The sequence below is a fragment of the Malaclemys terrapin genome, chromosome 1 (assembly GCF_027887155.1).
Source record: "Malaclemys terrapin pileata isolate rMalTer1 chromosome 1, rMalTer1.hap1, whole genome shotgun sequence".
Classification (NCBI taxonomy): Eukaryota; Metazoa; Chordata; order Testudines; family Emydidae; genus Malaclemys; species Malaclemys terrapin.
This window is the reverse complement of record NC_071505.1, coordinates 69,454,773-69,598,951: the sequence shown is the minus strand read 5'-3', so window position 1 is coordinate 69,598,951 and position 144,179 is coordinate 69,454,773. Positions and strand designations below refer to the sequence as shown.

The 144,179-nt window shown below is 43.8% G+C and overlaps 3 protein-coding genes across 5 annotated transcripts; all 3 read left to right on the top strand.

The window, feature by feature from the left end:
• Positions 1-37,700: 37,700 nt before the first annotated feature.
• On the top strand, positions 37,701-94,662 carry NAP1L1 (nucleosome assembly protein 1 like 1). Of its 3 annotated transcripts, XM_054026903.1 has the most exons (16): positions 37,718-37,802; positions 63,305-63,341; positions 64,376-64,464; positions 67,292-67,394; positions 76,718-76,859; positions 77,260-77,340; positions 77,616-77,744; positions 78,303-78,374; positions 79,119-79,258; positions 80,910-81,055; positions 81,148-81,167; positions 82,600-82,722; positions 85,896-85,928; positions 88,914-88,964; positions 93,103-93,224; positions 93,589-94,662. In XM_054026903.1, the coding sequence occupies exons 2-16, from the start codon at positions 63,325-63,327 to the stop codon at positions 93,644-93,646; spliced, it is 1,326 nt and encodes a 441-aa protein (XP_053882878.1). In that variant the 5' UTR covers positions 37,718-37,802; positions 63,305-63,324; the 3' UTR covers positions 93,647-94,662. The 3 variants fall into 3 exon arrangements, with proteins under 3 accessions (XP_053882876.1, XP_053882878.1, XP_053882869.1); XM_054026901.1 differs by lacking the exon at positions 93,103-93,224 and having other exon boundaries at positions 37,701-37,802; XM_054026894.1 differs by lacking the exon at positions 93,103-93,224 and having other exon boundaries at positions 77,619-77,744.
• Positions 94,663-111,610: 16,948 nt separating this feature from the next.
• PHLDA1 (pleckstrin homology like domain family A member 1) lies at positions 111,611-114,387 on the top strand. Its single transcript, XM_054026882.1, has 2 exons — positions 111,611-112,695; positions 113,256-114,387. The coding sequence occupies exon 1, from the start codon at positions 112,216-112,218 to the stop codon at positions 112,660-112,662; it is 447 nt and encodes a 148-aa protein (XP_053882857.1). The 5' UTR covers positions 111,611-112,215; the 3' UTR covers positions 112,663-112,695; positions 113,256-114,387.
• A 1-nt stretch (position 114,388) lies between these two features.
• Positions 114,389-121,704, top strand: LOC128836519 (zinc finger protein with KRAB and SCAN domains 2-like). Its single transcript, XM_054026872.1, has 2 exons — positions 114,389-120,452; positions 121,112-121,704. The coding sequence occupies exons 1-2, from the start codon at positions 119,918-119,920 to the stop codon at positions 121,387-121,389; spliced, it is 813 nt and encodes a 270-aa protein (XP_053882847.1). The 5' UTR covers positions 114,389-119,917; the 3' UTR covers positions 121,390-121,704.
• Positions 121,705-144,179: the final 22,475 nt, after the last annotated feature.

The following is a 144,179-nucleotide window of genomic DNA, read 5'->3' as shown; positions in this document are numbered from 1 at the left end:
CCGTAGAGACTACTGAAAATGGAAGCAATAGGAATGTGAAATAATGAAATTCTATGCTACAATCTTAACTCATATGAGTAATCTTTGTTTATGCAATTAGTCTAATTGAAATCTGCTCATGTACAGATCTTCAATGCAAGGAGGTGATGCAGGACTGGGCTCTGGCCCTGTAAGGTACTTACTCTGTCATAATAATATGTAACTGTAGAAAATGGACAACAACATTAGGGTGACCAGAGAGCAAGTGTGAAAAATTGGGACAGGGGGTGGGGAGTAATAGGAGCCTATATAAGAAAAAGACCCCCAAATCGGGACTGTCCCTATGTTATGCTCATACAAAGCACACGGGATCTTTATAGAGGAAGGTAAATACACACAGTGTTTATTGAGAATACCAGTTAGCATATGCTTTTTAGACACACACACACACACACACTCCTGCAGTGATGTTTATAGTTACCAGTCCAGAGTCTGGATCAATCTAGTGGCCAGCCAGATTGGTCGCAGAGGGGAGCGGGGTTCTATCGGTCGCAATCCGATGCTTCTGGAGTGTGGCAAGACGAACCCAAAGTCCTATGGCAAAGCACCCTGTTCTTATAGGTTTTCTTCTCTGTTGAAGCCTATGGATTTTGCTGTGTCACTTTGTGACCGGTTACTTCTTAATTGGTGTAAACATTCCAATACACCTCCGAGAGGGTCATCCTGTCCTTTGTTCCGATTTAATCAATTGTCTTTAGGGGTGCCAGCCTTTACCTCAGGGTCGTCAATCTGCCCTTCATTATGGATGCACGTTGATGATTCTTTGATGTCCTTTAAGTTTCTTCAAGTTTCTTCCTTGACTGGCTATAACAATGGCCTTCACACCTTATCTTTTTCTAATGCATACATTCCTCATTCACACAAACAGATTGAGAATACAAACAGTAGTATTTTATATTGAGCAACAGGGCATTGCAAATTAAACCTGTCTAAGTTTTACAATCAATAACCAAGACAATTTACATTGAGATCCAGGCCTTCAATGTTCCTCTAATCTACTTAACTTAGACACAATAGAGAATCCTGTCTCTTACTTCCTAATTTGTAATACATATAGGAAACCATAGTAGCTTTATAACTTATTCTAAAACAAAAGGATGACCATAATTAGTCATAAGGATTGTTCTGGTCTGTCATTCCTTTCTGCTATTCAAAAGGGGTGGCTGACAGGATGAAATTAAATCATACATTAATTCTCATAGTACCTTATAAAATCCAGCTCCTACACCTATAAAATCAGGAATCTGGTCATGCTAAACAACATTGAATTCTAATTCAACATTGAATTCTAATTTTTAAGAAATGTGTATCTACCCAAGTGCACAGAAAATACATGATCATAGAAGTGTAGGACTGGAAGGGATCTCAGTAGGCCATCTAGTCCAGTCCCCTGCACTCATGGCAGCACTAAATAATAACTAGACCATTCCTGACATGTGTTTGTCTAACCTGTTCTTAAAAACCTCTAATGACAGAGAGTCCACAATCTCCCTAGGCAATTTGTTGTAGTGCTTATTTACTCTGACAGTTAGGAAGTTTTTCCAAATGTCCAACTTAAACCTTCCTTGCTGCAATTTATACCCCCATTGAAGAGGGGGAAAACCAATCTGATCACTGTTTGCTGAATAAATATATTTAGCCTCAGGGGTGGCATTCTGATGCCATTGAAATCAAATGCAAAACTCCCATTGACTTCAATGGGGCCAGGATTTCATGCATGACATGCTATTGCAAAAAAATTGCAGATCTGTTTTCTGCTGACCTGTTAGTTCTTCTGTGCTGCTTTGCTCTCAACAAGATTACCTAGGGATTATGATTCCATTGTCTTTCCCCAAAAGGTAGCTAAAATGAATAGCACTAAGCAACACATTCCCCAATTCATTGTTCACACTGTGTATATCACAGAACCAACGTTGCTTTCATCTGGAGATGGGTCCCAGATGCCAAGTTTGGATCTGGATCTGAATTGTTTTGGATTTGATGTTTTGAACTCTGCTTTAATAATAGAAAACATGTCCTTCTGAACGGAGTTGCTCCTGTAACTAAAATCAAAATGAAAACAGGCCATCTTCTCTTGATCCCCCAAAGCAAGAATCCAGTAACATTTTTACCATGAGCTACATCCTTTCATCATCTCTCTGAAGTGCCTAAGGAATTCAGCCAAGATTCACCCTCAGACTTCCCTGCTGCTTTGGAGGGAGAGGTTTTCCTGCAATGAACATTCTTCCCCCAGGATCCCTGCTGCTCTGGGGAGAAGAGTGACAGTTTCAGGATGTGAGCTTCCTACGTGAGGATCTCTGCTGTTCCTGGGGGAATGGAGATTATTAGGTATAAGCTTCTTCTTTTGAGAATCGCTGTTGCTCTAGGAGAAATAAGGCTTTGAGTAATCTCTCCCTGAGGATCCCTGCTGTAGCATAGTCTAGTGGCTTATCATACCGAATGTATAGCTTGTTTCTATACATATAGCAGTATTAGACCAAAGTCATATCCACTTATCAGCATGGGTAATGTGGCGAGACTTCAGAGTATCTAATCACTAGCAAGCTGCATGCTCTAAAGAGCCTAATTTTAGTCTGTTAAGGAGCATGCTGTGGTAAATTCCACTTATCACACTGCTCAGGTAGGTTGTAACTCAGGGTGTCTGGACTTTCATAGCAATAAACCAGGACACAGTTTAGGAGAGGCTTAGGAAGGTGTGTATGAAAGGGTTTGGCTAACTAGGGGACAGAGCAGGAGAAAGGTGCCCAGTCCTCCTACAGCTGGGTGAAAAATTTCAGATTTTGAATATTTTTAACAAGAAGCATTTTTTTGTGCCACAAATGATCCCACTTTTTTACTAGCTCTACTTTTGCAGCCAAGCAACACCCACCTCTTCCTCCAAGTCATTCTCACAACCCTTAGCTCCCATTCTTTTTGGAATAAGAACTGTGATAGGTTTCAGCTAAAAGGCATAATAGAAGGATTATAGATTTCACCCCTCTGTGTCTCCTTCTATCTTCTCCCAGACTCAGTTCTGTATCAGTTCAGCTATATGCATCCGAAGAAGTGGGCTGTAGTCCACGAAAGCTTATGCTCTAATAAATTTGTTAGTCTCTAAGGTGCCACAAGTACTCCAGTTCTGTATGTATTTTCTGTCCTGTATTTGAAGGCTCAGATCCTTTTCTTTTAGAGATCTCCCCTGTTTACAGTCTCATCTTCCCATCTCCCCAAATTTCCTGCTCTTCTCCTTTGGTTTCTATACTCTCCTCCTGGGTTTTCTCTTCTTATACTTTCTATGCTGCTTCGTCTTCTTTTCCCTTTCCCTACCTTTCCACTCTGCTTCTTCCTTTTCCCTTTCTTCCCATCCTTTGATCTCCTCTCCCTTTCCTCTTTCTTCCCTAGGTCTCACTTGCCTATCTCCCCTTCACTCTGTATGTGCCCCTCATCTGTTGCACATTCACTTTCAGACTTTTGTTCTCTTCGCTTCTCCTCTCATCAGAAGCAGGTTCTCTTTCGTCCCTCTGTGCCTTGCCACAATGTGGTGAGCATCTCTTGTGCACCGGAGGTGAGGAGAAACATAGATGATGGCACAAGTTGAGTCAATAGCCACCTGCATGCGGTGACTTAGAGGCTGTTCTAACTTCTGGCAGCCTTACTGGCTGTATAGGTCTGAATTCTGATACAATCTTTGATTATGTGATTACAAACTCTTTGTTTCACAGGACTCCTGCCTTATTAGGACAGGACCCCTGAAATAGGCAGAAGGTTGCAAGAAGGGGAATAATTTTGTTTTGTGTATAAGGCGTTTGACCGTGACTCAGAAGAACTATGCTCTATTCCTGCCTCTGCCACAGCCTCCCTATGTGATGACAGGAAAGATGTTGGGCTGAATTAAGGTTGCATAGACAACCTTTTAGTGTATCTTGAAAAGAACTATCCCTGCTTAGAATGATGTAGATTTCCTCCAATATCTGGTAGCACTGATTAAAATCTTAAGGCCGAACACTGAGCTGTCCTGTTCAACCAGATGCGTCACATGCAAAATGTATTCAATACAAAGTAAGGAGCAATCCGTCAGAGGGCACTTAGCCCTTTGGATAGTATTTTTCTCTCTGGCATTGTTAAGGCTTGGGGAGATCATCACCTAACACTCTTTTCAATGGGTGTAGATAAATACAAGATCATCATGACCTTGATGATTATCAAGATTATCATCTCCTGTTTGCACAGAGGGTTAATATGGATCAGTAATAAAAGCAGCAGTCTGAAAAATTAATAATTGAAAAAGTGCTGAAGTCAGAACTTAATAATCGTTAGCCTTGTATGTCTCATTTCTTTTTTCTCCCACCCTTCTTCAGCATGAGTCCACCACAAATCTCACCGTGACCAGCAATAGAAGTCACCCTGAGCAGGCACAAATCCTTACTCCCCATGCTCACTTGCTAGCCTAAACTTCAACACAGAGTCAGTCTGGGCTCGGTACCAGGAAATCCTTGTCATACACTCAATTGCAGCTCTGAGTTGCCTGCTTCCTCTCTAGGTCCTGTGCCCTTGAAGGCAAAGCTCCCAGTTCAGGATGTCTATACATGAGAGAGCAGGAAGAGAGACCTGCCAGCAAGGGTGGGCACTAGGAGTCCAAGTGCAGATCAAGGAAAAGGGGGGCTCTTTCCTGGCAGAGAGAGAGAATGGGGTCTGTTGGGGCATATTGTAGGCAGGAGTCTACACCTGGCCTTGCTTCCCATCTGCCTCCTTTCTCTTCACAGTCCCCCTTGGATAATTACATTCTGGCTACCTATAATCCCCCATGTGGTTTTATGGGAGATGGTATTTTTCTCTTCTTGTCCTAAATTGTTATGTAGTATAACTGTGTGCTGGGGCAGTGTTGTCATGTTTTACTCCACAGGTAGCTACACTCCAGTAATGCATGAAGTGATTCCTATATATAGCTTGTAAAGCCCATTGAGATGCTCCTGGCTGAAAGGCACTATAAAATGCAAGGTTCAGATCACCTCAAAATGCTCCAAAAAGCATGTAACAAAATTAAAATATGTATACAAAAGGGGACACACATCCGGCAAACCACCACCCCATGAAAACGGTGTAATAACCACTAGTGAGCATCCATCAAATGGTGGAATCCCGTGCTGCACAACATACCCATAGAAGGACAAGAGGATGAGAACTAAAGTGTTATAAAGCCACAATTAACATGGCTGCAAGTAAAAACCTCCATCTCCTACAAGAAGAAATCACTTTGGGAGGACACTTGATCATACAGAGTAATACACCTGGAAGCAATGGAGCAGAAGGGCAGCAGTGATGTTCAAACTGTGAAGGCAAAACCCTAAATTCAGCATATGGGACTGAAGATTGGAAAGGACCATCAATTTGTTTAACTGCACACCATAATGCTATGGGTCATAGTGGACCTCTGCAAGTAACTCTCAGTGAACAGTTATATAGTTTCCCCCCCCCCCCCCCACGCCCCTGGCAGATGAAACAAGATGAAACCCAGACACTCATTTGAAAGAAGAAATCAGCTTTAATTATGCTGTTCCCTGGCAATAATCTCATTGCACATAGGCTGCATACAAATATACCAGCGATGGCAAAGACATGAATAATAGAATGAAAAATAAACATATCTATGTAAGCAGGGAAAATATCCTAGATGTTATTGAGTGATGATGAGCCATTCAGTCAGTCCAGCAAATACATGTAAGTATTTTTAAGGTGAAGAGCAGAGGTACTCAGCTAGCTTCTTCCCTTCAACTGGGCATGCACATTACACATAGATTGCACACAGATATGGATAAATTGCTAAGGATAAGTACAAAAGAATACCAGAAGTCAGAAAGACTCAAAATGAGTTATACCTAGCCAGGGACATAAAAGTCAATAAGAAGAGATTTTATAAATACATTAGGATCAAGAGAAAGACAAAGGAAAGTGTCGGTCAACTACTTAGTGGGGAGGAAGGAGAACTAACAAGAGATGACATCAAGAAGGCTGAGGTGTATAATGCCTATTGTGCTTCAGTCTTCCACAGAAAAGTTAACTGTGACCAAATGCTTAACACAATTAATATTAACAACAACAACAAGGAAGGAAGGAACATAAAAACCAGAGGAGGGGAAAAAATTGGTCAAATTGTATTTAGGTAAGTGAGATGTATTGAAGTGAGTAGGACCTGACAAAGTTTACCCTAGGGAATTTAAGGAATTAGCTGTAGCAATCGCAGAAGCATTATGTGTGCAAACTCATGGGAGATGGTGATGTCCCAGAGGACTGGAAAAATGCAAACACATTATGTATCTTTAAAAAGGGGAGCAAAGAGGACTCAGGGAATTAGCGATCAGCCAGCTTACCTTCGATATCTAGAAAGATACAGGAACACGTTAGTAAACAATCAATCTGTAAACACCTAGAGGATAAAAGAGTTATAAATATTAGCCAACACGGATTTGTGAAGAACAAATCATGCCAAACCAAGCCAATTTCTTTCTTTGACATGGTTAGTGCCCTAGTGCATAGGAAGGAAGCAGCAGAAATGATATATCTTGATTTTAGTGAGGATTTTGACACAATCCCATGAAATGTTCTCACAAGCAAACTAGGGAAGTATGGTCTAGATGAAATTTTTATAAAGTAGGTCCACAACTGCTGGAAAGACTGTACTCAAAGAGTAGTTATCAATGGACAGACTGGGGGATGGATCTAGTGCAGAGGTGAGCAAACTACCGCCTGCGGGCCACATCTGGCCCATGGGACCCTCCTGCCCGTCCCCTGAGCTCCTGGACCAGGAGGCTAGCCCCCCCTCCCCTCCCTGCTGTTCCCCCTCCCCCGCAGCCTCAGCTCGCTCCACCGCTGGCGTGATTCTTTGGGCAGCGGGGCTGAGCACTCCTGCCGGGCAGCACAGCTGCAGTGCCAAAGCCTGACCCAGTGCTCTGTGCTGCGTGGTGGTGTGGGTGCCTCCGGCTGGGCGGTGCAACTGCCTGACCTGGTGCTCTTGGTGGCGCGGCTGTAGCACCGCCAGCCACCAGTGCTCCAGGCAGCGTGGTAAGAGGGCAGGGAGTGGGGGGGAGGTTGGATAAGGGGCATGGGAGTTCGGAGGGGTAGTCAGGGGATGGGGGTTTAGGGAGTGGATAGGGGGCAGGGCGGCCAGAGGGCGGGGAACAGAGGGGTTGAATGGGGGCAGTCATCCCAGGGGGGCAGTCAGGAAGGAGAGGGGGGGTTGGATGGGGTGGTGGGGGGCAGTCAGGGGCAGGGGTTCTGGGGGCAATCAGGGGACAGGGAGCGGGGGGAGATGGGGCAGGGGTCCTGGGGTGGGCGTCAGGGAACAGGGGAGGTTGGATAGGGCAGGAGTCCCAGGGCGGGCGTCAGAGGGTGAGAAGTAGGGGGGGTCGGCTAGGGGCTGGGGGCTGGGCCACGCCTGTCTGTTTGGGGAAGCTCCCCTAACCGGCCCGCCATACAATTTCAGAAACCCGATGTGGCCCTCAGGCCAAAAAGTTTGCCCGCCTCTGATCTATTGGGATCCTGTAAAGCAACAGTTCTCAACTGGGGCGGGGCTTCGGCCCACTGGGGCTCCGTGACCCCTTTCAGGGGGGTCATGGGGCTGAAGCCCTGAGCCCTGGCACCCCCGTAGGGCTGAAGCTGGGAGCTGCGGGGCTGAAACCCCAAGCAGCAGCTCCCCCTGCAGGGCTGAAGCTGGGAGCTGTGAGGCTGAATCCTGGAGCCCCGAGCCCTGTTGCTCCCTGTAGGGCAGAAGCCCTGAGTCTACGGGTGGAGTTGTGGGGGCACGGGGGCATGGCTATGTGCCAGTATTTAAACAGGGAAGTGACATCTGAACAAGATGTCCCCAGAGCAGTGGAAAGTACACAGATAAACAGACAGACTGATCCAGTGTGAAGCTAAGCAGTGTGGGATAGCAGTGAGAGGACTGGCAGAAACAGAATAGTCAATCAGAAATATAGATGTGTCCACAAGAACCTTATCTCAAGAAACCTCATTCTGGAATAGAGTTATTCCACTTCCAAAGCAGATTAATGTGAAATAAGATACCACACAATAACAAACAACAACAACAAAGAAGACGCTTCTATATGTAGACTCAAGGCTGCTTATACTGAAAAAAAAAACTATATTCCAAAGAAACTTTCTTCTGTAGCCAAGGCCTATCTACTGATTCTCTGATATTGTTTTGTTTTTTTAATAACTGACCAGAAGTCTTAAATCCACCTCCAATGCACAATGAAAAATAATAAGATTTAATATACATCATTTATAAGCACTAATCATTGGCAAGAGAGATGTGGTTAATAAGGACTCCTGGTCCTGATTTAGGGAAGGGAAAGGAATTGTGAAAATGCAATTGCATGGTTTCTACTAAATTCGGTTAATTTTTGTCTGTGATTTAAGTATCTTTCAAATTATTTTTACTCACTTTAAGCACTCAGTAAGTTCTGGAATTTAACTACCATTCAATGTACATTATGACTAAAGCTACGATTTAGTCACGGAGGTCATGGAAGTCACGGAATCTATGACTTCCAGCAACCTCCGGGACTTCAGTGATTGGGAGTTGAAGGCGCACAGGCGGCGGGGTACCTCCGCAGCTCCTGGCACTCCAGCAGGGTGCCCCCTTAGCTCACCGCGGCTGTGGACAGCGGGGGTACTCCACAGCTCCCGGGTGCCAGGGGTAGCGGGGGAACCCCTGACCTCACAGATGGGAATGGCGGCGGGGAAACCGCTGAGCTCCTGGCCATAGCGGGCCCCCGGAGCTGTAGGCAGCAGGGGCACCCTGCAGCGCCCAGCCCCCCCCATGGTTCCAGCCCAAGCCCAACCATCTACACCACAATTAAGCAGACCTGCAGCCCAAGCCTTGCAAGCCCAAGTCAGCTGCCACAGGCTAGCCACGGGTGTCTAATTGCAGTGTAGACATACTCCTAGAAACCAGTGGGGTTGGAACTGCTGACCATTCCAATGTATGGTCTTAAGAAGGGAACAAGCAGATCATCTTCATTGAAACCCTGTGACTCAAGCTGTAAATCTTTCCTGCTTGATAAACAGCATTATTTATCAGTGACATATTTCATAATTAAGATTTCTTGTTTTCTTTTTAGTTCTTTGCATTGTTTATAATGTATTAAAATTTGACTGGAAAATGTACTATAAGGAACAATTCTGTGATAGCAGGAGATGGACTTTATGACCCAATCATGAAGTTTCATTCTATAATTGCTATTAATTTATCATAGAATTATAGAATCATAGAATATCAGGGTTGGAAGGGACCTCAGAAGGTCATCTAGTCCAACCCCCTGCTCAAAGTGGGACCAGTCCCCAACTAAATCATCCTAGCCAGGGCTTTGTCAAGCCTGACCTTAAAAACCTCTAAGTTAGGAGATTCCACCACCTCCCTAGGTAACCCATTCCAGTGTTTCACCACACTCCCAGTGAAAAAGTTTTTTCCTAATATCTAGCCTAAACCTCCCCCACTGCAACTTGAGACCATTACTCCTTGTTCTGTCATCTGGTACCACTGAGAACAGTCTAGATCCATCCTCTTTGGAACCCCCTTTCAGGTAGTTGAAAGCCAGGGCCGGCTCCAGGCACCAGCTAAGCAAGCTGGTGCTTGGGAAGGCAGATTGTTCGAGGCGGCATTCCGCCCAATCCTAGGGCGGCACAGACGCTTTTTTTTCTTGTTGTTCCGCTCCAGCCGCCCTGTAGGGGGCGGCGGCGCAGAGAACCAGAGCGCCCTGCAGGGCAGTCCTCTTCCTTCCCTCCCCGCCGACCGGAGCGGAGCCCTCACGGCAGGCGGCAGGAGGCGGCGCAGCGGGAGGGGCCGCATGGCAGCGCCCCTGCTGTAGCCCTGGCCACCCCCTTTTCTCTCTCTCCCGCCTGCTTCCTCCCCCTCTCCCACCCCAGCTGGTCCCCCTGCACCCGCACTCCGGCAGCGCCGCAGGTTTTTTTTTTTGCTTTGCCATTCTGGCTGCCCCGTTTTTTTTTTGTTTTTTGTTTTTAATTTTTGCTTGGGGCGACCAAAAAGCCAGAGCTGGCCCTGTTGAAAGCAGCTATCAAATCCCACCTCATTCTTCTCTTCTGCAGATTAAACAATCCCAGTTCCCTCAGCCTCTCCTCATAAATCATGTGCTCCAGCCCCCTAATCATTTTTGTTGCCCTCCGTTGGACTCTTTCCAATTTTTCCACATCTTTCTTGTAGTGTGGGGCCCAAAACTGGACACACTACTCCAGATGAGGCCTCACCAATGTCGAATAGAGGGGAATGATCACGTCCCATTATCTATGTTTGGGATTAACTACTTTCATGACTGCTATACATGAACCATGTTGTATTTATGTTGCCTTATTTAGATAAATTACTGTATTGTTTTTGTTCTTTATTGTTAAGTTAACCTAGTTAATATCAAGCATTGGTACCTTAAATAGGATGACAAATACGGTATCCAAAATATTACATTTTATAATATCAAGTATCAGGGGGTAGCCGTGTTAGTCTGTATCTACAAAAACAACAAAGAGTCTGGTGGCACCTTAAAGACTAACAGATTTATTTGGGCATAAGCTTTCGTGAGTAAAAACCTCACTTCTTCGGATGCATAGAGTGAAAGCTTTCACTCTATGCATCCGAAGAAGTGAGGTTTTTACTCACGAAAGCTTATGCCCAAATAAATCTGTTAGTCTTTAAGGTGCCACCAGACTCTTTGACATTTTATAATAACGATACTATAATGTTTTCAGCTATTGCTCTTCTGTATTAGATTGTTCAGCTGTTATTGTTCTGTTAGAATATTGTAATATTTTTAAAATTATACAGTACTTTATAAAATTAAAATAGAATAATTTTAACACATTATCCGATGTCAGATGCAGAAAGGATTTCAACAGAAAGGGCCACATTTTGAAAAGGGCAGCCTTTCATTTTGCCAGTATTTTTGCACTTTTAATTGAATTGTGGGCACTGGTATTAGTATTTGCACAACTACCAACCTGATCTGCTGGCACAAAATTTGCAAGTCCAGAGAAGGGAGTTTAGGACTCAACCCTTTGGAATTTTACCCCAAAGTACTGAAATGGCCTATTCCATTGACTTAGGGGAGGAGTACAGGAGAAAAAATAATTAGGTCAATTATAGACTAAATATAACCTCACAGGCAAATATGGTCTCCCAGTATTTACAAATATGCTAGTGATTATCTGGAATGATCAGCCTTATTCCTCCCTTCCACCCTTGCCCCTTAAAAATCTGCTTCATATCGATGGAAGCAGTATTGCTTGACAGGTTTGTTTTCTTGGCATCCAGAACATTGCAGGAATCCAACCTTGCTAAAGCAGACCCAAATGATACTGTGAGATACTGCAGCTATCCCCATAAAAGATGTGAACCTTTACTCTCTTACAGGATCAATAACTACATCGTCTAAGTACAGACTACCTTATTAGTGTGATCCATAATTGATATTATAACCTACCTTGAGCTGCAAACGTTTGGCCAAAGAACTTCAGATCAGTATTAGTGATGTAAGCTTAATATAGGTATAATGAAACACATCTTCAGGGACCATTCCAGTCTCAGGACTTTTTGGAAAGAGATATGTAATTTCTTTTTTACATGCAGGATAATAAAAAGAACTTTCTGATGAACCTACCTCTTTCCTCACTCACTTCTCCAGATTGGAGAGGGGTCAAGGTGGCCACACAGAGCAAGTGAGAGAGTTTCCCTCTCCCTGGGACCACACTGAATTTCCCTCTACAGATTTGGTCTCCTCTGCACCATCCAGCAGGGGAAGCAACTGATCTGTAGTGGCCGGTGTCATCTTCATCATCAGTTAAGATGATCTCACAGTGGGTAGAATGTACGGTTAAATGGAAATGATGGTTCCCTGCATTTTTATAAATGAAAAGCCCACTCACCTCGAAGTCAGCTGGGCAGCTACTATCCCCCCACCCCTTTTCCCAGGATTCCTAAAGCTCCCTCATGTACCACATTTTCAAGTTTCTCAATAGATACAGCAAAGCTCTTGCCATCTCAACCATGTCAGGCACAATGACTTCTCAGACAGTTCTTTGCTGCCATCTCTAAGAGATTAATTTATTTGTTCATATAGTCAATCAAGTTTAGGCTGTTGCAGTGTATCAAAATACAACTTCAATGTTTTCATTATCAATCTCTCATATATGAACTTTATTTTGTGTCCCTGATCAAAGTTTCAACATGCTGAAAAAAACAGAGGCTTTCCATAAAGATGTCCTCCCAGTGACACAGTATGTGAATAACAGACTCGGGTCCAGATTCTTAAGGGTATTTAGGTGCTGTCAGAGGGTCAATTCACCACAGGTGGTGCCTCCTCCTGGCCACTCTGGGGATTAGCTCTTTCCAGATCCAAAGCCCCCTTTTGCTGCTCTCTCCACACCCTGCTGCTGCTCTCTCTCTCACCCTCTGAGACTTAGGGTGCTCCGTCTTTGTGACTTGGCTCTCCAGACAGATCACTATGCGTGTCTACCCTGTCTGGGGTATCAAAGTCTTTCCTTTCCAGCAGTCTTAGGCAGTCTTCTCATTCCCTGCCCCTATGGTACCGCTTCCCCAGTGGCTGGTAGGGGAACCCAGGCCTGCCCTCTACTCCGAGTTTCAGCTCAGGACCCCTCTAATCAACAGACAAGATCTGTTCCATCCTGGACCTTACTGCCTTTTCCCTGAGCCTTTCTTTACCTTCTGGCTCTCCCCCATTCTCTGGGTTCTCCAGTCCCAAAACTCCCTTCTCCCAGAGTTACTGTGGGCCACTTGCCTTTGTAGCCCCAAACACACCTCCCTTGTCCCAGGGAATGACTGCAGACTACTTCACTGCAGTCTCTCTCTGCTATCAGCTTCCTGGCATTATAGAAGCCCTGCCTGTTCCTGCATAGGTGAGCTTCCCCTAATTAAAGCTTTTTTCTCAGCCTTAATTCTTCCACTCAAGACTGCAATCATCCGGGGTGCAGGAACCTGCTATTCTGCACTTGCCGCAGCTGGGCTCTCAGGTAATCTCTTTCTTGTTTTAGGTCCCTGACAATTACTCGAAGCCTGCCCTGTTCCTCCATTGCATCTCTGAAGTTTTCTTTATGAAACTCTCTATCCTGAGTTTGTTCAGCAGCTACCAGCTTCTCCTGCAACTGCTTCATCTGCTCCACCTGGTCCCCCAGCACCCTCACTCCCAGGGTCTCAGTCCCCCCCCCCCCCCCCCCCACACACACACTTTGTAGTTCTTTTAGTCCCGCATTTTTCAACTTCCTCTCTCCTCTCCTGCTTCTTCTCATGTTCTGGTTTTACCACCCCCTTGGCTTTCTCTGCCACTTCATTGGTCTTGCTACAGGCCTCTGGTTCTTCATGCCTCTTTTCCCTTGGAACCTTGCCCTTGTCTTCCCTGCTCCTCTTTTTCCTGTGGGGTCACTGTCTCTTTATATGTCCTCTTTCCCCATGCCCCAAAACAGATCCCCTTCTTACCTAATCTTCTATTGGGTGGGATTCTCCTAGGCTTTACATCAGTCCTTACTTCCTGTCAAGGTTCCATATTGCCATAGAAGTAGGGACAGTCCCTCTACAGATGCCCCTGCTGCCCACAGGCACAACAATACCTTGGCTGGGCCTCTGTCCTACTAATCCTGGAACCCCCCTCTGTTCCTGGCCCTTATGGCTTATCCTATTTTCTTTTCACAATATTGCTGTTGCTCAGCTACCCTCATTAAATAGTCCTGCAGGTGTACTTGAATTTCCCAGTCTCTGCTGGTTTTCCAGCACCTGCTTCATAATGGCGTGGATCCACCCTTGTTCTTTATCTGCTCCCCTCAATGGGAGTGGCAACTCTGAAGTCCATCTCAGGAGGGAGTGACTTCCCTCCGCAAAGCAGGCCTCCACCGTAGGCACCTCCGTGCTTTTTTTGGCATCTCCTGCTACCATGCCTCTTACTCCCCTTGTATCAGGGTTTGACCTTCTTACATAGTCTCTGTCACAGTCCTCTTACATCAAAGATGACCGAGTGCTGGCTTTTTCCATCATGTTGTCATGGGGTCCACTCATTCCAGGTCGTGCCTCTTACTGGCCGCTTTGGAGATTAGCTTTTTCTAGATGCAAGGTCCCCTTCTGCTGCTTGCTGCACATCTTGGTGCAAGAAATCCCATAATGGAGACTTATGGACTAAAGTGCCCATGCTGGATGTTTCTTTGGAAGCCCAGGCAGTTAATGGTGGCTTATATCCTGAAGCATAAGGGTTTATATCCCCTATATATATTTATCCTATATAATACAGCTAAACTGATAAATTGGCATTTAAAATTTGCTGGATTAAACTATACTTCCATCAGTAAATTGAAGCAGCACTTGGATAATATTATGATGGGGAAAAAATGAAGACAGATAGAGAGAAGCTATACAGAGCAACAGTAGGAAGTAGCAAAGGAAAGAACAAGAGAATATCGACTGGAAAAAACAGGATAGGAGAGGAAAAGTACAGAAGAAAAATAACTGAAAAAGGGAGAGTGAAAGGAAAGAAAATAGAAGAGAAAGCATATTCAAGAAGATTAGACAAAAACAGAAAGGAAAAAAAAGACCAAAACAGAAGAAAAGGAAATACAAGAGAAAACAGAAGAGAAAAGAGGTAAATATACAAAGGAAAAACCACAGAAAGAGGAGAATCTTGCTAGAATTGATGTCAGTCCCTGATGGGCTGTTCCTTCAGAAGTGTTAACATAAATTATAGGAACAAGCAAGAATAATAGGAGAAACTGAAATCACTTGACCTACGCTCAGAAATCTTTTGTGACAAAAATAACCTTTGAAATACCAACGCTACAGAGGAAGAAATGAAGGGGGAAAAGAAAGAGAACAGAAAGAATGGATGTTACAGTTCTTTTGTCAATAAAACTGTTTAAATCTGGATCTTTTTTCTATACAGTAGTACCTCAGAGTTACAAACAGTTTGGGAACGGAGATTATTTGTAACTCTGAACAAAACATTATGGTTGTTCTTTCAAAAGTTTACAACTGAACATTGATTTAATACTGCTTTGAAACTTTATTATGCAGAAGAACCATGCTGCTTTGAACCATCTTAATTTAAATGAAACAAACACAAAAGAATTTGCTTACCTTGTCAAATCTTTTTTTTAAAACTTTCCCTTTATTTTTTTGTTAGTTTACGTTTAACAGACTACTGTACTGTATTTGCTTTTTTTTTTTTTTTTGTCTCAGCTGCTGCCTGATTGCATACTTCCGATACCAAATGAGGTATGTGGTTGACTGGTCAGTTTGTAACTTTGGTGTTTGTAACTCTGAGGTTCTACTGTAGATGCATTCAAAATATCCAGCTTATGCATTTTCTTGCCTTGGCATGTCTGCACCTTAGTTTTTGCACCTATGATTAATCAGTTTGAAAGCTGACCAACTAAAATGCTGTTATTTGGTTGTAACATTGAGATTTTAAGATAGTTACATACATTATTTTGGTAAAGAACTCTTTTCCCTCTAGATAATTTTCTTGTCTGGCAAATAACAAAGCAAATCTGCAGTTAAATCTCAAAAGCTGATGTTCATTCCCTTCTTGGTGGATCAGCTAATGAGTTTCGTTGGATGGCCAATGTGCTAGGCCTACACTCCTCAAAAACGTAATGTCACATGTAATTTTCATGTAGACTGTCAAATGACAGGATCAACAGGATGTAGTGGGGAACATATGAAGTATTCAAGAATTTGGATTTACAGTCAATCAAAAAACTCACCCATCTAAAATTTTATTGGCACCCTTTATGTGACATCACAAAATCCAAAGCAAACAAACTCAGTCAGCTGATGTCATGGTTACGGGGCTAGATGTACTTCTGTCCCCTTTCTAGTCCCTCTGAGTGCAGTCCCCTCAGGTCTCAGATCTCGTGCCTTTACCTATCCCAGGATGGAATTCCACAATTCTTCCACTCTTAGACCAGGCTCTGGGCTGAAGTTCTGTGTGTCAACTGTGCTTACCCAGCAGACCCAGCTCAGTTCTGGCACCCAGAATTCTTCCCTTGGGGAGTCTGTGACCATTGCTATACAGTGATAAGGCAAACTATTATTTATTTTGCAGTAGGAACAAAGCATTAGAGAAAAAGGATTTTAAAACAATAAACAGCCTCCAGGCATGTCTGGCTTAATTTAGGCAGCCCTCACTTCTTCAGACGTCCTGGTGAGGTCCCTGTGTCACAGTCCGGTTTCCCCTACAGCTCCTACATCTTTTGAGAGAGTGTTCCTTTTTGAACTGCTATAGACCTTTTGTACTTCTGTGTTCCTGGGCTTTGGTTCTTCTGGACAAAACCAGTCTGTAGGATCAGCGGGAGATAAAGCCAGAGCCCTCAGAGCCAGTAGCTCTACCATCATCCCTTAACAACTCTCACGTGTTTGCCTAGGGGTGGCTCTTCCTGAGCCATTCTTTCACTTCCTGCTTGCTTTTCCTTACAGCTCCCTATTAACCTAAACCAACATAGTTTCATACACCATCCCAGTAACCAGGCCAACATACAGTATTCATAAATTATTCAAGAGCAATTCCAATTCTGTCACAGCAGATAAAATTACCCCACACAACATTTTATCACCTTCAACATATTTCCTATCTCAACTCATTATGCTACTTCTAAATGCCCAAACCCATCACACTGCCCCTCCACAATTGGATCTTAGGGATCAGCCTATGGAAAACATTTGTAGCCTAGGAAAAATGATTGGGAAGTGTCCAGACTAGGGTATACAAAGGTGTTAACTACCTCAGTAAAACTCTAGTGTAGACTAACCATTAGTCAGTGATGTTACAAGGAGCTGAGACGTAGATACTGGGAAAGAGTGGCAATTGGGTTGCTAGACAGAGGAAATGAGAAGTGTTAAGGGCTGGTCTGCTCTGGAAACTTACATCAGCATAGCTACGTCTCTCAGGATATGTGAAAAATTCATATCCGGGAGAGGCATAGCTATGCTGACCTAGCCTTAGGCCGTGTCTATACTACACAGTTTTGTTGACAAAAGGGAGCTTTCATCGACAAAACTATCACGGGCAATGCTCCTTCCACCAATTTAACTCCCCTGCTATGATTTATAATCAAACTACCTTGGCAAGAGGCATAGAGATTTTTGTAATGAAGTTCAAGTGATGCAGTTTGAGTATAAACACTGAGCTTACTTATGTCACCCTAAGGAGCCTCCAGTTTGAACTCTGCTGCCCTGCGGCCAGGTACACAGGCATGTGCCCCTCCCCCTTTAAAGTCCTGGGAATTTTTGAAATTCCTCTTCCTGTTTCCTTGGTGTGGAGAGTTCACATAGCATCTTCTCAGCTGACCATACCGGCTCCCCGCAGCAAACATACTCCTGGCTCAACAGCTCTTCTCCAGCTGTAGAAACTTTGATACTTATTGGCAGATTATTCATGGTATGGAGGAGAAGGGGCATGATAGGGACATGCAGCAGTGCTGTGCTAAGCTCAAGGAGCTGAGGCAGGTGTACCAGAAGGCAAGGGAGGCCAATCGTTGCTCTGGTGCATCGCCAAAGACATGCTGCTTCTGCAAGGAGCTGAATGGCATCCTTGGCAGGGACCCCACCTCCACAACCAAGAACCCCGTGGATACTTGGGGGGCCTGGAGACAGTGGCCAGCAGAGTGAACCCTGAGGATGAAGTGGTGGACAAGAAAGTGGAGTTGGAGGAGGATGGGGGCAGGCGATGGGGTCATCTGGTGGTGTGATGAGCCAGGACCTCTTTTTATCTCTGAGGGGTCTAGCCAGCCCCAGCTCTCTGGCTCTGGTGCACCTGATGCAGGAAAGGAGAGCTCCGGTAGGTACTCATTGTGCAGGAAGACATGAGGTAGAGCGCAGCAGCTGAGCCAGTTGTTGAAGCGCTCGTTGATGGTTTCTGATGCAAGGCTTCATGAGCCACAGGAGCAAGGGGTAGGCTGGGTCCACAAGGATCATTTTTGGCACTTCCACATCCCCAGTTGGAATCTTCCTGATGCAGGAAAGAATGTCCCTGTTTGCAGCTTTCTGTACAGGCCAGTGTTCATGAAGATGTGTGCGTCGTGCACCTTCCCTGACTACCCCACATTGATGTTGGTGAAAAGACCCTGGTGATCTACCAGAATTTGCAGTGTCATAAAAAAGTATCCCTTTCTGTTGATGTACTCTGTTGCGAGGTGGTCTGGGGCCAAAATGGGAATATGCATGCCATCTACCACTCCCCCGCCACACAAACAGTTAGAGAATCCCATTGCTGCAAAGCCATCCACTATTTCCTGCACATTGCCCAGCGTCATAGTCCTTCATAGCAGGAAGCGATTAATGGCCCTGAACACTTGTATCACTACAGCCCCCACGGTGGACTTCCCAACTCCAAACTGATTTGCAACTGATCGGTAGAAGTCTGGCATTGCCAGCTTCCACACAGTGTTCGCCACTCACTTCTCCATCATTAGTAATGCTCTCATTTTGGTATCTTTGTGCCACAGGGCAGTAGTGAGATCCGCACACAGTTCCAGGAAGGAGGATTTGTGCATCCCGAAAGTTCTGCAGCCACTACTCGTCATCCCATACCTGCATCATGGTGCAATCCCGCCACTCAGTGCTTCTTTCCCAAGCCCAATAGCAACGATTCACTATGTGAGCAGCTCTGTGAATGCCAAAAGTAATCTGGAATTCTTTCTTTCCATGGCACACAGCAGGGCAGACACCATGTGTTGGTGTCATTATCAGATTTGCAGCTCATGATATACTGCAGGATCAGCCATGTTGTGTTCATAACACTCATCACAATACTGGAGAGCAATGCTGGATCCATGCTTTGAGGCAGCAATGGTGGGCGCAAAGTTTACAGTGGCTGTTGAAAAGCGGCACGAAACATAGTCAGAAGCCCATAGAATGATTGGATGGAGAAAACTGCATCAGGAGATGGTAAGCCTGCCTCCATGATCACTTCCCAGAACTACCAGTAGCAGATGGTGGCAAGTTGCACAGTGGGATAGCTACTCGCATTGCTCTCTCTGTTGATGCAAGAGCACCGTCTGTGGATGCTCTCTGCCATCACAAGGAGAATTGTGTGGACATGCAAAAATGGTTTAATTACAGTGGTGGATGATCGGCGACATAACTTAAGTCGACTTAATTTTATAGTGTAGACATAGCCTTAGATGTAGACAGTGCAAGGTCGACAGAAGAATTGCAGATTGCAGCTGCAAGGAAAAAAACCTCACAAGATTAGCCTTATAGAACATACATTGTTGAAAACAGATGGTTAACTCTTGCAATAAATGAAACACTTCACAGCAGTAAATACATTCCCTGAGGTACATGGCCACATTTTGTCTTTTAAAAGAAGTGCCTACCAGGAAGGTACAACACACAGTAGCGCGCTAGGCAGCAGATTTTGGTTTGCAGGCAGGCATGGTAAGCACACAAGAAAGAGTAGGCGGCGTCCGGGGACATTTTTTGGTGGGGAAACTCTTGGCACATAAACAGGCTTTTCCGGGGAGCACCCTTTGCGTGGCTGCACTGGCCACCACTGTATCCCAATTGTTTACCTCAGATTAAACATTAAGCCACAATTGCATTTAACCCCTGTAGTGTGATTACAAGTGTGTGCACTCACCAGAGGTGCCCTTCCCACCATCACGGTCCCGCAACAGTAGGCCCTGGAAGGTGATTGGCTCCAGAGTTAGGAAAAGGTCCTGGCTGTCGGGGAGAATGGATCCTCCACTTGCCTGCTGCATATTCTTCTCCTCCTCCTCTTCCTCATCAACAATGTCCTCCTCATTGTTGCCCGAGGCCATCTGGGGCCCGTGGGAGGTATTCATTCATGGAGAGTGCTGGGGTACTGGTGGGGTCCCCACATAGAATTGCATGCAGCTGCTCATAGAAGCAGCATGTCTGTGGCTCAGAACCAGAGCGACTGTTTGCCTCCCTTGTCTTCTGGTACGCTTGCCTGCGCTCCTTTATTTTCACACGGCACTACTGTGTGTCCCTGGTATAGCCTTTGTCCTCCATGCTCCTGTATGATTTTGGCATGGATGACAGTGTTTCTTCTGCTGGTTCGGAGCTCTGCCTGAACAGACTCTTCTCCCCACACAGCAATCAGATCCAGTGTCTCCTGTATGCTCCATGCTGGAGCGCGTTTGTGGCCCTGGGCAGGCATGGTCATCTGTGCTGGTGAGCTCTCCATGCTGATCAAACAGGAAATGGAATTCAAAAGTTCCCAGGGCTTTTCCTGTGTACCTGGCTGAAGTGCAGTGGTGTTGAAAGTGCTGTCCAGAGCGGTCACATTGGAGCACTCTGGGACACCACCTGGAGGCCAATCCCGTCAAATTACACATCACTGTGTCTACATTATCCCTAATTTGACCTGGGAAGGTCGACTCTAGCGCTACGCCTCTTGCTGAGGTGGAGTACAGGCATCGATTTTAGAAGCCCTTTGGCCTCTAAATTAGGGCCTCTCCTTACGAGGTGGGGTCATTGGGTAGAGTGGCTACACTGGAGAGCTTACAGTGACAGAGCTGCATTGCTGCAGCTGTGCTGCTGTAAGCTTTCTAGTGTACCCATAGCCTTGGACTTCTCGACACCCTCATCTCTTAATTTGGGCTAAGGGCTGCAAGGACTGCTGCTAGTTAGCACAGTGTCAACAGCTCTCTAACTGCATGATCCTGCGCCTATTGACGTCAATGACAAAACTTCCATTGACTTCAGTAGTTCAGGATCAGCCTTAAGAGTGATGGAAAGGAAATGATGCTGTACCAGTTAGTGGTGCTGAGTAGATCTGATTGAGAATTTTCCAACAAAATGTTTTTTTCATTGGAAACTGCTGGTTTGTTGAAACTGTTCACAGGAAAGGGTTGATTTTGACCAATTATCTGACTCAAAAATGTTGAAAAAATCATTTTCATATTTTCTAAATGAAATATTTGGTTTTCCACTTTGAAATGGCTTTTCATTTTGAAATTTAAGCTAATTATAGTAAAAAATATTGATGGTCAAAATTGAAATGAAATGTTTTGAAATTCTCAAAACAAAATGTTTCAATTAACCTGGACCAAACTATTTTTTGAATATTCAGATAACAGAGATTTTTTTCCTCATTCAAGATAGGATTTTTTTTTTTTTTTTTTTTTGGATATAGCAAAAATTTTCACAGGATGGGAAAACTGTTTCCTGCCCAGCTCTAGTGCTGACCCCTCCAGGGCGAAGTACACACTGCACTCTCTCCCATGTTTATACAATGACTATTTCAGGTGGGGTTCCTGCAGCACAAGGTTACCTTGGATTCTGTTGCAGTGCAAAAATTGAAAAACTGAGCTGGTCTACACTGAAAACTTACAGTGACATAGCTACGTCTTTCAGGAATGTGAAAAATCCACATCCCTGACAGATGTAGCTATGCCAACCTAGAGTCTGGTGTAGAAAGTACTGTAGCTACAGCCTCTTGGGATGGTGGATTACCTATGCTGACAGGAGAATCCTTCCCATCACTGTAGATGAAGGTTTCTAACCATCGGAGGAGTGAAGTTCTGGAACAGCCTTCCAAGGGGAGCAGTGGAGGCAAAAGACATATCTGGCTTCAAGACTAAGCTTGATAAGTTTATGAAGGGGATAGTATTATAGCCTAATTTTGGCAATTAATTGATCTTTGACTACTAGCGGTAAATATGCCCAATAGCCTATGATAGGACACTAGGTGGGGTGGGATCTGAGTTACTACAGATAATTCTTTCTTGGATGTCTGGCTGGCGAGTCTTGCCCACATGCTCAGGGTTTAGCTGATTGCCATATATGGGGTTGGGAAGGAATTTTCCTCCAGGGCAAATTGGCAGAGGCCCTGGGGGTTTTTCGCCTTCCTCTGCAGCGTGGGGCACGGGTCACTTGCTGGAGGATTCTCTGCACCTTTAAGTCTTTAAACCACAAGTTGAGGACTTCAGTAGCTCAGACATAGGTCAAGGGTTTGTTACAGGAGTGGGTGGGTGAGATTCTGTGGCCTGCGTTGTGCAGGAGGTCACACCAGAAGATCATAATGGTCCCTTCTGACCTTAAAGTCTATGAGTCTATGAGTGAGTGTCTACACTGAAGGGCTACAGTAGTGCAAATGAAGCACTGCAGCTGTGCCAGTGTAGCAGTTTAAGTATAGACATACCCTGATAGTCAAAGAACCAGCCATATAAAGGCTATTGAAAAGTAAAGTGAGAAAGCTAGATGGTCCTCACACCTTTACATAATAAATTAACCGCTTTTTAGGAGCTGGTCCCAGTGCAGCCACACCCTGGACCATGATACCACTCAAATCAGATGAACCTTAATTGCATCACAGTAAGTACCCAAAGGCAATAAGGACACTGACTTTCCAGTATATAGCCTCTTTTGTGAAACTATAGGATAAATTTGGAATAGCCACAGGCACTCCAAGGGATACATCTATTTCCACCCTATTTCTCCTCCCTCACCCTTCTTTAGGCTCATTTCTTTCATATACTTAATAAAAGGATTTGTTCTATTCTATTCTAATAATTTTGTATGTCAATAGAAACAAACTACTTAATGAGGAATTTCTATCCAAGATTGATATTTCAGTTAGGACCTGACCTTGCATTGCTGTTTCCTGATAAGGGTATGTATGCCACAACAGACACCATTATTTACAAATTTGAGTTCAAATCCACTGGTAGGTTGTGATGCTGTATGGAATATGGGTCACTATTTATATTATTGATACCAATATTAAAAAATTGCTATGAATCTTACAAGATATGCCATGTAAGGTATCGGTGGAAAAGTTATGATTGCTAAATATGATAATCGTGTTTATATGTATGTATCATCTTTGTCTTGTGAGTTATAAATACGTGCGATATATTGATATCTCAAACTTGTGCTGTGTATCTGGGTGACACCCTCAGACACATTGGCATCAGCACTATCCAGCCTGCTTACTGGCCTATTGAGGGCAATCAGCTATACAGTGAACTCATTGAAAGAAGCCTGGGGCTACACTTATGAGTCAGCCGAACATGTAGGGACATGCCCGTGGACAGGGGACTCCAAGTGCTTTTCCATGCCCATGTGCTGTGAGCTTGTGTTTGGGACGAAGGATGTACAAGCCACATGGCAAAGGATATAAAAGGGCAGCTGCATCTTCTCCATTTTGTCTTCAATCCTGCTTCTCACCTTGGAGTAACTTCTCTACAAACTGAAGCTCTGAACAAAGGACTGATAGACCCATCCAAGCTTTGGATGTGTTCCAGAGAGATTTAAAAGCCAGCAAACTACCTAATGCAACTAATAATCTGATATATGGACTCTGAAGTCACATGTATGTATCTGATTGCTTTGACCATTTAACAATTCTTGTTCTTTTCTTTTATAATAAAGCTTTAGTTTTAGATACTAAAGCATTGGCTGGCAGCGTGGTATTTTGGGTAAGATCCAAACTAGTATTGATCTGGTAATGTGGCTGGCCCTTTGGGGATCAGAAGAACATTTTGTATGGTGAACGGAGTTTTAAATAACTCCTCACCTTACTGAATGCACTGATTGGAAGCCAGAGAACTGGAATGCAATAGAGGGGTCTCTGTGATTTATTTTTTTTAGCTTCTTGATAACCAGTGTGGGGGATCAAGAGCAGAGTTTGTGATTGGTTGGTGAATCTAAGGCCCTGTCTACACTGGCAAGTTTCTGCGCAGTAAAGCAACTTTCTGTATTGTAAAAAGAACAGGAGTACTTGTGGCACCTTAGAGACTAACAGATTTATTAGAGCATAAGCTTTCGTAGACTACAGCCCACTTCTTCGGATGCATCCGAAGAAGTGGGCTGTAGTCCACGAAAGCTTATGATCTAATAAATCTGTTAGTCTCTAAGGTGCCACAAGTACTCCTGTTCTTTTTGCGGATACAGACTAACATGGCTGCTACTCTGAAACCTTTCTGTATTGTAACTCCCGAGGTGTACACACTGTCAAGCCACTTAGGCCTGGTCTACACTAGGCGTTTATGTCGAAGTTAGCGCCGTTACATCGAATTAACCCTGCACCCGTCCACACCGCGAAGGTATTTAGTTCGATATAGAGGTCTCTTTAATTCGACTTCTGTACTCCTCCCCGACGAGGGGAGTAGCGCTAAATTCGACATGGCCATGTCGAATTAGGCTAGGTGTGGATGGAAATCGACGCTAATAGCTCCGGGAGCTATCCCACAGTGCACCACTCTGTTGACGCTCTGGACAGCAGTACGAGCTCGGATGCTCTGAACAGCCACACAGGAAAAGCCCCGGGAAAATTTGAATTTGAATTCCTTTTCCTGTCTGGCCAGTTTGAATCTCATTTCCTGTCTGGACATTGTGGCGAGCTCAGCAGCACTGGCAATGATGCAGAGCTCTCCAGCAGTGATGGCCGTGCAATCTCAGAATAGAAAGAGGGCCCCAGCATGGACTGATCGGGAAGTCTTGGATCTCATCGCTGTGTGGGGTGATGAGTCCGTGCTTTCCGAGCTGCGCTCCAAGAAACGGAATGCAAAGATCTACGAGAAGATCTCTAAAGACATGTCAGAGAGAGGATACAGCCGGGATGCAACGCAGTGCCGCGTGAAAATCAAGGAGCTGAGACAAGGCTACCAGAAGACCAAAGAGGCAAACGGACGCTCCCGATCCCATCCCCAGACATCCCGTTTCTACGAGGCACTGCATTCCATCCTAGGTGCGGCCGCCACCACTACCCCACCAGTGACCGTGGACTCTGAGGATGGGATATTGTCCATGGCCGGATCCTCGGACATGTTAGCGGACGGGGAAGATGAGGAAGGAGAAGAGGTGGACGAGGCAGTCGACAGCACTCACAACGCTGGTTTCCCCGACAGCCAGGATCTCTTCATCACCCTTACAGAGATCCCCTACCAACCGTCCCCAGCCGTTACCCCGGACACAGAATCTGGGGAAGGATCAGCCAGTAAGTGTTGTAAACATCTAAACATTTATTTTTAACAGAACAGGAATATTAACAATTAAAAAATGGGTTTCTCATGATTAGTTTGCCCTAGGCGCTTAACGGTTCAGTCATGGGCAGTGCAACTATTGAAAAAAAAATCTAGCAATGTCCAGTTTTGCATGATTGTCCTGCCCAAGCCGCTCTACTGTTTAGTCACTGCTACAGCAGCTAGAGTAAAATGCGGTCTATATGTCCGGGGATGGAGCAGAAATCCTCCTGTGACATCTCAAGGAAGCTCTCCTGGAGGTAATTGGAAATCCGTTGCATTAGGTTCCTGGGGAGAGCGGCCTTATTGGGTCCTCCGTAGTACGACACGTTGCCGCGCCACGAGACAAGCAAGTACTCGGGAATCATTGCTCTGCACAGCAGGGCGGCATACGGCCCTGGTCTTTGGAGGCTTTCCCGGAGCATTCTCTCTTTCTCGCTGTCAGAGATCCTCATGAGGGTGATGTCGCTCATGGTGACCTGCTTTGAATGAGGTAGGGGAATGTTAGTGTTGGGACTGCTTTACCGTTCCTTTACAGAACTGTAACCGCTGGTTTGCAGCCACGCGGTGGAGGCGGGAGAGGGGCAGCCGAAAGGGATCGTTCCCGGGGACAGCCGCGAGGGTGTGGGACAGGAGCAGAGTTCCTGCTTGCCGGATTGCTGGCAGCAGGGACCGACATTGATTTCAATGTGAAATGAGGCCATTGCTAATATTAAAGTTTTAAGCTGCCACGAGTCTACGGCTTACCATGTCTGCCTGCAACAGAAATTCCGTTGTCCTGACACGGTTCTCAAATGTGCTGTGCAAGACCCCAGGCACTGAATGCGAAGGCCGAGAATTCGACCTTGTGCTGAGTGCGCATGTGATAGGTGCTGTGCATGGTCTTGTTCACAGAGAAAGACTATGTTCTTTGTTCACAACTACATTTATCTTTCTGAGGAATTCACTCCCTTTTTCCCATTCCCACAGCCCCATCTGCGACTGTCTCACAACCTAGCCTGGCATCACACTCCCAGAGGCTAGCGAGGATTAGGCATAGGAAGAAGAGGACACGGGAGGACAAGTTCTCAGAGCTTATGGCCTGCTCCCGAGCCCAGGCAGCACAGCAGACCCAGTGGCGGGAGAACTTGTCCCAAATGCAGCAAGCAAACATGGATCGGGAGGAGAGGTGGCGGCAGGAAGACCAGCAGGCGACTCAAACCCTGCTTGGACTACTGAGGGAGCAAACGGACACGCTCCGGCGCCTTGTGGATGTTCTGCAGGAACGGAGGCAGGAGGACAGAGCCCCACTGCAGTCCATCTCTAACCGCCCTCCCCCGCCACCAAGTCCCATACCCCCCTCACCCAAAGTGCACAGAAGGAGAGGCGGCAGAGTCCACGCCAACTCTCACTCCACCCCTGCAGAGAGCTCTAGTAGCAGAAGGCTCTCATTCCCCAAAATTTGACAAGTTCTTTCCTTCCCGCCTGACACAAGCCCCCGTCCAAGTTTCACCTCCCAGTTCCATGTGTAGTTGATAATAAAAAATATGTTTCTGTTAACTAATGTTTCCATCATGTTCTTTTGGAGGAGGGGGGGAAAGGGGGATGGTAATTGGACAGGACAGTCACCTTTGGCAGGGTACATAGGCGGGGGCAGGTACAGCAGCAGGGCACATACACAGTGCAGTGACTAGTTGCCCTGGTCAGTCTGGGAGGTGGTTTTCATGTTCTGTAGTGGGGGGTGGGTTGCTCTGTGACTTTGTGGCGGGGGAGGGCAGTTACAGATCTTAAGCGGCGGTCCTTATGCAGGATCACAGAGCCACACAGCAGGAGATCTGTAACCGTCCTCCCCCTGCCACAAAGTCACATAGCCCCCCCATACACACAGTCCCGATCAGGAGGGGTGACAGGCTCCGTTGAAAGAACCAGCCCACCACAGCGGAGCCTGTCAATCCTTGAGTTTAGAAGCTTTCTTTGCGTCACTACACTACACCCGCTCCGCACCACAATCCGCGTCCCAGTTTTAAAAAATTCCCGCGAAAACAGTAGTAAAGAAAACGGTGTTCATTAACAAAGTAGAACTGATTTTATTTCGAAACGTGTGTTGGAAGGGGGGGAGAAGGGGGTATGTAACTGGAGAGGATAGTCAACATTAACTGGGTAAAGAAACGGGGGCAGGTTCGGCTTCTCTGTACACAAACTTTACAGTCACAGGTTACCCTGCTCACTCAGGAACCTAGCTTTCAAAGCCTCCCGGATGCACAGCGCGTCCCGCTGGTCTCTTCTAATCGCCCGGCTGTCTGGCTGTGCGTAATCAGAAGCCAGGCTATTTTCCTCAACCTCCCACCCCGCCATAAAGGTCTCCCCCTTGCTCTCACAGAGATTGTGGAGCACACAGCAAGCTGCTATAACAATGGGGATATTGGTTTCGCTGAGATCACAGCGAGTCAGCAAGCTTCTCCATCTCCCCTTGAGACGGCCAAAAGCACACTCCACCACCATTCTGCACTTGCTCAGCCGGTAGTTGAAGAGTTCTTTTTCACTGTCCAGGGCGCCAGTATAGGGCTTCATGAGCCAGGGCATTAGCGGGTAGGCTGGGTCCCCGAGGATGACTATAGGCATCTCCACATCCCCAACAGTTATTTTGTGGTCCGGGAAGTAAATACCTTGCTGCAGCCGTCTAAACAGACCAGAGTTCCTGAAAACACGAGCGTCATGAACCTTGCCCGGCCATCCGACGTAGATGTTTGTAAAACGTCCCCTGTGGTCCACCAGTGCTTGCAGCACCATGGAAAAGTAGCCCTTTCTGTTAATGTACTGGCTGGCCTGGTGGTCCGGTGCCAGGATAGGGATGTGAGTTCCATCTATGGCCCCACCGCAGTTTGGGAATCCCATCGCTGCGAAGCCATCTATGATCGCCTCCACGTTTCCCAGGGTCACTACCTTTGGCAGCAGTACATCAACGATTGCCTTGGCTACTTGCATCACAACAACCCCCACAGTAGATTTGCCCACCCCAAACTGGTTCGCGACTGACCGGTAGCTGTCTGGCGTTGCAAGCTTCCAGAGGGCTATGGCCACTCGCTTCTGGACAGTCAGGGCTACTCGCATCCGGGTGTCATTGCGCTTCAGGGCAGGGGACAGCAACTCACAAAGTTCCAGGAAAGTTCCCTTCCGCATGCGAAAGTTTCGCAGCCACTGGGATTCATCCCAGACCTGCAGCACTATGCGGTCCCACCACTCAGTGCTTGTTTCCCGTGCCCAGAATCGCCGTTCCATGGCATCAACATGACCCATTGCGACCGTGATGTCCTCGGCGCTGGGTCCGCTGCTTTCTGAGAGGTCTGTGCTACTCTCAGACTTCAGGCCATCACCGCAGTGACGTAGCCTCCTCGCCTGACTTATCTGCATCTGCCTCAGGGAAAGGTGTATGATAAGCTGCGAGGCGTTGAGAGCGGCCACAACTGCAGCGATGGTCGCAGTGTACTCCATGCTCGCAGTGCTGTGGCGTCCGCGCTGTCACTGACTAGAAAAGTGCGCGAACTGATTTCCCGCCGGCGCTTTCAGGGAGGGAGGGCGGGAGTGATGGACGGATGACGACAGTTACCCAAAAGCACCCTGGACACATTTTTTTTACCCAGAAGGCATTTGCGGCTCCACCCAGAATTCCAATGGGCAGCGGGGACTCCGGGAACTGTGGAATAGCTGCCCACAGTGCACAGCTTCCAATGTCGACGCTTTCCCCGTTAGTGTGGACTCACAAAGTCGAATTACTGTCCTTAGTGTGGACACACACGTTCGACTTTGCAATATCGATTCCAAAAATTCGATTTAAGTAAAATCGAACTACTCTCGTAGTGTAGACAAGGCCTTAGTGTGCAGAGACTGCGCAGTTACAGTGCTTTAAAAAAACCACTCCAACGAGAGGTGTAGAGCTCTCTGCGACGGGGGTACAGTGCTGCGGTGCCAATGTAGACACCCTGGTTGATTACAGCACTGCGATTGGCCTCCGGGAGGTGTCCCACAATGCCTGTTCTTGCCTCTCTGGTCATCAGTTTGAACTCTACTGCCCTGCCCTCAGGTGACCAACCGTCATCCTCACCCCTTTGGAATTTTGAAAGTCCCCTTCCTGTTTGCTCAGTGATGCATGCAGTGGCCATGCCTGCTCCCCGCTTGGAGCAATGCTGAGCTGCTGGACCTCATCAGCATTTGGAGAGAGGAGGCTGTACAGTCCCGGCTGCACTCCAGCCATAGGAATTATGATACCTACGGACAGATTTCACATTGCATGACAGAAAGGGGCCATGACCAGGACACACTGCAGTGCAGGGTCAAAGTGAAGGAGCTGCAGAGTGCCTACCACAAGGCGTGGGAGGCAAACTACTGCTCTGATGCTGCGCCCACGAGCTGCCGGTTCTACAAAGAGCTGGACGCAATACTCGGTGGTGATCCAACCTCCACTGCGAAGGCCACTGTGGGTACTTCGGTGTCTCATGTGCCAGACGAGAGTGGACTGAGCCAAGAGGAGAAGATCTTTGATGAGGATGTGGAGGGAGAGGGGGACCAGAGGCAGAGGATGACTCGGAGGTCAGAGATGCATGCAGCCAGGAGCTCTTTTCTACCCCGGAGGAGGCTATCCAATCACAGCAGTCAGATCTTGGTGAAGCACAAACAGGAGAGGAGGCCCCCGGTAAGTGGATTTGATTTTGGGAATCGCTGAAGCGAGTTGTTGGGGGCAGGAGGGTTTTGGAAAGCAGGCTTGTGTCTGTATGATGCGCGTACAACAACATACCTACTCTGAGCAGTGGAACAGGCTGTTGATTGACTGCCTCACTTCACGGGAACACTGATAATCTTCATGGGAATCTGCCTAAGAGATCCTGGCTCCAGTCTGTACCTGCAGCATTCCACTCCTCCCCCATCACAGTGCAGCACTATAGACTCCCAGTACCCACTGCACTCAACATCCATCCCTCTGCAGTTTGACCCTGCTGAAGTACAGTCCTCACTGCACTGTACTCCAAAGGAGAAGGTTGGATATGATCCCTGGACATACAAAAATCTTTAACCGTCTCGGGACCCCACCTCCTCCTGGGACCTTCCCTTCCCCCATCCCTCTCAGTGCTGATGTGTTTTTTGTTTGACTCTCTCCTCCGGTTGTTGTTTTTTAATAAAAGAATTGTGTTGGTTTGAAAGCAAACTTTATTCTATTAATTGAAAGCAAACAGAGTCCTGCAAAGCAACAGACAATTATCTTAAACCTTCATATTGTATCGTCTGCACCAATCACATTCACCTCCTAGCATTACAAGCACTGCACTCCCAAGCATAGCAACAAATATTAGTGTCTTACAGCTTCAAATTGCTGCCTCAAGGCATCCCTGATCCTTATGGCCTTGCTCTGCGCCCCTCTAATAGCTCTGGTCTCTGGCTGTTCAAATTCAGCCTCCAGGCGCCGAGCCTCAGCGGTACAGCCCTGAGTGAAGCTTTCACCTTCCCTTCACAAATATTATGGAGTATACAGCAAGTGGCTATAAGCATAGGACTATTGTCATCGGCCAGGTCCAGCTTCCCATAGAGGCAGCGCCAAGGGACCTTTAAACAGCCAAAAGCATACTCAACAGTCATTCTGCACTTGCTCAGCCTGTTGTTGAACCACTCCTTGCTGCTGTCAAGGTGCCCCGTGTATGGCTTCATAAGCCACGGATTTAAGGGGTAGGTGGGATCTCCCAGGATCACAATGGGCATTTCTACTTCACTTACGGTGAATTTCTAGTTCAGAAAGAAAGTCCCTGCATGCGGCTTCCTGAACAGGACAGTGTTCCAAAAGATGTGTGTGTCATGCACCTTTCTGGACCAACCCGCGTTAATGTCTGTGAAATGCCCACGGTGATCCACAAGCGCCTGGAGAACCACTGAGAAATACCCCCTGCAATTAATGTACTCAGTGGCTAGGTGGTCTGGTGCCAGAATTGGAATATGCGTGCCATCTATCGTCCCTCCGTAGTTAGGGAAGCCCATTTGTGCAAAGCCATCCACAATGTCATGCACATTGCCCAGAGTCATGGTCTTTCGGAGTAGGATGTGATTAATGGCCCTGCACATTTCCGTCAACATGAATCCAATAGTCAACTTCCCCATTCCGAACTGGTTAGTGACCGATCGGTAGCAGTCTGGAGTAGCCAGCTTCCACAGTGCAATTGCCACGCGCTTCTCCAACGGCAGGGCAGCTCTCATTCTCGTGTCCTTGTGCCGCAGGGCTGGGGTGAGCTCATCACACAGTCCCATGAATGTGGCTTTCCTCATCTGAAAGTTCTGCAGCCACTGCTCGTCATCCCAGATGTGCATGACGATGTGATCCCACCACTCGGTGCTTGTTTCCCAAGCCCAAAAGCGGTGTTCCACTGTGGTCAGCACCTCAGTGAATATTATAAGCAATCTCGTGTCATAGCTAGTATGCGTGGCGAGATCAATGTTGCATTCCTCTTGCATTTGTAGTTTAAGGAATAACTCCACTGCCACTCGTGACATGTTAGTTAGAGCGAGCAGCATACTGGTCAGCAGTTCGGATCCATTCCTGCAGACCAAAGAGGCAGAGCGCGCAGTACGCAAAACGTTGGAAGATGGCGCCAAATGCGGATGGAAGCGCAGGGATTGCTGGGATGTGAAGTAGTGCATCACGGTGCATTGGGATAGGACTCAGGATGCCCTGCGACCCCCTCCGCCTTCCCACAACTCTTAGTGGCAGAAGAGGAAAAGATGCTCTGTGGGATAGCTGCCCAGAGTGCACTGCTCCAAATACCGCTGCAAGTGGCGCAAGTGTGAACACACTATTGCGCAGGCAGATGACAGTGTGAACACACAACAGCAGTTTCCCTTCAATGCTCTCTGAGCGGTGCTGTAACTGCCGGCACTGTAACTATGCCAGTGTAGACATACCCTAACTAAAGTGTTAACCACCAGTTTTGGGAGAATCTGCTCTCTTTTCGCAGCCTGCCCTTTGATATTTTCAGTGTGGGCTACCCTAGGCACCTTGGGTCACATAATAGTGCATTGTATGTTATATCTAATATATTTCACTTCTGAAATTATCACTACAGCAGCGGACATTAGATCTTAAAATTTCTTCTCATATTTCAACTTATTTCTGTTGTTTTCTTTTTCTTGAGTTTATCAACTTCACATTATAGCTCTATCTTCTCCACATCCTGAAATGTATTCAGGTCTATGTCTAATGCCAATTTTTATGTTATTACTTTTTGGCTTCTGTTTTCTATCTTCATGAGCAACCCTAATGTAAGACAAGAGTCACAGTTTATCCCTGGAGAGTTAAAAATATTGAGAAATGAAAGATGTTGAAAGTCTATTATGTCAACAGGTGTATAATCACACCCTAGCATTTCATTGTGTACATACCATGTCATTTTCTTTTGTCTTCTATTACTGTATTTCAAAAGTTCCATACGGTAGATTTCTTTAATTTGCTTCCACTGTTTGAAAATGTGCTCCTTGTGGCAAATTTGCTCTCATTTTACAGAAGCAGAACCAAGTGCAAAACAGAAAGTTAGGAGGGAACTTCATTCAAATCTATATAGGAATTTGCATGCTTTGCTAGCTCTGGCATGTGATAGTTCAACAGCACTTCTGTTGTGCAGAACTGTTTATACACCATGTTTTTTTTCTGAGTTGGTGTTCTTCCATTGTTGCTAAAAAGACAGTCCATCTGAAAGTAAATAATAAGCGGGAGAAATAGTAACTGCTCTAACTTTCATCATTCACTTGGCTATCCTTGTAACTTATGGTAATTATTCAATAAATGCTAAAATGTATACCTCTTGCCACAAGAATGTGGTTCGTTTTTTTTGAAAACCTGCCTTATTAGAGGAGACTCAAAGAGCTTGGCTTGTTTAGAAGGATCAGGGGAGACATGCTTGATTTCTATAAATACATCAGAGGGATAAAGACCAGGGAAGAATGGGGTTATTTAAGTAAAGCACTAATGTTGACACAAGAACAAATGGGTATAAACTGGCTATCAGCAAGTCTGGGCTTGAAATTAATCAAAGGTTTCTAACCATAGGCGCCAGGTTTGTATAATTTTTGATGGTGCCCAGAATGGGTCCAAGCAGAGCCATCCCCTCCATAGGCTGGACTGGGGCAACCGTCCTGGGCCCCACACTGCAGGGGAAAGCGGGGTTTAGGCAGAGCCATCTTGTCTATAGGACGGACCGGGCAACTGCCCCGGGCCCCATGCTTTGGGGGGCCCTGTGCTTCAGGGGGATTCGGGGTCCAGGGCAGTCTGGCAGTTTAGCGGGGAGCCCTGCGCAGGCAGCAGCAAGTGACCTGGCCCCAGCCTGCCTCTGCTCCACCTGCTCCACCTCCCTACCCCCATTCCACCCTTTCCCCCAAGTCCCCACCCCACCTCTTTCCAGCTTCCGCCCTCTCTCCCGAGCGACACCAGGAGCCAGCGGGGTGGGGTGGGGCGGGCTGGGTCTGGGTCGCTCATTGCTGCCGGTGCCAGGCCCCCCGCTAATCCCCCAGGTCTGAAGCGTGGGGCCCCCCAAAGCATGGTAAGCCCAAACATTGGTGGAGCCGGGCCCATGTTCTTAAATATTGGTGGAGCAAGGGCACCACAGGCCCATATAACTCGCCGTCTATGTTTCTAACCATCAGAGGAAAGAAGTTCTGGAACAGCCTGCTAAGGGGAGCAGTGGGGGGAAAAAACCAAACTGGCTTCAAGACTGAGGTTGATATGTTAATAGAGTCAATGGTATGATGAGACCGTCTATAATGGCATGTAGTCCATCTGCGACAGCTAGTAGCAAATATCTCCAACAGCTGGTGATGGGACACTAGATGGGGAAGGCTCTGGCTTACTACAGAGAACTCTTTCTGAGGTGTCTGCCTGATGGGTCTTGCCGAAATGCTCAGAGTCCAACAGAATGCCAAATCTGGGGTCAGGAAGGAATTTTCCCTGGGTAAGATTGGCAAAGACCCTGGGAGTTTTCTGCCTTTCTCTGCAGCATAGGGTACTGGTCACTTGTTAGTTTAGACTAGAGCAAATGGTGGATTCTCTGTTTAAATCAGGATTGAGGACTTCAGTAACTGAGCCAGAGATTATCGGTCTTTTACAGGACTAGGTGGATGACGTTCTTTGGTCTGCGATGTGCAAAAGGTAAGACTAGTGATCATGATGGTCCCTTTTGGCCTTAAAGTCTGTGAGTCTATTGTCTCTGCATGTATTGTTTTCATTAGATAGAGGTACACATAGTGCTGCAGCACTGCAGTTCATGGCCATTTGAAAGAGAACTGAAGAAAATGCATCCCTTTGTGACATCTGGTGAGCCTTAAGCTTTTTGCTGTTATTTCACCGTTGGTCCACAGTGCGACTCACCGCTTAGCCTCTTTAGTAATAGCTGGTTCAGAGGCAGGACCGGCTCTGGCTTTTTTGCCGCCCCAGGCAGAAAAGCCGCCGGCTGCCCCCCCCTCTGCGGGGGGGGGAGGGCCGCCGGAGCCCCTGGGGGAGGGCGGCGAGCCCTGGCGGGGGCTCCGCTCTCCCCCTGGGGGCCCGGGCCCTGGGAGGAGGGCGGTGAGCCCCGGCGGGGGCTCTGCTCTCCCCCCGGCGGCTGGGGGGAGGGGGCTGGAGCCCTGGGAGGAGGGCGGCGAGCCCTGGCGGGGGCTCTGCTCTCCCCCCGGCAGCCAGAGCGCAGGGGGCAGGGCGGCGAGCCCCGGCCGGGGCTCCGCTCTCCCCCCGGCGGCCAGAGCGCAGGGGGCAGGGCGGCAAGAGGGCGGCGAGCCCCAGCCAGGGCTCGCCGCTCTCCCCCCGGCGGCCGGGGGGAGGGCGCCAGAGGGGGGGGCGGCCAGAGCACCGGCGGGAGGGCGGCGAGCCCGGCTGTGGCCCCGCTCTCCCCGGGGGCCGGAGCGCTGCGCCATCCCCCTCCAGGTGCCGCCCCAAGCACAAGCTTGGTGGGCTGGTGCCTGGAGCCGGCCCTGTTCAGGGGTGCGTCACCTCTCAGCTGCGAGGCTGCTCTAAATCATTCTAAGGGTCAGACCTGCCCCTGGCTGACCATAGATTTGGAGTGAGAGCAGAAAGGTGACATGCAAGAGCCACCTTTGCTTCCCAGGTGTGTCCAGGGCTGCTCCAGTGCATTTAGGGTTGCCAATCATCCAGGATTGTCCTGGAGTCTCCAGGAATTAAAGATTAATCTTTAATTAAAGATTATTTCATGTGATGAAACTTCCAGGAATACATCCAACCAAAATTGGCAACCTTAAGTGCGCTTGAGGATTGCATTCCAAATATTTAATTGGTAGCAGGGTTGCTGTAGTGCTACCTAATTAATGTGAACAAGGATTTCTCCACGGCCACTGAGGAGATCCTGTGACTTGTAGATCATCTACTACTGCAAGCTTTACAGATGCTTGGAGCCAGCTGTGGGATGGAAAGTTTCATGAAGAAGAAATGAATTGGCTGTTTGAATGTTAGAAAATCACCAGAGCAAGATGACATAAGCCAGTATGTGTGCAGTTTACATAGCTGCGGTGCCATTTTAGCTGCTTGAATAAAATTAACATGTTTACAATAAAATATAACTGATGTTTCAGAATAAATATTGATTAAATTACTTGTTTCTATTAAAAGTATGGCTATACTATGGCGACACAGTGGCAGCACAGCAGCTATGTCACTGTAGTGACAGAGTAGGAAGGGATTTTTCCATTGCTGTCAATCAGGGCTGTGAACTTTTTTACACATAGCTAAGCTATGTTGACCTAAATTTTAAAGTGTAGACCTGGCCTGATTCTCATGTTTCATACGTTTTTTCAAAATTCATATGCAATCTGTATTATATGCATATAATACATACATCTCAGTTGGTACACCGATCCCTCCCGTTCCTTCCTCTGTCATTCTCTGTTATTGTCATTTTCACTGTTAAATAACCTCATCTGGATTGCAAAATCTTTATGGCACGGACAGTTTTTATTTCTGTAAAGTGCCTTGCAAAATTATAGAATCGCATAAATAGTAAATAAGATAAATAATAAAAGAAATAGTGTCACTGAGTTGTTTTCCTGCGGATGTAGCCTATGTGAAATTGGTTTCCATACTTTGAATGCAGGTGAGTTTGATCTGTTTTGGTACAGGGTGCTGCTATGGTGGCTTAAATGAACTGCCTATTACACAGCACATGCAGGAAGAGCAATACAATTTATTGACAGATTTTCATCGAATATCCTGGCACTGAGACTCATTTAAACAACCATAATAACAACTAGCCTAATTTGGTGTGGGTCTGTCAGGCCTAGTAGACTGGTGAAGTGGACCTGGTGTGGCTGGCCAGGAGAAGAGATGAGTCCCTGCCTAAGAGCTCAGGGTCAAATGTTACATTTTGGCCGTGGGGGAGGGGGTTGGATGTGTTTGTGTGTGTCACCCTTCAGCCCATGGGGTATGTGTATGTTGTGTTTTGGCCTGGGGAGTGCAGGTGTCATGCTTCAGCCTGCAGGGGATGTTTGTGTATTATTCTCAGGCTTCTGCAGTAGGAGGTGTGCATACATATATGATCACACTTGGGGTTTGGTGTTGGTGTCATTAGGCATAACCCTAGGTAACTCGGGAGGGTGGAAGACCACGAGTGTTAATGAAACCTTCCTGCACTAGGCCTAAATGAACCAAAGTCCTTCCATGTTTAAACTCTAATCGACCTCAAAAGCCAGATGCAAAAATTGAAATGTGTAGCAGTCAGTTATCAGGTGCAGCACCACTCATACCGGTGCCAAGCGGTAATAATGAGGCCTGCATACTCCTGGCTGAAAGGCAAAATAACAAATCAAAGAAAAGGGACAAGATAATAATTCAAAAAGAAGTTACTAACAAGCTGGACTTATAGCCGCCAAGATGATTTAACTCCTTAAATGTAATTGCTTGCTACTTGCTTAATGTAAACTATTGGGGGGGGAAAGCGGGGAAGAAGAAAAAAGCTTAACTGCAAAACGTATGAAAAGAGAAAAGCTGCTTATGATGGTGTGCTTGATCTAAGACATGCCAGTCTCCTTGCACCGCTTTGAGATCTCAAATAAACTTTGATTGCTTCTCCACCCTGGTGTGTTCATTGGCACGAAGCACACTGGGCAATGAACTCCGCTGTTGCTTTCCTCGGGCACTTTGTGCCGGCAACAGTGGGGTACTGTATGTGTTCATGCTAGGTGTGTGAGATCATACTTGGGGGCTGATGGCTGAGAGTGTTCACGGTATATGTGAGAGAGATCACACATGGGGCTTGGGACTGTATTTGCAGTGTGTGTGTATATATTTAAGATCTCAGATGGGGGCTGGGACTGGCTGCGTGTATTCATGTTCTGTGCGTGGGATCGCACGTGGGGCCTGGGGGTGTGTGTGTGAAATCTCAGGTGGGGCTGGCTGAAGGCTGTGTGTTCATGCTGTATGTCATGATCACACGTGGGGCCGCCTGGGGCAGTGTGTGTCACGTTCCAGCCCGGGGCGAGCTGTTTGTCATGTTTCCGCCTGGCGGCCCCTGGGTCTGCCCTGCCCGCGAGCCAGACCACCCCGCGCGCCCTGTTGTCCGACCCATGGGGGGCGGGGCTGATGCCGGACAGCTCCCGCCCAGGCGCTCACCCCGGCGCGCGCGCGTTGCCTGGGGACAGGGGCGCGCGGGGAGGAGGGGGTTACGTGGTGACGTTATTTCTATATGAGCGCGAGCGGCGGGAGCTTGGGTCTTTTTACCGCCAGTCGCGCGGCACCTCCTCCTCGCTCCTGAGTCACTGCGAGCCCCGGTTCGGCGCAGGTACTGAGGAAGGGGGAGCGGCTGGCGGGGGCCGTTGCGGAATGAGGGGGCCCGGCTCTGGGCGGGTGGGGGTCCGCTCAACTCTCGGGGGAGGCGCCCCTCGGCCTGGCCGGGCCGGGCCCCTGTTCCGGGGTCGCCAGGCAGGGGTGGGCCGGGACCGGATGCGGCTGGGACTGGGCCTGGCCGGACGGAGTCGGTTGTCCCGGTGTCTGTGCGGCGCGGGGCCCCTCCCCTCCTGCGGGGCCTTTCTGCTCCTCCCAGGGGAGCAGCGCCGGTCAGTTCCTCCCCCCGGGGCCGCCATGGCCGCTGGGGTCGCACTAGGCCGCGCTGCCCTGGGCCTGGCGGCGAGGCAGGGAGAGGTCGGTCTGCCTGGTAGTAGCACGTGGGGACGGGGCTGCCCCCGACCTTCCCCGGGGCGCTGCCCCGCCCGATGCTGGTGTGTGTGTGGGGTGGGGGGAGGCGGGGTGCGTGTTGGGGGTGAATAGGGGAGACTACTGAGGCGGATTGGACGAGAGGGGGGCTGTGTGTGGGGTATGTGGCTGTGGCGGGGAGGTTGTTGTCGTGGGTAGGGCGTGGGGCAGGAGATGTGTCTGGGGAGGGTAGAGAAGGGTGCCTTGTACTACCTCTGGCTCTTTAGCTTCCACGCTCTCCGGGGAGACAGCAATGTGCTGCGCAACTTGTTACGGACGGGGGGCCCAGAGATTCAGAGCCTGGCGATGGATCGCTTGTGCTCCCCGCCTTGTCGAAGAGCTGTCTCCGCTCAGTTCCTAGCTTCCCCCGATGCATGGTATCTAGTGAGTTGAGCGCAGCATGCTAGTCCCCTCTGGGCTTCGTTCTTGGCGCTTACTCACAACTCTATGTAAAGGTCGCGTTTAAAGTACCATTAGTGACTGTAAGTGACGATGAGTGGTAGCTTTGCTTGTCAAAAAGAAAACTTGACGTATTAGTAACCATCTCCACCACCTGGAGCAAGTTTCAAGCAGTGCTGAGGGGTTGTTTTTATACTGTTATCAGTTGCATAATATTACTAGTAATATCAGAATTTAGACTTGAAAAAATCCACTAACCCCAAGAAGCCAGGGAAGACACTTACAACACGAATTTCTACATAAATTCAGCTTAATAAAAAAAAAATGCTGTCTCTATTTGGTTAGTAAAATAACTCTCCAAAAGTGAACAAAGGGTAATCAATATGCTGATGTTTTCCTTAGTCCGTAGCCAGACATTCAGTGCCTCTGCAGCAGTAGCAGAGTGCAGTTCATAAGATTTGTTAGATTCCTTGCTGCTGTTTGGACCTTGGTGGAAGACTCATGTACAGCATGGTGTAGTTCCTTGGGAAAAGTTAAGACCAGCAACAGCAGAAGTAAACACTGAGATACTCCCAGGGGAAGAGGAATCAAAAGACTAGGAGACTGGAGTAGTGGCAGAAGGGTGCCAGTGAATTCTGCTTCTCCTCACATCAGGCATAAGGCTCTGGAGGGAGAGAGAAGTGAAGACTTCCCTTGAGAGCAGTTTAGAGGCTCTGGAAAGTGTATGGGAGCACTCTTAGCAGGTTGGGATGGTAAACTTTTCAAGCTCTTATCAGAATTCTGCTGAATTGAAATAACATACTTATTTGTTTTCAGTCTCTTAGATTAAACAATCATTTTTTAAATTTATGTCATTTACACAAACTTGTAAAGATGTTCACTTATGTGAACTGATGACATAGAGCAGAATTAGGCCTTGTACAGGTATGTTGCAAAGCTTCCCCGCAGCACTTCTTTCTTGATGTGAGACTTGGTTATTCTAGGCAGAGACTGCATTCCTGAGAATGTCACCATATTTTACTAAATTGAATTTCTGCAAGTCAATGACATTGGTAGAAGGTTGTCCATTATCTGAACTTCCCAAATACAAAGTAACCACATGAAATAAACGTATTCATTATCCGAGAAATGTCAGAAACTAAGTAGCTGCCAAAGCAATAAAAACAATTTTTGGAACGGTTGAGTGTCTGATTAGTTTGCATTATCCTAAGGGATGCAAGACACAGCTTCCATCTATGGTTCATCACTCAGGGAATGTCAATTACGGTCCAGCGGCGGCTGTTTTAGAAACGTTAGGCTGTTTGTCTATGCTGGTACCATGTTTGAGCGCCAACTGATTTTGTGGTCTGTGGGCATATGACTTTGGGCTGTGCACATGTTCTATCTCAAACTAAACTGATATAAGCCTGGCCATTACTTATATGGGGAACTTAAGGAACAGCTGGATGCTGCAGAAAGTGGTGACATTTGTTGTTTTAAATATGTTCATCCATTATTCTGTGGGCAAGTACAAAATCTGATTGATCCACAAAATGGGTGGCATACTCACCTCTAAATTAATACTGAACCAGAACTTTAGCCTGTCACCAGATGAAATGTGAAAGCTGGTTCCTAATTGCTTATGGATAGAGCCCTTGGCTTTCAAGAGTAGGCTATTGAACTTGTTGTCTGGTCACTTTCTAGTTTGGGTAACTGCGTTCTAACTACTTTCTGTCTGTCCTAAACTGTAGATTTGCTCTGCAGTATCTTACAACAGCTGTTTCACTCCAAAAGTGGTGGTTGATAGTGCATTTTGTAGGTGAGTTTGTTTGTAAGTTGCTTTGGGATTCTTTGCTTTCAAAAGTGGTGTATAATTAAAGTTAGTTAAAAATAAATTGTTAATGCCACTAACTGACCTTGGCCTGCAGAAGCATAAAGTTAATGAACGAACACTCATTTCCACCTAAACCACATCTAGGTTTTAGCTCTTATATACAAATGTTATTTACATTTAGTCCAATCAACACATGTATGGAAGATTTTACAAAAGGTGCTTGTAGACTTCTACATTTTAGCTCCTGACTGACTTAATTGGGTTTAAAAACACAATGTGGGCAGCCTGTTGAAGATTTCTTGTATGCATTTAACAAACTTTGTAGATGCAATAAAATTAAGTGCAAAGGGGCATGTAATTATAAAGCTCAGGCCTCATGTACTCTGTAGCAGGCTGGACCTTAAATTTGCAGGAATATTCTTGAATTGTATGATAGACTAGAAACTTCCCAGCAGCATCATTTATTAGAATTGACCCAAGCCTTCTTGGGGGGCACCAGGAAGCCAAAAAATTCTGTTTTGGTTCTCTCAAACCATTCCCCCGCGCCCCCCCCCCCTTAAATCCTTCCTGTGAACTTTTTCATGTTTTTGGTGGTTTGTCCCAGTTCAGGGGACACTTTCCCCTTCTCCCCCACCCCCCCAAAATATCTTTCAGATGTGAATTTTTCTTTGAAGGTTTTTTTTCCTGGTTAGCATTATTTAGAGCTTGTTCAAGTGTGTGAATAGTTCAAGCATTGAATTTCACCTGCCATTGTGTTGCCTGTTCACCTAGCAGGTATCACATTAAAAGTGGGAACTTGGGAGCTCTCTCCCATTGCTGGCGCTGTGACTACACAGCGTGGCAGCACTTTAATGTTGCTAGTGAAGACATACCCTAAGACAGCAGTAACTTTCCTTAGACTTCAGCGCTCAAATCCTCTACAAGCAAACTACCATTTAAGAACTCATGGAGCCTCAATTTCAGCGCCTACTATAAAGGATAAACAAGAACTGCTCAGATTAATAAAGGACAAATATCTACATGGGCTCGTACAAAAGTCTTCTGAGCAACTCCTGGGCTGGTTCTAACAAAAGGGTTGATATCCCCCCCCCCCCCACACACACACACACACACTTGGGGGAAAAAAAGCTTCTCTTGCATGTTTCCATCAGATAGTAAACAATTAATTCAACAAGCACTCAGCAACCCCTCCGCTAGTTAGTAGCACTGTGAGGCCAGGTCTACCTGACAGACTTACATCAGTGTAACTACGTCACTCATGGGTGTGAGAAATCCACACCGCTGAGCGACATAGTTATACCAACCTAGTGTTGTCTACACGGGCAATGTTGGCAGGTGACCTTCTCCCACAGACATAGCTACCACTTACTGCAAAGGTGGATTAACTACACTGATGGTAGAAGCTCTCGCGTCAGCACAGGAACGTCTTCACTTACACACTGCAGCTGTGCTGATGCAGCATTTTAAGTGTAGACCTGCCCTGTGTGCTTGTAATTTACTCTTGCTGGGAAGATAGAATAGGATCCCAGACTCTGGTCAAGTGAGTAAGGAAACATACTTTAGAATCAGTTTAAAACCATGACCGACAATTAATTCTACCCCTTCATTCTATTATTATTCAGACTCTGAACTGGTTCTAAAAGTGGGGTAATTAGAATGTAGGGGCCTAGAACACACTAGCAATACTTGCTATACCGAGCAAGCTTTCATTCTGTGTTGATAGAGAAGTATAATGTAGTGTCTAAAACTAGAACTGAGAATCACCTGAAGGAAAGGATAATGTCAGCTGGCTGTTGAGATCACTTGCACTCAAACGCGACAAGGTTGATAATTACACCGATATCTCCTATCTGCAAGCATTTGGAGCAGGGGTGGGCAACCTGTGGCCCACAGGCCTGCATGTGGCCTGTCAGGGTAATCTGCTGGCGGGTCATGAGACTGTTTACATTGACTGTATGCAGGCGTGGCAGCAGTTCGCTGTTCCTGGCCAATGGGAGCTTCGGGAAGCAGCACGGGCTGGCCGCCATTTCCCGCAGCTCCCATTGGCTGGGAATGGCAAACCATGGCCACTGGGAGCGGTATAGGGCCGTGCCGCGGATGGTCGATGTGAACAACCTGTCTCTCGACCTGCCAGTGGATTACTGTAATGGGCCGCAGATTGTCCACTACAGCTTTGGAGCATTGTGCAACATGAAGGTGGCTTTTCTTCCACTAACTTATATTAAGCATATTTTTAACAGCTGTACCTGAATAAAACTTTTAAAAAGCTTTTAAAATGTTGAAAAGTGCTTCAAAATTAAGTACTTTGAAGCAGTCTTTTGAAACCTAATGTCTGACAAGGCAGAAAACTCAGCAGCTCCAAGCCTGAAGCCTAGTAGCTAACTCCTCTACTGCTGGCTGCAGTTCATTCCTGTTCCCAGGGAAACCAGTCTTTCAACAATAAACTGTAAACCTGATTTTAAAAAGAAACCTCTCCTGTTTTCAGCCACCAATTCACTGTTTATGGAATCAGAGAGGGCAGCCAACAGCAGTCTTGAACTTTTGTAAGTTTCAGTTACTGTGGCCTGGAAAAGTCACTATAGCAATAAGCCACAACAAAAGCGTGCACATATTAATTGTAAATGTCAAGTGAGGAGGCCTATGGCAGAGTAAAAAGCACACCACTAATCTACTAATGATGGCCACATTCCAGCTTTATTACAGAGTATGCCTCATTTGCTTAAAGTTTTAAGAGATTCTAAGGTGATTATGACAGGTATCAGAGTAGCAGCCGTGTTAGTCTGTATCCGCAAAAAGAACAGGAGTACTTGTGGCACCTTAGAGACTAACAAATTTATTAGAGCATAAGCTTTCGTGGACTACAGCATCCGAAGAAGTGGGCTGTAGTCCACGAAAGCTTATGCTCTAATAAATTTGTTAGTCTCTAAGGTGCCACAAGTACTCCTGTTCTTTTTAAGGTGATTATGGCGCACATCCTTCCACCATGAAAAACAGTTCTAGTATAACAAACTAAGTGTGGAATATTATTGAAGAGTTGGGAAAGAGTCCCACATTTTTCCTCTCCCACCTTATGTTGCCTCTGTCAGTTTCAGTTTTTATGCCCCAAATAACACTTCCCGCTCACTGATTTAACAAATGGCAATAAAGAGCCCTAATTCACAAACTAAATCCTTAAGCACTGGTGCTTGGGAATGTGAGCAAAAAATCTGAGGAGTCCGCTATAATGGGATTTTTGAATCATCTGTAGCCTCATTCATAATCGTAGTTGCTAAAACCCATTAGCTACCTAGTGTTTTGAGGTTTTATATTTTAAAGTTTATTACTGTTTCTTCCTTTTCCATAGATATCCTGATTTGAGAATGCTAGTTTGATCATATTGCATCCAAAAAAGCACATTGAGAATATTAAGGTTGCAAAGTCAAACACTCAAAAGTAAGGGAAATGCCAGAGTTAGGGGTGCCCATGTAGCTCCCTTGGGCATGTTTATTTGATAGTCTTTAACTACACAATGCTGTATTGCTTTTCCATAGAACTTTTAAACCTCATTCAGTGCATATGCTGAACAGTGCTCAATGAATGGGTAGCTACCCATGAATATTTCTTTTTACCCTCATTATTCAATGTGTCCCCATCCTTTTACTGTACACCATCCAAAAACTTGCATTAAATAAAAAATTATTAATCGGCTCATAGTCTTTATGATACTCATCCTAGTATCTTGGTTCTTTACAAACATTAATGCTTTTATCTTTATAGAAGCCGTTGATGTGAAGTGGCATTATCCCAATTCCGCATGTGGGAACTGATAGAGATAAAAGCCAAGACTATCAGAAGTCTCAGCTAGTTTGGGGTGTCCAGTTTGAGATGCCATAGGTCTGATTTTTTTTTTTTTTTTAGTACCTAGAACTGTATAGCACTCTGTATTTGGAGCAAAGCTCCCACTGACCTTTGGCTGCAGCTGTGAGTGCTCAGTGCTTCTGCAAATCAGCCCCCAAGTGACTAAAGCTGGGTACCCAGGGGAGGGGGTGACATGTGAAAATGTTTGCTCTTCTTACAGTTCACCACCTCATTCATCAGACACTTTTCAACTTATGCAACCCCTAAAGTACAGGTCCTACAGGCAACCGCCTCATTCACTATGACAACCCTGATTCATTACAAGAACATAGTCCAGCCTACATACTGAAGACAGCAAGTGTCATGGAAAAAAGTGTGTGTAATCATGATGTAATTAAGACTGTGATACTGCGTACACCCAAGGGGCCAAATTAAAGTGTCACAGGTAACTAATTCTGGCATTTTCTAGCCTGTATGCTTTAATGTAGTTTGCTATATTAAGATTATTAAATGCTTACAAGTTTAAAAAGTCATCATGCAGAACCATACTGACCTCCCATCATCCACAGGACTTGCGATCTATTGATCCCCAGCAAAGTCTTCTACCACTTAAGCTAATGGAGTAACTGGTCGCAACAGAAACCTGTCAACTTCTCTGTGAACTTGCCACTAGAGAGGGATGGAGGCACTTTGCCAGTGGGTTTCACAGCTATTTGCTAGACAGCAAAGGACAGTGGAGTAACTGGTTCTTTCCAGGTTCTGTAGTGGAATGATCTAATGGTTAGACCTTTCTGCCCATCTACCCAGCCTCTTCTGCTCTTGTCCTCAACCACCACATATGCCTCCTTTCCCTTACCCTGATTTCCCTTCCCCTTACTCACCCCACACCCCTTGTTCTCACCTCCTGCATTCAAGTCAGGCAGCTTCCCCTGTCTACCAAATTGCCTGAGAGCCAGCAGGGGGACTACTGAGGGGAAGAGACTGTCACTACTCAATTCCTGCAACTCCTGAAAACTTGAAGGAGCAATTGCAGGGAATTTGTGCTCCACTTCTGCAGTCCAGGTTAAAGAATGCTCAATCACTTCGTGTGGATGGCACTTGTGCATCTACATGCACGAGAATAGAGCATGTTCAGTGCTTATTCAGAGAATTTAGCTGCCAAACTTTAACAAGTCTAATGAGCATGTACGAAATGAGATTTTTTTCAGAGGCTTATCACTTGACTACATTTGGGTGGTTTTTCAATGGGAATAGAAAAAGGGACAACCCTGATACCACAGCAACCCCCTTGCCAAATTTCAAGCCTTGCTCCAAAGTATGGCGGTGGAACAGCTTCTGAACAAAACTGCTAATCTTTTTAACATGAGAAAACAATATTTTTCCCTACCTTGCTTTGGGAAATGGTTGAACCATTTTAACTCACTTTTCAAGATACTCTCTTCCTGAAGTAGACACTTAGCATACAAAATTTGAGCCAAAGTTATAAGCAACTGAAAACCGGATCCTATAGCGGGAAATGTAACATAACTACAGGCAACATTACTACATATAACTTAACACCCAGAGTATCAACTATCATTTAATCAGGTGCTTTCTTTCATAACACACATTTTATGATCACAAATACTAGTAGACACTTGATTTCTGGAAGAGAATCTCCAAGTAAATTATGGCAGATGACAGTAGCTTGTGAGTATTGCCTCACTGGAATAGGAGCCACTTACAAAAGACTTTGAAACACTTCAGCTGTACCACACAGAGAAGGTGCAAAAGGTGGGAATCTCCATTAGAAAACTGATAAACTTCATTATCTCAGCCCTGTCTACACAATGAAATTTTACAAAAAGTTCCTGTCTGTGTTTGTACCACTAATGGGAGCCCTGAGTATGGGCAAGACAGTGGTGGCAAATAGGGTAGTAAAAATGTCAGAGGCCACAATAGCCTTCATGCCTAAAGTAAGGCCCACACCAATTTTATAGGGGAATATTTTTGGTAAAATTCCTTAGCGTAGACACAATCAATACAACAAAACATTAGACCAACTTAAAATCATATAAGTTACTTGTATTATGTTATTCCTCAGCCATGAAGTCCTCCTTTTGCTACAGAACTGTGGCTCCCAGCGCTCATGCACTGTCTATACTGCCACTTTACAGCACTGAAACTTGCAGTGCTCAGAGGGGTGTGTTTTTTTTCATACCCCTGAAAGAGAAAGTTGTAGTGCTGTAAAGTGGCAGTGTAGGCAAGGCCTTAGTCTCCAGTCCCATAACATTGGTACTGGGCAGAATCTGTCAGGCACTAGCGAAAAGGTTAAAATGAGGAATAGACACTTGTGGTGGTTTCAGCCTTGAATCACTAAACTGGATTTGTTGGAAACATGGTTTGATTTTTCAGAGGTTATGAACATCTGCAACGCCCATGGATTTCAGTGGAAATTGTGGGTACATGAGCACCTTTGAATATCTTGTGCTAATTATTTAAGAGGAAAATGTCAACATGAAGGGGAAACGGGTCTGAGTTTCAGTTCCTCATTAGTACTATTTTAATGTACCGTATCAGACTACGGCTACTTATTTTTCTTTCTTTTTGGTATTCTGGTATCTTGATGCCAGTACTTGTTGCAAGTGCTTGTTGCTTCTTTTGAACGCAACATTTCACCCAATAATTCAGCTGCCAATTGAGTAGTGCTATATAACGGGTGTGGTGGTGTTTCCTGATCATCATCAGATTATTCACTCCCTCGTGAGGTTTTTAGATGAGTATTTCATAATCTCATGCCATCTTGTAATTACAAGAATCTATGGTGTCTTGGTGATCTCATGTGGAAGTGGATTCCACAGGTTTGACTATATGGCTATTTCTACATTTATGGCAAGATGTAGAGTAGAGGGGTTACACGTATAGCTGCAGTGAAGGCAGGCTGCATCCATGTTTGTCACGCTGCAGTATGTGGCTCCAGTAGTGGGAATGCAGTGGAGAAAAGTTGTTGCAGCCTTTCACTCTGCTGTCTCCCTACTGCTGGAGCCTTTCACTGCAGCGGGGAGAGAGACTTTAGCAATGGGACACGGCACTGCTAAAAACAGTGTAGATTTGGGAGGCACTGATTGGGCATGTAGAGAGTATATACCCTGGGGGTTCAGACATAGGCACTCTACTCTATTCACTATCTACCCCACTGTTTGTACCCATGCTAGCTGAGCATATAGTGTCTGCTATACGTGCTGCTGTAAGTGAGCCTTACGTTGTATGAAGTATAACTACCTATTCCAAACTTCCTGCCCTTAAATTTCTTTTAATAGCCCTTTGTTCTTGGTTTGATTGCAGCAAATTTAAACTAACCCTGCCAATCGGCCTTATTTGTTATACAAGTTAAACGTTATCTGCCACTGTCTCTCTACCTTAATGTGCCTGAATCAATGGAATTTTTCAAAAACCTCTGTAGCCTTTGTTAACAATATAATATCTCATGGGAAATGTAACCACTAGCTGAATGTCACATTCACTTCTCTACTCTGAAGGTCAGTTACATATTTGGGAGAGGAGGTAGAACAAGTGGAGAGAGAAATTGCTCTTCAATTACATTGTATTGTTTAGGATATCTTATATGTTTGGCATTCATGAATAAGAGCTATTGAACTAGATTTGTAGAACATGTGACAAGATGATGTGCAAGGTAATGCTTCAAATCCTTTTCTTGATATCCACTTCCCATGCTAGTGGTAAGTGGGTGTTTCATGGATATGACTACAAGCCCCCCCCCAACGTAAGAAGCACTTAGTGTTTCCATCTTCTGAGTAGGCCTCTTTATCCAGTAAACAACTGAATTACCTACCCCTGTGTTTCAGGGTAACCAAGTCCATTTATTGCTGTAAAGAGGTCAGTACAATGTTTTAGTGGTCATTAATATACATCCCTCATAGCTTGAACCACTACTGAGCTGCCACAAATCTGTACTAAGTAAAGTGCATTCTTTAAACTTTACTGTATGTTTCACCAGTTATGTTTAACAAATGAACAGTATGAAGACTACACTGACCAAAGCAGCCCAGCCATTAAGGGGAGCACAGTGCAGAAATCCCCAAGAGGGCTGCTTGGGATGTCAAAACTTTTACAGCAGATTTCCATTCAAAATAGCGTTTTCAAGTAACTTGTTCAAACAATTATAGCTAGGCTTGAAACCTCTAATTTTTTTCATCGATTTTTATGCTGCCAGCTTCACAAATGAAATTCTTTAGCAAGATGATGACCAGGAATACTAGGATCACCTGCAAATTAAGTAGCTCTTACAATGAATGTACTCGCCCCAAGTTCCTGAGCTGTAATGAGCAGAGGACTTAGCTGCCGTTTCCCTCCTTAACATCATGAAGGGGAGGGGGGGAAGGAAATCTAAAACACAACACACATATAAATTGTTCGTAATTGTACAGCTACTGTATGGTGTTATAAGTTAAAGTGAAATTTGATTGCGAGTCCCAATTGTATTTCCATAACCTTAATATGTTTGGGTTTTGTTTAAGTGTAACCTTAACTCCAAATTTCCTGGGTTTGTATTGTTCGGTTTTGGGTTAATTACAACATCCCTGTAACATTTTACCTTTAAGTTACTGATATCTACTCTGAACCTTAATTTCATCTTCATGTACACTTTTCTTGGAATCTGTTTTTAATTGTTAAAAATGTCAAATATGAACACTCAACAGGAGACTCAGAATGCTGCCATGCAGTATTTCTAGTGATTTGAAAATACAGTCAAACCCCGCAATAAGGTGCCCCGCCATAATGCAAAATCACATATAATGAAATCACAAGTTGGCCCCCATTTAAGACATACAGTAATACAGTACTGTATGTACCAGTGGTCTCCAACGCCGTGACGCCTGCCAGGCATGGGAGAGAAGCTGCGGCCCCGCGCCTGCCAGCGACAGTGAGTACTGGCACCCGCAGCCCTGTTGTTCTCTGTCCCCGGCAGGCACGGGGCCACGGCTTCTCTCCAGCTTCAAGAGGAGCCGCAACCCCGCACCTGCCAGGGACAGAGAGCTCCAGGGCTGTGGGTGCCAGTGCTCTCTGTACTGGGCAGGTGCGGGGCCGCGGCTTCTCGGGAGCTGCAGGCACCGGTGCTCTCTGTCCCTGGCAGGCTGGTGAGAAGCTGCGGCCCAGCTCCTGCCAGTGACCGAGAACTCCAAAATGAGTCTGGAAAAATTGTTGACTCCCGCTACACTCTTCTCAAAATATGAATGTGCTACTGGCCACACAAAGGTTGGGGACCACTGGTCTAAGTCTTATTTAAAAAAAAAAAAAAAAACTGTTATCCCAGCCTGTTTTAAACACAAAAGTAGTAATTTAATTAAATGTACATGAAAGAAACATGAAACCAACTACAGTACTGTATATTAATCATTGCGCAGAGTGCAAAGTCAATCTGGTTGCATGACTTCATAACTTTAAATGTCATCGCTTCTTTAAAATGTTATTTAGTGTGGTCTGCTTATTTGCTGCGGACTGTTGGCTTCTAGCGAAGTCAAATATACTTCTGAGTTGGAGGATTTTGATGCTCTCCACATCTTGAGTTTCCAGCCACCTCAAACTGGCTTCTAGGTGCTTTACTGCCTCAGATGCTTTTGGTGGGGGAGTTGAGGTGCCGTCGTCATTATCGCCACTGGTTTTGGGCTCTGGTGGTGCAGCTTCATTCTTCCCGCTGACATTTGCAACAATTTAATCATCTGAGATGTGTTGATATATGGGGCAGATGTCATCTGCTGAAAACCAGTTGAGGATATCATGATGACTGTGCTCATATTCTTGGAGTGCTTCTTTGGCTAAACATACGTCGGCTTCAATGAATCTTGTAAATTCAGGCTCGTCATCATTGCCATTATCATGTGTAGATGATGGAAAAGCTGGACCAAGACCCTTTATCCAGCATCGTTCAATGCAATGTACAGAGATAGCATCCCAAGCTTTCCCGCCGAGGTGACAGACTTCTTTCAAGTTGAGTGATGCCAGTGATGTGTGGACAGAGGAGTTGTTACCTGCTGATCATTTCCCGACGATAGTTTTGTTTAAATTCAGATATGATGCCTTGGTCAAGTGGCTGGATTTCTGATGTAGTGTTCTTCGGGAGATAAGAGACTTTAATCTTGCCATCACAACTGACAAGATTTTTCCGCTGAGAGGTGGGCAGACCAATTATTCAGCAGGAGGAGAGCTTTTTCCTCCAGCTTCAGTTTTCGCAAATGAGCCCGAACGGCTGGCACAAAAGTTTTATGGAACCAGTCTTTAAATATGGAGCTATTCATCCATGCATTCTTGCTGTTGGTGTATTCAAAGAGAAGGGCTTTCATATTAACATGATGAAAACATCTGGGAGACCTCGCTTTTCCGATCATCAGAGGTCTGAGTTTGTGGCTGTCGGACTTCTTGACGCAAAACAAGAGTGACTTGGTCCTTTCTCTGCTTAAAGCCTTCTCGTTGGTGACTATCAGTCTTGGTTGCAAGGGTGCGATCGTGTAACATTTTAAAGCATAAACCAGTCTTGTCGCAGTTGTAAATTTGGTCGGCTGTGTAGCAACCTTCCTCCAGCAACTTTTTAAGCTCAATTAGGTAGGAATCAGCAGCCTCTTTATTAGGTGAGTGGATTTCCCCAGACACAAGAACTTGGCTTATAGCGTGCCTTTTCTTGAATCTGTCCAGCCAGCCATTACTCGCCTTAAATTTGGATTCATTTCCATTGATACGGCGATCAAATTTCTCTGCTTGAGCTTTCAGAATAGGGCCAGAAATAGGAACTCCTTCTGAGCGAGCCTGAACAAACCATTGGTACAAGGCTGAATCTAGGCTTTCGTAATTAGCAAACTTAATCTTTTTGTGCTGTAAACCAGTTTCCTCTTCAAGAATGCAGGGTAGGCTATGGAGCTTTTCTTTTTTCCACCCTCGCAGAGTGGACTCGTTAATTCCTAGATATCTAGCAAGTTGAGTTTGTTGTTTGCCCTTCTTTAGTTGATCCGGGGCGTACAATTTCTCTCAGGCAGAAAATGACTTGTGTTTGCGAACTGGGGTATCCATAATCCATAGTGAATTTTTTAAAATATAGGAAATTAATAACTTCATAGACAAACATCATACACATGTACAACCTGAGAACCACAGTAAGTGCAATGGATCTGCAATGGCCACAAGTCACTTTATCCTATAGAACTGGAAAAGCACGGTTTATTTATAAATGTTGTAAAAAGTGGCAAAACAAACAGTATTACGGCAGTGGTCCCCAACCTTTGTGTGGCCAGTAGCACATTCATATTTTGAGAAGAGTGTGACGGGAGCTAAGACTTATTTTGGAGTTCTCTGTCACTGGCAGGAGCGGGGCCGCGGCTTCTCTCTGGCCTGCCAGGGACAGAGCACCGATGCCTGCAGCCCCAAAGAAGCCAGAGAGAAGCCGTGGCCCCACATCTGCTGGGGACAGAGCACCGGCACCTGCAGCCCTGGAGCGCTCTGTCCCCGGCAGGCGCAGGGCCGCAGCTTCTCTCTAAGCTGGAGAGGAGCCGTGGCCCTGTGCCTGCCAGGGACAGAGAACAACTGGGCTGCAGGCGCCGGTGTTCACTGTCCCTGGCAGGCGCGGGGCCACAGCTTCTCTCCCCTGCTGGGCACTAGGCGGTGCACATCAATGCACCGCCTTGGGGACCACTGACGGGCTTGAAACCCCGCTATACCGTGACCCTGCATTTAGCGCAATGTAATTTTTTGGACCCCAAACATCGCGGTATAGCGGGGTTTCGCTGTATGTAGTTATCAACCTTAAATAGCTTTTTTTATTTTGGTTCTTAATGCCAGAGTGCACTATTTAAATTGGGTTTACAGGTGCATTGCCAGAGCAGTTGAAAACAGCTGGAATATAATGGTGAATCTGGCTCTTAAATTTGCAATTGATTTGTTGGTTTAAGAGACTGTGTTTAAGAGGACCATGCGAAAAGGAAAACGGGAGGGTGGAGAGCCCAGTCCTGAAATCTCAATATCTCTTCACTTTAAGGACTTGCGTTGTGCTCCTGCCTCAGTTTCCCTGTCATTGCTGCCTTGGTGCATAGTGGAATTGAGACAGCAGAGTCATGTGGAGTCTGTAAGACACTGATGTCCAAAGCTAGCACATGGCCATGGACTTTATGGAGCTCAACTGGTCACTGCTCTCTGATCTGCCATTGAAAACTCTTGACACGTGTCCAGTCTAACGGCTAACTCATTTCAACACATAGAATTGTTACATGCAGATTAGCTGTAGAGGACGGTGTTTGATTCTTTCCTCTGATCTCAGTGGACCTATTTTAATTACCTGAGCTATTGATCTAACTCTTTTTGTAAGTGTGTATAATAGAACAATTAGATAAAAAAAATTAATAATTTGATTATATCTGTTTGTAGACTATGCATAAGATTTCACTGATTTTTAACAATATGGAAAATATAAAGCCTGTACTCCTTTTAAGATGATTCAGGAAAAAGACTGATGTAGATACTATTTAATGAGACACAACTTTTAGCTTTTTTACTCAAACTAATTAATTGAATTTCCTGAGAACTAACACATCCTTCTGTACTCAAAGCATAAAGAGCTATAAGTTTCTGGAAGATAATCCCATGGTTTTAGAACTCAGGGTGAATCTATGCTTTAAGTGCAAAACAGAATTCAGCCTCAACTATGGAGCTGCAGTTGGTGCTTCCATACTTCAGTTATGTAACCATATTTTTCTTTGCTGTGTGACTTTCATATTTCTAGAATTGTGCTAATTTCGCATGAACTCAGACATTTTAACCTGATAATTTATTCAAATATATGTTAATGACTTCACTATTTTTGGGTAAAAATGTTTTTCGGCCACTATTCAAATACCAAAACCAAAACTTAGTGTTTTAGATTCCTTTAAAATAAAACCAATCAGACTTGTGAATTTATGGATTGAATGTGTTTGCAGGCAAAATACACTTTAGTGCGAAAACTGTTAATCTGAAGCAACAGCAGTTGCACAAGTGGAGGAAGGGGCCACTGAGCCGCCTTGCTTGCACGTGGAGTCAGGTTAGGGGCAACTGTGTGACTGCCTGTCTCTAAAGCAAAGCAGCAGCATATCTCATGAACCTTTGAGTATTAACAATATCCCTAATGTGTCAGAGTTTACTTTTCTAATTCAGTTCTGTAACCCGGTGGTCTCCAAAGTGGGGTGTGCAAGAGGATCCTTGGGGGTGTGCAGCAGGAGGAGCGCTTTTTTCCCCTTCATCCGAGCGGCTTTTTTTTTTTTTTTTTTTTTTTTGCTTTGGCAAAAATGGTAGAGCGGGCAGGGGGTGCGTGCTCAAATTTTTTTTTTTTTACTGATAGGGATGCGCGATCAAAAAAGTTTGGAGACCACTGCTGTAACCAATCCTACCTCTATCTCATCTATCAGCTCTTGTTTCTTCTCGATGACACATCTGCTGCCCATAAGTAAATTGCTCCTATGAAGAATGTCTTTCCAGGCCCTTTGCACTTGTACCCTTCTATTTCCACCCATATAAACCATTGTTTTGCATATAATATGAAGTGTGTGCATGTATGTTTTGACAGATATTGTTGTTACTTGAGTGAATGGTAGCCTTGCACCAGGTTAGTTTCCATTGCTGAAGAGAAACTGAGGTCACAGTTAGTCAGAGAGAAAAGTTAGTTCCTAGTTTTTGTTTTTTAACATAGATTTACTGTTACACAATATACATTTCTAACCTCTAAATTGGCTTTAATTTCAAAATGAACATATTTCAGTGGTCACATTCATTAGATGCAAGTTGTTGGGAAGTTGTGGGACAGATGTTGAAATGTATGCGGTTCTGATGAACTTCAACTCTACCGTTTGGCCAAAGTGTTGCCTTTTTACTGATTACTTTAATATTCATTTTAATGACTTGACCAAAACTTTGTTCAAGTAATTTTCATATTTGTAGCTAGCTAAATTAGTGTAAACTCTAGTTGACTGGATTCTTATGGATGTCCCAAAAGTGACCATATTGTCCGTGTCTTACTGGAACAGTCATGGCTTCCCATTTCATCATCGGAACAAAAGTTTTTGTTTTGTTTTTAAACTAATGTCTTTAAGACCTTGCTGTAGGGAATAGAATGGGGGTGGCCAAACTGCAGATTGCAAGCCACATGTGGCTCATTTACAGTTAAAAGTGCAGCTCGTGGAGCCCACCATGCCCCTCATTCTCTGCCTACCAAATGGGGGAGGCAAGGAGGGGTGGGGGAAGAGCTATGGACTTCAGCCACAAGGGCCAGCCCTGCAATGCTAAAACCCAGAACCCTGGCAGGTGTGCCCAGCTCTTGAAGTTATGAAAATTTTGTGCTATTCAGAAGGTCAGCAAGTTTGGCCACCTCCAGAATAGAATTTACTCAGTATCAGAAACAATCCATTAGAGTGTTCAGCATATTCAAAGTAATAAGCTAAAGTGTACACACATGACAATTATTCAGTGTTTCACGATAGCTTGTTCAGAACATTAAGACTATGTCTGTAGCATGAGCTAGAAGTCACTCTTTTGCTCTCCTATGCATACTTGTGCTAACTCTAATCGAGCTAGCATGCCTCTTGGCTCTCTGCTGAGGGGTGAAAACATTATCTACTAGCTGGAATAGCATGGGTAGCAGCAGTGGAGGCATGGCTTCAGGTGGGTTTGTACTTGGCCTAAGTTACTGTATAAAAATTCTCTAATCCAAGAAATAAACACATTGCTATTGAGTGAGAAGCTGGCAGTAGTGTTACAGCACACATTTAAATGTGTAACTTTGTGTTATGTCGTTTTAACCCTAAAATGTTACCACCAAGTATCCTGTGTCGTACTTTGGCAGGTATAGTAATGTTACATACCAATTTGCTGGTTGAAAATGCAGTGTGACATTACTTGTGTATGTCTTAATACTTGCATTCTTCAAGAATCCCTGTAAAACTATACTGGTTTTACTCTTGGGGGAATTCTGTGCCAAAAAATTAAATTCTGCACACAATGATTTTAAAATTCTGCAAATTTTATTTGTCAAAATAACACTATATAATCACACCAGTTTCAAGTATTTTGGTGATTTATTTCAAAATACTTGTCGGCAAGTATGTCCCTAACTATAGGGATACACACAAATTCCTACAGGAGTAGAGTTTTAAAGAACCCCCCTACGCCTAGTTCCTGGTTCTCTGCCCTTCTCCCCCCAACGAGCCCAGCCATGTGCCCTCCCCAGAACCTAGCCATGTGCCACTCCTCAGCCCAGACATTCACACTGCATTTCCCCAGCGCCTCCCCCGGGGTGCCAACTGCAGGCCCAGACACTTGCAGACCCTACCCTCCTAGAGCCCAGGGATCCAGAGGGAGAAACAGCGTGATGCTGGGTCCTGGGCTTGCACAGAGTTTCCTGCATGCCACCATTTTCCTTCCTTCAGGGAATGCTGGGTACTGCAACTGCTGGGAACCCTCCAGTTCCCTCCCCCCTCCTCCTGGCCTTGTCTTATATTTGTAAGCTGGGCTCTGCTGGGTCCATCGGCCCCAAGTGGCAGCCAACATTTCTCCAGCCCATTTCCGTGAAGGGGGAGGGGGGAATTCTGCACGCATAGCATTAATTTCTGCAAAATTCTGCATTGTGCAGTGGTGCAGAATTCCCCCAGGAGTATGGTGGTTCTTATGTTATGCAGACTTGATGGAGGGAGCTTTCAGTTTTCAGGTCCTAATAAATCAGTGATTAAAAATAGTTCTTGTGTGTATGAGGCATAGCTTTGAAAATTGAGGATTACCTTGAGTATTTTGAATGCACCCGTCACCATGGTATCTAGGTGTTTTGAAAACTCCTTCACCGATGTGATTAGATTCTTTCCTTTGAAGACATGGGAGTTAATTGCCTTAAATAGCTTGGCAGCAAAACATTCTGAGCACCTAGTAGCAACAATGAATTCTTCAAATTTGTCTGAAATTGGACATGCACTGGCACTGTAAATGTTCTGTCCGTTTCAACCAGAGGTCTAATATGAGGCATGGGGTTGAAGTTGAACCCATGAAAAAGCAAAATCTGTCTATAATATTTGAAGAAATTTATCTTATTCAAGACCTCCTTAACTAGAGACCCATTTACCAAAAATGCACTGATTAGCTATGCTACTATAAGTAGGTGCATTCAGTCACAAAAGGATCTGTTTTTATTGAGCTTTTGTGCTGCAGTTGAGTCAGTTGGCTCATTGGTTTAGTCATATAACATACCTGCTGGTAATCTAGTTCGTATTCTTCATATTGGAAAGCATCTTCAAAATATTGCATATTTCTGTAGCTTCTGGCATTGTATAAACATGATTAGTACTTCATTGGAAAAATGTAGCAAACCAGTATATGATGGGTTTACCTCAACTTGCATGAGAAAAGTTGTCAACCTTATACCAGAACTGCTGTTTGTGGGGGACATGGAAAATTACAGCAGGGTCATAGGAGCAACAAGAGTGAAATCAGTGGGAGAATATGATCAACATCTTAGATGTCTGTACACAAATGCAAGGAGTATGGGGAATAAACAGGAAAAACTGGAAATATTAGTCATAAGCTAAATTTATGATGCAATTGGCATCCTAGACTTGGCGGGGTAAGACTTAGGGGGTACTGGAATATTGATAGAGGAGTATAGCTTGTTCAGGAAGGACAGGTAGCATAAAAAAGGAGGAGGTATTGCATTATACATCAAGAATATATACACTTGTTCTGAGGCCCAGAAGGAGGTGGGAGGCAGAACAGTTGAGTCTCTGTATAAAGATAAAAGCCTAGAAAGTAGAGGTGATGTCATGGTCAAGGTCTATTATAGACCACCAAATCAGGAAGAGTAAGTGGATGAGGTATTTCTAGAACAAATAACAGATATCCATAAATATTCAGGTCTTGGCCTGGTTATGATGGGGGACTTTAACTATCCAGACATCTATTGGAAAAGTAATATGACATAACAATTTCCAGTAAGTTCTTGGCATGTACTGGGGACAACATTTGTTCCAGAAAGTATAGGAAGTAACCAGGCAGTCATCAATTTTAGACTTGATTCTAATGGGGAATTGGTAGTGAATCTGAAGGTGGAAAGCAATTTGGGTGAAAGTGATCATGAAATAAGAGATTTCATGATTTTAAGGAAAGTAGAGTGAACAGCAGAATAAGGACAATAAGGACGTCCAGTCATTAACAAACTCCGAGTTGGTAGGTAAAGTGTCATGGGAAGAAAAATATAAGGGAAAAAGTTCAGGAGAGCTGGCAGTTTCTCAAGGAGACAGTACTAAAGGCACAACTGCAAACTATCCAGCTATAAAGGAGAGATGAGAATAGTAAGAGGCCTTCATCAGGAGCCCTTCAATTACCTGAAAATCAAAGGGTGGATTTGATTTAAATCACGCATCAGGAAGACTCGATTTAATCAAGGATTTCTACATAAAAGTGCATTCTTGTTGGTTGTTATAACCTTAATACATATTCTTCACAATTCAGAGCTAGATGTAGGTTTCATTTTTAGAAGGTACACATAATACATTTTTAAAGTGACTTATTTTGAAAACTTTTCAGATTAGCTTTACAGCTATATCAGAAAATGAATAATTAGTTATTTCATTTACCAAAGGTAATTGAAGCAGATATTTATGAAGTAATTGAGTGGTGAAAGAGTTCCAATTCAACAGGTTAATCATTAATATTTGGAGGATTTTCTTGCCATGTTTTAGGAGGAGAACATCACCAGACAGACATTTTAAATTTTTATTTAACAAAAACATTATGTATTCTGGATTTTTTTTCTTCAACAGCAAACATACAATATTTTAACAAAACAAGCATATGAATTTTTGAATTTAAACATTCAAGTTTTTTAAAATCAGGTTTGTTTTTGTTAAAATTGTTAACTAAAATAGTTCAATGAAATATTAAAAAAAAATTAAATCGACTATGTCAGCCAGGTCAACATGAGAAACTTAAAATATTGGCTTCTGCAGCTAACTCAGTCGTCTTCACCTTCATTTTCCTGTTGGTTCATAATCTGGAAAAGAAAAACAAGCTTTCCTGCTTTTTCAGGTCCCAAACAATTTCTCAATTTGGAACGAATTAGTCCAAAGGAAGAAAATATTCTTTCTACAACGGCAGAAGAAGCTACTGCTGTTAAGTGAGATTCAGCAGTCTCTGAATCCATGTGCTTAAGTGAACTGGTGGTGGTCACTTATGTGACTTTCTTTAAAACATCATCAGCAAATATATATTTCTTGAATGGTTCACCCTTAGCTCTGAAGTTTTTTTATAGTTAGCATTATGGAAGGATCATTGCTGGATGTCCATGTCATAGCCAGCTCCTCTTCTTCAGCAGTTAAGGTTTGACTTTGGTACCGAGTATTGAGAATATTTGCAAGAAAATGAGCTAGAGATAGTACTTGTCCCATTTATCTTTTTAATGCTTGTAATTCTGTCATTGCATATTTCTCTTTTTAAGATCTCTCAGTTCCTACGAAATGTCAACAGTGTCAGCAGAAAAACAGCTATTTCCCTGCATTTTGTTCAAGGCTACAGAAATAGGCTTCAGGGTACTCGGCATGTGGTCAACATTTCTCTTAAGCCCAACGTTGAGAACTTTGGCTGTGACAGTGCCATCTATTTTTTTACTATTTTGTTCACAAACTGTCATCAGATTAGGCCAGTTCTTGATATAGTACTCAAAACAGTCCACTACTGAGTTCCATCACGTGTCTTTTTGAAGAGTTAGCTTGGTTCCTCCCACTTTTTTTCAGAGCAGCTGCTGCAAAGTCGTTATTACGGAAGTATTTTGCAGTTTCAACAACGTTCGCCTTTATTTCTGGAACACTGAAGTCTTTGGCTAGGAGGTGCATCAAATGAGCACTGCAACCATCTGTTAGCTTGGGACTCTCTTCTAAATAATTTCTTTTCATCTTGGATACATTTGTAGCATGTCTATGACCAAGCTGAGTACTAGACGTTTGAATTTTTTTTCAGTTTGTTATAGCTTTTACTGCTGCTACTTCTAAGTATTCTGCTGTGTGCATTTCCTGATGTATCAATTGTTTCTGTAAGGAAGACAGTCCCTTCTTCTGTTGTCACATAAGCACATACAACAGGATCATTGTGGACATTGCTTCACTCATCAAGACTCAGGTTAATAATTTTACCCTCTAGACTCTTTGCACACTGCTCAATTTCTCTTTCATACACTTTATCCAGCAATTTGCCTGCAACATCTGCTCTGTTGGGTGAACTATATCTTGGTCTTAGTGACTGAACCACGTTAATGAAGTGTGGGTTCTCAATCATGCAGAAAGGAGAGTTTGTTGCATAAACAAACTAGGCAATTTTTTTCATCAATTATTTTTTTGTAATCTGCTGGTTCTTATCACAAACTTATCTATGGTTGTTTTTGGACAATGGAGGGTTTTTTTCTTTTTGCTACAGATGATGTACTGTGGCTATGTGACATACATGGTGTGACTGAAACACTATCGTTGGTAGATTACTCTGAAACTATAGAAAATGATGATGATGATCTTGAAGGTGGATAGTCTTCAGAATCCTGTATGTTGAGGATGGATTTTCCTAAACAAAATAAGTCAATGCAGTTAATTATTACCACCGTACTGCTCATTTAGTATTACTCATTGCATTTACTGACACTCAGTACTACTTTAAAGGTGAAATTGTAAAAGGAAGATCTGCCTATTTCAGCTATTAATATTTATCACAACTGCATCTAAAGTGGTAGTACCATAGAATAACAACTATATTTTTTTGAGAATTCAAGAACAGTCAGAAGGAAGACGGGCAGTCCTTGAGAAAGGAGTATGAAAAAAGTTTACCAATCTGAAGATCCTGCATATTCAGACATATTCCTTTCATCATCTTCAACGGAGCGTCCTCCTGAGAAGGCACGCTTCTCATGATGTTTCATTCGAAACAACCAGGCCTTGTGTTTTTGTTGCACTGTTTGCATTTTGCATGCGTGCTTGTCTTACCCACAGGTAGAGGAACTTCATTAAAATATTCTCAAACTGGGTCTCTTACGGCCTGCTGCCGTTATAGGTTTTCCCTTCTTGTGAGAGAATGGTATGGTAGATCTCAAATCAATGAAAACTACACTCAGAAAGACCTTAAGACTTCTGGAATATGCTGCTCAAACAGTTTCACTTTGGTTTCTAGTGCCTGTCCCTCCCCTCTCACATTTATCTCCAGACTTCTTGTCCAGATCTATTCCGCCCCCAACAGTCTTCATTGAACTTTTTGCAACTTTGCACTTTTAGAGAGAGGTAAGGGATTGACTCTCTGTACACAATTTGCAGAGGGACAATAGGGTTGAGGTCTGTTATTTCTCACCTCTATTCATTTATTTATTTATTTAAAAACATTTTTGCTGTCAACAAGCATGTTATCTCTGGAGATATAAATCCAGTTTGAGAACTGCAAAACTAAGCATCTCTGATAGTACCTTCTAGACTGAGCACTGAGTCCCATTGGTTAGATAGCAAGGTTATTTACGTTAATCTATACAGAAGTCCCTGTAACTCCATAAGATTGGGTCCCTAATCAGTGAACTATTGGAACTAATTTACAAATCTTTTCTTAACCATTACATGAATATATTCTCATACTATAGAATTAAAATTTATAATCCCTATTCCATTATGAGATATCTTTGAGCTATAATGTATCTTAATTAAAACAATCTTTAGATAAAAAGATTTTTCCCTCAAAGCAATTAAAAAATCTGATTTTAAATCAAAAACTGATTTTATTTATTTTAAATCATGGATTTTTATCTATCCCGCTGAAAATTTAAAAAGAAATTGTATAGAGAGTGGAAACATGGTCTAATAGCTATTGCAACATTAACTATGTTGGTGAGGGTGGTGTAGGCCAGCTATACCTTGTAGCCAATTAGCCAGATCTTAGACCTTATCCGGTATCTATCATCCGGGAGTTAGAAGGGAAAGAGAGTGTACCTCCCTGTCCAGTGATGCAGATTAATAAAGAAGAGAGAAGACTAAAGTAAACAGATGACCGCTTTTATTTAAAACAGAAACAGTGAGATGTGGTTTGACTATTTGGATTTAAAATCCAGGTCCAACCAAACAAACACCTTGGCAATAAACAAATAAACCTAAAACACAAATACTCCAGATACTGAACCATTTCTAGGTGTTGATAAGCAGTAGATAGTACGACACCGTTGTCACAGGGGACTGATGGACCCTGGGTCTCACCTGCTTCTTAGGGGGAGATCAACAGGATCTCCTGATGCTGAAGAGAGGCCTGGCTCTGCGATCACCCAAGGGTGAACAATCAACAGGACCTCTGTACTTTTCTCTGATTGGTAAGCATACTCACAGTTCTTAATGCTGGTCTGCTGGTCTTCTGGTCCACATAGCTGCGCAAATAAAATGGTACCGTAGCTGCCTCCAGGATGGACAGCAACTAGGCAGAGAGTTTATATAAGCACAAGTGTGGCAAAGTTCTGAGGTAAAACTGGCAAACTCCCCTGCTGGAACATGTTTCAACCAGTTCTATGCTTACCGTTGGCTGCATTTCCAGCCAAAGTTCCAAAAGGGCACGGAAACTTCAACAAGATGCTAAACAAAGATGGAGTCGAGCTGTTTGGCAGGCACGCCATTTTGAATTTTAGACTCCATATCTAATACATAGTTAAATACCTTAGCCAAATGTAAAGGCATACAGTATAACTCATTCTAAAGCACAAGCCAATTTATAATCTCTATTTCATATACAAAAACATTCTTACAAAGTGTAGAAAAGAATAACACAAGCATGTAGAGACAAAATTAGAAGGGGTAAGGAACAAGGTCAGTTACACCTAGCAAGGGACATAAAAGGCAATATGAAGAGATTCTTTACATTAGGAGCAAGAGAAAGATGAAGAAAAGTGAAGGCCTTCTACTTAGTGGGAAAGGAGATCTAATAACTGATGACATCAAGAAAGCTGAGGTGTTATGCTTAGTTTGCGTTAGTCTACACCAAAAAAAGTTAATGCTGGTGAGGTACTTAACAGCCGGGGGAAGGAATGCAAGCCAAAATAGGGAGAGAACAGGTTGAAGAATGGTTAGATGTGTTAAAGTTGGCAGGGACTGATAAATTCACCCTAGGATGCCCAAGGAACTAGCTGAAGCAGTCTCAGAACTGTTGGCAATTATCTTTGAGAACTTCTGGAGGATGGTTGAGGTCCTGGAAGACTGGAGAACCTGACACATGGAAAAAATGCTGCGTTTAAAAAAAAAAAAAGACAGACATGGCTAGTCTTGAGAAAACAAGACTGAAGGGCTGGGCCGGCTCCAGGCACCAGCTGACCAAGCATGTGCTTGGGGTGGCGGGGCGGTGCTCAGGTTCGTTTTTGTTTTGTTTTGGTTCAGTGGGGCGGTGCTCGGGGTGGGGGTGGGGTGTTACGGCGGGGTGGTGCTCTTTTTTGCTTGGGGCGGCAAAAAAGTTAGAGCCGGCCCTGCTGAAGGGTGACCTGATCATAGTCTTTAAATATGTAGAGTTATTATAAAGAGGATGGTGATCAGTTGTTCTCCATATACACTGAAAGTATGTCAAGAAGCAATGGGTTTAATATGCAACACGGGAGATTTAGGTTATTATTAGGAAAAACTGTCTAAAAGGTAATGAAAGATTGAAATAGACTTCCAAGGGAGGCAGTGAAATCCCCATCACTGGAAGTTAAGAACAGGTTGGACGAACACCTGTCAAGGGTGATCTAGGCTTAGTTGGTCCTGTGATAGCGCAGGGAGCTGGAGTTGGTAACTTGAAGTCCTTGTCAGCCCTACATTTCTGTGATTCTGTGCAGTGTGCACTCTTAACAAATGGGTACTTCTGTGACCTCAGCATAGTAACTATTTTGTAAACTACTGATAAGCTTTGAAACCTATGATAGCATATGTCTTATGCAGTTCCTAAACTTCATTTTTAATATATATATTTGGTGTACATAGTCTCTGTAAATAAAACTTAACACAATTATTAATTTTTTTAAGGCTTTCTGAGGTCTGAGAACATGGCAGACATTGACAAGTAAGTATACTCTTTTGGACATTTACTTTGACTAAAAATGTCTATGTATTGATTAATCCTGTACTTTAAAATACTGTGATCTCTAAATAGCTTTTTCTCTTAAGGGGTATATATTAGGTTGGTGTAAAATGAGCAAATATGCAGATGGATTCATATTTTGTTTTATTACATGCTCATTTGGGACTAGGGCTTTGGAGCGGAGCCCGGAGCTGGAGCGCGGAGCAGCTCCGGAGCAGTGGAGCTGGAGTGGAACTGGAGCACAGTTCCAAAGCCCTGTTTGGGACTGTAACTGCAGTAGCTATTATGCAAAATGTAAACTAACAATGTTCTAATTAACTACAAAACAAAATTCAACTCATGTACTAAATTACTAAAACAAGCAGCATCGCCCGTTCCACTGTCATGTTAAACATTACTTTTCTTTTCCCTGTCTTTTTGTCAGTGGAGCTAAGCCAAAATGTCCTTCAAAGTGATATTGTAGTTTTAAAGCGTTGCAAAATCTTACTTTAAACAGGATACAGGTGAAACTTATGTCTTGTGTATAAAACAGTTTCTGTGATTTAATAGTGCTGTGGCGTTAGTTTCGTTTTACAGAGGGAGAAATGTTGGGGCAGAGGGTAGAAGTTGAAATGATTTGAGCAAGTTCACAGAAGGCATTTCTCCCCAGGATGGGACTGGAACTCTGATTCTCAATTCCTAGTCTTGTATGCAAACCACTAAATTATTTGCTCATTAGAATAGTAAAAGTGAAATTGTTGTTGTGGAAAGTTTCCAATTTGAATTTTACTATTTTGGACAAATTTACCAGTGGAAAGAAGTTACAAAAGTTCAAAAGAAAAAAAAAAAAAAAAAAAAGAAAGAAAAATACCCAACCACAAAACTGAATATATCAGCTTAGTTGTTACAATGGGAACTAATGCAATATCTGTAACTGCAGCTTTTTCAGGACAAGTTGTATTAGTAAACAAGTCCTTTAGCTTAAAAGGAAAAAAACCAAAACAAACGTCAACTCTTGAATTGAATGTTTCTACTAGCAAAGAACAGGCTGAACTTGACCAACAGGATATGGAAGATGTTGAAGAAGTGGAAGAAGAAGAAACTGGCGAGGATGCCAACAGTAAAGGTAACACTGTAACATACATCAAAAGAAATTCTAAAAGAATTTCACGTTTCAATTTAAACTGAATGCAAATGATAAAATGTTTTTTTAATGCTTTTTAAATTCTGAAACCAGAAAGGTATTGCTCATTCAAAGGGATTTTTAATGATCATTCACTTCATGCTGGTGTCTGCTCTCATTCTTTTTTAATCTTGAACAGTAGCAGTTCATGAAACATTATCCATGTGAACCAGTCATTGACCAGTCAGTGCTTCTGTCACTACTCTCAAATGAACTTTACTGCTCACTTGTCTGAATTTCACAGACAACCATTCAACTTCACAACGATTCAGTCACAATTAGTAGAAATCCACATATACCTAAAATTGGTCCCATCCCCCCCAAAACCCCCCACCCATTTATATCTAGTTAGTAGTACATTTTGCATGACGCACAATCCAGGAGGAAAAAGTTGGTCCTGCTCATGTAATGTAGTTTGGTTTGGAGGGTAAAAATGGAATTTGGAGAGAGCAAAGAGGCAAAATATAAACAAATGGCAAGAAATGCTTTTAGTGTCTTCGCAGTATGAAGCCTGCGATTTGCTGAAGATATCAGATTAACGTAACCGGCTGACAAATAGCAACAAGTTCCCTTAATCCAATGGTATAACACCTAAAGAGTTCCCAAAGAACTTGAGTGAAATAGTTTAACTGCTAACAAAGCATACAACCAAGTTAAAATCAGCTATTATAGCTGAAGACTGGGGTAGCATGTATTGCACCTACCTGTAAAAAGACACTAAGGGAAGTTCAGTACTAGGCAAACTTGGCTGAAATAAGTAAAAATAGAGTTCTAAAATACCCATATGAATATATCATAGGGACTGACCAGCAGAACGTCAATAGAATAAAATGCTTTTCTAATCCTATTGGACTTTAGCATGTAAACAAAGTAGTGAGTGTAAAAAAGACCCATTTGACATTTATTTGGAATTTCAAGAGCCTGTTTGAAAGTTCTTCACTGAATGCTATTAAGGAAACCTAGTAGTCTTGGATGAGAGTTGGAAGTCAGGGATTAAAAACTTTTTTAAGAGTAGGAAAAAATGGTCACTTTTCAACATGGTAAAAGATTGACAATTGAGTGACCTAAAATACTGTACTAGAACTGGTGTTTAATATATTAATATAAAATTGCAGATGTTTCAATTGCATATGTTTTAAGTATAGAGAACATGAAAGAACCGAAAGATCTGAGAGCTGTCTGAATGAACAGTTCAATGGCAAACAAGTCATCATTGACAAATGCAGGGTAATCCCTTTTGGAGAAGTAACTTGAACTACTTCTGCATGTTACTGGCATCTAAATTGCAGTCACTCAAGAGACTGGACTGCTGTTATGCACAGCTCTCTGAAAACCCCTGCTCAATGTGTAAATGCAGTCAAAACAGTGAACAATTTTAGAATGTATTAAGTATTGGACAGAAAATAATATGGAATTTCATGCAAAGATGGTACGACCTCATCTGAAGTAGTGTGCTCACTTCTGGGAGAGATTAAAAAGATCGAGAATTTTTAATTTAGTGCACAAAATTAGGAGGGGTTTAGGGGTGTGTGTGTGTGTGTGTGTGTGTGTGCACACACACACACATACATACATACATACATACATATATATATATATATATATATATATATATATATATATATATATATATATATATATATATATATATATATATATAATATATATCTTAACCTCTGAAAATGGAAGAACAAGGATGTTCAGTGAAAGTTAACTTTTTTTAAAAAGCTGATAAAAGGGAAACTCTTATGCATTTTGGAATAATAAATATGTGGAATTCATTGCCACAGGATATTGAGGGCAAGAGCTTGGTAAGAGTTAAAAGATGAATATTAATATGGATAATTAGAACAGTTAGTTACATTAGACAAGACAAATTTTATACGCTACAAACTTCCCTGATGTCAAGGTATGACGGAGGTTAAGAAGCAGCTTCTCCACGGGCAAAGTTACTCTTATTTTATTTTTTTAAACTATGGGATTTCTTGCACCTACCTCTGAAGAGTCTGGTACTGACCAGTCATAGATGATTATAGATATAAAATATATGGGATTAGAGAGATCGCTGGTCTGATCTGGTATGGCAGTTTGTTCCTACTGCACATTAAATTTTTCTGCTTAATAAGTCACTTATGCCTTATTTTCACTAGTATTTTTTTGTGTGTGAAATCTTGTATAAATTAGACTTGTAGGGCAGTTACTGAATCCAATTTGAGTTTTGACAGTTGTACAGAAATTGTTTTTGGAAGAATATTGACATATTGCACAGTCCCTGCCTCTGCCCAAAGCAAAAAGTACAAATCTCAGTATCTTGCATTTCTTTACATCATTTAGTTTGAAATGTTAGACAAAAGTGCACTTTTCTTTTTAAGGACATTTTTGGTGACCTGTTGTAAACCTGTGTTTTCAGCAAGAACTTCTAGTCTAATGACTGGGTCAACTTTTCATAAAATAAGAATCTCAAAGCTTTGTCTTCCTTTTTCTAGAATGGTCAACTTTTAGATTTTCCAAATATTCAGCTGTCTTTCAAAATGATCAGAATAAGATGGATCTTCACTAACATTTTTAATAGGATATTTAAGGCACAGCGTTAGTGGGGAAAATGGAAGTGTGAAATGCTCCTATTTGTACTGCATTTCCTTTGAAAAGGTTCAAATATCAAGGATTGTCAACCTGGCATCTTTCCCTAGTACTAAAATAAGTTTCTTTCCAGGCTACAAGATTAACATAATGCATTTGCAAAACCTCTCCTCTTCTTGGTTTTACTTAGCTCGACAGCTGACTGTACAGATGATGCAAAATCCTCAGATTCTTGCAGCCCTTCAGGAAAGACTTGATGGTCTGGTAGGAACATCTACAGGATATATAGAAAGGTACAGCTTGTTCTCATTCAGTAGTTAAGTATCTGTTTTTATAATCTTGTTCTCTGTGGAAGTGTTCACATCACACAGTCTCTTCGCTTTCAGACAAATAATATTAATACATCCTAAACTACTTGCCGGGGCCAAATATATCTGAGAACCTAACCTTTAGAAGAGATCAGGAACTGAGTTCTCATGGGGGGGGGGGGGGTGTTTGAGGAAGGGAAGGTGGGAAGCTTGGTAAAGAGCTTAAAGTAGGGATGACGTTAAAGTGACTTGCAGAGGTACATTTAAGTTTTACTTAAGTTGAAGTTGAACTGTTTGTTTGAGGTCGCTTTCATAGTCTTGTAGTATTTATTACTGAAAGAATTTGAGCTATTTTTTTGAAAAGTGTGGATCCATTTCTGTAATATGGTTGCTGAGTTATGTTTCCTGATATCCTTGTTACAGTATGGTCAGAAAAACTTGTAGAATGATTAAATGGCATAAAACTTCATTAATGCGGAGTTAAGATTGCCCAGTTGATAGCTCATGCACTTCCAGAATGTGGAGTTCAGCAAAATTCAAATGTCAGAAAGCCAGGAAATTGAGTTAAGATAAATGCTTGCACAGCCTTAACTCTGCCACCTGGAGCTGGCAGTAGCCTCTGGGAATTATCTGCATGGACTACAGCTACATTCACTGTTAAGTGTAGCTGTATTGAATGGTGGAGGAAGAAGTTTGAGCAGCTTAGGAGAGCTGTAGTTGTGATATGATGAGAACTGGATCTGTGTCCCTTCTCCTCCTCCTCCCCCCCCAACATATATTGTCAAAGGAAAGATACACATGTGCCTTGAGGTTCTACTCTGCTCACTTTAATACAGAATTTGGTAGGTTGTGTCAGTAGCAGGGCTCTTGGGTGTTGTCATCTGATGGGATATGAGAGCAGCGGGTTGATATGATGGGTCTGAGGAAGTACAGGTTTGGGTGGTATGTGCAGGTGTCAGTGGGTTGTGGAAGGGTCTGAAGTGGTTGTTAAAGCATGGTATTCTGTCTGAGGAGTAGTCTGTATTTGAGTGTAGGGCAAGGGCAAGTAGCACCTATTCATTACCTGCACTCTGCATTGTCACTGTATGTGTGTTACGGGCATTATGGGGCACTACTCCAGTCATGTTAGTAGGTGTTCCCTTCCCACCCAGCCCAGTGCGGGAGTATTTCTGATATGGGCAGAGTTAAAGTTGCATTGTTTACCTTAACTCTGTTTCTTGTTTTTCAGTTGAGTTTTTCTGAACTTCTAGCAGGGCATGAGCTACTACCAGGCAACCTGAACTCTGGGTTAATTATGGGGTTTTTTGCTACTTAATATCTTAATGTTTTTGTTTGTTTTTTAAACAGAAAGAAATGTTTGTTGGTAAGAATTAGTGGTCCTTTGGGCAGTTGTTTTACCTAGTTGGCAGCTGATCAGGTACTGTAGGTATGTAATAATCAAAAGGCCTAGCTTTATATAGTGCTTTCATCAGTAGAGCTCAAAGAACTTTACATCAGTATCTCCATTTTTACAGATGAGAAACTGAGGCACAGAGGTGAAATGACTTGCCCACAGTCACCAAGTAGGCCAGTGACAAACCTAGAAGTAGTCCCAGTCAGTATTTTCACTAGGCCAAATGGTTATGATGGGATTTCCTCAGTGTTCTCCCTCTCCCCCTCCCCCAGTATATTTCATGGGATAATAGTAGTGCATTGAAATGTTTGCAGTGTGTAGTTGCGAACGGGGCCAGTATGGGAAATCTCATTCATGGTCTATGTCCCAAAACCATGACAGTCTTATTACTTAGTTGTTACAGTAACTTGGGGCAAGTCTACAGTTATAATGCTGCATCAGCATACAGTTGATGTAGCGCTTTAATTAAGATGCTCCAAGTACTCCTGAGAGCATTCTGCGCTAAAAAATTAAATTCTGCACACACTATTTTAAAATTCTGCAAATTTTATTTGTCAATAAATAAATGCAGTGGCTCCAGCATAGCAGTGGGGAGCACAGGCTACTGGCTGCACAAAGGTGGGAGATCACCCTGCAGCCCTCCCACCCCGGGACGTAAACTCAATGGTGAGGCTGCACCTGATCCTGACACAGCATAAGGCCTGGGCCTGCCTCAGAAACACCCTGGGGCCCTGCTCATCTGCGAGAGGGGAGGGAGATAGGAAGAAGGGGAGGATGCTGAGCTTCCTGCAGCTGGGGGAGGTCTGACATAGTCCCAGCCACTCCTTGCAGGGGAAGAGTAAGTCCCGTCCTTTCCTGCCTCCAGCCCTGATGGGAGTCGCAGCTGATCCTGGTTCAGGGTTGGAGCCACTGGCTGGGGTGTCCCCAGCTCTGTGGTGATTTACCCCTCTGCCGGCTGCTTTAGGTGTCTGAAACGATGTACCTGCACTGCTAAGGAGTGGTGCGTGACTGCTTTTGCAACTTCCCTTTACTTCCCTGTCAGTCAGTCACTTTTCTGCAGGGAAGCACTCTGCGGGGGACATGAATTCTGCACACATGCAGTGGCGTAGAATTCGCCCAGGAGTATATATGAGAGCGAGAGTGTGTGTGTGTGTGTGTGTGTGTTGGTGGGAGAAGTTCTTCCGCTAACATAGTGCTGTCTACGCAGGGGCTTTCGATGGTATAATTATGTTGCTATGGGGTATGAATTTTTCTCATCCCTGAGCGACGTAGTTACGCTAATATAGGTCTGTTGTCTAGATCAGATCGCAAAGTGTTGAGAGAAGACTGGTATGTCTGTATTCTTCTCCACACCCTCCTTGTTTCCAGCTCCCCCTCTCCTTCCCATCCTATTATGCTATTACCTGGCGCTGTAGAAACCATTAACTTGTAAGAAGTTACTCCTTGCTGTCTCCAGACCTATGCTACTGTGTATGCATCATGGCAAAAGCTTACTGGAGGGTCATATGCTGCCATGGTTATTAGGTAGCCTGAGCTGCATACTGAACTTGGCCCCTTACTCCCACTACCCACCTCCTTTGGCACTCTCCCCCTGTTTCTGTCAGGCTTCCCCAGCCATGTTCCAGGTCCGCTCAGTGTGCCCTTCTCCCAAACACTCTGGCCAACTGTCCCCTATGCGTCCCACAGGGCTGATAAATACCTTAACTAGTTATTTTATGGATTTTCAGGTATTTAAATTTGCGTTGCCTTCATTCCTCCACCCCCCTCCAGAGCCCATCTCACAAGGAAGGTCAGGGAGAGGGTCTCAGACACTGCAAGAGGAGTAGGGTCCCCCATATCCTGGAGTACATAGTGGGCAGAGAAGGTCTCGGGTACCTGCAGAGATGTTAGGGCTTCCCTAGATCTCTCTCTCACTCATATATATATATATATAGTGTGTGTGTGTGTATACACACACTCTCTCTCTTTCTCAGTGCTGACAGGCCCCTCCAACTCTGAACCCCCAACTCCCTTTGCTACCCTTCATATTCTCCAGCCTCTCATCTTCCCTCCCCTACCACCCATTTCCACTTAGCCCCTTCCCCATAATCCCTTGCTGGAGACTCAACCCCCTGTTACCACCACAATCAACCCTCCCCTTCCAATTAGCATTTACTTGTCTAATTTATCTCATTCTCAAAAATAGTTTTAGTACCTTCTGAATATCCTGCTGTACTCGGATTACATTTCTCCAAAAAACAATTTTTTTAAAAAGGAAGCCCTTCCCCACCCCCCTCCTCCAAATGTTTACAGTTAGACTTCTGCCAGGGGTCAAAGAATTATCTCAGACTTCAAAGTTGCAGGCTCTGTGAGGTGTTAAGTGATTCATTGCAATGAGATCTTTTCAGGTGAAAGAATACCCAGTGGAGATGAGTACCGATTGAAACAATAACTCTGAGGCTTTGTCTACACTAGCATTTTTGTTGGCAAAACTTGCGTTGGTCAGGGGTGTGAAAAAAACACATCCCTGACCAACATAAGGTTCACTGACAAAAGCGCCAATGTAGACAGTGCTATGTCAGTGGGAGAGCGTTTCCCACCGACATAGCTACTGCTGATTATTGGGTATGGCTTAATTATGTTGGTGGGAGAGTGCTCACCTTAGAGCGGTGGAGCTGCAGCTGTACAGCTGTGCTGCTGTAAGGTCCTATAGTGTAGACCTAGCTCGAGCCACTGCTCTAGTCATGTTGGTAGGTGTTCCCTTACCCCACTCTCCCCAGTGCAGGAGAGTTTCTGATGTGTCAAGGAGGCCAGTTCTCAGCTCTTCACCCCAGTCTCCACAGTATGTTCTTTGTATGCTCCAAGCATGCCTGTTCTAAGCTCTTCACCCAGAAGAGCAGGGTTTTTCCAGATCCTTGCTCACATGGGTGGTACGGAGAAGGGTTCAGACCGCCCCAGTAAGGTAAGCCCTCAAACCTGCTTTACATGGGAGGCAAGGGGGAAGACCCCTATAGATACTGGTTCTGACATGAATAGAGGAAGGGGTTCAGACCCCCAGAAAAGCAAGCCCCACTGAAACTGGCTCACATGGGATGTTGGAGGGGGTTAGAGCACCATAGATAAGCAGCTTCCCAGATCCTGACACACATGGAGGCAGAGTGTGGGGCTTAGACACCACTGAGGGGAACTGACACCTAGATCCTAGCTCACATATGGGGGGAGGGGGCAAGGAGAGGATCTGACCCCCAGATCCTGACATACAGATGGGGAGAATGATGCTGACAGATGCCCCTGCCACTTACCCCCTTGTCCTCTTCCCAGTGTCCTAATCCCCCACCCCCAAGCCTTCGCTCCTTCCTTACCCCACCCATCCCTATTTTCCAGTGCAACTCCAAATTCCCTAACTCTGTTCCCTAAAATGTCCCTCCCCTTCCAGCAAGCATTCATGTCTACATTTTTTTACAGAAATTCTTTGATTATTTTCCCTCTCCCACCCCAAAAATATAACCCTTCCCATACCCTGACTGACAGATTTTTAGCAGTATGCCTCCCAAACTTTTTTCCAGATGTCTGCCTAAGGTGAGACTCACTGGTTTGTGGGTCTTGTTTAAAGGACTACTGCCATTGGTTGGTGGGTTTGTTTAAAGGACTACTGTTTATCTCCTTGTACTGTCCAGCTGGTGTGAAATTTAAGGCTTAAAATCCTGTTAACGTCTCTGTCCATGTATGCTCAGTATAATCTATCAGAAACGAGAATAAGCAGGTGAGGCTTGCAACGAGCCTAATGGGAGAAGCAGTTTTTTTTCAAATAACGTTTTAATTTGATTTCCTCCAAAGGGCTGATACGTGCCATGGACCACCCCAAATTATTATTTTTTGTAAACCGGCTACAAAGTAGCTTTTTTTTTTTTTTTTTTTTTTTTTAAGAGCTTGCCGGAAATAGGAATATCTTGTCCATGGGGAACTTCAAAAATCCCCTCTATTCAAAACAAGGAAAAACAATTTTGAAATTTTCTGCAAAGAACAAGAATTTCAAAATTCTGTTGTGAAAAAGTGGAAACATTGTTTCAACCTTTTCAGAATGTTTGAGGCTATAGGCAGCTCTGGGCTTCTGGGAGCCCCAACTCTGAGGCAGCCTGTCTGGAAGTCCAGGCTGCTGAGGAGCTGAGCAGACAAGCAAGTTGGCAGGAAACCAAGCAAGCTTCCATTACAAGTTCTGTTGAAATTCAGGTGAAATGAATACATTCCCATGGAACGTTTAGATTTTGACAAATTGGCATTTTCTGATGAAAAAGCATTCTATTTGGCCAAGTCTAGGTATTACTAGTTCTGTTGCAGCCAGTCAGTTGCTCCTCTGTCCATGTTTATATTAATTCCAATGAAGCTTGGCTCCACAAGCTGATTTAAAGCTTTTCTGTAGGTCAGACAAACCTCCTGAGGAGATTCGCCCTGCTTCTCATTTGACAATACATTCATTAAATTGACTTGCATTCAGAGGACCAAGTGCTAACTAGGTGTCCTCTTGTATCTGTTCCTTCAGCTTTGATTCTTTTGGACCGGTTGCCTCTCTTTGGAGCTATTGCATAATTCTATTTTTTATAAAACTGCTTATAGGGGACACTTCCTGTGTGAAAAGGCATGTAAAGATAATGGATCTGTAAAAGCAGCAAAGAGTCCTGTGGCACCTTATAGACTAACAGATATATTGGAGCATGAGCTTTCGTGGGTGAATACCCAAGAAGTTGCATCCGAAGAAGTGAGTATTCACCCACGAAAGCTCATGCTCCAATATATCTGTTAGTTTATAAGGTGCCACAGGACTCTTTGCTGCTTTTACAGATCCAGACTAACACGGCTACCCTTCTGATACTAATATATAAATCTCAGTTGAAGTTTGAAATTAGTTGGCGCTAGCAGTTCTGCATTTTACTTTTATATCCAATATGCTTTATACTAAGGAATCCAGATGCTCCCATAAAAGGGGTTAACCTGCATTAAATTACTCTGGCTTGAATTTGCATTAGGTGTCCAATATTCGCCTGACAGCCTCTGATACTGAGAAACAAGATGTGTGTATCTATTTGTTTCTTGATGCTTATATGTACAGTTGCTAGGACCTGTCCAGTGTCATTAGACGCTTGCAGAATGTTACTCTAGTCAGTGACATCAAATGAGTGCTTATCATATGCTGTCTCAACAAAAGTCTTTCTAATATTTTTCTATGAACATCTTTACACAACTAACCTTTTGATTTTTTTTCACTGTACCATTCCTTCAAGTTAAAATTGCAGTGGAGATTAATGATAAATTTGACCTTAAATTTTAGAATCTCTTTTAGAGAGTATGAAAGTAATATAATTGAATATAAATGTCATATTGGGTGGATAAGAACTTTTTCAGAACTTTCATGAATAAGTTTGTTTGATATTGCATATTGCAGATCTCTACTTCAGCAAAAGCCAGATGCTGAATTATTGGTGACCTATTGGAAACTCACTTGTTTGATGTTAATAGAAATCTTACTAGTCGGGGTGGTACATTCTTGTCAACCCTAAGAATGATGGTGAGGAAGGTGGCAATTTTGTATTTTAAAACCATTTTAAAACTAAGCTAGTGTTGCAATAGTCTCAGAACCTGTAAGTAATACAATGAGTAGAGCAGTGTTAGGTACTTTAGTTGTCAAGCACTGGATGGGACTACATTAAGTAGTTTAACAGAGCCGTCAATTGTCTCTCCCTTCTTAAAGCTAAAGGTGAGAATAATAATAAAAGCAGTCTGGTTATAGTCTGTTCTGATCAATATGGTCCACCTCCTTAATAAATTAGGCAAATGCTAATAAACTCAATCTTTTCTAGTTCCTAAAATAACTTTATCTACACACTCCTTTTGCGTAGACAGTCTTCCAAATTTTCTCTTTCAAAGTGCATAAAATGTTTTTTAAATATCCAAGCATGAAATCACTATTTTGTCACTGATAGGAGGGCAATGGAAGGGTTTTAACTTCTTGCTTTTTGTTTGTCCTATATTGAGTAATGAATATTCTTTTTCCCAGGGGTTCTCAACCTTTCTCACTGAGGCCCCGCTCAACATGTTATAAAAATGCCAGGGCCCAGCAGGGGTTGTGTGTGTGCGGGGGGGGGAGCTCCAGGCCAGGGGAGTCCTTAGGCAGTGTTTTACTTCTATTTGGGAGGACAACAGCTGGCAGGGCTCGAGCCAGCTCCACACAGCAGGGTCCAGGGAGGGAGTGCCACCTCCACCCCCTGACTCACTCAGGAGGCTACCCAGCCTGTCTGCAACCAAAAAATATAATTCAAAGGGGGAACTCAGATCAAAAAGCTTGAAAACTGCTCAGGCTGCAGGGAGGGGGTAGCTAGGGTCTGTGTGCAGGCAGGTGGGGTAACTCAGCGTGCTACCCAGTTTGGATAGCCATACACTGAGTAAATGGCAAAATTAAATTTTGCCCTCTTAGACATGTAAATATCACTGTGTATAACTCTTACAAATTGAGCACCATCCTTGAGAATATACCCCATTGTTCTCCAACTCAAGTAATGTACATTTTTTTCCATAAAGTTTGCATAAAATACTTGAGTTCAGATCCTCGGTTGAGGCATGGCCACTTTGTGCTCCACTGCCATTGGGACATAGGCATGAAGCCACTGTAAGTGGCCCCAGGAAGATCACTCCAGCATAATAGGATCCTGTATATATAGGCTCTGACACCCTGCATTCTTATGTTGGTTTAGAGGGCAAAGCTGGGACGATCATACATTCTGCTGATCAGCCCCTGGGCAGCCAGTTGCGGCTAGCCAGTGTAATTTAGAGAGCTTGCTGTAGCCTAATTCTTGCTGGGTGACTGGGCCAGTGTACAGCCAGCCCAGGATGGGAGAAACTCGGAGGCCAGCTATGTAACCCACCTCGCCCACAAGCTGGACTTTATCCACCTCAGCTATAACTGGGCCTTAATGTTTTAATGTTACATAGTCATTGGAGCCCAGATGTAAGGAGATCACCCAGTTGATTACACGTAAAGCTAAGAGCTCAAGGGGTTGCAACTAATTATTGTATTTTATAATCCGTGTCACTTCCACACTTTTCCAACATTTACTTAATACATTGATCTGTCTAGGAAAAATCTTTTTAATTCATGGGAATATTATATAATATGTTCTGAAATGTTGCACCAGCCTCTTGGCCCTCAACTGCCTAATATACAGATGTAAATCCTGATGTTACTTGATTTTTCTCTAATGAAATAGAAAAAAAGTAGCTTGTCATCTTGATGCATTGGCCCATCTTTGTAGGGATAAAAAACACTATCCTGACAATCATTTACTTTAAACTAGGGGGGAGGGATAGCTCAGTGGTTTGAGCATTGGCCTGCTAAACCCAGCGTTGTGAGTTCAATCCTTGAGGGGGCCACTTGGGGATCTGGGGCAAAATCCGTACTTGGCCCTGCTAGTGAAAGCAGGGGGCTGGACTCAATGACCTTTAAAGGTCCCTTCCAGTTCTAGGAGATGGGATATCTCCATTAATTATTATTATTTATTAAATTACTTTAAATTCAGTTAATACTCTACTATTTAGAGAGCAGCCTAACATTATTGCTTAGGATCTTTAAGCAAATCTTACGTAATAAAACTTAATGTTTGTCTTGGTTCTTTGGAATGCTTTGCCCCTAGCCTTAATGAAACCTCAGATTAGTTTAAGAGTTTGCGTTAATGCTGAATCAGCATGAAATAGTGAGTTATGTTCTCCGTTGTTCTGTCAAAAGCTTAAGTATGAAAAGTATTGTAACATAGCATAAAACAAAACTAATCTGTACTATGGAAGGTGGCTATGGGGTAGGCAGGGAGTGATTGAGAAGGGGGTCAGTGTGTTTTATGGAACACTTCTGTTAATAGTAATCATAATACTGTATAACTGAAACTTTCAGCTTGCCTAAGGTAGTTAAGAGACGGGTGAATGCGCTCAAGAACCTTCAAGTTAAGTGTGCACAGATAGAAGCAAAGTTCTACGAGGAAGTTCATGAGCTGGAAAGAAAGTATGCTGCTCTCTATCAACCTTTGTTCGATAAGGTAACAACTCTTTGCTAATTTAACTTTATTTTTAAGCTCTAGTTAACTAAAATCCCAAAAGAGAGGATTACAATGGGAATAAACATCAGTGGTGCATATCTGTAGCTATATGGTGTTACAGTCCCATGTGGGGCCAGATGTGAACCCCTCAGTCCCGTGAGTGAATTGATTCCAATAGGACCACCCATGAGAGTAACCAGTGTGATTAAGGGTCTCAGGGCCTGGGTGGTTATTTTGGAGGGGCATAGGAGTAAAACGTAATGTTACTGTTGAGTGGCAGATGAGGTCAAGAAGCAAATGGCATGCATTCCCCAAAGAGAGAGCTTGGCTTACAGTAACTTTACTAATTGCAAAAACATACAACAGTAAACTGAAAGACTTCATGGGTTTTATTTTGCAGCGAAGTGAAATCATCAATGCAATTTATGAACCTACAGAGGAAGAATGTGAATGGAAAGCAGATGCTGAAGAAGAAATTTCAGTGAGTATCTCCACTATATCTGAAGAGAATAATTGATGGCATATTTCAAGCTTTAACACACTAAGCAAGACCCAATACTGTAGCAAAATCTAAAATGCCAGCAGTGAAATTCTCATAATAGCTTTTTGTGACTCTATAAAGTAGCTGTGAATCTTGATTTTTAGTTATGGGCACACTGACTTTATCATAAAATCATGTGCTTTAACCGAATATCTGGTACTTGTGATAAAACTCTTGTTAAATTTTAGAAAGTTTAACATTTTTATTTTATCAAGGAGGAAATGAAAGAGAAGGCCAAGCTTGAAGAGGAGAAAAAAGATGAAGAAAAAGAAGACCCTAAAGGAATTCCTGAGTTTTGGCTGACAGTATTTAAGAATGTTGACTTGCTTAGTGATATGGTTCAGGTAGGTGGTGACCTAAAGTTAAATGTAATCATAAGTTATAAAATTTGTACTGGTGTGTTTCTAGAAGTTGTGGAAATAGTGATCTGATTTGGCTGTCTTGGTATTTCTTCTGGTAGAATAAAAATGGCTTGTATCCCATTTCAAAGTGCTTTGTCAATGGAATGATGTACCATGCTCCCACACCTGTTCAGCATGACACATCTTATTCTTTAGTTGCCAATTACATTCCTTACACAGGTCTTCACATATTCAGTGATTAATTGCATATCAAATTATGAGAAACTGCCTTTCATGATTGAATAAGATTGAGGATGCTTATATAATTGAAATTATTTACTGTGCCTATTTATTACTTTACTATTGCCCTCTGCTGGTCAAATAATTGTATAAAATACTTTCAAATGCCCATCACCGGTTCTTAGCTACTGTGAAACAAATACTAAATATATCTGTGCCTCTTTCACCCCAGTGCATTTTTTTTATTTTGTAACTAGCTTAACTCAAATGCTGTTTGCATGAAAAATGCTATGCATTGATTTAAAATCATTTTATTTAAAGGAACATGATGAACCTATCCTGAAACACTTAAAAGATATTAAAGTGAAGTTCTCAGAAGCCGGTCAGCCTATGGTAAGCTTAACATCTTAGACAAACTATGTATTTCTGCATGATAAGATTAAAATTGACACTGGGAACATAGTGATGGTCTTTGCCTGTCAAATATTTGATGGTGCCTTTTGGATTCTGAAGAATTTTTAGTCTGTTCTTAGTGAGAAATGGCACTAGCATGCTGTTAATACAGTCATATATAAAATGACCACATTATCTCTTGTATTATGACAGTTTAATCAATTAGATACAAAACCTAGCTTTAGTCAGTATTTGCAGCTAGGAGTTTCACTTTCAGATTTGGACACAATTTCAAAAATTATAGTTGCTGATAATTATGTCCTTGAACTGATTACCTACGTTGCTTGCAAGAAATTATGTGGTTTGCAAAGAAGTTAAATGACTAATTATTTCTGTAGTAGTCAAGAGGCTTAGCTCTACGTTATAGCTCACAGATCACTGTTTATCAGGTGATGACACTTCAAAATGTATGAGGCAGAAGATGAAAATAATAAACCTAGATGCCCGTATCAAATTAAGGAAACTTTAAATTATTGTAATTTGGGGATAGAAATTGTTTTAGAATTTTGAGTCTCATATATTGGGCAGAATTGACATTAAGTAAGCCACTTTATTACTGGAAAAGAGGTGTACATTGATTTGGATTATCTGATTCTTGTATATTAGTTAATCGTAATTTGAAATTAAAGATGAATAAATGTTGCTCAGTTGCTAATGACCTTGTCTTTTGGCAATTGTTTTTAGAGTTTCACGTTAGAATTTCACTTCGAATCAAATGACTTCTTCACAAATGAAGTGTTGACAAAGTCATACAGAATGAGATCAGAACCAGATGATTCTGATCCCTTCTCCTTTGATGGACCAGAAATTATGGGTTGTACAGGGTAAGTGTTAATATGGAATTTTAAAGCAGTTAACCACCTTTTGATGACTCTTCTTGAATATTTGGCTGACTGAGCTTGCAATCCTAGACCTGGAAGGGACCTTGAGAGGTCATCTAGTCCAGTCCCCTGCACTCAAGGCAGGTAAGTATTAGTCTTACATTCAAGCAATGGTCTTAGATTCAACTCGCTGGGATTTCTGTGTTTGGCTATGCATGAAATGGGGTAACTTTTGAACACTGCATCCAATCAGCTCTAAAATTTCAGACAATGTACTAGGCAACTATGGTCAGAACCTTGTTGACTTTGGGGGGAGGGGAGAACAATAAGGGCATAAATGAGGGGTACATGAAGCTCCAGATAGCTCTTAGTACAACCACAGCCTCAAACACCTCTTCAATTGTGTAAACAGCAAAAAGCTGCCTCCTATACCCATGAATAGAGTTAACATGTTGACACTCTGAATGTCTTCTCTCTAATGGATTGAACCATTATTCTTTCTAAATTTTATATAGCATCATTCCTTGAATTGATTTTTCTAGATCAAATACACAGTTCAGGAGGACAATTCTATAATTGTTAAATTGAGACTCCTCAAACTTCTGCGTCTAGGATCACCTGCAATGTTCATCAGATATAGAGATCCATGCAATCAATGCTTCAAGAATGAACATTTACTGACTTGATTTTTGTTGTTTGCCTGAGCTGCCTGCCTTCCTTCCCAACTTTTTTGGGGTCTTAATTTCTTTCACCAAGTTAATGAACTTGAGTGGAGTTCGTCCCTTGTTGTCCTTGGCAGGTTGCGTACATAGTAATCATTGGAACTATCTACAAAGTGCCATGAGCCCACCTGTAAGCAAGTGTGCAGCTTTGCAGGCAGTCATTACATTAGCAAGTAACAATTCTTAGCTGTCTCAGACTTGGCACACCTCTGTCACAGCTATATTTTCTTCTCATTTTCCTGCAGTTTCTCCTCCACCCTAACCTGGTATCATTAATATATTTGGTTGTCTTTGCCAATTAAATTACTGCCCCCTATTCAAATCGTTCTTGAAAATGTACTTTGTCCATGCAGCGTGTCAGTGATTCATGGAAGGAAAGTGGCACCTGGTCAGTGTTGACAAGGTTCATGGGATAGGGATTGTCTTTCATAGTCTTGCTCAACATTGTTCAAATTAATAGTGCTTGCTAGTCTTGTGCTAGAGTAAAATTGAGCTATGCTCTTGTCCTTCCATCTGCCAAGGCTTAAAAGTGAAACGTAATATGTGAGGGGCCCAAAAAATGATGCATGAAGGAAATAAGTTCTGTGGGATACCTTTCTGTAACCTCAGTTTATTTTCTTTATTTCTGATAGAAATATTTTCAACAAGAAAAGTAAGGGGGGCGGGAAATCTCTCTGGATTGGAAGGAATTTGGGGAGTAGAATGAGTGATACACCTCAAAATGAACTACCCATGAGCGTTATGGCTAGCTCGGTGTTTTCTCCAAATACATAATAATTTTCAAGATCACCTTAAAATATTTAACTGACTGTTGTACTTAAATAAATAATTATTAACTATATTCTTAGACTAGTGGTAACTTTAGTATGTAAAAACAATGTGAAGTTGTAAGCGTATCCCAATTTGATAGCTATTTCCCTTATTTCTTGCAGGTGCCAAATAGACTGGAAAAAAGGAAAAAATGTTACTTTGAAAACCATCAAAAAGAAGCAGAAACACAAGGGACGTGGGACAGTTAGAACAGTGACAAAAACTGTCTCCAATGATTCTTTCTTCAATTTCTTTAGTCCCCCTGAAGGTAAATATTGTCTGGATTCATTTGCAATGAATTATATGTATGATCTTTAAAATTACCGGTACTTATTTATTTTTTTCCCTCTTTGTTTACAGTTCCTGAAAGTGGAGACCTGGTAAGTTGAAGAAATTCAATACACCAAATTTGGAAAGAGTGTATGCTACTTAAGCTATAATTTGAGAGGATATTAAACTATTCTAGCTATTTCTTTATGTAATAAGGAACACTTGTCTAGTAAATACTGTTTAGCACATATTCTGGCTTGCTTTATGGGAAGATATATTCAGGTTGGATAAGAGCATTCTTAGTACTAAGAGTTGTAATTAGTATATTTGGGGCTTGTTCATACTTGTGAAGGATAAACCGGAGTTGTCTTGTAAACATTAAAATTTGAATCAACTTGGGGCTCATGAAAGTGAGGAACCAATAATACCAACCTAAGGTGAGTGTCAAACTGACTTAAACTATCTCCAAAGGAGAGAGATTTAATTAACCTACTTATCTAGTTACCCCAGAAATGCTGTCTCTACTCTATCCCCTTACCATTTCCACCACTGCTAAAACTGGTGAAGCCTCAGGTGCCCACAAATGCTTTTTCAGCTCTACTGTTCCACTTGGTTACCAGTGGTGGGAAGCTTTACAGAAAACGCCTTATTTACGTTCCAAAATGTCTTTAAAATCTTTTCTCATAAACATGAGTGTAGATGATGCTTTTTATATAATGGGTCTGCTTTTTATCACTGGAGACTCTGAATATGCTGCCAGAAACTCCACAACTAGTATAAACTCAATCCGTAGGTGTTTTGGCATCTTATACAAATTTTTTTTCATTTAAACGCTTTATTACTTAAAAAACAAACAAACAAAAAAGTTTCTTTCAGACGTAAACCAGTAGAGTTCCGTTTACCTGAATCTGTGGACAACAGAAGTGAAAACTTCAAGTGTTGTATCCATCTCATTGGGTTGCCAGTGTAAATCTAACTTAAATATCATATTAACTGAATTATGGGTGACTCTATTACTATCACCATGGTTGAATTAATTGGCGGAGACATACCTTAGGAGTAAGCTGTGAGTCTTTTAAAGCATCCAGATATTAATGTATTTGTAAGATATTCAAGGGATTTTAGTGCTTAACAGAATTTTAGGAAGGTTGTGAAGAACCCTAAAATGATCTGGAGAAGCTAAACATTGGGGGAACAGGGAAACTTTCTTTTTAATATAAGTCTGGGTGAAAAATTTGAACTTGAAAATAAAGGAACTTAATGTATTGAGGTTTCTGTGTTAATTTGCACAAAATTTCAGAGACTTTTCACAGGTTGCTTTTTTTAATGTGGGCAAATGCATACATTGTCTATTTACCCTAGTTTGCGAGTTGTCCCTTAGTTATGATCCAATAAATGTCGGAATCCCTGAAAATAGTCCCATTGTGCTGAACTCTTTTGAATGTCTGGTCACCTCAATCTGACATTAGTTTGTGTTCAGACTCCTAAAACAAATGAGTTATGAATTTACCACTTGACTGTTTCTTTTAATGGCTTATGCAGGATGATGATGCTGAAGCAATCCTTGCTGCAGATTTTGAAATCGGCCACTTTTTACGTGAGCGTATAGTCCCACGATCAGTATTGTACTTTACAGGGGAAGCTATTGAAGATGATGATGATGATGTAAGTTATGTTTTAAACTGTTTAAATATACTCGAACAATACTCTTAATATTTAAGACTCCTAATGTGTAATATTTCTGTAGCTTTAGTAGTGTTTGTGGGATTTTGTGCATGAATCTACTGTCTAGATACTTCCAGCTCTGTTCAGGGTAGGCCCCCCTACATCGTGTTACAAAAGCCTCGGAGGGCAGTAGTGGCCACTCCAGGATATGTCTACACCACAAGTACTACACCAGCACAACTGTAGCTGCTCTCCTGTAGCACTTGTTGTGTGGGCACTTGCTACAGCAACAGAAGGGGTTTCTCAATCATGTAGTAAATTTTTCTGGGAAGCAGTAGCTCGGTTAACAGAATTCTTCTGTCAGCCTAATTGCATCTACACTGTGGAGGTAAGGTTGACTGCACTGTTTCACAAAGGGCGTGTAACTTTTCACACTGCTGAAAGATGTAGCTAAGTTTTAGGTGTAGACCAGGCCTTAAAGGTATGGAGGGATATGACACTGACTTTATGCCATCGGGGCATGACTCTTCACACAATGTCGTGAGCTCACCTGAGCTGGATGTAGGGTCTGAAAATGCCGACTACAGCATATGGCCCTGGTGCGCTGGAATATGGCCCATTTTGTTTTTATGTATACTAATGTAGACAGAACTCACTGTGGAACGGAGAGAGGGTACTCGATATCTGTCTGTTAACAGACAGAGTACCCTCTCTCCGTTCCACAGTGAGTTCTGTCTACATTAGAATACATAAAAACAAAATGGGCCATATTCCAGCACACCGGTGGGTGGGTGGGGGTGTGTGTGTGTGTATAACACAAGACTTTCTTAAAAAAAGAACATCATTACGGTTCAAAAGCTAGGGAATACCACAATTAAAGTTGCTTGGGTAAATTTATCTGTAGGACTCCTGGCTAGTTTATTGTGGAAGGTAAGTAAGTGTTGTGAATGAGGCAGGAAGAAAAGATGGTATCAAGGTTAAGATAATTGAATACTGACCTGGATATTTTGGATTCTGTCCCTGCAGCAAATTATTTAAACCAAACTCTTCATGTGTGGTCACTAATTGTGTACCTCCCTTTCTGGGTGCCCGACATGATATTGTGGGGTCTGATCTGAAGAAAAGTTGAGCGCTCCCAGCTGAAACAGAAGTCAATAGGAGCTCTTTAGGACCTGATTTTTCAGAGTACTCATAATTATACAGCTCTTTATAGGTACAAGATTACTCAAATTGGATACCCAAAATTAGTGTGAATTTATAATCTTAATCTCTGTGCCTTGCTCCCAGTCTGTAAAATGGGGGGATAAATAATACTCTATCAGAGGAGTTATGAAAATAAATTAATATTTGAAGCTCTTGAATACTATAGTGATAAGCACCGTAGAAAAGCCCCTGAGGAAACGATTTATTTTTGCCTTCAAAGCAGGGTTTGAATAGTATAAATGAGGGGCCCACACTGAACAATGAAGAGAACCAAATTTTGAAGTGCTGCCCGTTAAGTGAGCATCATCCATTATATTCATAGAATGAGGCGAAGGTCCTATTTAAAAAATAGCATATGGTTGTATACAAGGGTGTCAAATTAAGGTTGCCCAAGGAACCTTAATTCTGTCATTTCCTAACCTGAATTATTGGTTTTGCAATTTTAATATTCTCAAGTTTTTAGTGCAGAGCTTCCTAAGCTTTTAAAAAAGCAAACTGAAAAAACAAATTCCATTTTACTGAGATATGGATCATGAGTAGTGTTGGAACTGTTAGATCCACTGCCACTTGTGCTAAGGAAGTTAACTGAGCAGCAGCAGTAGGTAGTCATCCTCTGTATAGAGGATCACTTAGATAAAGATGAGACTCACTTTGCCATTGGGGGTTCACAGATATTTGGTGACACTGGAAGAATGGTGACATTCAATCTTGGGCCCCTTTCATGACTCTAGAAGGGGATTGTGCTCTACTGGGCACAAATTCTTCTATTTACTCTATCCACCCACTGCTTCATCTCTCTTGCCCAGTCCACCCTGTAAGCGGACTCTCCCTTCCCCCACAACCCTATCCCTGCCTGCCTCCTTGCTGTTCCACTTCTTCCTCCACAAACCCTAGTCCCTTGTCCAATCTGTGTTCCCCATCACCTGGCTTGCAATCCCTGTAGCACCAGATTGTCTCAAACTTTTCTCTCCTCCTCCTATCTTCGGTCCAGCTTTTGTTCCTCTCTGCATTCAGATTTAGACTATTTCTTAAGCAACACTGCCTGGCGGGGGGGCGGGTGTCAGAGGTCTCCTGCCCTCATTCCAGTTATTCTCTCTCCCCTCCCCCCAAATTCCAGTGTGGAGCAGCACTTCCAGGGAAAGTTTGGCCTCACTCCTGTAGCCCTGATCTGGAACTTGCTCTGTGGAATGGCACATGTGCAGTCTGGTCAGCACTAGAAACTATGAAGCTTGAGCCATGCTCAGTGAAGACAATCTTTGGAAATTCTATTTGTTAAACTCCAGCAAGTCTGAGTGTGTGCAGGCTTCAGTTTTTCAGACTTATAACTTGGTCAAATTTGGGTATATTTTCATGGAGACACAAAGGCACATCCCCTGCCAAATTTCAAATGCTTGCTCCAGAACTTTGAGAGCTATTCAGAGAAAAGGTCACTATAATTTATTAACATGGACAAAACTGTATCTCCATCTAGCTGTATTCTTTTAAAAAAAAATTATCCTGAGGCTGACACTCTGCTTGGAAAATTTCAATCCAGACAGTTAGTTTTGCAAAGTGTATAAGCAACTGAAAATGTGGTCTTGTTAGGGGAAGTGTCAGACATTTGTAATAGGTGTGGCTTTTAACTCTGCCTTTAATAAAATATATACATATGTGTGCAAAATGAATGTTAAAACTTACTCATAGTTAAGTGTCATCCTTAAAGTAGGAAATAGCTTTCTTTGTTAAAACTTATTTTAAATTATCTGCTCAATAAAATGGCTTCAGTATTTAATGCTATTGATTACTGTAACGCAGATCTAGAAAAGTTTTTTGGCAAAGCTGGATTAACGTAAATGCCCCCTTTGGAAAAAAAAAATGTACTTAATTTTACCATGGAAATTCTTTGGCTTCCACATAACTTACACAAAACTGCTTAACATCTAGAATGATAGTGTTTACAACATTGTACAATGAACTTTTCTCTCTCTTAGTATGATGAAGAAGGTGAGGAGGCAGATGATGAGGTGAGTTACAAGATGGGTTAGATGAGTAAAATGACACATGAATACTTCATGTTGGAGGAAGTTTTTCATCTTTGATGGAATGGTAGCTGAGCAGTTGGCAAGTTACTTATGTTTCTTGTTTAGTTAATTGTGAATGACAAACATTCTTCAGTATTTCTCCAATCTATATAAAACATTATTGGTTCAGATGTTTTAGAAGTGTAAGTCTCAGGTGGTGATAAAAGCAAATATGCCAGATATTAGTCTGCCCTCAGATTTGTACTAGTGGCGCAAGTATATTTAAGAGCAGAGCTTTATTCTAAATGTAGTGTAGAAATTTACTCTAAAAGCGGAGTATGGGTAAACACCAAGATATCTCATTCAAGTTCTTTTCATTTCTGCACTGATAACACTGCTCTACAGCCAAAACGCTTCTGAAATAAAAGTAGTCAAACTTTACTAATTCTGGGTCACTGAGAACGAAAATGATGCTTAAAATTGTTGATTGGCTCTAGTTTTCAAGATCTGCTACTGGGTCAGTATATACGACCCTTGACTTGGGAATGGCGGAGGATAAGTGAGTTATAAAGGGAAGGGATCTCAATTTAAACTAGAAATGACTAAAATACATCTTTGACTGGATCTATGAATAAATCTATGACTGGGTTTGGACAGTACTTGCTTTTTAGGCAAAACAATGAATGATGCAATCTGAAGCTGGTATTGCATCATACATTATATGAATTGCATCATATTATTCCTAGAAGTCATGGATGATGCAATCATAACGAAGCTTACATCACTCTGCTGAACAAATGCCCTATATCAGCTCTAGAAATCATGGTGTTGTGCTCTTATTTGTCAGTGTTTGATTTTGCAAAGGGACACATTTCTGTTTAGCCAAAGTGAGCAGAGATGCCTCGTACTTGTGTGAAAAGTGCAGATAACTTCTGCTATGTTTGTGGTGAAGTGACTTTTGGATCACAAAAGCGCAGTATAACCACTATGGTTAAGAAAGCCTATCACCTTTATTTTGGCTGCAAAATTGGAAATCAGGACAAGAGGTGGGCCCCACACATGCTGCAACACTTGTGCAACAAATCTTTGCCAGTGGTTAAACAGGAAAAGGAAATCTATGCCTCTTGCAGTGCCAATGATTTGGAGAGAGACAACAGTTCATACCAGCAATTGTTACTTCTGCATGGTGCCTCCAATTGGGAAAGGTGTGTCGAAGAAGAAAAAGTGGACTGTGCATTATCCAAACATTCCATCAGCTATATGCCCAGTACCCCACGGAGAAGGACTGCCGGTTCCTGATGCGCCAGAATCATTCTCACTTGAGTCAGACGAGGAAGAGGTTGAAACTTCTGATCCTGAACCATCAGTGTCACGGGACCCACATTTTCTCCCATCCTCCTCCTCTGAACCACACTTCATAACACAAGGTGAACTGAATGACCTTGTCAGGGATTTGGAACTACCCAAGAGTAAGGCAGAGCTGTTGGGCTCTAGACTACAGCAGTGGAATCTCCTGGCAGGTGATGTTAGGGTTTCCATGTTCCGTGACCGTCAAAAGGATCTTGTCCCATTCTTCTTCATGGAAGGTGATCTTGTAGCCTGCAACATCGATGGTGTGATGGCAGCCCTCAACATCGTTCACTATCCAGATGAGTGGAGACTGTTCATTGATTCATCGAAGACGAGTCTTAAAGCTGTTTTACTGCACAATGGCAATGCTTTGCCATCAATTCCAGTTGGTCATGCAGTCCATATGAAGGAAACCTATGACAACATGAAACAACTTTTGAGGTGCATAAACGATGACCAACATCAGTGGCAGCTTTGTGGCGATTTGAAGGTTGTTGCTCTCTTGCTTGGTCTGCAGACTGGATACACAAAGTACTGCTGTTTTCTCTGCGAATGGGATAGTCGTGCAAGAGATTCCCACTACATCAAGAAAGATTGGCCACTCCGACAGTCATTGGAGCCTGGGAGGAAAAGTGTTCAGCACTTCCTTGTTGAATCAAGGAAGATTTTGTTACCACCATTACACATTAAGTTGGGTCTGATGAAGAACTTTGTCAAGGCCATTGACAAAACACAAGCAGCTTTCAAGTACCTCCGTGGAAAATTTCGGTGGAAGCTAAGATCAAGGAAGGTGTCTTTGGTCCTCAGATTCGTGAACTTCTTCGAGATGATGCATTTGACCATGCACTGCGTGACAAGGAAAAGACTGCATGGAAAGCCTTCTAGTTAGTGGCAATAAATTTTCTCGGAAACAACAAGGCAGACAACTACAGGTTGTTGGTGGAAAACCTCCTCAAGGCATACAAAAGCCTTGGTTGCAACATGTCTCTAAAGATACATTTTTTGCACTCTCATCTAGATTTTTTTTCCACCGAACTGCGGAGCAGCGAGCGACGAGCACGGCGAGCGATTTCACCAGGACATTGCAACAATGGAGAAACGCTATCAGGGCAAATGGAGCCCATCAATGCTTGCAGACTATTTCTGGACCGTGACAAGAGGTGCTCCATTTAATGAATACAAGAGACAAGCCAAGAAGCGCAGAGTATACACTGAATAGGACTAAACTATGTACATAATAGTTTTTTGCCTTTTGTTTCATAATAAATTTTATTTATAAAGTGTTACATAAACAGGACAGGTGAAGTATCATCATGTAAAGCAACCATAAACGCATGAAAAGACCTAGGTTTACAATTTAGGATTAAAACTCTATCTACACAATATACATAGACATAAAATGTAAAAACTTAAATATCTTAGAAACAGTAGCCAATCAGTTGTTTTAATTGTCATATTTGAATTCAGCACATCAAAATACATAATAAATAGCACATTTTATCTCTGAAGCAGACGACTTCTCAAAAATTGTAGACCAGTGTAACTTATAAACATCAGAAGAACATTTAACCTGTTACTGCACTGTATGTATTTAATCTGAACAAGAGCAATTTCTAATTGATGCTTTCTATCTTTCAGGAAGGGGAGGAAGAAGCAGACGAAGAAAATGATCCAGATTATGACCCGAAGGTGAGTAGCACCAAGGAATGTATTTAATTAAAATTACACCATTAAGTTGTTGCTTTAAATTAATCTGCAATATACAATTCATAATTCCTGTAACAAACATGCTTTGACTAAACTGCTCTCTTAGATGGTTTTAATACTCCACTTTTTACCTTCCAAGATTTGCTGAGCAACATTGTCACTCTAACTTTGTTTTAATAACACTTTTTAAAATATTTGGCCATGGATCTTTTTTAAAGAAATTAGAAGTATTACAAAATGAGTATTTAAAAATATACATAAGCAACCTTTTTTAGCAAGTAAAAGCTTTCCTATTCATAAGATAAAGAAAATACAACTTATCTTAAATGAGAGCTGTTAAAATCTTTGATTTAGTTGGGCGAGTTTGTCATGTATATATTTATTTATTTTTTGCTATTATCTGTGACTTAAAGTGTAGCCTGCATTTGGTTGCACTATCAATGAGAACATATCCTTTCACTTGGGTGAAATTTCTTGAGTGGGGCTGAAGCTGTATTTTAAGACTTAAGAGTAAGGAGAGGATTTGGGCTGTCTTCCCTGGAGATCATCCTCCTGTACTGAGCAGAACCTACAACAGTGCTCTAAAGAAAACTAGGTGTAGCTTTCCTGCTAACATGCAACTGGATGTAAACACTCCCTTTGGCAGGGAATATATTGCTTGGCTAAGAGCCCATCTCATTCCAGTCTTCCCCTGTATGTCCTCTTCCCCAAAAAGGGGAACAATACAGATGTTTACTACCTAGAGAGCAGAGACTTCAGGATGACAAGAGGGCAATATGGATGTGCAGCAGGGATTGTTAATCCTCTGTTTTGCATACTCCCAAATTTATGTAAATTATCATAGCTTAGTTTGGGAAGTACCAGACATCTGAAAATTCATCCTCCTTGCTCTACATCAGCCCCTTTATTCTTGATGAGCCACTGGGATTTTTGAAACCTAGTTGTCATAGTAGGTAGCATTTATCCAGCTACTTCTAGGGCCGCAAGCAGTGATCAAGAAGCCAAGCCAGGTCATTAGTAATTTTGAGTGGGAACCAAACCAAACTCAAATATACATGACATTGGAAGCATCACTGTTACTCAGGTGATAGTGGGTAGTTGGTTATATCAGTTACATGATGCCTGCTCAGGCTAGTTGCAGAAGAAATATTGCAGAAAAAGAAAATACTCATCAGATAAAGGCAACTGTATCACTTTGGGGAGAATGTATGTTATAAAAAATGCAAGATTATAATGGGAAATATCCATTATCATTTTTGGGCCAGTTGTATTAGTCATCCACAATATAGTAATATCTACTCTGATCTGCAAAAGCTATGTGATGGGGATGGGATACTCTGTGAAATGGGCAGCTACTAGGGATGCTCTCATTGCAGATACACAGAAGCAGAAACCTATAGATAATTCTCTGCTTTTCCCTCCCTGTCTGCTAGAAATCTCTAAACAATGTGCAGAGAGTATCAGCCAGTTTTGCAAGTTGAGTTGTTAAAGGATAGTGCCAGCCCACATTGTAGAAGAATTTAGAGTGCTAGCTTCAGTGGGCATAGGTGAAGGAGGGCTCTACATAACATATTGAAAGATCAGTAGGCCATATGGATACATCAAACTTCTTCTCAGCAGTGTTGGCAGGGCTTAGATCAAACCAATAATGGTATATCAAATAAGGTCAAACAAAACTGTTTAGCATTTGCCCTGTTGCATCCAACCACCTGCATTCCACTGTATCCTTCACTGCCCATGACAAAAAAAGTTGTTATGGAGAGCAAAGTAATGCGCACAATGCCCTTCCTGCTGAACTGCTTTAATCTACCCTGACAGAAATAGCAACAAATTGATTATTTGCCAACTGAGACAAGTAGGGCTCATGCACATGCTGTGGGATATGCTAATTGGCCTTGTATGTTGGTCAGATATTGGCTGTTGCTAGGTTGCAAGATTTCAAATTCTGTTTGAGGCAACTGAGGGATGCAGCAGTTTTGTTGCTTAGCCTAGTACTGGACACAGAGGAGGGAGTAGTGTTCAAATGGATACACAAGTGCCCCTTGCATACAGTCCTGTGCAGGTCCAGCCTCAGTATCCTTATCTGTATATGTAAGTGATTTATTATCACATATTTCTGCAGACCACACTTGACTGAATCTTCTCCCTCTTATGCCACTCAGCATGGCAAGATGGCAGTCGCTACTGCTGCAGCGTCAAGAAATAGAACAGAAACAGGGCAAGGGCCAGGGCTTATGATGACTATCTGTGTGTGGGGGGGGGGGGGGGATGAGGGGAGAAAGATGTTGTCATCAAGGCGGTAACGCTACTAGGATGTAGGACTGAGCACTGCTGTTCCCCAGAAGTAATTGCTGTAGAGCCAGATTCTTTAAAAAAGGGTGCTGTGGGAGGAGAAGGTGAGTAGCTAGTAGGCCCTTAAAAATGGGGTGCGGGGGGCCTAGATCTGTACTAAGCAAAACAGAAGGTTGTACATGGCCTGGCAGTGAAGAAGGAATCAAGTGGATAAGATGAAGAGCAAGTACATGTAAAACACACCTACAGGCCATTTCCATGTGCACCATGATGGCAATTGTTCAGCTGCACACAGTGAGAAGCCAGGGAACAATTCTTTACCTTTGTACACCTCCCATGCACCTGGAGTGTCACTAAGGGTTTTTTGCCTCTGCTTCACTCCAAAATGCACAACAGTCACTATGAATGCTTTACCACTTCCCACTGAGCAATTTCACAATTCTGCATGTCATCATTCACCAACTCTTCTGCATGTCAATGTAACACTAAATGTTGTCATTAAAGCCAATTGCTGGGTTGACTGTAGAGGGCTATGCGTTTATCTCAGATTTGCTTCTGTCATGGTTTCACAGATCCATCTATTTACTCATGTTTGGCTGAGCAGTGTGGGGCCAATATAACCTTGCAAGAAGATGCTCTAAGCATTTAACTTCCGTTTATGTTTAAGTAGATGATTAGAACGGATGCTGGAGACTCAAACATTGTCAAGTAGCTAGTAGGCCGACAATGCAGCAATTTACAGTCTCCACTAGTTCAGTGGTTTTCAATCTGTGGTGTGTGGGAAATAAAATTTCAGGTGCCAGAAAAGGCATACTTTTGATTGACCAGAAAAACAGAATGTGAATACCTCCACCTTACAGGTCAAAACCTAGAAGTGTTGTCATTACCAGAGAAGTCCACAGTTTAGGGCCCTTTCTCACACTGCGGCCAGTGCCATGCCAGAGATATGCAGCATTTATAGTTGAATTCTGTTCAGTCAGTTTTCAGTTTAAGACTTCAGGGTCTGTAGACCACAGGGTGAATTTCCAAAGGGGACTGCAAGTGAAAATAGATTGCAAACCACTGCCCTAGATACTGTGCTTAGTATATCCATGTACATTTACTGGGATGGGTATGAAACCACCCTCTGCCAGTTCTTCCATCACCACAATTGATTGAGACAGTTACTGTAATGAAAGTACTGACAGTGTTAGGTAGGCTGAATCTGAGTGTGCCATATAATCCAATATACACCTTACTACTCACCCTACCATATTGTTTGTAATTTTCTTTAGTAATCTCTCACTTCCCACTAGCAAATTAGCATTCAGCCTGTTTTTGATGTCTAGGGGCCAGGTTCTGCTGGTTCATTCAGGTATGCCATCACAGTCTAGTGCCATCACCCACAGGTGGCTCATTCAATCACTTACATGCGAAGGGTTTTCAACATGTCGTCTCAGCGACCATTATCCGTTTTCAGGATTTTGTGCTTTTGTTAATTATGCAGGTCAGGAGCCAGGCTTTCAAAATGTGACTTGTCTCCTGAGGGATGACATTAGAGCAAGTAAGCTCTCCACTACTGATATTAATGTGAATTTTTGTCCTTTTATCAGGAAGATTTGGCTTCCCTGTTAGCCCAGATGACACACACATAATGGCTCTACTGTTGAACGGTGCAGACAGGAATTGGTTTGCATATACATCAGTCATGACAGGTGCTGAGAAATATGGCCATAGAAGCCATAAATGCCATGGAATAGGTGTTATTTCTGTAGGCTTTATACCTTGGGACCCTTGATGGAGATTTAAGTGTTACCCTCACCAGGTTACCCCTCATGTCATTATACAGATACATGATGACCTGTGCAGTGAGCCTGTATGTTTGGGCTGCCTGTGCTCACGGGATCAAGGAAAGTCCTTCTTGGCTAAGACTGTTGCAGTATATGGGCACCTCTTCCATTTCTGTGCCAGGCCAGTTTTGTTCCTATTCTCTTTCCCTCCATTTTTTCAAGATAGACCACCCTACTGTAGTTAGAAGTGCTGTGTTGCTGCCAATGGCTAGTGCAGCCCCCACCCAAGGCAAAACTGAGGCATCCTCTTGAATTTGGCTATTCAGAGAGATCCTTAACTTGCTTAGTGAACAGAGATTTGAATACATATAATATTATGCACAGTGTGGATGAGGGAGAGAAGATGCAAGATGAATAGCTAAAGTTAATTCTTAAGAGTTGTAAATGAAACTAGAAAACATTTGCTTGACAGCTTTCATAAGTGGCTTAGAAAAATAACTTGATGTGACATCTGTACACTAACTTTTTTTTTAATTCTTCAACAGAAGGATCAAAACCCAGCAGAATGCAAGCAGCAGTGAAGCAGTGTGTATGTGGCCTTGAGGATTACCTGCACTGTAATAGCCTAAACACAACTATTAGTTACTTACAGCCTTATGTTTTGTATCTTCTTGGTAGAATTAAGTAAACAACAATTTGTTAAAATGAAGTCAAACACATAAGTACCAGTTTAAAATGTAGGTTCATTCTACCTAGCATTTTTAATAGTATAATTTTCTGCCAATATGTAGAATGCAGTAAATCCCCTAAAGCATGAATGTTAATTCATTGCTACATAGTTTGGTTCTTGTGAAGTCTTTCGTCGTGTAGCTATTAGACTGCAGCTATGAAGATGATCAGAACTGTTAACTGAGACCAATATTTGTTTAGAGAAAATCCTCTCCTGAAGAACCAACCAAAGTATTTTCAGCCCAGTAGTTGAATGGGTTTGTCTGCTTGCACTAGCTGTGCCTTCATTACCTTGTTAGAGAAATGGCAGTGACTTGTACTAACTAGGAGATGATGCATTTCTGGATTTGACTACTTCAGAGGACTAGTATAATTCATTTAACTTCCAACAAGACCACATTAAATGTTCATAACTGTCTGCTTGTTTATGCTATGGGTTTTGTATTTTATGTGACAGTGATCTACAAAAGAAACCTAGTAATCATATTAAGGTTATTGTTTACCACTGGGGTGTGAATAAAACCTAGTATTTTCAGAAGTTAGTCTTTTATTATGCTGTGTAAACTGTTAATATCTTACATGCTGCAGCTGATTTTTTTTTAACTAGACACTCATTTTTGAAAACTTTTTATAAGCAAACTGTTTAACACTCAGTGATGTACAACATCAACTCAACTGCACTATTCTCCTTCCTGGACAGTTTTATCCAGGCTCTTCATTGTCAGTATAATGGGAATAATAAGGTCATGTTGCCAGGTGTGAATTTTGAGCTACCTATTTCTTTGACTACAGTCAGCATATATCATTCGGGAAAACAAATGCAATTTCTGCTGCAGTTCTGTATTTATAGGCAAGTCTGGAACCATGGAATAAAGATGTACAAAACTCTTTTCATAATGCCTTAGTGAACTTCAGAGGTCACCACTTGATCAAATGAACTCTGGCTTATATTTTAAATTGCTTTGTAGACCTAAAAACGTATAGATTCCCCTAAATACCACCTGGATAGAGTAAATAGTAACCCTTTTCATGAGTCAATATAGACAGTTCTCCAAAGTGGGAAGCTCTATTGCTATCTTCAAACTATGAATCTGGGAAGATGAGATTCAGGCCTTCTGAGTGCAAACTACTAGTTCAGTTTGGGAACAATATCTGTGTAGAAGAGGAATAGACTCACCCATTGACAAATATGGAGACAGGTTTTAAGCTGTCGCATTTCCTGTTAGCTATGTGGTAGAAGGAATACTTTTTACAGGCAATGGCCTCCGGATGAGAGCAGGGGCATCCGAATTCCTTGAATAGCTATTCTCGTTTCTTTCTCTCCTTCCCCCCCCCCCCCCCCCCCCCCACACACACACACACACACACACACACACCGTAAACCACCCTGTTTATTGACTTTGTATCAGTCTGGAAGAGATTGGGATGCAAAGAGCTCTACCTTGACTGTGTCCCTTTTGTTAGTCTCTAAGGTGCCACAAGTACTCCTGTTCCTTTTAATAGAATTGGCTGTTTCATTTTGCAGTCCTTACTGCACCAATTTTGGTCATTTATGCTTAATTTAGTTCTTGTCTGTCTTTATGTATTCTTCCACTCAAAAGTAAATCATTCCTTTTTCTGTTATCACCTTTTCTGCTCTAGAAACTAATTTTTTTTAATATGGAACACAAGCTTTAAAGCTACTTATTCATAAAACTGGGCTGCTAAAATGTAACACTGAAAAGTCAGTGGAATTCAATGTTTGTACAACCATTGCCTTTTCTTTACAATCTTTACGACCTCCAGGCTGCTTGTGGCTTTCTGAAACATTGTTTTCCTTACACTCCCTGTTTCTAATATGACACAGCCACTTTCATTTGAGGCTCTCAAAGTACTTTACTGACACTAATTTCTTATTGCCTCTATGTTGTGAGTAAAGATAGTTATCACTATCCTGCCCCTGACATACAGCAGACTATGGGACTTGGCATCAGTCTGGCTTGTAGCATGTAAGGTTCTATAACAACGTAGGACAGGGGCAGTCAAGGTATAGTCAAGGTCCAGACTTTGGAGGGGAAAAAAACCAAACAGTAAGTGAATAAGGTTTTGAAGTCAATTCAAAGGTGTGGAGTGGTTATTTAGCCTGCAGTCCGCCTATTGACTACCCCTGGCCTAAGACCATAAAGACAATTCTTACTGAAACTTAGGAATTATCCGAGTTGGAATTCAGCCAAGGTGTGCGAATATTACTACATTTAGAGCAGAGGGCACTATGTTCAGTAAACCTTCAGTGTGGATTGTAGTAGTTGTGACATTGTTTCCACTCCCTCCACTTTTACCAGGTCATATTAATTAATACTTGGGGTTAATATTAAGTTGGCAATTTACCTTGGTATTTAAGATGTTTCACCTCTAGAAAATATTTTTGTGGGAGGCCATGGGGGAGGGAGGGGTGAGAATGGGGAGAAAGGTATTTGACCCTTATGTCTGGTCAACACCTAAAACTGAGGTCAACCTAGCTGTGTTGCTCAGGGCTGTGAAAAATTCACACCCCTGAGAGAGGTAGTTAAAGCAGCCTAAGCCCTGGTATAGACACAGCTACATTGATGGAAGCATCCTTCCCTTGACCACCTACCTACAATCTCTTGAAGGGGCGGATTGATCAGAGATAGAAAAACTGCTTCTGCCACTGTAGCAAGTGTGTATGCTACAATGGTGTAGCTGCAGCTGTAGGACAGACATGTCCCCTACTCTAGGACAATGGTTCTCAACCTTTTGAGCTCAGGACCCATTTGTAAATGTTTTTGGCCTGTTGTGACCGAGTAAATAGTCTGTGGGTGGTGGCCCTGGGGTTGCTTCAGTCGCATCCTACCCCTTGGTTCCTGCCTGGCACTCACCCCACAGTGGCAGCTCTGGTGCTGTGGAGCTGGCTGGGCTTGACTCTCCACTCCGGATGTTGCAACCTCTGGGTTTGCAGTGCCCTCATGTTTTTTGGCCCTGTCCCCTGATGCCCAAATTGGTGAGAATGGAGTTGCAACCCCCATGAGCCAGGGTACAGTGCCACTCACATTTTGCCTACCTGGATTCCTGTCATTGTGACAGCTGGGCTGAGTGGTGCTGGGACTATTTGTATTGTCTCCAGTTTATCAATAAGCTAATCTTAGTGATTAACTTCAGAACTAATAGCTTTAACAGTGTAAGTGGGGAGAGTTAGGCAGAATTAAGGTCACTCAGTTGCATTTTATTAATCTTCCACCCCACTCAGCTATTGTACCTTGCATGCAAAATAGAGATGTAATTTTAAAACTTTAAAAGTAGCTGATTATATCTAGTTCATTCTGTATCAGGGACTGGTTCTCATTTACCACCTCAGTCTTGACCTAATTTGGAAACTAATCAAACGTGCATTTCAGTATAGCCAAATGTAATGTCATACATTTATGACCAAAAAAAGTATGTTAAAGAATAGGGTTGTATCCTGGAAATTAATTCCTCTGAAAAGGAGTTAGGGGTCATTGAAGATAACTATTTTTCTTTGAGTGCTGGTCCCGATGTGTATTCCACATTTGGGTATATATGCACCTAGACCAGAACATCTTGCAAGTAATATCTGTTGGTCCATGCCTGTGCCCTGGATCTCCTTGTGTTCTGTAATTTCTGTGGATAGCTTTCCCACTGTGCAACTCATCACCTGCCACTTGGAGTTCTGGGAATGGATCCCAGTGTATCATGGGTGCAGGCTTACCTTCCCATGATGCACTTTTCTCTTTCCCATCATTCATTCCTATCATAGGCTTCCGATTACATTTTGAGATGTTTTTCAACAGCCCCCATAAAAAGTATGCCCACCATCTGTCTGAAAGCATGAATCCTGCAGTGCTCCCCAGCCTTGAGATGGATGTTATCAACACAATGCACCTGATCCTGTAGTATTTTGTGAGCTGTAAATCTGATAATGAAACCATGGTGTCTGCCCTGCTGTGCCTTGGAAAGAAACAACTCAAGATTGATATTCGCATTCACAGATCAGCTGCACATGGACCGTCACTACTGGGCACAGGAAACAAGCACTGAGTGGTGGGATTGCATAGTGATGCAGGTATGGGATGACAAGCAGTGGCTATATCACTTTTGGATGTGCAAAGCCACCTTCCTGACACTGGGGGGATCTCGCCCCTGCCCTGCAGCGCAAGGACCCCAAAATGAGAGCTGCCTTCACAGTGGAAAAGTAAGTAAGTGGCAATCACTGTGGAAGCTGGCAACTCCAGACTGCTACCGGTAAGTCGTGAATCAGTTTGGCTCTCTCAACTGTGTATGTCCTGCTGTCATTATGAAACATCCATAGGGATGAAGTGCAAGGGTTAGTGTGACAGGCCAGGAACATGCGAGGAATGAGTGGGAGGAGTTTGGGGAGGGCATGAAAGGCAGTTGTGTGGGCTGCAGGAGGAGGTAAGCGTGGATGTGTTCCACCTGCAGCGCAGTCAAGGACTTCAGCATCTCTAGTCCTCTATCAGCTTTATCGTCTGCTCCCACTCCTGTCTCCTCTCCTGGCTATCCATTCCGAGTTTTTTATTCTCTGTCCATTCTCTGCTTGTTATCAGCAGCATCAGATGATTGCAGCACTTCCCTAAATGTTGCCTCCTGGTTCATCTCCTTATCTGACAGAGCTGCTCTCCTGGTGTGTAGGAGGTGACCCTCAAGGACACATCTGCAGAAGCTAAAGAAACAATAAATAGAGGCAGTATTGTGAGTGTACTCACAGCCTTGAATCATAAGTTACATATGCCTCTTTCTCAATTGGCAAGCACACAGCACACTGAGAGCCCTAAGCATGGTGTGGTTGGCCCAGGGGGTAAGAGCAAGATAGGACAAAAAGTTCAATGGCTTCTGAAGGGGATAACTACAAGTACCTAGAGACACTATTCTGAATACTGGCACTGTTTTCCACAAGCAAGGGTGATGTAAAGCTGATCTCACTCCTGAGGGTAACCAAGGATGCAAGAGTGCATCTCCTGCATGTGTGCGGCTCATCTGTGTGCTGCTTTGGTGCCTGCAGAAGTAATTGCTGATTGGTGCAGCAAAGTTTCATACAGAAAGGGGGCAAAATAAGGCAGCTTTACTAAGGGACCTTCCTGGAGGTACTTTGCAATCCTCTGCTGAAAGTTATCAGGACATCCTGGTGTGCATTAACATTTTCTGCCAGGGTTCCCACTGTGTAACTACAGAGGGGAATGAAAAGCAAATGCAAAAAGTGCTAGTGTTAATTTCTATCTCTTATCCCTCTTCTATCCTGTGTGTTTTTTTTTTATTTATTTATTTAAAAGAGAGCGAGCGCTCTACCTCATGTCACTGCAGTATCAAAGCGAAATGAGTACTTACCAGAGCTCCCTTCTCCTGCATCAGGCATACCAGAGCTGGAGTGCTGGGACTGGCTCGACTCCTCCAGAGTCAAAAAGAGGTTCTGGCTTGCCACATCACTGGATGATCCTGTTGCATGTTCCACACTATCCTCAAACTCTGCTTCCTTGTCCACCGTTTCGTCCTCAGGGTTCACTCTGCTAGCTGCTGCCTCCAGTCCCCCCCAAAGTATCCACAGGGCTCTTGGTGGTGGAGGTGGGGTCACCGCCAAGAACGGCATGCAGCTCTTCATAGGAATGGCATGGCTTTGGCAACGCACCAGAGTAACGATTGGCTTCCCTTGCTTTCTGGTATGCCTGCTTCAGCAACTTGATCTTAGCATAGCACTGCTGCGTGTCCCTTTTGTGTCCCTTCTCCTCCATGCCACGTCCATATAGGTATCAAAGTTCTTATGGCTGGAGCTGAGCTACGATTGCACAGCCTCCTCTCCCCACAGACTCAGCAGATCCAACAACCGTGATGTACTCCAGATGGGAGCACATTTGCTGTGGGAAGCTGGCATTGTCAGCTGGGAAGATGCTATGCGAACTCTCCATGGCAAGCAAACAGAGGAATTTCAAAAATTCCCAGGGCTTTAAAGGGGGAAGGATGCATGCCTGTGTACCTGGCTGCAGGGCAATGGAGTTCAAACTGGTCACAGAGCAGTCACAATGAGCATTCTGGGACCCTTCCTTGAGGCCACTTAAGGCAACGTAAGTGAGCACAGCGTGTATGCTGACGCTGCGTCTCTCTAACTTTGTCGCCAAAAGCTCTATGCCTCTCATTGAGGTTATTTTATTATGATGGCATAGCAGGAGGGTTAAATTGGCTAGAGGAGTATTGCAGTAATGCACACCTCCACTGTTTTGTCAACAAAAGCTACCTTTCATGGACAAAACTGTAGTGTAGATATGGCATTTGACTATGCACACATTACAGCTTAAGTGGTACAAGTTATGTTGCTCAAGGGTGTGAATAATAAGCCACCTCCCTGAGCGATGTAAGTTACGCAGACCTAAGTGCCGGTGTGGACAGTGCTATGACGGCGGGAGAGCTTCTCCTGCTGACATAGTTACTGGGGCTGGAGTAATTCAAGTTTACGGGAAAGCTCTCACCCATTGGCTTAGAGTGCCTGCACTAGCAGCGCTACAGCTGTGCCGCTGTAAGCTCTGTAGTGTAGCCTGGGTCTCCGGCTGCTTCCAGGAGAATGGGTTCCTTCTATGTCAGGTGAGTTTTTGCATGCAGGTCCCAAGAACTTAGGTCTGCCCAAGCCGCCTGACCATGAAGTGAGAGCATGCAGGAACAAAGCAACAACAATGTCATCCCCAGTATAGACATCAGTGCTGATCATGACCTAGCAAGCCAAAGGACCAACATCTGCTGGTACCAATCAATAGCTCCAGATGGGAGATGCATCTTGTCCCTGTCCCCTAAGGCTCTGCCAACCACTAAGTCTGGCAGTGGATCCAGTGAAACTAACAACCAAAACCCCTCATACATTGGAATGGTCTGAGACATGTACTATCCCAGAGGATATCTTCGCCCTACTGGATGTACAAACTCCTCTACTTTTGGACCCAATTGTTTTGATAGATGTTTTGATCCCAGATGAGGATGCCACGTCAAAGAGAAGGAGTTACTCCCCTCGTCAGTCTGTGAGACGGAGTGTCCCCCTACTGACACCAGCAGTACCGCTGATGTAACCAAATCTGGCCGCCTTGTCAGCTGAAGCTTGTGTCCAGGACAAACAATCTCCCCAACCCAGAGAGGTTTGGCCAGCTAGGGCCTTGAGTTTCTTGGACCCATCCTCTGCTCAAGCAAGATTACCCTCCAAGAGACTGCTGGTACCCAATATCTTGGGCTCCCCTGACCACCTTACAATCCTTCATACTGTGGTCCTATTGGGATTCATGGGGTCCTATGCAGGACACCCCAGATTAGTGTGCTTTACCAGAAAGTCATGTCCTCCTAGACGACGACAACAATCCACTCCGCAAGAGTATGTACAGGAGGAAACTAACTGGATCCGCCAGTACAGACATGGATATCATCTTCCTCACCCAATGAGGCAACTTCTCTATCTTCACCATTGCCACCTGATGACCATAGGCAGTGTCAAGAACTGTTGCAGAGGGTGATGGCAGAACTTTAGATTCCATTAGAAGAAGTTCAAGATCAGCATATCCAAGAGTTTGTGTTGTGTAAGTCCACTGGACAGTAGTCGGGTAGCTCTCCTGGTGAATTAGGCCATTATGAAACCAGCTAGAGTAGAATGGCATACACATTTCTGAGGTATCCTATCCTAAAAGGGTTGAGAAACATTATTTTATGTCTGCAAAAGGGGCAGAATTCTTGTTTACTTAACCTGCCCCCAGCTCCTTAATATGAGCAGCCATGGAAAGATCCAAGCAGCAACACCCTAAAACCACCCCATGGACAAGGGAGCTAAATATAAATACCTTCCTCCCCAGAAGGTCCATATATTCACCAGCCTCCAGTTCAGAATCTCTTAACTACCAGCCCATTATCGAAATATGATTTTATGAACTATCGAAGTTCCTGGTGTTCAAAGATGAACTCTCCCAGGAGGAGAAGGCCCAGTTCTAAGCCCTTGTTGCGGAAGGTAAACTCATGGTTTAAAAACCTCATTTCAAGTTGCAGCGGATGCAGCCAATGCTGCATAATGATCTATAGCCACTGCCATAGTAAAACAGCAAGAGTTGTTGTCTTCAAGGTTCCTCACAGAGGTTCAGAATACCACTGAGGACTTGTGCTTAAATGAAACTAATCTCTTTATTGAGCAAACAGAAGTCTTTGCACTTGTTAAGACTCCAGGACAACCCTCCGCTCCTTGGGCATTTATATCCTTGCCCCTAAGAGGAAGCATCATAAACAGGTATGAAAGGCAAGGCCTCTTCCAGTCTTTCTACCACCAATCATAAGTACCGACTCCGTGGGTGCTCCAGAGCTGAAGCACCCATGGGGAAAAATTAGCGGGTGCTCTGCACCCACCAACAGCCAAGCTCCCCACCCCTCCGCCTCCTCCCCTGAGTGCACCACGTCCCCCCTCCTCCGCCTACCTCCCAGCACTTGCTGCCGCCAAACAGCTGTAGCAAGCTCTGGGAGGGAGGGGGGGAAGAGCGGGAATGTGGTACGCTCAGGGGAGGAGGTGGGGCCAGGGCAGGGACTTTGGGGAAGGGAGGGGACAGGGCAGGGGTGGAGTCGGGATGGGGCTGGGGGGGGGGGTCCAGCACCCACCAGCTTCAGTAGAAGTCGGCGCCTATGCCATCAATGACCACAAACTGCCACACAAGTGTCAACAGGTGCAGAGGCCAAGGTATTTAACCCAATCCACCTCGATGACATCCACTCAATCTCATCCACTGACTAACGGTTACTCGAGAGCTGAGACCCAACACTGATGCAATTTCCACCTGTTTCGGTGGTGGCCTAGTATACTTGTCCTTTGTTGTAGCCCTTCAGTTGTGGGCAAAGTGAGTGAGTACTAGATATCCACTTTGGGTACACCATTGAGTTTTTCTTCTCCTCCTCCAAATCGCCCTTTCCGGCTCTGCTTCAGGGACCACTCTCATGAGATCCACTGACAGAAGCTGAAGTGTCTCCTCGAACGATAAGCTATAGAGCAAGTGGTACCTCAGCATCAAGGAAAAGGGTTCTACTCCCAATTTTTATAGTTCCCAAGAAAAGGGGAGGACAGAAGGCTGTCCTCAACCTATGTCAACTAAATACTTTTAATTGCAAATTAAAATCCCACGTGATTACGTTGGCATCAATAATTCCCTCCTTGGAAAAGGATAGCTCTCAACCTGAAAGATGCTTACTTTCATGTGGACATTCACATGTTCCACAAGAGGTTCCTCCTGTTTCTGATAGGACAGGAATACAACCAGTTCAGGGTACTTCTGTTCAGTCTGGCAACAGCTCCCCGGGTCTTCATAAAGATCTTCAGTGGTGGTAGCACAGATGAGATGAAACAGCTACGCTGTCTTCGGACGATTGGCTACTAACAGGCAGATCTTATCTGGAAGTTCAGTCGGCAACCTTGTCTTTGCTCTACCTCATGGTATCCTTGGGAAGCTGCATAAATGTAAAAAGTCCAACTCTGACTCCTATGCAGCTCATAGACTTTTTAGGGACAACCCTGGACTTGACCACAGCAAGGGCCTACCTTCCTTCAGACAGATTGCATGCCATTAGCAGTCTGATAAACCAAGTCCCTTTCACACCCTGAACAACAATCCAGGTCTCTTTGCTAGGCCACACTGTCTCCTGTACTTATGTAATGTGCCTACTAGGCTCCATCACCGTTGTCTGGAGGCCTGGCTCTGGTTGATATATATGCCAGATAGACACATCATGAACAGTGTAGTCACAATTGCCATCAATGTCAGGGCATCACTCATCTGGGGGCCAAACCCAAAACATGTGTAGTGGAGTATTTTTTACCTGACATCACATGACACTAATCATGGACACATTCCTCATAGTTGGGGAACCCCCATAGGTGGTCACACAGCACAGGTACGCGGATGCTTTGGGAGGCCTGGATGCATATCATTCTCTTGAAACTAAGAGCAGTCCGACATGCCTGCAATGTATTCCTCCAACCTATATGATCCCGACATGTCTGGATAACATCAGACAACACTATGAGCATCTTCTATATAAACAGAGGGGCAAAATCCCTCCCATTATGCATAGAGGCAGTCAAATTATGAAACTAGTATATCTGGAACCACACCACAATTTCTGCAGTATACCTTCCAGGGGCTCAGAACACACTAGCAGACCGCCTTGCTAGGCATTTTGCCACCAATCATGAGTGGAAATTACATAATTCCGTGCTGAACAACTTCTTACTCAGTGGGGGAACACCATCTCTCAACCAGTTTGCCTCTCAAATGAACAAGAAGTTCAACATACATTGTTCCAGAGTAGCACATCATCAAGATTTCAAGGGTGATGCCCTCCTGTTGTCCTGGATGGGCCACTTGAAGTACGCCTTCCCTCCCATCCCACTGCTACCCTAGTTTGTATGGAAGATTTGTTATGACAAAGCATGATCATTCCATTGCACCGAATTGGCCCAGACATTGCCCCCTACTGTGGATTTTCTAACTCAGAAATGATTTCCCACTTACAATGTTCCAAGCTTCCAGAGTGTGAGTGCCACTTGCTTCTCTGCTGTCAATTCAGCTCTTATTCGGTGTCCTTGCACTGGTGTCCTTGCACTGGTGGGCTAGGGCACGCTCAACACAGATCCAGTAATGTGGCCTTTCACATACAAAAGTTTTGCAGCCACTGCTTGGCATCCCAAACTTGTGGGATTTTTTTTTTAAAGTGCAAAAATAATGGAATATGGATGGCATTATGGGATGGAGAAAGCTGCATGCTGGAAACTTGACCCCTAGTTCCCAGAGATCCTTGAGTGACTCATTACTATTCCACAGCACATTGAGAAAATGTCCCAAATGGCATTGCACCCCACTGTGATGCATGACACATTGGGATACCTACCTGTGATGCAACACTCTGCATCAACACAAGCTCTCCTGCTGAGTACGCATGGCGCTGACCCACAAATAGCCACATATGCATACACACGAGTGATATACCAACTTCAGTGGCTGTATGCCAATGTAACTTGTGTCAACCAAAGTTTGTAGTGCATGCTTGGCCTAAATGTATGTTAAGGGATTCTCTCTTGCTTTCTGGAATAACTGGAGATGGAGGAGGGAATGTTAAAGTTGCCTACATTACCTAAACTTTGTGTATCTATACTTCCTTTTACATGACTTTAAACATAGCTGACTTGATTCTTTGAGAACTACGACATTCTCAAGGTATTTTCCCAGCTAAGTAATGGATATTGAAACCTCCCTTTTTTTTAACCTAGGAATTGCCTTTATGTTGAACATTTCTAGAATTGTTTTGTGAAAACTCACTAGAAACTATGCAGAAATTAAACCTGCTCCTCTGTAGACCTACCCTTACATTCTTTCTGATGCTTTCCTTCTCACTTGCCCTGAGACTTACAATCCAGATTCACAACCTGGGTTATGACCTCTTTGTACCACTCAGGTGGTGCAAAAAGACCCAGCTGCAAATGCCCAGCAGAGAACTCCTTAGAGGTGCATCTGTGCCACAGCCCCCTCCTCTACCCCAATCCCGGGTGTGGGGAGGAAGGAGGTGTGGCATTTCTTCACTGGCTTAACAACCCATTACGGAGCTTTAGGCCATGCACCCTATCAGTGCAATAGCAGCACTGCTGTAGCTATGCTACTGGAGTGCTGTAATGTAGACTCTTTGGCAATGGAAGGAGTTATTCCGTTGCTGTAGGTAATCCACCACCCCGAACATCAGTAGCTAGGTCAATGGAAACTTTCTTCCTTGTACCTTCCCATCTCTACAGCAAGTACTGGGTCGTCATAACGATGTTGCTCTGTGGTGTGACTATGTCAATCTAAATTTTAAGAGTAGACCAGACGTAAATTGCACATACATTGACCAGGATTTAAGTTGAGAGTTCTGAAGAGGAAGGGTCCATTGAGGCCTCAAAGCCAGCGGTAGAACTTACAACCCTAGTAGCAGGTTTTAAGTTTCATCAGGGCCTGGGCAGGCCATAAAAGTCAGCGAGCTGGAGTCAGAAATAACTTCCAGAAATTCCCACCACCTCCTGTGCTGAGCAAAGCTTGGCATATGAAAGAATCTAATCCCCCAGGTCATGGTTTTCTCCCACCCAGGCCAATCTCTGTATGACCCCTGTCACAGAGTTTCCTAGTAGCTGTTTCACTCAGCTGGAGATGCATTGGCTTCTGTGGCATTTTCAACTGGAATTCAAGGAGCTGGATTTAACCTAGAAAGATCTAAGTAAAATTGAGATAAAAATGTCTTTTGTGGACAAACCCCAAATGGTTGTGCACCTGGTTACCTGAGAGACTCCCCCTTTCCTTGTGCCATACTGCCACTGCTGAGATCAGCACCAGAGGTGCTTAAGCTGGAGCCACCTGAATATAAACAAGAGGGTGCTGCCAGCAGGATATTCTTTGTGAAGGGATTTCAATTTTAGAACTCTTTTCCCTCCACCCCCCTCCTCTGCTTTAGCCCTGGCCAGTTTATCCTTCTGAATATTATACATTCCACACCCATCTTTTTATATTACTGTTGTGGAAGGGGTTATTGCAAATTGTCCCAGGACCCTAGTGTTCACCAGTCTGTTGTGAGTGGACCTAATTTCTGGGTACCACCTGCTTCCAAGCTAACTGGGTCTGGGAAGAGTCTAGTTGCTGTTTCTAATTCTTAGAATTGAAGGCATACTCTCAGGCTCAGGCCTCTTGTTTGATGCCCTTCCTTGGGACATTGGACACTGCCATTAGCCTCCATTGACCCCAAAACCAGTATTTAAGGGCTCCCAGGCCCCCTCAGTTGCTTACACACGCTCCTCTGGAGCTTCACCCGGGTTATGAGCACTCTGGACTTCTAGTTTAACCCCTTTAGGGACAATGTGGACTGTCGCATGGGTTGACTGTGGTTAGGGGCTATGGTTGAAATCTATGGATAGTCTTCTATAGTGTATTTTGTTTTATGAGATGCATGTCTATGGCTCAGGAGGTTCAAACTCAATCAGAAGAGAGGACCAGATTTGATTATGGTTTGTGGCCTGGGCTATACATACAGGAATTCTTACTCCTCCTCAGTCCACAGTGGATTCCTGACTGATATCAATGGGAGGCTTGTACAAAGACCAAGAGGAGATCAGAATTCAAGAGGTAACTATTTTTTATTTAGTACCTTATTGTCCTGCTCTGTGAGAAAAGCTGTGCCCTGTTATGCCACTGCTACTTTTGCTCTTTGTTTCTCTTCCTTCCCCATCTTTCTTTGGCTGTTTCTCTCCCCTCCCCCCCCACCTCTCCTCCAACAACTCCCTGTGCCTACCTTTTGCAAACTTCACTCTCAATCTTTTTTCCATTACATCTGCTTAATTGATCAGTAGTGGAATAGTTTAATGTTGATTATTGAAAGTGTTATTGCTGACTGTTATGGGTTCACGCCCCAATGCAGTTTATGGCTGACATGGGAGTTCTCACATCTGACTTGGTGTTTCAGGCTCCCTGGAGACTCAGGCAAACATGACATCAGTTTGTACTCACTATACAATTGGAGGGTTATGTCTGCAGCCAAAAGAGCTGGAAACTTTCTTTCCTTCTATGGAATCTCAGATTGTGCAGATTCTGACGGTGTCATGCGAGCCACATCTATGATACCCTCCCAAACAGATATTTATGAACGTATGAAGAAACGAAGCCCTTCCAGTAAGAGCCTATCATGAAAATCAAAACTCGCTATCAATTAATAAGTTCTACTACCATCCCCTTTCTACCAAAGAAAGTAGTTAAGAGCACCAAGCTTCATCAGAACAACTCGTGTGAGGAAATATAAAACCAGTAGGGGAATGGGGAACATTGCAGATAGTAACTTTGCTTTTTCTGTGCTCTTTTTTGAGCCCATTCTCCGTAGTTCCCAAAACCATTGCCAAATTTCCTTCAAGCTTCACACAATAAATACATTCTATGGGTTTTCAGGCACATCAGTCTTTGGCTTTCAAAGTTAGGAGCCTTATAATGTGTACACAGGTGCAATGTCTGTACAACTGCACTCTTCTATCAGCAAGCGAACAATAGGGGAAAATACCAGAAAGATGAGAGGACCTCTCATTTATATTGTCAAGGATCAGGTTCAGAATCCTTCCATCTTGCAGTTTTAACATTTGGCACTAGGAGGCATCTGAACATCAGATATATCCGAAGAGCTTTTAGCAAACTAGGAGTGTTTACAAACCTTGCATAGAATTTATTAGAACTACAATAGAGCAAGTAGAGCTTTGGCTCCATTTGTGAGACAGAGGCCCCTTGGCCCCTACTTCTTGCAAACAGCTCTCACTTTAGATGCTACAAACTTGCTACACCAAACACATCTTCCAGGATATTTGTCCATAAAGAGTAACACCTGTCTACAGAAAGCTTGTAACTTGTCAAGACTCAGAAGCGTTGCGAGACGTATGTATGGGCAATATTTAAGGAATAATGTATTTATATTGAAAGCGTTCTTTATTGACTAGAATAAAAATTAGTCACTAGGGGTACTGTGTCTGAGGGCTTGTCTACACTGTCCAGTTTTGTCCCCCAAAACTGCCTTTTGGAGACAAAACAGCAAGAGCGTACATACTACAATGGGCCTTTTGTCATGAAAAATGCCCAGTTTTGGCAACAAAAAACTTCCGCCCTTACGAGAGACTTTTGTCTTTCCCCTCCCATTATTGTCGACAAAGAGCCCGTGTAGACACTGCTGATTGTTCTGTTGACAGAACTGGCTTCTGCCAGTATCCCACAATGCCTGCCCTGATTGCTCTGCTCAGTGTTTTGATCTCTGCTGCCCTGTGGGGAAATCTCCCGGAAGTATCTATGTGCCGCTCCGCTGGGCGAACAAACAAAGAGTAAATCATTGGAATACTCCTGTTCTGCCCTGTGCTAGGAACATAGCAACAGGCAGCCTGCTGTGCTGCTTTGCCATTCCTCAACATGGAGAGCTCACAGAGCTGCTCACGATGCTGCTCTCGGCAGCTGAGGGGGCTGTGGGAGAACTCAGAGAATCCCAAGATGTGCAGTGATCAGCTCTTCCTTCCCACAACACTATACTGTGGGATCCATACCCATCGTGCATTGCTCACCCTGTCGATAATGGTGTCCCCCATATGGACATAACCTCTTGACAGAGAGAGCAAGTGTGAATACCCTTTGGCGATTTTTGTTTTGTCAACTTTTGGGTGTCGACATAAGTTTTGTCAACAAAACTTGGTAGTGTAGACAAGCCCTCATCAGGGATGACCCATTCATGCAGGGGCAGTTGTCACTCCACCCTGTTTAGCTGGGGAGGTAATGCAAAGCTCAGGCCTTGGCTACACTTGCAAGTTAGAGCTCATTAAAGCAGCCCCGGGCATCCTAGCTCACTACCTGTCCACACTGGCAATCACGTAGAGCGCTCTGACTCCAGGGCTAGAGAACTCCTGGTACTCCACCTCAGTGAGAAGATAAACACTTGGTGCACATTGGCTGAAACGCCCGGGTGTCAGTGTGAACGAGGTGGTGTATTACTGCGCTCTGATCAGCCTCTGGAAACGTCCTATAATCCCCTTAAGTCAAGTGGACACTCTCGTCATTGTTTTGGAACCACTGCAGGCATGCAGATATGCCCTTTGAAAGCTCCATTTCTGACAGCTGGCTGCTTATCTGCTCTGAGACAAAGCAACCATTACTGTAGAATGCTGTGTGTATGAGACAGAGGTGGGGGGGGGGGTCTGTTGCTGTCTGAACTTACAAGACAGCATGCTGCTATGCTCTCAGCCCCCCCAAAACCCACTCTCTCCCCCCACATACACACAACACACTGTCACACTTCACCCCACCCCCCTCATTTGAAAAGCACATTGCAGCCACTTGCATGCTGGGATAGCTACCACAATGCACTGCTCCCTGTGGCCATTGCAAGAGCTGCTCATGTGGCCACGCCAGTGCGCTTGCAGCTGAAATGTGGACTGACTGCAGCACTTTCCCTATTGCGTTCTACGAAGGCTGGTTTAACTCAAAGTGCTCTACGTCTGCAAGTGCAGTTATGCCCTCAGTTGTTTGGCCTTGCTCCCTCCCAAGTCTACCAACAGGAAACCATCAGAGATAACCACAAACAATTGAAACCACTTTGAGGTGGAAAAGAAATGTTACAACAGACAGAGGTTTGCCCTGTCTGAATAGAAACAAAAGGCTGTTTCCAGGATAACACACAAGGGGGAGAAGTATTTTAAATCCATTCACTGAGGAAGTCCCCTGAGGTGCAGGGGGCTTTCATGAATGTTTGGATTCTGAGTCTTGTGAAACCAGCCAGCTCTACAACAGACTGAAATTTGCAGGGAAAACTTACTTCATATATTGATAAGTCTACAAGGTATGCAGTTTGTTTTTTATGTTGTAACCCCTTGCTTTTAACACTTTTTTTTCTTTTTCTAGTTAAATTTTTATTTTCACTTAAATCAACTTTTGTTTTATTATAAGGGCTCAGAAGTGCTGTGTAGTTTCCAAGAGTGATGGTTTAAGGTAAAATTTGTAAAGTGGGGTTCCTTGCACCTTGGGGTATGAAGGATCTGGAATTTCTGTGAATAGCCAGTATCAAAGGCTGGAGATCATAGGGATACAATTCAAAGGGGACTGGTGTGCACCTCTTGTTAACCTGCAAGGTGAAGTTAGGGCTGGCAATTGGCAAGATGAGAGTGCTTGAATGTCTGAAAGGCTGGTTGTGTTAGGAAGCTGATGTGGAGCCAGGGATAAGCAAGACAGACTCCTTCATGCCGGAGATCAAAGTGTAATATGGTGCCCCGAGAACCATCTCAACAATTACGGCAGTTTGAGTAGGTCAAAACTGTTGAGGCATCAGTGTAGTTCACCATATTATACCTTGTTCTTCTCAAACATTAATTTAAAAAGCTGTAAAGGAGTTTTGTTTCACAAAGTAGTGTCTAATTCCACTTATCAGTCTAGGCACATATACATATTGTTCCACTTTGAAAGTAAATACTTGGATTTTCAGCTGTTTCCAATCTTGTTATTTTACTATAGGTCCACCTAACCTACAGTGGCTGTCTACACTACAACTGCTACAGTAACACAGCTCCAGGGTACAATGGTGGAGATGCTTCCCCTGTTGATATGATGGGGTTTTTCTGGTGCTATAGTTAATCCACCTGTCTCAGAGGTGGTAGCTGGGTCAACAGAAGAATTCTTCCATTGACTTAGCCAGGTATATCTACACCCAGGATTAGGTCAACCTAACAGCAGTGCTCAGGGCATGAAATTTTTCACAGCCCTGAGCAACCCAGCTAGGTCAATCTAATTTTTAAGTGTAGACCATCTCTTAGCCACTTTTTTATCTAGTTTTTTTCTTTCTCCCCATTTCCACTTGGTTAGGTCCAGAGTGGAGTTCTTGATCTTGTTGTAGTGTATGTTCATTAAGACGCTTGTAAATGCTGTCTATTTCACATTTGTTTCTTATCGGGTTTCTAAGGTGAATTAGACCCAGGCACAAAAGGTTTGTGATCTGGAACATACTTTAATAATGTCTATTAGCCTTAGTGAGTAGTAGGGCTTTGCAGGAGCGGGCCCTTATATTGTAACTGGGCGAGCTGAACAATTTGTATTGGGGGGTGGGGGAGTGCTGAGAGCCATTGAACCAAACTGTCAACCTTGTGTATGATGGAAACCACTTCAAGCCGTAGCCCCAGTTCTAGCACCTATAACTGTAAATGGTCTGAGAGCTGCCTCTTAGTAATTATTTATTATTATTATTATTATTAACGACACCTAGCTTTTATAGAAAGCTTTTCATCCTTTGATCTCAGTTTTTTTTTCTGGAGAGGGCCAGGCGCTCTGATCACTACAGCAATAATAAATGAAACTGTTTAGTCGGTAGTAAACTGTAAGCAGAAGAGAAAATAGCACTGATCGGATTTAACCATCACCCGGACTGCCGGGGAGCTGATGAAGGCGAAGTGGGAGCCGATTTCCCAGGGCGCTTGCCCCATCCTAGTCAGAACAAGGGACAACCCCACCAGGGTGACACTGAAGGGAGGCGCCTGCCAGGAAGCGCGCCGCGAGGCAGCCCCATATTTGGAAGGGAACCCAGGGAAGCGGGGGCGTGAGAAAGGAACGCGGCGTTTGCCGGAGCTGGGCTTCCCCTCCGCCGGGTGTCACTCTGGGCTGGGCGAAGCGCGCAGCGAGGTGGAGCAGCCAGCTAGACTGAGCGCCCAGAGCCGGGCGCCGGCTCCGCACGGCCGCTCGCCGCCCCAGACACCTCGGTAGGGTCAGGATCGTCCCGGCTTCGCCGGAGCCTGCTCGCTCGCCGCCATCCGCTTCGGGCGCGAGGAGGAGCGGGACCGGCTGCTGCCTGCCCCGCCGGGAGGAGGCTCCGCGGCCAGCAGGCGCAAGCCGCCCCATGCCAGGAGGATGCTGGAGAGTGGCTGCAAGGTGCTGAAGGAGGGAGTGCTGGAGAAGCGGAGCGACGGGCTGCTGCAGCTGTGGAAGAAGAAGCGCTGCATCCTGACCGAGGAAGGGCTGCTCCTCGTGCCCCCCAAGCAGCCGCAGCCGGGTCCCCCGGCCGCCGAGCCGCCGGCCGCCAAGATCAAGGAGCTGCACTTCTCCCACATGAAGACGGTGGACTGCGTGGAGCGGAAGGGCAAGTACGTGTATTTCACCGTGGTCATGGCCGAGGGGAAAGAGATCGATTTTCGGGGCCCGCAGGAGCAGGGCTGGAACGCCGAGATCACGCTGCAGCTGGTGCAGTACAAGAACCGCCAGGCCATCCTGGCCGTCAAGTCCACCCGCCAGAAGCAGCAGCACCTGGTCCAGCAGCACCCGGGCCACCGCCTCCGCAGCGCCTCCAACTCCGCGTAGGGCGCCCGAGGGACCGGCCGCGGCACAGCCCAGGTACCTCCCCGGGATCCTAGGAATCCTGCCCCCTCCCCTGCCAGCTCCAGGGCGCCGGGGAGCGTGGGATCTGCGGGGCGCCAGAGCCAAACCAGGACCCCCCGGATCCCTCCCTAGGTCGAAGCAGGTGGGCTCCCAAGCCTCTCAAGGCACTGGGATCCTTTACAGACCAAACCATCGCCAACTTACTGGCCTGGGACTCCGTCTGCCTGGGGGAGAGGGAGGAGGGAAAGAGTTTTCTCTGCTCCCAGCCCTTTCGTTCTCCCCCAACATCTTCGAGGAGTTTCAGAGACAGCCGGGGAGTGCGGCTGACTTAGCGCTGCCTTTTGCGCCGGGAGTGTATGGTTTCCGAGCCCTGGCCTGTCCTTATACGCTCTAGAAGCCCATATGATCTTCCATCTCCTGCCCTTCCGTTTGTGCCTGGTTCACTGTTGCAGGACGGTGCACCTACCATTTGTCATTCAGAGAACTTGTTCCAGGCACAGGCAGGTTGGCTATCTGTGCACACACCCTTTGTCAGCTCATTCCGATTCCCTTCCTTCTGTATTGTTGTATCACAGGTTGAATCCAAGCGGCACTTCAGGAAGTGAGACCGATCAGCATCTTTCTGTTGTGAACATATTTCAGTGGATAGACAAACTTGGCAAACCGAGGAGAGCCACGGAGCGGGGAGACTGGAGAGCATCAGTTCAACAACCTGAAATCCCAGCGAGTTTTCTGCACAATCCCCTTCCTTGGTGCGGGGAAAGCATTTCAAGTCATATGGACTCTGAGTACTATTTATGAACCTTGGAAAGGATCATCTGGCATGATGGGGCGTCTAGGACACATGATGTACTGTACATTTATTTTAAAGTATTTTATTTTATGGTTATTTATTAGGGATTTTGTAAAAGGCTAGTTTGCAAGACCTTTCTGAATGTAGGCCATTATCCAGAAATCAAATTCCAAATAAAAATTCAAAGCACACCTTAGCTCCTGCATATATTGCAAACTTTGGAGAGAGAGAGGGAGGTTGTGGGAGAAGTGAATGACTTATATGGCCATGAATTTTGGGTGATTTTCCACATGGAATACAATAGTTTTCATTTCTACCCAAAACATTCTTTTAGAAACTTGTTATATTAATGTGGAAAGTATAATGCATGGTTTAGAATTAGGATAAAGATCTTAATGCACAAGAAATTGCTTCTCTCCAAGGGTTGGAACCTGTTGCCAAGGTTATTATTATTTTTTAAACATAAATATGGGGGAAGAGTATTACATTTTATACACAACTCAGTTACACAGAAAAAATAATTTGATTCATTATTATTAGATAAAATACCTTTGTTTCATTTATCATATACAGCAGTTGAAGAGGGAGCTCTGACCAATTTGATTTGTGATATGAGAATGTCACGTTAAACATATATCAATTTTATGTGCTCGTTTATTTTGTGTTATGAAAATGGTTGTAAGAGCTGAGAACTATTTATTAAAACTTCTGTACATTTGAGTTCAAGGCTCTCTTGGTACAGAAGGTTTATGAAAGGACCATGTTCCTGACCTTTTTCTGACAGATTTTAAAGCCCATCTTGTAAATGTCTTAAAGTATTTAAATGAGTCATTTCAGTCATAATTTTCCTAAACTGAAAAATGCTATATTGCTGAGATAAACAAGTTTATTTTAGTGTGTAATATTACCAGATGTTGAGATCTTGTCTGCATTATGTTAAAGAACCCCATGAAGTTAGAAAACAAAGTAGTAGGCATATGTCTTCCTTCTCCTGGTGAAATCAATGAGTTTTGCTGATGATTTCAGCATATGGGGTGACTAGACCCTGATCCAGAAAAGCAAGTTATGCCCGTGATCATGTGCTTTACTGAATTGGGCCCTTAATGTGGTGGATCATTTCCCATTTTGCACTGCTGTAGTTAAAGCTCTCTGCTTTGAAATAAATAGTGAGTTGTCCTTAAAAATCTGATAGTACAATACGGCCTGTTATCGCTAAGTCAAGGAACAGAGCCTCAGCCATGGAACTATTTCTTTTTACCAACTCAGTAGGGAAACTGCTCTGCCTGTTTATAAGCTATACAAATGTAAACAGTGACTTAAAGTAATATGTTTAGGACTTCTGATTTGTAGCTTTACCTTAAAAAAAATGACTGGATAAAAGAAAACATGAAAATGACAGAGAGAGATCTTAAACCAAGCACTGCATTTGAAGGGTATATTTTAATTTACCCCCTGTCTCACATTGAGGTCCAGTCCTGCAAGGTGCTGAGTTCATTCTGCTCCCCTTTATCTTACAGGGCATTCAGGGTACTGAGCCCCTTCCAGGGTGATGGAACATTATTTAGCCCTGATCCTGCAAACCTGTAAGTAGCCCCATTAATGTCATTGGGACTACACATGTGAATAAAGTTAAGCAAGTGTTAACAGAATTAAGGCCCAATCCAGCAAACCCTCATGTGAACAGTCCCAGGGGGCTATTGGAGTTCAGGCCCTTTGTGGGGATATATATTTACTGGATTGGAATGGCAGGTTACAATTGCCTTAAGAAAGTCATTCCTTTGAGGCTAATTGAAACTGAGAATGTTCAGCACCTTGCAGGACTGGATCCCCTCAGTCTAGGACACAGGAAGGAGATGAAAAGATACCCTGCAAGTACAGCAGCTAGTTTTCACATCTCAATACATTTGCCATTCTCATTCTGCCAAATCGTAGATGATTGTGCTGGAAGGAAGACTTACAAAATAGACTGTAATTTGTAGTGGCTCCTTGAAAACCATTGCCCTTGACTGTGTAAAATATCTACCTTTTAAAAAGTGCCTAACTATCGATTTGTGGAAAAATGTGACCTCTTTTTCAGAGCCATTAATTACAGTTTATCAGGTAGCTAAACCACCCTTTCAGATATACACCCATAGCACAGAAAATTCACCTATCAAAACATGCATTTAACTAGGTAAAGAATAAATGTAATTATTCAAAATATGTCTCTCTGTGACCCAAGATATGTACTTCCCTGGGAGATGAAGTCATTCCTGTCCTACACAAATCTGATCCAAAGCCCACTGAAGTCCAGACTCCTCCTGATGCTAGAAGGACTTCCATTGACTTCGGCAGGCTTTGGGTCAGGCCCTAAATCATTTAATTTTATCATTTTCCCTCGGAGTGCTTGTGCTTTTAAAAACAAACAAGGACATTTTTTAAAAGGTTTAAATAACATCAAGGTTCTGTCTCAAACTGATAAAAGGCAAGACTTTCAAAATCAAGTTTGATGGCATCATTAGCTCACACTTACATTTTCCCATCAAGTTGAAATCAATCAAAGTGTCCTCTTTCATGTGGCATGTCTTGGTTTATGTTGGTTTGAGACAGGCTCTTTCTGTATTATTTGAACATCTATCTTAAATGTAATAATCTTTATCATGAACAAACTGTTGCTTGTTGATACTGCCAAATGCATTACTTATTTCCCGTTATGTTGTTTAAAACATTTCTGTCAGCCCAGGTCCTGCTGTGACAGGTGAGCACATCACAAAATCCACTTCTGAGTTGGCATCTGTGCTTGTGGTATAAGTAGAAAGTCCAGTGGTTGGCTGGGATGAGGGCGTTCACTCCCTCAGCTCAGGATTGAGGTGGTGTGAGGACAGCCTGGCACATGCTGCTGCTGCTCATGCCATCCCAGTGTCAATAAGACTTCAATCTCTGGGCCATTCAATCTGGCAACTTTCTCAATTACTAAATGTACTATGCTCTTCTTGAGAATAGTAGCAATACAGACCAAAAATTCAGTTGGACTTGTAAAGATAAATGTTTATTTTGTTCTTTTGCTACTGAACAGTCTTCATTGACTCTACTTGGTTAAATATTGATTGTCACCTACACGTTGTATGTCAGTGGTAACTACTCAAATAGGTCCAGTGGGTCCTGCACCATTCATGGCAGAACAACATGCATAATCCAACTCAAGGTTCACAAGTGAAGTAACCATGATAGCCCCTCCCTTTAATGAAAGAAGGATAGATGGGTGTAGGACTCAAATGAGTTTAATAGAAAACAAACTACAGTGCCAGTAAAACAAAAAGAGGTGCTCAGTGTAGTTAGCAGCAGTGTGGAAAGCTGGTTAATAAAGAGGTCAACCTTTTATGTCTTAGTAGAAGACATTGGTGCAAACTGAATGTGCCTGCATGTAAGAAGGGGCAGGATTCGGCAGGGAAATTCAAGCTGTGGTGACCATTCTGTCGCTTAATAGCTTTGTATTCAGAAGCAAGAAGTTCAACCAAATATGATCTCCATTCCATCCTGAAGTAGCTCCTCTTCTTTAAAGTTCATGATCTGTAACTGCTGGCTTCTGATCATTAGCTCCAGCGATGTACCAAATGTTTTCTAGCATAGCCCGTCGTTAGCTGAAATATCGGTGTTGTCAAATTTGTGTGTAAATACGACTCATAAATGATTTCTGAGAGATGTGACTTATTTTTCAAAATGCATTCCATTTCAAATAAAGAGGTATCTGTTGAAATGAATTGGTGCCATGTTGAAGGAACTATCCTTTGGGGCTATAGCTTCTTAGCTTACAAAGGTTTAAGGGGCTGATCTAGAGCCCACTAAAGTTAATGAAAGTCTTTTTCATTGACTTCAATAGGCTCTAGAAGAGGCTTGTGGGTTGTTGTTGTTTTTTTTAAAGAAAACATGAGTTCAAAACAACTATTTACATAGAGCTTTCCTAAAAGAACGGCTGATTGAATTACCAGTGTCATCCAGTAACTTTTCTACATACAGCACAGTTGTAAGGTGTTAGGTCTTGTAGCTTGTGCATGGGTGGACTGCTCTTTGATTTCAGTGGGGCTCTGCCTGGCACAGGAGTTCACCCACATGCAACAAGTTGCAGGACAGAGGCCTCCTCAGACTGTATCTTTATCAGTGAGCGTGGTGATCTCTATGGATGAGGTAGAGAAGCTGGGTAAGAGTCTAAAGAGCAGCATGAGATTTGCCTTGTTGCTCTTCTATCAGCATCTAAAAGCCTCTGATGGAATTTCAAGTAACCTTTAAGTAGCCCGGAAAGGACACTTCAAACATTAGGAGTATCCGCTTACAACAGCACTTGTTCCTTATACGTGACAAGGAATGATGTGTGAAAAGAAGAATGTGCAACTGCCACTGTTGCTTTTGGAGTCTCTGTGGAATGATAAGTCTTCAGGTGTGTCGAGCTGCCTCAGTGAAGTTAAGCTGCGTTACAATGACCTTTGATATTTAGCACTACCACTTATATTAAGTTCAGTGGCACCATTCGTTCTCTGGCTCTCTCGTAAGTATATATAACAACACACATTTGCCAGTCTTTTATTTGAGAGTCACTAAAAATATCTGCTCTAATGTGTATTTCAAGAGTTGTTCAGGCCAAAATTTTCAACTATAGGTGCCTAAAGTGTAAGCACTTTGATCCATAAACAACTTTATTTTTAGAGGTGCCAAGTACTCGCTTCTCCCTCTGAGCCGCTGGTGCCCAGCTACTTCTAAAAATCAGGCCACTTTTAATTAGGTGTCTGTAGATTTAGTTGCTTAAATGTTAAGCTCCTAAGGTTGAGAATGTTGCTCGCAGCTTTTAAAGGGTGATATCAATTATTACCTTGTAATTGTAGCTTGAAAAACATGTAAAGAAAAATATTTAACAACAAGGAATAGGAATACATAATAAAAGAAGAGTTTTGAAAAGAAGCTCAATCTATTAGCTTGACAAAGAGAAGGTTAAGGGGTGACTTGTCATAGTATCTACCTGGGCTACAAATATTTGATGCTAGGTTCTTCAGTCTAGCAGACAAAGGTATAACAAGAGCCAATGGCTGGCAGTCAAAGCTAGACATATTGTTAACAGCCAGGATTATTAACCATTAAAACAATTTACCAAGGATCGCTCATGATGGATTTTCCATCAGTAGCAATTTTTAAAGCAAGATTGGCTGTTTTTCTAAAAGATCTGCTCTGGTTCAAATAGAAATTATTTTGGGGAAGTCCTATGGCCTGGGTCATGCAGAAGGTCAAACTAGATGATCCCAGCAATTCCTTCTGGCCTTAAAATCTATGAATAATTTGTCATTTTCAGTCTTTCCTCTAAAGATGACATCAAACTCTGCGTGTAGGGCACCACTTACAAGATCTATGCCCACGTGAGTCCTATGTAAGTCCTATCATGCTGCCTTGGGTCAGACTTCAGTGGTAGAAAGGCCTTGTGTGGGCATTGTGCACAGAAGTGAAGTTCATCCTATGTGAATTGGGCTGTTGTCTTCCTCCGTAGGGGCAATCATTTTAATAATGCCTTCAAGAGAGAGTTTACTTTGATGTAAAGTAAGATGGAAAGAACATTAGGAATCATTGCAAGATGATAAGGTAGGACTTATTGGCTTGATCTGAAACCCTCTGAATTCAATGGGAATCTTTCCATTGACTAAAATAGACTTTGGCTCAAGCCCCATAGGCAGACTTTTGGTGTTGTGCATGAATGCATATATACATTTAATTCTTTTTATTTGTGTGTTTTTTGTTTTGGTTTGTTTAGTTCTTTTGTGTGATCTTAAAATATTAAACCATGACTGAATTTAGAACAGTGACACTTTGATTCCTAAATGCTTTCACTATCACTTTGCCATTGTTGTGAAAATGGTGGCTTTCCTTTTTTAAAACATGACACTTTCCCCATGATTTACTCGTTTGCAATTAGATTGCTGTGATGAGAATAACTTTAATTATTCTGGGGTTTTGCTTTCAATTTCTACAGTAAAACTTGGACAAAGATCGTTGGAACATGAAATGACTTGTGTTGTTTTCTAAGGGCTTGGCTACGCTTGAGAGTTAGTGTGCAATAAAGGAGCCCCGTTCACACTAGCTCACTTCCTGGCCACACTGGCAAGGCATGTAGAATGCCCGGACTCCATGGCTGGAGCTCTCCTGGTACTCCACCTCGGTGAGTGGAATAATGTTTGCTGCGCCCCCACTGGAGTACCGCAGCGCCAGTGTGGACGACCTATCCTGTTAATGTGCTCTGATCGGCCTCCAGAAGTGTCCCACAATGCCTGTTCTAGCCACTCTGGTCACCACTTTGAACTCTACTGACCTGCCCTCACGTGACCAACCATCAGACCCACCCTTTAAATTCTCTGGGAATTTTGAAAATCCCCTTCCTGTTTGCTCAGCCAGGCATGGAGTGCTATCAGCGAATCTTTCCAGGTGACCATGCCTCCATGCACCAGGCGAGCCCCAGTATGGAGCAATGGCGAGGTGCTGGACTTCATCAGTGTTTTGGGGGAGGAAGCTGTCCAGTCCCAGCTGAGCTCCAGCTGTAGAAATTATGATCCCTTCGGGCAGATATCAAGGGACATGATGGAAAGGGGCCATGACCAGGACGCACTGCAATGCAGGATTAAAGTGAAGGAGCTGCAGAATGCCTACCGCAAAGTCCATGAGGCAAACAACTGCTCCGGTGCTGCCCCTGCGATGTGCCATTTCTACAAAGAGCTGGACGCGATACTTAGGAGTGACCCCACCTCCACTCCGAGTTCTACCAAGGACACTTCAGAGCCCAGTTCAACAAGGCAGGAGGAGGAGGAGGAGGTGGAGGAGCAAAGCGGGAGTGAGTGTGCTGAGGCAGAGGAAGGCACCCCAGAATCCCTAGATGCATGCAGCCAGGAGCTGTTCTCAAGCCAGGAGGAAGGTAGCCAGTCGTGGCAGCCAGTGCTTGGGAATGGACAAACACCAGAGGAGGTTACCGGTAAGCAGCTTTTATTTTGGGAAGGAAGTTATTCGGTGCAGGCTCTTGGGGCGATGAGGATTAGCGCTGCATGCATGCCTAGATGGGGTGTTGATGTGCTCTCGCACATCGCAGTAATCCACCTCAGTGATCTCTTCAAAGGTCTCATCCAGAACTTGGGCAATGTGCTTGCACAGGTTTCTCGAGAGAGCCACTGTGGTCCTTGTCCCAGTAAGGCTAACTTGTCCGCGCCACTGTGCTCTGAGGGGTGGGGGGACCATTGCTGCACACAGGCAAGCTGCATATGGGCCAGGGTGGAAGCCGCATTGCAGTAGAAGACCCTCCCTTGCTTCCCAGGTCACCCTCAGCAGCGAGATATCTTCCAGGATGAACTCCTGTGGAAAATGTGGGGACAGTGTTCAGTATAGGGGGCCCCTGCTGCTGTTGGCTCTCCCCATGGCACAGAAACCCAGAGGACAGTACAGCCATGAAACAATCAGTCACGCTTGACCCTGTGCTTACTCACCATTTTGGGGATCCCGTGGGTTTATGTGCGCTCGCTTTGGGACGGGGAAATTACGCTATTGTGTGGAGTGTGCTTGCCCTTAAGTACAGGGGAATCATTGCTCTGTCTGGTGTGAACAATGCTGTCTGTTAAGTTTTGCATTTTGCCTTTACAGATGCAACTTTGAGATCTCAGCCGTCTGTGTTATCACCGTCCGAAAGACTCCAAAGAATCAGAATGAGGCCACATAGAAGCAAGGAAGACATGTTGCATGAAGTAATGCAGCATTCAAGTAATGAGAATCAAAAAGTGCAGGAGTGGTGGGAGAGTGAAAGGAGGATCTGCCAGCAGAACGATGAGCACCGACACAAAAGCGTGGTGCTCCGGCAGAAAAGCACAGATCGGCTGATAAGCATACGGATCGCCAAGCAGACTCTATCCAGGCGCTCGTAGCCATGCTGGCAGAGCACTACCGCGCCTGTCCCACCCTGCAGCCCTTGTCCCAAAACTCTTTCCCTTGTGCCCCCATTTCACTTCCAACCCACTGTCCCCAACATCCGGGTTCTTATCACCACCAGCTGCCTCCAACACCTGTAGCTTCACCACCCAGCCCTGAAAACTATGACCCTTACTCACTGCACTCAACCCCAATCACAATGCAGTATAGGCATCCTAAAGTGCAACACTCATTGCACAGCACTCCAGACAGCACATATGCATATCTGTGATTGTACCATACCCCACCCCACCCCCTTGCCCTTTCTGTTTCCCAAGCAGTTGTTTCTTTTCAATAAATGGATTTTTTGGCTTTGAAAACATTCTTTATTATTGCATAAATTAAAAGATACCTTAACCCAAGAAAGAAACAGGCACCGCAAGGCAGCGTAGCAAACACAGATTCCTACTAACATTGGAACCACTGCACTTCACTCCTGTGCAGGGCACCAGACATTACTGGTGGCTTTCAGCCTCAAATTGCTCCCTCAAGGCATCCCTAATCCTTGCAGCCCTGCGCTGGGCCCCTGTAATAGCCCTGCTCTCTGGCTGTTCAAATTCAGTCTCCGGGTGTTGAACCTCAGAGGTCCATCCCTGAGTGAAACATTCACCCTTCCCTTCACAAATGTTATGGAGGGTACAACACGCGGATATGACCGCGGGGATGCTGTGATCGGCCAGGTCCAGCTTCCCATACAGAAAGCGCCAGCGACCTTCTAAAAGGCCAAAAGCACACTCCACAGTCATTCTGCACCGGCTCAGCCTGTTGTTGAACCGCTCCTTGCTGCTGTCAAGGCTCCCTGTGTAGGGTTTCATGAGCAACGGCATTAAAGGGTAAGCGGGGTCTCCAATGATCACAGTGGACATTTTGACTTCCCCTACGGTGATCTTCTGATCTGGGAAAAAAGTCGCGGCTTGCAGCCAGGGCTGGCACCAGGCGACCAAGCATGTGCTTGGGGCGGCACCTTAGAAGGGGGGGGCCAATTTTGGGGTGGTGGGGGATGCTCATGGTGTGGGTTTTTTTTTTTTTTTTTTGTTCGGTGGGGAGGCACTCGAGGGTTTTGTTTTGTTTTGTTTCGGCCGGGCAGCACAGGGAGTGTTTCGGCAGCAGCGTGGCCTGGGGGGGGGGGCCTTCGGCAGCTCAGCCCAGCCCGGCGCTGTGGGGGAGGGCGGGGGTTTAGGCGGCCCGGCCTGGTGCTTCGGGGGGGGCGGGGGTTTGAGCAGCCCGGCGCTCGGGGGAAGGGGCAGGGGTTTGGTCAGTGCAGCGCTGGGGGGGGTGTTATGGTGGGGCGGCGCTCTTCTTTTTTGCCTAGGATGGCAAAAAAGTTAGAGCCGATCCTGCTTGCAGCTTCCTGAACAGGCCAGTGTTCCGAAAGATGTGTGTGTCATGCACCTTTCCAGGCCAGCTTGTGTTAATGTCAATGAAATGCCCACGGTGATCCACAAATGCTTGGAGAACCATAGAGAAATACCCCTTCCGATTAGTGTACTGGGAGGCTAGGTGGGCTGGTGCCAGAATTGGAATATGCATCCCATCTATCGCCCCTCCACAGTTAGGGAAACCCATTTGTGCAAAGCCAGCCACAATGTCCTGCACATTACCCAGAGTGACGGTTCTTCTGAGCAGGATGCAACTAATGGCCCTGCAAACTTGCATCAACACGATTCTAATAGTCGACTTTCCCACTCCAACCTGGTTAGTGACCAATCAGTAGCTGTCTGGAGTTGCCAGCTTCCAGACTGCAATAGCCACCCACTTCTCCACTGGCAGGACAGCTCTCAATCTCGTGTCCTTGCGCCGCAGGGTGGGGGTGAGCTCCTCACACAGTCCCATGAAAGTGACTTTTCTCATCCGAAAGTTCTGCAGCCACAGTTCGTCATCCCAGACTTGCACGACAATGTGATCCTACCACTCAGTGCTTGTTTCCCGAGCCCAAAAGTGGCATTCCACAGTGGTGAGCATGTCCATGAATGCCACAAGCAAACTCGTGTCGTATGCATACTCGAGTCGATATCGTAGGAATCCTCACTGTCACTTTGGATCCTAAGGAATAACTCGACTGCCAAACGTGACGTGCTGGCAAGACTTGTCAGCATATTCCTCAGTAGTTTGGGCTCCATTCCCACAGACCGAAAGGGAAGATAGAGCGCACAGTACAAAAAACGTTGAAAGATGGCGCCAAATGTGGACGGAAGCACAGGGAATGCTGGGATGTGAATTGATGCATCACGGGGCATTGGGACAGGACCCAGAATGCCCTGCAGCCCCCGCCCCCTTCCCATAAGCCACAGCGCCAGAATGGGAAGAGGTGTTCTGTGGCATAGCTGCCCACAATGCACCACTCCCAATGCCGCTGCAAGTGCCGCAAATGTGGCCACGCCAGTGCTCAAGCAGCTGAGAGTGTGGACAGACTGCAGCGCTTTCCCTACCGCGCTCTCCAAAGGCGGGTTTAACTCACAGCGCTCTACATCGGCACGTGTAGCCATGCCCTAAGTGTAAATGACCTTTTAAAAACATAGCTCAACAGTCTTTTCCCCTACACTCTTTTAATAGCATCAAGAGTAATAAGAAATGACAACTTGGGTTCTTCTAAGCAATTTTATTTAACAGTTATAAAAAATGTTGGGGGGAGGCAGAGGGGTTTTGTTTTAATATGTTTCTATCCATTGATTTCATTTAGAGATTTTGGATTGTGAAAAATAGACGCTGGAAATACGTTACCTGCCAACCCCCAAGTTTGCCTGCTCACAGTCCTGCTTTCTTCTTATGAGGGTGGGAAACCTGAGAACTAAAGACTAAGGACTAGACCCTGCAAAGAGCTGAGTACTCCCGAGACCTACTCACTTTGAAGATGGTTGAGGGTGCTCAGCAACCGGCAGGATCTTGACCTAATTTTGCATTCTGAATGTACAAAGGAAATACTGGAATGGTTATCCGGGTGGCATCATTTCATAAACAAGCGCCAGTGCAAGGAAATCACTTTGCCAGATAAAATGCTCTTGAAGTACCTATACCGTATGTATGCCCTGGCTGGATTGCCACACTTCTAAATTGTTGTTAGAACACTTGGTAATAAAAACCAAGAAAGATGATACTCCACTATATAGTTAAAAAAGAAAAAAATCAAACCCAACCAGAATCATTTAGTCCTCTATAGACAAATCACAGCCACTTTAAAAAGAAAAATTGTATCCTTCTGATACATAATCTACTAGTACAACAAGGAGTCTGGTGGCACCTTAAAGACTAACAGATTTATTTGGGTAGTGAGGTTTTTACCCACGAAAGCTTATGCCCAAATAAATCTGTTAGTCTTTAAGGTGCCACCAGACTCCTTGTTGTTTTTGTAGATACAAACTAACACGGCTACCCCCTGATACTTGATAATCTACTAGTGTTATCCAGAGATTGGCAGGATATGTCTGTTTAGATATTACTTGGATGATTTACCTTTTGTTTAAAATGTACTATGACCACACTGAATCTCTACATAAACAAAACAATATGTATTGGCCCTACTTTGCAATTTTGTCTTGCAATAGCTAATTTAATCTAGTATTGCTGATTACACTAGTAAATATATATGGAATGACTAACCACTACAATAAAACATACAGTACTTTGTGGTTTGTATGTAAAGGAGCCAACATTACAACACACTTTGGCATAGTCCATTCCCAGTTTACAGCGAGATGAGGAAATCACTACTTTTGTATTAAAAGTCTTGGCACTATTTTGTAAATATTGCTGATATATATGACTGGCCATATGTTTTTGATCATCATTTATGATAGTCAAATGTTGAATCAGGTTATGTGTAAAATGGGATCATCAAACTGATCATAGTAATTTTTTTTTCTGTGCCATATTTTACTGAACGGCCAATTTTTCCCCCCCATTAGCATGTATTGCAATTTATGAAGATAAAATGCATTGTCTAATAAAAACAATGGTTCTAGAATTCTTTGACTCAAAGACCAGAAACAGATTAAAGGGCTGATCTGAAGCTGATTAAGGGAAAGACTCCCATTTACTTCACCAGGCTTTAGCCCTGTGTATAATTCTTACAAGGTCCTCGTTCCACGTATTTATAGTATCACCATTTTATAGGTGAGGAAGCTTGGATGCAGAGAGTTTGAGTCACTTGCCCCAGGCCTCCCAGGAGTTGCCTTATGTTGCAGAAGCAGAACTAGATCCCAGATCTGCTGGATAGCGTGTGTTGAGCCTCTAATATTAGATAATCCTTCCTCTCCAGTCCTGCTGAATAAAATCATCTCTTTAACCAAAGAACAGGCATAGCACATGAAGCAATGTGCGCTTCTTTGCCAATGTGCCACCCTCCAAAGTGATGGAGTAGTTCATTCTCTATGCTCGTCAATGGACTGTTCCTTGGGTCATGTTGAAGTCAGTTGAAAGACTCTCACTAACATCAAAGGTCTTTAGTTTGGGTCCCAACTTAGGTGACTTTCTGCCACTTAGGTACCAGATGTGAAATAGTTTGTGATGCAGATACTTGTCTGTTAGAAACTGGAGGGAGATGAGGCTCAGAACAAGCATCAGAGGGCTTTAGGTTATGAAATCAGCATCTGGTTATTACCAACACTAGCCACTGTCTGACCAGTGAGCTAGGGGTGAAAGGGTCTGTAGATGATTACCAGTTTCCTGAGTGATTAAAGTCCCTTCATTTACTTCATATTCCAAAGACAAGTAGAGGTTATGAGCAGCATAGTCATTTAAAATGATTATTCAGATATGAATCCTATCCTCACCTTGCTTTTCCAGTCATAGAACTGATCGAACTAACTAAAAAGAAAAAAGTTAAATAATAAAGAGAGAATATTTTCCATATTTGTTTTGTTTAAGCACCCACCAGACAAAATTTGTCCAATTTGCTTTGAGCTATAAATTAAAAATATTGAGCTGAATTAATTTTGATGGAAACATTCATTACAAGTCTTCCCCCAACCCCCAGAAACAGTTGATGGAAACATAAGGTTAGAGTAGCTCATAGACAATAGGTTTATCGAAATCCACTGCAGAACGTTAATGGAATTCTGCACATTCAGAACGTTAATGGAAAAAGCTTGTCCGCTTTTGCAAATAGCCCCTTGAATTGTTTGCAGAGTTGAAAAATATTTCAGACTCTCTCCTGTGCCTGTGAAGTTACTGCAATGTGCAGATGAAGCTTTTTTTTTTTTTTTTTTTGGCATATAAAATAAGATGAACATAAGAGAAATTATTCTTGAGAAAACCTTAAAGGAAAAGTTAAACTTTTTTGTGCTTTTTAGCAGAATTTTATTAATGTTAGCAAATCATGAAATGATGTCTTGAAACATAAATGCTCATAGTAGTCTGTTGTCTCATTTTATCATGGATTGTTAACATATCCTGTTTCACTAAGTTATGTTTCCCTGATATTCATTCTTAGTGCTTGGCTTTTTAACAAAGTCACCACTCTTGTCACAAGGCAGTGGGTTGCGTGCTTGTTCTTTATATAAGTGATGACTGAAAGATCAGCAATAGGAAAGTAATGCTGACAGCCTTGGTCTTTGACAGCAGATTGTCAGCATTCTTAACCAGGGCAGTGAGAGAGCCTGGGAAAAGTCTGCTATTTGTATGGGGTTCTCTAAAGAAAACTGTCCATTTGGAGCACAAGGAAATACAGAAGGGATGGTCTGCTAATCAGTTTCCAAGTTGAATCATAAACATGAAGTATGTATTAATGACACTGCAGAGCTAAAAGTGGATGATCATATTCACGGACCACAAGCTGAAGAGTTAGTAAATATGAGACAGAGATATCTGATGGTTGGCAGTGTAATAATTTATTTTCATGAGTCAGATAAGGGGTAATAACTTGTAAGAAGAGGGGTGGGGGGAAGGGCTCAGTTTATTTTACAGTGTATGCACTTGAATTAAGATGCCGTCATTGGTAGATCCCTGTTCAAATCTCTTCTCCCCCTCAGGCAGAGGGGAGACCTGAACCAGGGGTCTCCTGTATTCCAGGTGAGCACCCCAACCACTGGGCTAAAAATTATGAGCGAGGGCCTCCTACTCCCCACAACCATTCTGTGTAAGCTCACCTATAGGGGCCTGTTCCAGTAGGTGAGCTCTGAATACACTTACAGGGTTGGACCCTGCAGACGAGTTACGTGGAGGAATGCCATCATCCCCTGGCTCAAGCATTACACGGGGGCTTAGGCACTCAGATGCCTAGAGAGAGGCAGTGATGCACGTGTGTAGTGGTTAAATCATAGGGACTTACAGAACTTTTAACCTGGAAACTTATGTGCCGAGCGAGTTGAGTTGCCTACACAGTTCAGTGGCAGCTGAGTGGGGGCTTTGTGCATCCCATGGGGACCTGTATCTGGGATTCAGGTGTCTAACGTGACAGTTAGGCTCTTGAGTCCTTTTGTGAATCTAGCCCTTAATCCATATTTACACATTTTCAAATGTTTTATTGCCTTCTACCTTTAGCTTTCACTCAGAATGGCCTGGGGTTGTAACGGTTAATTTTCCTAACTAAAAGCCATTATTGTAAGGATTTTTAATCATCATCTGATATGTACTCATTAAGATTAGCTAGGAACCTCAAATCTAGCAAAATTATTATTATTTTATTATTATTATTATTTGTATGGGGTAAATCATTCAGTCTCCCCCTAGATTTATATGTGTCTCATTTTCTTCCTCCCTCCTCTGTCCCTACTCTCTTTGAGCTGAACACACAAGGTACAGGGAGATGTCTGTAATTCATAATGCTAACTGCTGTTCCCAAGCTCTCTTCTTGTGTGCTGCATTGATGAGATTAGAGTCTCAGAAAGAAATTGTGCATTTTGATTGGCCTCAGGTACGCTGTGTGTTAGGTTTGCCCTTGAAAAACGAAACTTCAGCACAGCTGGGGCTTGCTCTTAATTCAGCTGTCACAAGCCTCCCACATTTTCGGCTGGGGTAGAGAGTGGAAATGTCACCTTGCTTATGGTTGGGAGGGGTTGAAGTTGGCTTAGAATCAGTGCTTAATTTGTGCCAGAGCTGGCCAGGGCTGAGCCCCGGCACCTCTGGGCTTGATGCATCAGTTATGAATGTAAAAAAATTGCTTGAGCCCTGGCACCTCTTTCATTACAAATTAAGCACTGCTTAGAATAGTCTTTTGGCATCTCCTCCTCTTAGGGCAGACATTCCTGAGCCTTTATAACTACACTGTCTTTTGAAAGAAGAATCAAAAACCCACCTCAGGTGATTCTGGTGGAGGTAAAAATCCTACAGTGACAATTATGTGCTAGTGTCCTTTAGGGGTGGCCTATTTTCCACAGCTGGATGCGAGAGTTATTTAAAAGCTTTTACAAATACTAAAGAGACTGGATCACTCTTCCTTTCTCACAGCTGCAAATGTTGCTTCCTAAGTGCTATTGATAAAGGTGTAATCCATTTTGCATTTACAGCAGTCATATTCATTCTTCATTTTAACAGTGATGGCCATGGGCAACAGTAAATTAAGGGAAACTGAAAGCAAGGAAGATTTTCAAAGCACTGTTTATTTGTTATGTGGCACTTTCAAGAGTTCCTCTAATCTTGTGTCTTAGTCTTGTCTTTTTTTAACCTCTCTTTTTTTTTAATGCAGCGGTAGCACAGGGCTCAGAAGGAGCCTGATCCAAAGCCCATTGTAGTCAGTGGGAGTCAAGATCTCAGTGCATAAGATTTGGGGTACATTTTGGAAAGTAGATTCTGTTATAAGCCATGCTATTCAGCAGTATATTTAGGTATGGAGAAATGCACGATTGGGTGCAGCAGGCATAAGGGCCCTGATTCATCAAGGTACTTATATGTATGCCTTACTTTAAGCATGCAAGTACTTCCTTTGAAGCCAGTAGGATTATATGTATATATTATGCTGAATCAGGGCTGTGGAGTCATACATACACAGGTCACATGTGTTGAGGCACAAAGAGAAAGGCTGCTTCCGGAACCAAGGAGCTAGCCATATAACATCCAAAAGCCACATTAGCAATTTATTGCTGTTGTTTTCCAGTAGTTTACCTAATGATTTAGCTGTAGGCCATTCTGACTTTTGTGGGGGTGTAATAACTATGCTGCACAACATTTTAATCAGCTGTTCTGCTTGCTTCTCAGTCTAAACCATCACACTGTATATCAGACATATGCAATAATTAAAATGAACAGCGAAGGGGCTGGAAGGAAACAACAAAATGAAATATTGCTCAAAGGGATCTGTATAAGATATACATGTCTATATATTATTGTCTCTTTGTATTACAATAAATTGTACTCAGACGGTTGTCTGAAAGAGCAGTTTGTGCTGTGTGGGCCATCTGGTTTCCCAGTGCCACTCATAATTTACAGTAATCTGATGTGTAATTATTTTGTAACTATATTACAGCATCTAACAGGCCACATGAAGCTGTGTAATATATAATAAGCGATAGGCAAAGATTCTGGATGCTTATTTTAGCCTGTACAGTTTTCCTAGTAACTAATCTATTAGTCTGCCAGAGATATTCAGCCCCCAAGAGAGATTTTAGCCATGGTGGGTCTGTTGCAGCTCACAAAAAAGGGAAGGGAGATTCTTATCTGAACATGTTCAAATTTGAAAATTAATAAAGAATTGGGGATCAATGCAGTTTTAGATTAGTGCTGAGATTTAAGCCATATATATAAAAATATATACAGTGTGTGTGTGTGCACGTGTGCAAATATGAATGTGTGCACACACACAAAATAGAAGCAACTGCTGATTAAACTATTTTGAAGGTTTTGCTGAAAATGACTTGATGGGGCCCATAAGTCTCCTCAATATAAAATGTGCTTGGCAAATCCATCTGTGGTTTAAAAAGTACTGTTTTAAAGGTAAACCATTTTAAAGGTAAGCCAGAAGCAGAGGATAATGCCAGTGAGAAGTCCACAAATACTAGTTCCTTTAACATTTTATGGAAATCACACCATATTTGCAGCTAAGATTTTTCTGTTCATTCTAGTTTACACAGGGCAACCCTATTTCCTGTGTTCTTTTCTCTGAGGAAAAAATGTTTGGTATCGCCTCTGTGTGCTGTTTGCTGTGTGACATTTTTCAGATACAGTGACAAATGTTTAAATTATTTCTGGAATGTAGAATGCCTTGTTGTTACAGATGGCTACAGATAAACATTGCCTTCATCCCTCTGTCAAAAGATGCAGGTAGTTTAGTTATGTTGAGTCGTGGTGCAAATGAATCCAGACAGCACTGGTGAATGGCCGCTCCAGATGCCCCATTGGGGCAGCTGAACCGAGAGCGGAAAAGAGGCTGTCATCAGTTTCACTGATGAAGGAATTAAAAACTCTCCTGTGTTCTTTCATTGAGTTCTGCCATCCTCCGATTTCACACAAAGGTTTTTAAGAGTATGGGAATTCCTCTTAGCAGTTTAGTGCTTCTGAGTATAAGGCTGAAGACAGCCATTGCTCTGAATAACCATGTGGCATCCTTAGTAATCTGATCTCCTACACCAACAGGCCATCTAAGGGGGAAGGACACTTTATCTGTTAACAGGACAACATAAATGTTTCCTTTGCTGAACACATCTTCCTTATTATAGTCCAGCAGCATATGGAGCATTTCAGTTCTGTGTGCTGGGAGTGGTGCATTTGTCAAATGGCTTAAGAAATACCGTGACTCCAGATGGTCTGATTATTCATTCTGAGGCTGTAGGAGCCCTGGTCTTCTCCCTCCCACTTGCTATTAATATAATTAGATCCGGTGATAGTGTGAGAGGGAGCCTTCCTAAAGGACATCAAAACAAACTATAGAAATTACTTGGCCTCTCAGTCCTGCTTTCATCAGTTTAATTCTATTGACTTCAGTGGAGTTGCTCCTGATTTACACCAGTAAAGTGAGAGGACAATTGGGCCCATTGTATTCAGAGTTGAACCAATCCACAGTTGCTGGAATTCTAATTACCACTGGGACGCTATATAGAATGACCGTCATTTACAATCTACAGTAAGGTGGTTTGCTCTTTATATGTAACATCTCAGAACAAATAGAGGGGGCTTTTACTACAGAATGCCATCAGTTATTTAATAGCAACCAGCCCACAAATGTGGGATTTATAACCTCAGAAGAACAACATCTAAAAGAATCCTGAAAGGATTTAATACATAGATTTTCCCGGTACTGACCTTACATTTGAATGTTCCTATATTTTAATCATAGAATATTTCCTATGCTTTGGAGAGAACTAGATTAAATGAATAAACTCTTCCAAATATTTAGGAGGGGCAGCCAAAGAAAGGTAATTGGGAATTCAGGAAAATACAGATTAAGTCAATGGCAAAACTCCATTGAATTCAATGGGGCAAGGATTTCAACCGAAGGATTGATTTCATTTTGCAATTTGTGATATGGTATGTTCTCAACCTGCATAAGGAATACATTGTTATTTCAGATTTCTACTGTTAAATCTAATTTCATGGAACAGAAGAAAAATGGAGAATGTAATGGGGGACTTTCTTGTGCTGTGTAATCGAAACCTTTTCTGTTCAGATAAAAGGTATTTAATATTGTTGAGAAAATGTCTAGACAGATGCAGAGAGCTGTATCTTCTCCGTCAAAACTGTACATTTCACTTTGTGCCCTGGCAAGTGTCTTTTAAAGTCTGCACATTGCTATGTAGATTTGGCTTTTTATCTGAAAGCTGATTAGCCCTTATTTCATTAAGCCATTTTCTTTTTGGCTTTCATTACGTGAGAGACTTAAAGCTAACCAACACGCGCACAGTCATTGGTCAATTGTAGAGCAAGCCCCAGTTGCTTGATAGAAAGGAGTGGTTTTTAAGTCTATTTGGTCTCCTGTTAGAACTTCTAAGTTCTGTGAGCAAGATGCGCAGGAGAGTCAGGCACCAAAATAAGTGGTCAGATTTTCAAAAGCTCAGCCTCTGACATGATGACTTCTTTGGAATATCTGGCCATAAATGTAGGGTTACCATATTTTAGTTTTAAAAAAGGAGGACACTCCACGGGGCCCCGGCCCCACCCCAACTCCGCCCCTTCCCCAAAGTCTCTGCCCCCTCCTTTGAACGCTCCGCCCCCTGCTCCTCCCCCTCCCCTGCTTCCCGCGAATCAAATGTTCGCGGGAAGCCTGAAACAGGGAGGCAGCAGGGGCAGGGTGGGGCTGGGGCAGGGTGCGGCGCAGCCGAGCGGCTCCCTTTGGTGGCTGGCCGGCCCAGGCCAAGAGGCTCTGGCCCCGGCGTCTCCCGCCCGGCTCGGTTCAGGCCCTGGGGCGCTGGCCTCCGGCTGAGCACCCCCGGCCCAGCCCCCGGCCGAGCACCGCTGTCCCCGTCCCAGCCCCGGCCGAGCACTGCCATCCCCATCCCCAGCCCGTCCCCGTCCGAGCACTGCCGTCCCCGTCCCGGCCCCATCCGAGCACTGCCGGCCCCAGCCCCGTCCCCGCCCCCCAGCTGAGCACCGCTGGCCCCGTCACCATCCCCGGCCAAGCACCGCCGTCCCCGTCCCTGTCATGGCCCCATCCGAGCACTGCCGTCCCCAGCCCCGTCCCGTCCCTGGCCGAGCACCGCCGTCCCCGTCCCCATCCTGGCCCTGGCTGAGCGCCGCCATCCCCGTCCCCGTCCTGGCCCCGTCCGAGCACCGCCAGCCCCGGCCAAGCACCACCGTCCCCGGCCCGGCCCCGTCCGAGCACTGCCGGCCCCGGCCCCGGCCCCAGCCCCATCCCCGCGCCCCAGCCGAGCACCACTGGCCCTGTCCCCATCCCCGGCCAAGCACCGCCGTCCCCGTCCGAGCACCGCTGTCCCCATCCCTGTCCTGGCCCCATCCGAGCACTGCCGGCCCCAGCCCCGTCCCCGCCCCCCAGCTGAGCACCGCTGGCCCCGTCACCATCCCCGGCCAAGCACCGCCATCCCCGTCCCTGTCATGGCCCCATCCGAGCACTGCCGGCCCCAGCCCCGTCCCGTCCCTGGCCGAGCACCGCCGTCCCCGTCCCCATCCCGGCCCTGGCTGAGCGCCGCCATCCCCGTCCCCGTCCTGGCCCCGTCCGAGCACCGCCAGCCCCGGCCCCCGGCCAAGCACCACCATCCCCGGCCCGGCCCCGTCCGAGCACTGCCGGCCCCGGCCCCAGCCCCATCCCCGCGCCCCAGCCGAGCACCACTGGCCCTGTCCCCATCCCCGGCCAAGCACCGCCGTCCCCGTCCGAGCACCGCTGTCCCCGTCCCTGTCCTGGCCCCGACCGAGCACTGCCGGCCCCAGCCCCGTCCCGTCCCCGGCCGAGCACCGCCGGCCCCGTCCCCGTCCTGGCCCCATCCGAGCACCGCCAGCCTCGGCCCCCGGCCGAGCACTGCCGGCCCCGGCCCTGCACCGCCGGGCCCTCCCTCCCTATTTTCCCGGACATGTCCGGCTTTTGGGGATTTCCTCCTGGACGGGGATTTGAGGCCCAAAAAGCCGGACATGTCCGGGAAAATCTGGACGTATGGTAACCCTAATAAATGTCACCCTGGAAGCTGCCTGAGGCTGAGCACTTTTGAAAATCTGGCTCTTGTTTTGGTGCCTAGAAGTGGGAGCTGATTTGAAAATCTGTCTGCAGCTGTGTGTGCTGAGCACTTGAAAATCTAGACCTCCATTGTTGTTCAGACAGCACCCGCACAACTGAGTTGCATTTCCCCAGTCTTCTGTACACACTCAAAATTGGCTTCTGATAATAAAATAGACACACTGCTCATAAATTATTAAATCATGCCAGCTTTTCCATTATTCATGGCCTGCAATACTAACAGGCTTTATCCTCCTTTAAAAGGCAACATAACCTGCTGCTAATATGAGTTTCCTGCCACATCACTGACAAATAATAGTAGTAACAACATGCGGCAGCTTCAGATAAGCTTTACTATAAGGGGAACATTTGCGGTGGAATGTGCACTATGCAAAGACTGAGCCATATTGCTCCCATTACAGTTAAATCCATGCAAATCCTGATACACCATCCTCCCACCCCCACCCCGATCCCTGCTAAACATGCACTTTTAATAATGGCAGTCACCTCCATGCATGTCAGTCTGTTACATACCTTTGTCCCAGCTCATGGATGCATTCTTTGCTTTCATGTTATAGAAATTAAAGACACCTGAGGAGCAAGACTCGTGCTGAGGAAAACCATAGGAATGCCCAGCTCCTCATGCCTTTATTTATGCATTTATTAATCTTCTGAATATTACCCAGAAATGGGCCTATCAATGGGGGTTGCATCCACGTGTGGGATTCCTCAGTGTCCACTACATAGCATGGAATGATTCTGTAGCCCAGCAGAATGTGTCCCTTTGACCTCGTTTCTCAGTGAACATGAAACATGTCAATGCAGTTAAAAGGAAAGCAAGAGTTCTGCCCTAGCAAAGTGTACGGTCAGGCTCTGTATGTGGGAATTTAATTCTGTAATACAATGTGGAGGCATGGGAACCTATAATGTACTGACATCAGAGCCACTGTTATCCTGGTGCCGTACTGAATAACGGGGAAGAAATGCTACTAAAACTTTAGACCATTGGATATTATTCCCAGCCAGCTTGCTCATGCAGTTTGCCCAGCATGCTAGCTTTCCAGGAGCCATCCTTAAAATGAGATGCCTGTCTCCTCTTGCCAACTCCAGAGAGGAATAAAACAGCCAACAGGCTCCTAACAAGTTCTTTCTCCATGCAGCTTGGTAATTGTGTTTTCTTTCCCTCCACAGCCTACACCCTCTCTTTGGGCTCATTTATACCAGTATAATTCTTAAGTACCTCCTGTGATGCTGGTAGACCAAGTACCAGCTCTTGCCAAGGCTATAGGCATCAGCTGAGCAGAGATAAATTCATAGCTGGAAACCAGACCAGCTCACCTGTAGGTTAGTATTGTTCAAGATAGGACTTGTAAGGATGTGATTAGTGTTTAGACTCTATAAATGCTTGTAAATTGCTGCATGCGTTAATCCAGGGGTTCTCAAACTGGGGGTCAGGACCCCTCGGGGTCACGAGCTGCCAGCCTCCAGCATTTTGTAATGGTGTTAAATATATTAAAAAGTGTTTTTAATTTATAAGGGGGGGGGGTCGTCACACTCAGAGGCTTGCTATGTGAAAGGGGTCACCAGTACAAAAGTTTGAGAACCACAGCGTTAATCTTATGTGTAATGGATGTATCCCATGCTATAAGATAATATGTAAGTTTTGCTTTCTAACTGTAAAAATGCCTGCTCTGATCTTGTGAACTCAGACAGGAGGAGTGGCTCACCCAGCCCATCAAGAAGGATTATCAAAACTAAGTGGGCCATTATGAAACATCATGATACAAAGAGTGGGCTAGGCCCTTTCACAGCAGTAAAGGTGCTATGTGCAAGGAAGCTTGTCCCAGCAACTTGAATTCTGGAAGAAAGAAAGAAAGAAAGATTGCTGACATGAAAATTCCTCATCTCTTTGCTGTTTGGACTCTCGCAGGGCTGGAGCTAGGAAACAAAAGGAGAGATCCCCTGAGTTAGCCCTAAAAGACACTAATTGCTGACAGATTACTACATCTCTTTCACCTTTTGGAACCATAGACTGTAAGTGATTTGTAATATATGTTGCCTGCTTTAACCCATAAATAACTCTCTCATTTCTTTTTCCTAGTTAATAAACCATTAGTTAGTTTATTACAGGACTGGCTACAGCATTGTCATTAGTATGAGATCTGAGGTACAAGTTGATCTGGGCTAAGTGACTGGTCTCTTGGGCCTGGGAGCAACCTGAATATTTTGTGATCTTTGGTGTAAGTGACCATTTATTACTAAGTCCAGCTAGCCTGGGTGGCAAGATAGACTGGAGAGTCTAAGGGGACTCTCTGTGACTCTGTGTTCAGACTGTTAAAGTGCTTCAGGAATTCACATTGGTTACTGGGTTGATGAAATTTAATTATAGAACATACAGCCAGTTTGGGGTGTCTGCCTTGCTTTTTGACAGTCTGCCCTCAGGCTGGCCCTCACAGTTGTGAACCACCGAGACAGCATGACACCTACATTGAAGTTAGTCATTACTTTGCTCTCACGTTTATGGGACTGGGAGCAGAACCGGGCTCTTTAGCAGACTCCACTCTGCCTTTTCTCCTTCCCTCACAACTTCATGCTCAGCTCCAAGATCTAGATTTCCACTTAAAATCTCTCGTCCACTGGGCTGATCTGTCTTCTCTAGTGTCCTTTCTATGATACCTGACTGCATCCCTTACCCATGCTACAGCATTTGCCAGCTACCGCCCTTTTCTGCACCGCTACTTGACTGTTCCATGAACGCCCTCAGCAATGCCGTCGAGTGCTACTTCTTCCCCCACTGCCGCTCCCATCCACAGCCTTCTGTCCAGATTTCTGATAGGAGGGAAGATTGAGCATCCTCCCTGCCATGAGTCATGAGGCCAAATTCACAAATGTCTCTAGAGGGAGTGTGGTGAAGAAAATTACACCTTTTTTCCCAGCCCCCTTCATCGTTTGCATTGCAAAGATTTTATCAGGCTTAGGAAGACCCAACTGGCTGCAATAGGAATTACATCTGGGTACCTGAGGGCAAAACTGAGTTCGGTAGGTGGTTGTGACTTTCACATACATTCTCCTGACACACTACCTCTGAATTTGGCTCAGAATTTTGAAGCTAGATGTTTGACACCTTTGCAGGGTTCAGTTCTGTTTAGAGATGGACCTAGACCTAAGCTCCACTCCTAAACAGTGCTGAGTTTTGGATGGGTGGTTCAGAAAATGAACCCAGCTCCAAATTTTACAGCGAGGCCCTACCTCTATAATGGGCTGAATAAAATTCCCACTTACAAAGAAAGACTCCTGAAAAATGAGATCTAAAAATACATGTCTAGATCTATGGGCTTGGGCTAATCTTTAGTTCTGTTTAGGAAATTTTGAATTGGTTTGAAAAATTTCCCCAATTAATTTTTCCATTCTATTGACTACCTCTCCCAAGCTCTGTAAATGCATATGACTGGCCTGTCGAAGCTTTTATATTTTTTCTTTAAAAGACATTGAATAAAATATACTTAGTTTGTGAATCTAACCAGTTGTGGAGTGTACACTGTCTTTTGCTTATAAAAAACTATATACAACTAGGTGGACAGACAGTCTAGCTGGGGTCAGTAGTTGCAAACCTTAATAAGGGAGTTAGCGTCGTTTGTCTTTACGATCATTCATTGCAGCAGCAGGTAACAGGAAGATTATATGAACTTAAAATTGAATAGTAGCGCTTGCTCAGTAGATCTCTGTGACATTCCTGCCTGCTTAATGAGATGTTTCTGATTATGGTTTTATTGGGCGTGCTATGCAGACCTGGAAATTCTTCTCTTGTGTGGTGGTGATTAAATTCAGCATCAGATGGGGAAGGAGGAGAAATATGATTACCATTGCTATTGTTCTGGGATCTTCTAGTGTTTTGATTTCCTGTGTTTTGAGATCCAAATACATACCTGGGACATTAAACTGTAAATCATTCAAGAGAGATCCTGTTGGAAATGATGCTTAATCTATTATTTGTTGGTTGATGGAGACTAGCCTTCTAATGGGGATCAAGAGTCAATATGATGGATGGCAAAAATGTAGTCCAAATTTGGAGTATGGTGTAATCAATTCTCCTATGTACCCCACAGTTGACCTGATCTTTAATACAGGGATTCAGCCTCCATTTTGATCTGAGAGGAAAAGTTCCACTGAGCCTCTCAGCCCAGTAGCACCACTTTTGGTGCAAGTGCTTTGCTCCGCCTCTGCTGCCATTTGGAGCTCCCTGTACCTCTGCATTTCATTGAGTCTCCTGCTCCTCAAGTCTCAACTCAAAACCTATTTCCACCTCTTTTTTGGTTCCTTTTAGTTTCTCTCTCACTTTATTACTCTTCCTTTAATTGTCTATCTGTATGAATTAGCTCTGCAAAGCTAATTCTGGGACGTAGTTTGTAGAAAAAACACTATGCGAAATGTATTATCCCTTTTGTATTAAAGACAGGGCAGCTGCAAGCCACTCAGTTTTGTGCAAAGATTTCCTATGGCCCTAAGGATCCTGACAACCAATTGCTGATTTGACTATCATTTGTGCAAACTTTGGGCATCCTTACTAGAAAGCGTGGTTTTAAAAACCAGCCAAACCAATCTGATTCAGTTGGCTCACTTGTTTTCATATTTTTGACTGTGTAACATTTCATTAGCAATAATAGCTCGTGGTATAGACACATCACACTGTAAGATCAGAACTGGCCAGCTTGTTACACCTCATGTGTATTTCAAAATGTGGGAGAAGGAGAAAAGAGGAGACGTCAGTAACTCTAGCTGGTTTAGCCATAGAGGAGATTTCTTGCCCTTGCTTCATCCTGAAGGTTAATACAAAGCCTCTCTAGAGGGGAAAGGGTTTCAGGATTTAGGGCCCAATACAGCAAAGAACTTAAGCATGTATTTAACTGTAAGTATGTAAGTAGTGCATGTGCTTAAAGTTAAGCACATGCTTAGGTGCTTTGTTGCATCTGAAGCCTTGCAAGAAGAATATGGAAGGAGATATAATGATGTGATTAGGCTCTGTCCACCTCATCCTTCTGCATCCATGAATGTCAATAGAAGTGTGAAGTATTATTGCTGTGATGGATGGCCTCCTGTGGTAGTGAGTTCCCTAGGTTGATTGTACCTTACATAAAGAGGTTTTCATTGATTGGATCTACGTTTACTTCCTTTTAACTTCATCGGGGAAGATGTAGAGCCTTATTATGTATGGTATTAAGCAAAAGAATCAAAAGAAAGGATGGTTCCGTATGTGCCCTTGGAGCATAACTATCACATGCTGAGGTGTAGACTGTGCAGCCTACTGGTCAGACTAGGAGTCTGGCTTAGTGGTCAGAGCAGAATCAGAGGGCAGAATCGGAGGCATAGTCTGGAGACAAGCCAAAGGGCAGAGCCAGGAGCGTGAACAGAATCTCAAGGCAGAGCCACCATTGTGATCAAGAGACAAGCCAGTAAGTTATGTAGCAGGAGTTCAGAAGTAAGCAGGGACCAGGCAGGCTGGAGAGAAGCAGGCAACCAGGGCCGGCTCTAGGCACCAGCTAAGTAAGCAGTTGCCTGGGGCGGCAAATCTGATGGGGCAGCATTCCGTCCGTTCTTGGGGCGGCACTCTTTTTTTTTTTTTTTTTTCTTTTCCCCTTCTTCAGCGGCAGCTTTTTCTTTTTTCTTCTTCGGCGGCAGTTCGGCAGCAACTTTTTAATTTCTTCTTCTTCAGCGGCAGTTCGGCGGCAGCTTTTTCATTTCTTCTTCTTCAGTGGCACTGCTGCGGCTGCATTTTTTTTTCCTTTGCTTCGCCGCTTGGGGCAGCAAATAAGGTAGAGTCGGCCCTGCAGGCAAGGGCTGGACAGGAAGTGGGTTTGGCACAGCTCGGGGGTATGGAACACATTGGGCAGCCATAGTGCTGCTGTTGCAACAGGGCTTAAATGGTGATCTGTTGCCTCTTCTGACCTATCAGAGAGCACCGTCACTTAGTGAGGGTTTATTGGGCCCAGCTGAGCTCATAGGGTTGCTAGGCAACTGAGCAGGGGGCAGCTGTGTTCCTGCCAATATCTCTGTAATCTCATCTCCTTCCAGGCTAAAGAGTCTGTTTTTACCAGCATCCCCCCAAATCAGTGAATTTTGCTAATGTGCCCCATGTTACAGCAAACATCAGGCCCACAATTCCCATGGGGTCTTAACAGCCAAGGGTCATTGTAAGCCTCTGGTTTGTCTAGTTGTGATTGCCATGGCTCCAGTTCTGTTAGTGCTGATATATGTGGTTCCCTTTGCGAGAGCGGGACGGGCAGAGGTAAAGGTCAGGGATTATGAATCATTTCCTCTTCATTGCTGCAATGAGCATGGTTTGCAGAGTGAGTCAGTGAGAAACAGCACAGAGCAGTGGTATGCTCCAAGTGGAGACCCCAGGGCCATCGCTAACCCTCGGACAACATGGCCAAGGTCCTGATATCATTTAACTTTTCTGGTTACAAAAGCTTTCTTTTATTTACCCCTTCAGTACTGAAGGATATAACAGGTATGTTAAAGAAACCTGCTTCTTCTGGAGACATCCCTAAAGTTCACAGATATGAGGGAGTGGGCTACTAAACCCAGCATTGCCCACAGCAGGCAGCCAGGAGCGCCTTAAACTCTTCCCCTTTTCCTATTAGAATCAAATAGTGCCCTTGTCTTACAGAAGGTGAAAGCTGCATGAATAAGGCAGAGTTGAGGGAGATGGGGATAGCGATTGGCACCATGCTTAGATGGCTACAGTCAGTGCCTACATGTGGTATGTTATCTCCACTGTCACGAGTGGGTTAATCAGCAATGTCACTTAAACCTACTGTTCATTTCAGGCTTTATACTAATTTACAGTGAACACTGACATAACTAGGGAGTCTTCAGGAGGAAACTACTATATAAGTGCAAAAAGCATTGTCGTTTTGTTATGATAGTGCCTCAGTGATGACTGAGAATGGGGCTCCATCGTGCTAGGTGCTTAGATTAAGACAATACCCGCACCGAAGAGTTTACACTCTAAGCAGATAAGACAGACACAGGCTAGGGGCAGGGATATATCACACAATTTATTTTATTACATTGATTATTGTTCATTTGCCATGCGTAGACTGTCGGTCCTTCACCAGTTAAGACTGAGCTGATCACAACACATCTTCCAATCTTCTCTCACTCTGGCCATCCTTCACCATGTTTGTCCATATCTCCTTGTTAAGAAATCATCCCACCTCTTTGGAGGCCGATCGCATGGCCATTTCAGTTCTCGCGGATACCACTCAGATATAGCTGCAGTCCATCTGTTGTCACTGAGTTGGGTCACATGTCCCACCCACCGCATTTTGCTGAGCCTGCTTTCGACAACATCATCTTGGACTCCAGACTGCTGTCTAATTATTTCATTGGGGATGCAATCACGGAGCAAAATACCCAAAAATGTTCGTTCCATTGCCCTCTGTGTGACAGACAGTTGATGTTCTTCAGTCTTCGTCAGTGACCATGTTTCACTGCCATATAGCATCGCTGGAAGCATGGTTGAGTTAAAAAGATTTGCACGAGTTGTTTTGCTGATCTTTCCTTGGAGGATGTCCCTGATGTCGTTGAATGTGCACCATCCAGCTTTTTTTCTGCATGACAGTTCGCCTTTCTGATCATGACGCATGTTGACTTCCTGGCCCAAATAAACGTATTTGTCGACCTCTTGGATCTGCTCTCCTCCAAGAGTTATTTGGGTTCTTGGCAGAATATCCGATCTCATATATTTCGTTTTCGACTGGTTCATTTTTAATCTGACTTGACTACTTTTCGCGTTCAGTTCTCAAGTTGGGACTGTATTTTCAGCTATCAGCACTATATCATCTGTGAACCTGAGATGGTTTAGCTGCTCGCCGTTGATATTAATTCCGCCTTTCAGGTCTGCTTGTCGAAAGACCAATTCAAAGAGATGCTTAGAATAAGCCCAAAGATGTAGCTTTAGTTCAGATATTGGAAGGTGGAGTAAAAAAGTTTATTCCTTGATTTTTTTCTTTTCCAGAAGATTTGGTCAGCGGCAGGATTTAAAATCAATAAAGCTTCGATATGGAAAGGAACCATTTGCTATCACTAGCCCTTTCTTTTCCCCTTGCTTTCAATTGCTGCATCAATTTGGTCGATGGCTGTGGTTAGGGTGACCAGACAGCAAATGTGAAAAACCGGGTCAGTGGGTGGGGGGTAATAGGAACCTATATAAGAAAAAGACCCAAAAATCAGGACTGTCCCTATAAAATCGGGACATCTGGTCACCCTAGCTGTGGTTTGTAATGTAATTCTTCATTTTGACTAACTCAGTAGAAGGACTTTTTGACTTATCCTTGGGCCTGACACCTGCATGACTGTAAGTGGTGAAGATGACAAGTGAGCGCAGCTAAACTTTCTTCTTAGACGTATTGTAGTATCCAGCAAAACTCAGCTGAGCAGCACCTGACTGGCTCAAACAGAGTCACATGTTCAAATTCTGTTTTCTAACTTGCTGTAGGGACTCTTTAGTGAAAATACTCGTAGCTCTCATTCAGCAACTCCTATGTTGTAATAGATCTCGGCCGTTGCAGCAATTAAGGGTACAGGTTCAATGTGCTAAAAGCAGAAGGGAAGTATGTTGACTAACTAAAAGTACTGTAAACCCATGGGTGAGTCTTTTCCAAATAATATTCCCAGCTGTTTCCCTGACAGGACATCAATCAAAACATTGTTCCAAAGCCACCCTCGGCTTTCCACTTGACCTTGCACTCCAGCACCATGAAGCCCCTGGCCTACAGCAGTAATTGTAAATGTAAGACAGGAAATCTAATTAGAAGGGAGATGAGGTACAATGGAATCCTGTATGATGTGTTCACTGTCACCAAGTGCAAAAGGCAAGCAAAGGCGAAGTCAATCATACTGCAAGCTTTGAGGCACATAGAGACGTTCCTTTTCCTACATCTCCATTGACGCTGTACATTCAGCCAATGTTAAAGCTAGGTTTGAAAGTATTTATTTATAATGAATTTTGTGCTCATGTAAGGTGCAATGTATCTATCTGCAGATTAGGTGCAATACAGGCAATAATAGCACAAGCTTTGCTGCACTTCCTGGCTAATGTGCCTCTTCTCTGACTTTTAGCCACAAGAGGATATTTCAGCCCAATCTATGCCCAGTCTTTGGCCACATTTAGTCCACCAACAGGGGTGGTGATTTCATTGATGTGGGCAGCTGTCCCATAGGGCTGGTAGTGATTTAAATGCCCATGAGATCCACAGCTGTGAAAGGGGATGGACAAGCCAAGGGGGAGCCCAAATATGGCAAAGAAAGAGAAGATTTTCATTTAAGAATGAAAAATATAAAATGAAACCAATGTCTGTGATCTCCTGTACAAGCTGAGGGTGACCCAATAATGGTTCCAGTGAAAGAATGGAATTTAACGCTGCCCTCTTTAGAGACTGGCACTTCCTTAAAAATACACAGCAGCATGAAATTTCAGTATTTCACAGATCGGAAGGCCTGATCATGCCCTCTGAAAGAATCCATAGCCAACTTCATTTGCTATAGCTAGACAATGATTATATTAGTGAAATAATGACCCATGTGGAATGGTTTTAATACTGGTGAATGGCAAAGCCTTTGTCATACTTATCTCTACATTTTTGGGTGGCATGTTCAGCAATTTTGGATACAATATTCTGTGCTTTTAATTTCAATAAAATTAAGTGGAACTCATTTTTCCCTGTATGTGTATATTCATAGCCACTATCAGGTCATTTTTCATGTTGGATCAATCATCTTGTGTGGAAATAAATGTAATTCTTTTAGTTCTTCCTTTAATTTTTCCTTTCTTCACTTGAAACTCTAGAGGGGGCTCTACAAGTTTAAATTTCTCTGGAGCATATCCAGGGTGGAGTGTCAGCTCTCCCAGTGTGTGCGTGAATTATGTAAGTGAATATTTCTGTGGAAATTAATCTTGGCATTCTACCCTTCATTCTTTTTTCATCTTTGTACTTGGCACTTTGTGTGTGAGCTGGAAAAGGTGTTCTGGTTAATGTGTATGATGGAAGTTCCATTTTGTGGAAGATTATGAAATTTCAAAATCTGATTTCATCCTGAATTTGAATGAAACCCCCAAATTTCAAAATTCTCTGGAGGAAAACCCCCCTTTCCACCAACTTCCCTTCAGGTTGATCAAAATGCAATTCTGATTTTTTTTTTTTTTTTTTTTTTTAG

What these genes read in the sequence shown, in the direction of transcription:
- LOC128836519 (XM_054026872.1), top strand. Translation starts at nt 119,918, where the DNA reads ATGCCTCCATGCACCAGGCGAGCCCCAGTATGGAGCAATGGCGAGGTG. An exon ending in AACACCAGAGGAGGTTACCG is followed by an intron (nt 120,453 to 121,111) that starts GTAAGCAGCTTT and finishes TTGCCTTTACAG; the next exon opens with ATGCAACTTTGAGATCTCAG.
- PHLDA1 (XM_054026882.1), top strand. Translation starts at nt 112,216, where the DNA reads ATGCTGGAGAGTGGCTGCAAGGTGCTGAAGGAGGGAGTGCTGGAGAAG.
- NAP1L1 (XM_054026903.1), top strand. An exon ending in TCTACAGGATATATAGAAAG is followed by an intron (nt 67,395 to 76,717) that starts GTACAGCTTGTT and finishes TGAAACTTTCAG; the next exon opens with CTTGCCTAAGGTAGTTAAGA. An exon ending in CTCTTCCATTTCTGTGCCAG is followed by an intron (nt 93,225 to 93,588) that starts GCCAGTTTTGTT and finishes ATTCTTCAACAG; the next exon opens with AAGGATCAAAACCCAGCAGA.